At 39.1% G+C, this 143,452-nt stretch overlaps 1 protein-coding gene across 1 annotated transcript; it reads left to right on the plus strand.

Annotated features, from left to right (window-relative positions):
* The first annotated feature begins 14,014 nt into the window (after positions 1 to 14,014).
* LOC121874803 (nephrin-like) lies at positions 14,015 to 111,763 on the plus strand. Its single transcript, XM_042379090.1, has 6 exons — positions 14,015 to 14,102; positions 59,595 to 59,809; positions 82,568 to 82,703; positions 85,406 to 85,539; positions 106,764 to 107,004; positions 107,932 to 111,763. Exons 1-6 carry the CDS (start codon positions 14,015 to 14,017, stop codon positions 108,048 to 108,050), a joined length of 933 nt encoding a protein of 310 aa, XP_042235024.1. The 3' UTR covers positions 108,051 to 111,763.
* Positions 111,764 to 143,452: the final 31,689 nt, after the last annotated feature.

Consider the following 143,452-nt stretch of genomic DNA (forward strand, 5'->3'; position numbering starts at 1 on the left):
AGACATTCATACACCAGTAGATGAACCTCATTGTCGAGTCATTATGAAGTGATTGAGGTTAAAAGGGAAATAAGATAAATGTAGAGATAAAATAGAACCTTCCGCTCTTAAATCCAAGACTCCCCAGTATATGTGATGGAGACGACACGGAGGAAAAAGGTGAAGAATGTCCCATTTTAGATTAAGGTCGCAAGAAACATGCAGGTTGTTTACCCCTTTTTCCATATGACTCGGAAGTCTGTTATTTGTACAGCTATTAATTTTAAAGTTGTTATTTTTACTGTTGAGAATTGATGGTGATATTATGGTTTTTGGTAATGATAATAATGATGATATGAATGATTATTTAAATATTATTATTATTGATGATATGATTAAGCTAATAATGATTTTAATAATAATAAGTGTTTTGTATATAACATTTTAATTATTCTGTTACACCCTCCTTTAGGGATGTACTCTACATTAAATGCTTCTCTGTGTATGCTCATCAAATATCACGTATCCCTTGTGCTGTGTATATATATGTTATGTGTATATTATGTGCGTATAATGCGTGTCTATGTGTGCGTGTGCGACTGTGTGAGTACAAAATGCGTCTATTCAATACTTACACGTGAACAAAGAGTTGTTGTCTCCCCTGACCTCACTTACAACTCTGCATTTTATTTCACTTTCAGGTAAAAGCTAAAGCTCTTTGACGTTTCTCTCTACATTTACATTTGTTGCTAACTTCTCCCTTCCATAACTGCTAAATCGTTAGCCGCTAAAACATGTTGTCTCACACACATGCACAAACTGCAGCCTCGTTCACCTACAGAAAAATATTGAAGGTAAATATTTTTCCTACACGTACAACCTTTGCTCTGGGTATATTCTCATCTACAGAAAATACTCAACATCACACGGAGAATATATCTGTCACACTAGCTTGCGTTGGAGCCGTGTCTTCTCGCAGCAGCACTCCTATTAATTTGACTTCTTGACTACCAACGTGTTTATGCAATGGTGAATCACGAAGAGTAAGTCTGAGTTAAATTTATGACATATCTATGAATTGCATTATTCATTTAATTAACAGCCAGGGTAGATCCTGGTGTGATGCTTGTAATGTTGATGATATTATACAATGCAAGTTTACCCGTTCTATTTTTGGGCGTTGCTTTTGTTATATATATATATATATATATATATATATATATATATATATATATATATATATATATATATATATATATATATATATATATATATATATATATATATATATATGTAATAAACAAAAGAAAATAAAACAAAACAAGAAACGTAACTTAAGAGAAAAGGTAGTGCTTGAGCTACCAGGTTGATACAGTGTGTGTGTGTGTTTGGACAAAGTGTATAGCATTGAAAAAGCCTTCACTTGGAGTCTGAAATGGCTTCACTGTGATGCTTTATACAGGTTACAGCTCCGTGTGTCTGTCCGATAAATAATTCTTTTCTGACGGGGATACTTTAGAGGGTGTTATTTACCTGGGGGGGGGCGTGGCCAAGTAACACAAGGAGGTTAATGAGAATATTCATTTCCTGTTTACTTTTACTTAATTTTAACTAAAGTCGGCAAGGCTTTTTCTGGCTACTTTTTAAAAGTTAACATGAATTTAATTATTCATTAACTAATATAATTTATGCATGTTTATATAATTCATGACTAGATCAATCTCGCTGGATGTCCCATTAATGTGAGTCATTTCTGTTTTGACAAATTCATTACGGGATCAGTGTATCATTTTTTTTATGGTAACGTCAGAATATTGCATTAGGACAAGAGCTAGAGCCAGCTTAATGTTTAACAGTGAAGTCTTCCTCACCCCCTCTGGTGCGTAGTATCATCGGTATAAGTGACGAATTAATGTTGCAAATATGAGATCATAAGGCAGTGGAGGGTAAAATAGTAAATTCTAGCTTCTGTAACAATCACCGTTTCACTGGAGCTAGTTCGGTGAGACTCAGTGTTCGGAAGGGTCATCAAAGGAGCTCTCTACGTCCAATAGCCAAATAGCCATTCTCTTGTCCCACACCGTGTATTATTGACGTCCTTTAGGAGATATCATCTCTGTCTCGTTTCCTCCCAGCTCTAGCCTGAGAGAGACAACTAAGATGTGTAAAGCTTTGTCTCTTTCGTGGCAAGGATATAAAAAACTAATTCTTCAAGTACTTCCAACCAGAGACATTCCGCATCCTGACAGTGCAGTGTAGTGCAGTTTACAGTCTGATAGCGAGGCTTATTCGATAATTTCAATAAAACACAAAACAATCAGAAGAGACGGAAAAACTAATGAGAAAAAAAATAATCGAAAAGGTAAATAGAGAAATGTAGAAAGTGCTCTGCTTGTAGCTGCTAATTGAATCTACATGTGACTTGTAATTATTATTTTTTTGTATGCGAAAGATGACACAACAGTGAACTATAGTGACATTAATGGGACTCGTGCTGGTAATAATAAACAAGAATGGGGTCGCTTTATCAATGTGCGCGTGTCTTCTCCTTTGATGAGTTGCCAGCATTGATTACCTTTGCACTGGTCTCCGTGACACTTGAGGAAGCATTCATACACGCACACGGACAATTGTACAAGTAGGGAGACACAAACTCACGTACGTACCGTGCTACTTATCCTGAACTATCCACACGCACATGTACACAATAGCACACACAGGTATACACATACATTACTGCACACCTACTCAGTCTTAACCCCACACACACACACACACACACACACACACACACACACACACTTTTATCTCCTAAATTAGACAATCCGAGTTTGCTTTCTCAGCATAATTTGTTAAAACCACAGAGAAGCACTTTAATTTTATGCATGATGAAGAAACTTTGAATACGAGTTTTTTTCCCCTAAGTATAAACTTGGTTACCTTTAAAGTGATTTTGTTTTGATTGGAAGATATTTCACTAGAGGGAGATATGTTTACATCTGTTACTTCTCACCAAACTAATGCACTTTCGGTTCTAATGATAATGTGTTAATTTGTTCATTCTTGAGAGAAAAATTATATAATTTATTTATTTTGTGAAATCTTGGTTTAGTAAGTAATTCCAGAGTTAAAATGACTCTACTTAGCTAACCATGTATACAAAATACTCATGTTGTATGTGTATGGAGTATTACTTGGTATTCTCGTCTTCAAGTTACGCGTGTAGATTAATAGGTAATATACCCTGGTTATACCTCTTATTATTCATTCCTAGACCACAATGGACTATTCTATACTTAGAAACTGCGGATGCTTGTAAGAGCCTTGAGGCACAGAGGACCAGATCTAGCGCTATATAAATACTTCGGGTGACATATTATTTTTATGCACACAACTAAAAATTGGAATTTCTATTATGAGGTGATAGAGTAGATACAACGCTCCTCTCGTTTCCCAAAGGTTTAGACCTGGGACATCCCCTCCCCACCCAACTGTGGATAGTTACCTACATGTACGCATAGCGAGGTGAAGGCAGTCAAGTGCAGTGCCGGCCACACTGCCTCCTGTACTGAAAAAAATATATATATTATTCCACAGCGGATTCTATGAGCAGCCAGGTCTATGGAACCGACCTTTCCATTTCTACTTTCACAAACAGACTCATACACCCAGAAAACAAAGACCTGTAAGGTGTCAGACGGTGTACTGTTTGCGAATATTTCACATTCTGATCATAAAAGCTACTACCATCCCAGGCCACTTGTTATAAAGAGCGTGTAATGTGTCATCAACTTAAAGTACTGTTCAGTAGAAGTTAATCATCCATGATTTATAAAAAAAAAAAATATTATTTTTTAAGATAAATTACCTTTTGTTAGAATATAAGGGATATTAGTGAGAATATATATTATAAAACATTTCAAATAAAAATGATTATATGGTTGTGATACAGCGTGGAACACAAGCAATATGAACAGGTAAGTGCTGGTTGTGTGGATTGCGTCATGGGTTGAGCGCTTTAAATTAAATAAAAAAAACATTGCTCCGTTAGTGTTGAATGGATTTGAATTATTCCTTTTGTTTAATGCCAAATTCACTAGTGCGTAGTTGACTCCAACGGGAAATAGAATACACGAAACAATTTATTTTTAATCTTTTTAGGTTGATGCCCTATATATTTGGAAAAAAAATTTTCTCGCAGTCAGCTGTGTATTATATGTATTGTATAAACTGTTTTTGCAATTTATTGGCATATATATATTAAATATGGCTTTTAACTTTAAAATTTTGAGTGATGCTGTGTAGGGAGCGTAAAATATATTAATATATGTATATAAACGAGGAACGTCACAACCACTATAAAAAATAAATTCTGCATCACATCTGGACGGATTATAATATTTTTTAATGGGAAGTTCAATATTCATAGTGGAAATAAACTTTTTTTTTATACATCAATATCTTTTCTTTCTCGTATATTTTTTATCGATATTAAAAAAAAATCTTAAATTATCATGAACAGTATGAAATTTCCCTATGTTTATTTATAAAGAATTAAGTAATACAATTTAAATATAAGAGCAAAATGGCGACGTAAGAAAAGTGATAGAGAGTTATTGACGTTTGTGTTGTATAAACGTTAAGTTAGACATATTATACTGTAACTTAGCTGGCTGCCATACCTGGTTGTCATATTTGGCTGTCATACCTGGCTGTCATATTTGCCTGTCATACCTGGCTGTCATACCTGGCTGTCATCAATATACTGTGAGTGAAAGTCCCGGTATATGGTATAGATGTAACAGGTGGGAGTCCTCTTTAAAGGTTCCTTAAATTAAAGGAAAAGTGAATTAATGCCTTAGTGCATTAGTCAGTCAGTTTCTTGATGAAGTAAGTCGAGCTTTACAAACACACACACACACACACACACACACACACACACACACACACACACACACACACCATCATCATCGCATTAATAAACAAATGAAACCTCACCTGCGACCTTGACATAGGAACCTAACTTTCAATTATGACCTGTAAGCTTGACCTACCACAATAACCTGTAAGTATGACCTCCGACTATGACCTGTAAGCTTGACCTACGACTATAACCTGTAAGTATGACCTCCGACTATGACCTGTAAGCTTGACCTACGACTATAACCTGTAAGTATGACCTCCGACTATGACCTGTAAGCTTGACCTACGACTATAACCTGTAAGTATGACCTCCGACTATGACCTGTAAGCTTGACCTACGACTATAACCTGTAAGTATGACCTCCGACTATGACCTGTAAGCTTGACCTTCTATTATTACCTATGAACTTGACCTACATATGCGATCCTGAACTACTACTTTGTTTTTGTGGCGTTGACCCTTGACCCAGTTTGTCCAATGTTGAATAAATTCTCTCTCGGCTACCTCCACCCAGCCCGCCTGCCACTATCGTCAGAATTCTCGACATTTTTATTTTATTGTTTTTCAGTATTAGGTTTTACACTGATACAAAAAAAACGCAGTCATGTAGAGAGAGAGAGAGAGAGAGAGAGAGCAATAATTATGGCAGCTATTGTTAAAAGTTACTTCGCTTTCTTAGATAATACTGAAGTTTTTAGAAAGGTGAAACAAGTGGGAGAAAACTTATTGAATGTGATTTGCAGCTTAGATAGAGCTTCTGTTTTTCTAACTAAACTTCGAACTCCAAAATTAACCACACCATGGAAATGTATATGTATCTGTATTTGTCTAATTAATGATCTATTTATCTATCTATTTAGCTATATATGTGAGTTGAGTGTGTGTGTGTGTGTGTGTGTGTGTGTGTGTGTGTGTGTGTGTGTGTGTGTGCGTGCGTGTGTGTGTGTGAAAATTAGTTATATTCATCGACATACACGTACATACTGACATACAGATAAATCATTACATATATATTCAATAAGCATCTCACTTAAACTTTGCCACACAACGATACTCATTTCCACATAGGTTCACATATACATTCAGTAACCTTAACATATCAACACTCAGTTATATAACAAAGAAGAGAAACTTATTGATTTTTTTTTACCTTTACCGTGTAATCATTAGCTATATATTTCCAGTTCACAAAAAAAAGATAAATTTTGAGATAGGAAGTGACAAGCATAAAAGCTTTAACCCACATATACTAGTTGAATAATAGACGAATAAGAGCTAAAATTAAAACAAGAAAGCTAGTTCGTATCTCTTAAAAATAATTATTTTCCTTTACAAAGTTTCAGATTTTCCTGAATGATGTTTTTTTTTTCCATTTCATAAATTTACCGGACGTTCAAGTTGTGAGAGCTCAGTGACAGGGAAAAGAAGACAATTTTATCCACTATGAAATGTAATGATTGGGAAGTCTTAGTTAATGTTACCCAGGGAATTCAAGAGTGTGTTATATAGAGTAGGTTTGATTCTTCGCGTCTATTTTTGAACTTGAGTGTTGAAGAATTTTCGTCGTCACGTTTCAGTTTCACATATATTCACCCAAGCGAGGTTTTCGTCGACATCTGTTTCACCTTGGACAAGAGACTCAAATCGTTCTTCAGTACAATATCATACTCTTGTATTTTTAAGATTAATGATATGGACAGACAGGAATAAAAAAAAAGGCAACAAAATTACCTACGGGTTTCATTTTGTGTGTCCTTTTGGTTTCGCCCTTTGAATAAGCTCCTCTAACTCCAACAAATATCCAGAAAAATTCTCACGAGAATAATTAGATAGAGTAAATGTCATATCTCTGATCACTTTTTTTTTGTAGGCACATGTTGAGAAAAAAATATATGAAAACCTCTCACTATAATATCATTTCATGGACATCGTAAAAACTTTTGTCGAGGTCGGGTCTTAATTAGAAAGACTAGTGGGTGTGGCGGCTTAAGATCGATTGGATGAATTTTCACCTTTTGACTGATCATTGATATTACTCTTCAGGTTATGACATAAAGATATTTGTACTTATAGATCGACAAGTTTGGGATATAAAAGACAAAAAAAGACACTCTTGAAAAGTCGTTCGGGGACCTCGTGAGTAAATGAAAGCAGTTGGCACCATTAACCTTTCCTAATCTTCACACCAACTATAAATACACTTTCGGCTTCACTAACCGCAATGACCGTCTGGCTCAACAATCATTCACATCATTCTACATCACATTTAACCTACGGAGAGTATTGGTATCAGCAGCCAGCACAAACTTCTCTTCATAAAAAAAAATCAGAGCAGAAAATAGACAAGAATTCTCCAGGACAGCTCGAATTTGACAGGTTCCAGCACGTCGTTTAATTACGAGGGAGCCAGCACTGGACTTGTTCTTTGTAACCTGACCTCTTGTTGACACCCTCTACGCTGCCACACACTCCATGGCCACTGTAAACCGACGCTCTCTCACCTGGTCTCCTCCTCCTACTCCTCTTTCCTCTTATCCTCAGTCTATATCTCTTCATCCTCCTAGCCCTTTGCTTGTCCCATTTTTTTTCACCCTTTTCGCATTTTTCTTTTTACCTCCTAGCATTTTCTCGTTCTACTTTTGCTTTGCCTTTGATCTATCATCTCTCTATTTTTCCCTCGTTGTCCTCACTTACGGTTATTTTTGTTCCGTGTCCGTCTTGAGCTTCCTACGCACGCTCTTTGTGGGCTGTCAGCTTCACCCGTGACCTTGGCAACACTCCACCAATAAATACCAGCTGTACTAAGTACACACACACAAAACACTCTCTCTCTCTCTCTCTCTCTCTCTCTCGGGGGAAACGAGTTTAATTACATTGGGTTTCGTGGAAATGTGAGTCTCCAGCGGTTTTAGCAGTACGTAGCTGTTTTTGGAACTTTGATCAGTATGTTACAACCTGGTAAAATGAAAATCCAACAGGGATCTGCCAGTGTTTGATACTTGCAAGGTTCATTTTCAGTCACTTTCTTTCTTTTTTTTTATTCATTTGTTTTCTATTTTTTTATATATATTACAGAAAAATATAAAATCTTTATTATCTCGCAATGTTTCCTCTTCTACTTGGACGATATTTTGCTAAGAGTTTTTTATTAACAGGCTGTAAATAAATTAACTATAAGTAGCATATCTTAGAAGCCTTGCAGTTACAAAATACAGTTTTCTGACGATTATTTGAAGGAAAACTAAGTTACCAATATTCTCTCTCTTGACAACGAAAAAAAAGAGTCTTTCATCGACTCCCGCTTGAAGACAACTAAGCTTTTTCCTTCACCTTGATGGAAAACTCCTGTTAGCACTCCGCTTAATGAAAACTAGTTTCAGTATAATCCCATTTAAAAATTCTCTCCTACACTCTGCTTTTAGATGCTTCTTTATTACCCTTGCTTGCTTAAGGAAAATTAATGCATCCACTCTCTAGCGCCACTGGAAAAAACAAATCACACCAGCAAAGTACATTAACCACACTCCAGGGTTATGAAAGAAAATCACTCGGTATACTGCATGAAGGAACTGAGTCACAAATATTCGACCTAAAGGATAATTTACTCATCAGTGTACAAAACTCTTAACTAGTGACGATAAGAGGACTGGGTGGGTGTGGGTGGAGAGGTGGGTGGCTGGGTGAGTCTTAGACACTTTATATCAGTACAAAACAAGGCATTAAACCCACTAACAAAACAAAGCGTTAAACAAGAACACTAAAACACCAGTACAAAGACAATATAAACAGATACAAAAAACACAGCTGAACACACACATACGAAAGAAACTTAAAACACATGTTAAACACAAAAACACGAAACATAGTAATAAAGAATAGGACAATAAACAAAGGCTAAAAATATCACCACTAAACAAAAGCACACACGTAGGGCACTAAACGTAGAGGAGAATTTTGCCATTAAAAAATAAAAGTTGACGACAGGAGCACTAAAAACGGAAAGGGGAAACAAAGGGGCAGTATTAAACAAGGACTATAAACATCGGGTATATAGCACAGGCAGCTCCTGCAGGACACCAATAACCGGAGATATTGAAAGCTGTGAAACCAGTCCTTGAAACTCTAATTTGGTGATATTAAACTAGGAGCCAGCGGCTTATTACCGAGTGAACTGCACCGTGAGTTATGAAACTGCCGCCTCTCACCATAATGACTTGACCTTCTTACACGGGATATTTGACCTCTTTGACCTTAGTAAGTGTATTTATATATATACATAATAAATCTAGGATAATCATTTAGTATACATTAAATAAAAACTGAAAACATGTATACCTGTGGTCTGATGGATTTATTTTGAAGTACATGAGGTGTGTAACTTATTGGTTCTTATTGATTAACTTATTGATCTAAGATATGTCCTGATTTTCTGATACAAGTGATTTTATGACCTGAGTAACTGCTTTTATTTCATCTGATGCACCGAAATATTCTTTATCCAGAGATCATTCCGGGAAGTATCTTTAGTATATAAGTCAAGATCAAGGTCGGGCACATAAACTAGTCAAAAGTTACACCTTGGACCAGAATGCGAGTGTGTAGAGGGGTAAGACGACTTGCTTCCAGTCAGATGTTCTTTATACGTCTTTCATTTGTTTCCTTTAGTTTAAAATACTTTTCGATCTATTAATACCATGTGCACATTGTTATTCCTTAAAGAAAAATCATCCTCAAATCCAAGCATCCTTATGTCTCTCTAGTCATCTCTTGATCTACCTAAGCACCGAGAGTATCATACATTCGGTTCCTCACTATATACAAGCAGGAAAATAATTTATATAAGGTATAGGGAAAGTAAACCTCAGGTAGCGAGGCTACCATAAGAGTGGTGGCTTAACCTTAAAGTGTGAAGAGACTTGCAGCTAACACCCTGCTTGATGGGTTCTTGGAGGCCACATTCACCGCCTCAGTGTGATACAACATCCTTCCTTGACAGGATCTTCCAATCTAGCTCCTAATCCTACCAATCCTATTATACTCGGAGAGATCGGAGACTTAATCTGCCAAGTCCCACACCAGAGAGAGAGAGAGAGAGAATGACTGTGTGTAATCCATCCATGTTTGTTTTTTTTTTATATATATATATATATATATATATATATATATATATATATATATATATATATATATATATATATATATATATATTCATGTTAAATTACAAGGCCACTTTTCATACACAGTTATATGCGTCCTGAGGCAATATCTCACACCGATCGCTTATTAATGTCACCGTATAAGCTAGAACGCTCGACTGTAAGGGACTAATATAAAAGTGTATTCAACTGATTACAGGGAGTGATATAAAACACACACACACACACACACACACACACACACACACACACACACACACACACACACACATATCCACGAACAATCATTTCATTAAACCTTGTCAACAATGTTGATTTAAGAAACACATTGACTGACTTAACAGCAACAATACAGTAAATACACATATATACATCTGTAATACGACGATACATAAGAATTCACGACATGTTACAACACCTTTATACAGTATGTACCCTCTGATATTCATCGTCTCTCAGCCATATTGCTTCTATTGCACTGATCATAAGCGTGCATGTCTTGTAAGTACGCCACACAACCTCCAACACACACACGAACAGTTTCTGGGAGATGGGTTTTATTCATCGCCATCTTATCGGTTGGTTGAGGAAGCTGAACAACAACTGCAGGAGGAGCCGACGGTGAATGAGGTTTCAGTAGGTGGAATTGGAGGGGAGGTCAGAGCAGTCCCCGCGCCACTTCGCATTCATGACCGCAGAAAAGAGAATATCTACAACTGTGGTTCCAGGAGCGTCATAGTGAATTCAAGAGGCGAGTTCTTTTTTTTCTGTGTGTGTGTGTGTGTCCTGATGGTCTCTTTGATGGTACGAGCGCTGCGGCCTTCACACAAGCAGGGGTTAGAGTCTGTTCTGTCTGTCTGTCTGTCTGTCTGTCTGTTAGGAGGTTGATAGATTGGGGTATTTTATATTGAGTTTAGGTGTTTTTCGTATAAGTATGTCTTTAGTTTGTTGTCTCTGAATTTGAGTATAGTAACACAGCAGTTCTAACTAACACACACACGCACACACACAGACACACACACACACACACAGACACACACACATAACACACACACACACACACACACACACACACACACACACACACACACACACACACACACACACACACATATCCATCACACTCCTTTAATTAGTCCAATGGTCCTCATTACAAATATCCTGTACACCCAACCTCATAACAGACCACATTACTATACTAAACACGCTTTTCCAGTACGGTAACTCACCATGCAAATCTTCCAAGAGACGAGCAAGAAGATTCTCAAATCCTTTCTTCTATTCAGCTGCTCTGAAATGGAATATTGTTTACACATATCATATCCTCTTTCTTTTCAATGCAACGTCAATGTTAGCAGGAACTACCATACCACGATAGTCCGTTTTATCTACTAGCGACTATTCCCCTGCTTTTATCTTTGTCTTTTTTTTTGTCGAGGCACGAAGCATGTGTGGGTGATTCATTGGTTGTAGCTCATGGCATTCTTCTTAAAAATGAAAAAGTCAAATACGTATGGGTATAAAAACAGCCTGACAGGTTAGGATGACAGTTAGATGGTTATATTTATTTGTGTGAAGCTTTTTGTCAACGGTTTTGTTGTTGTTGATGTTGGCAGTGCGATTGGTAATCTTTTTCGTCGTATGAGTCACTTGTTTTACTTGACAATAACTTTATCTAAGTAGTGAGTAACTTCTCCAGTGACGTCTTATACTTATAATTGAAAATACAATCCTTAAATTTGATTGGTTTTCCTCGTTGTCTGCTGTTTTTTTGTGGTGTTGCAGATAGAAGCGTAAGATCAAGGTGTGTAATCGAAGAGCTTCCTGGTGGGGGCGTGTTGAGTTCAAGTGCAATATTGAAGAACAAGTTAATAATGGTCTTATCTCATGGCTCTAACAACCCAGACCTCCGCCGGTGCTCTCACCACTCCCACTCGTCCACTATAGGCACAAAAGAATAACTCACGTCATAAATTTTGAGATATATTTAACCTGGTAATGTATGTGAAACCAAATGAAATTGCAAACGATAAATTGTGGTCCATGATCTTTTATTTCATGCATATTAAGCAACAATTCACCAAGACAGAAAGTATCGACAAAGGTGAATTTACGATCTCATAAGACGCAAGCAGTGATACTTTTTTTTTAGTGAGGAACTGTCTGTGTGGTGACGCTGTTCTGAGGAAGATAACACCAGGATAAGAAGAGTACAGCGTTAAATTTCCTAGCTTTTCCTCGTCACCCCTACACCTCCACCCTTGACCTGTGATCCTTAACAACACCCCTTGTCTCACAGTGTTTAGCACCCAGGGAGTCAATACACAACACACGTGCTTCCTTTTTTTCCCATTGTTGTGTTGTAAGTTTGAAGCGCCGTCTGACTGGTTATCTAGCCTGACTAGTCGTGCGTTAACCAATCAGAAAAGAGTCACTGTGTCACTCGTGCAAATAATTTATGAGAATTGATTCATGCTATGCAAGACTACAATGGCCAACTCGTGAACAGGTGTTATTCTCTCGCTGTTCTCACCGATATTTTCTCTCTCACAGAATTGGATATTTCTCATTCAGTCCCACCAGAAGGCTGCAGTATATCAAACCATTTATTATAAAATTTATCTTTTATGGGAATCCAAAGACATAGGGAAATATGCGTCGCCGGGACTTCCATTCATCAGATGAAATATTTCCATCCAAGAAAATAGTTCATAATCTGGAACTGAATTCTTATAATTTATGTTGCTGCGATCCACGTGATGATTCTTTCTATTTTTTTTAGAATATTAAATGTGTCCATCTATAATTCTATGTTCTGAGTAAAGTTATCCTAATGACATATAATTGTTCATAAAATACTGAGAAGTCAATGAGATATTCACTCGTTGAAGTTCACTGGTTAGGTTTTAACAGGCGACATGGGAATGGTCTTAACTGATACGCGACAAGACAGCTTCCAGTGTTAGCCCACCCATATACTTTCTCACAGCTGCAGTCTTGCTGTAGTGCTGTAATGGTGTAAATATGAAGGTCACTAAAGCAGACAAACTCACTAACCTCCTGAACTATAAATATAAATCGTCACCTCGAGAGAGTAGTAAATTGGCTGCATCTAGTCACTACATTCCAAACTTCCATTATAAACATCTATTTGATCAGAACGGAAGTACAAGGAGTTGTCCGTGTGTGACTCCTACCATTAAAATCTATATCAGTTAAGAAGTATATATTAAAAATTACTCAATAGACTGCTTTGGCCTTTTGCACCAATGGTTTATACCTGTGAATAATGCACATCATTTTATTATTTTTGAGAAGTTCATAATGGTTGAAAGTATTGCAAAATATAAAGTCACAAGAATTTCACTTTCAACAAATTCAAGAGCATCATTAGGCGGGGAAGCACGGAGCAGTTAATTGTCTGTTTCTTTTCTCACCTTTTAGGAATTTGCTCACCAGGAACAAGGGTGAATTAAGGGTAAGAGAGAGTTAGAAGGAAGGAAGAAGAGATATATTTATTCTTCATCGTGGCACACGTACTGTATATAAAGGGAAGATATTGTAGAAGTTATCGAGGCAGAGGTAGGTGTGTGTGTGTGTGTGTGTGTGTGTTTCTAAAATTACAATAATAAAATTTTCAAGATGATTGAAACAGCAACACAGTTATTCAGTGACCACCAGATAATGTCAGCCTCACCGTCCCTGAGGGTAAGTATCAACAAACTTATTACCTTATGAAAAACTCTTGGGAAAGTGAGTGTGTCTTTGAAGCTCAGCGGAACGGCGTCGAGCGGAGAACCTGTGGCTCTCCATTTAAAAGGTTTCAGTGACATTTAAAATAATTTATTAAAGTATTTACTATGAGGCGTAACCTTCTCCACGGTGTCAACAGACTTTTGGCTTTAAAGGGTAAACAAAATATAAATCTATATGATAACGTTAATTGATACCCATAATGGTACTTCATGAATCTGAAAAGACCAAGACGTTGACGATGGTCCAGTCTCACCCAAAATTTCGTGAACTCTCCCGGCCAGCTATTGGTGCACTGCCTGCTTCAGATGTATGAACTTGAGTCTGTTACTTCGAACCTTTAAATTCATTCTTATCGGTTTCATGTTCTGGTTGGTCCTGAGACCGTTTCAAACATCTGAAGCAGGCAATGCAACAATAGTTTGCTGGGAGAGTTAACGATCTTTTGGGTGAGACTGTACCTCAATCTCCTAGATGACACCATGGTGCATCACGTGGTAATTAGCCACCATCATAGCTTATCTAGTGGTAGCCCCGTCGGTCCAAAATGGCAGTTCCTTCATCTTCAAATTGCAGTCCCGCCTCTTCAGCAGTACCATAAGAGTACCATGACCTCTTCATTGATACTCCATCATCCTCAAGAGCACCTCAACATCTCCCTGTGGGATTTACGCTCATGTAAGGTTGTTGTCCACACGGTGGCAGCCATATGAACAACCCAGCATTCGAGAGAGAGCAAATTTTTAAGTCCTAAATCAACTTGATGTTAATACGGGCATTTCTATTCCATTCGAGGAGCTCAACTTTTCAGAGCGCACTCTTACATGCTGAGTGAAGCCATAATCAGCCAGAGGCCGCGCTGTTCCGCTAAAAGGGGTGAGCAACACTCAAACATTAATGCAGTGAGTCCCGAGGAAGCCCTCACACACCCCCAAAGAGAACCCAACGTCAAGTAAGAGTTACCGAACTTTAAGTCTTGAGGAACTTCCCCATCGTTTACGCTCTTAAAAGTTTTTATCGTCCAGCGAAAAGTAATTTTTCTTGAAGACGCTTAAGTAAATGGGACGCGAGTTTATTTAGGGGTCACGAAGGTAGACGATGTGGAGGTAAGGAGGGGGAGGAGGGAGAGGGTGAGGTGAGGTGAGGAGACAAGGGCTTGACTATGTTTGGTTGTGGGAGGCCACGCCTGTATAACGATATACAGGCGTGTGTGTGTGTGTGTGTGTGTGTGTGTGATTTTTTCTTCTGAGTATGTATTTGTGTGTATATCTATATGTATGCAAGTCTGTGTATGTATAAAATATGTGTGTATTCGGTGTGGTAGTGTTTGTTACATATACTTTTACCAACGGTTATGCTAATGCTGGGAGGAATATTGTATGTAGTCTGGGTGTTTGCACGTTTAAATGTACCAGAAAAAAAAATCCCAAGGTAATAAGAGATGCTAACTGTGTGTCTACCGAGAGTATGTTCATGGTGTAGTGTCAGTGTGTTAGTGTGTCTTATGCACGAGAGAGAACATTGCTGTGTATCTTTGGATCAGAATTCATTGTGGAGGATCAAGATGTGAATAAGTGCAAGGAAACAAGATTTTTTTTTTTATTCAGAACAAGTTGTAGCAAAGGAGTTATGGGGACGTAGGTAAGTAGAGAAGAGGGAGGGAGGTAGGTAGGTAAGTAGGGAAGGTAGAGAGAGGTAAGTAGGGAAGAGAGAGGGAAGGTTTTTAGATTATACTGTTGTCTGCACTACTGAAGGGGAAACTAAGAATTGGCCAGACCCGAGCACCATCACTAGTACAGGGGGACATTATCCTGGCAACCGCGACCGATCATCTCTGCGAAATGGTGTGTCGGGCCATTCACCTGCTCCTCCTTCCTCTTACCCACCCACTCACCCCCCCTCCTCCTCCTCCTCTCTCCTTCCTCCCTCCTCCTTCCTCTTTCCCCTTCATCCTCCCTCCCTTTCTCACCCCCCTCCCCTTCCTCCTTTCCCCTTCGTCCTCCCTCCTTCCTCATCCCCCTTCCCTTCCCCCCCTCCCTCTCCCTCTAGACAAGGTGCAAACAGAGCACACAGCCATTAAAACTGAGTGATCTTGGAGTAACAGAAAGAAAATATGTTATTTTTTGTGGAGGAAACATGATAGTGAGTGCTGGTGTGTCTATTGTTCAGAATTATTGTATATTTTATTCTTATTTTAACTTTCTTTCTCCTCGTTTTAGTGCAATATTTTCTCTTATGTTTTCTTTTTTTTTAAGTTTTGGTATTACTGACATCTCGGTTTTTTTTTATTTCATCTCTCTCTCTCTCTCTCTCTCTCTCTCTCTCTCTCTCTCTCTCTCTCTCTCTCTCTCTCTCTCTCAGCTCTCGCTCTCTCTCTCTCTCTCTCTCTCTCTCTCTCTCTCTCTCTCTCTCTCTCTCTCTCTCTCTCTCTCTCTCTCTCTCTCTCTCTCTCTCTCTCTCTCTCTCTCTCTCTCAACAGTTTACTGGAATTTGCCTCTTTTCTGTTTTTCTGCACTTTGGTTCTTTCCTTTTTCAAATATGTTTTCGCATATATCCAATTTACTTCACCACATCAACCGCCTGTGTGTGTGTGCTGAGTGTGTGTGTGTGTGTGTGTGTGTGTGTGTGTGTGTGTGTCCAGGACCGTAAATGACAATAGTTTGTAGATGTTATGTTGTTGACAAGGACCAGAACTGACATTTGACCTAAGAATTTGATTCATTTTTAAGGTCCAGACACTTGATAATGTAGAGAGGCTCGTTTTTTCACCCCCATAAAGCAACAACACGTGTTCTTTTTAGTATATTAATGAAGGACCTGGACTCAAAAGGTTAAATATCGGAAAACACCACCTGCTAATGACCCTTCAATTAGTGTGAATTAATTAAAGCTTCATTATCAAGTCTAATTACGCAAATGCATATTTCTGTGGTCGGGTCTTTAATCAGCATATTGAACATTGCCTGTATTGACATTCTGAAATAAATAAATTCTTCACGCAAATAAATAGGTTATTTTTGTTTAATGAAATCGATATTTTTTCTTTTGGAATCTCTTCATATTTATTCGTATTATTTAATAGCCTTACCAAGGACCTGGTCTATGACAGTTGGATTTTTTATAAGACCTGATAATTACCCTTGAGTTAATGGGTACTAGAGGTCTTTAGCAGATTATGTACAGTACCTCAAACATATAATACATCATCAGAGAGAAAACTTATTAATAATTCATACAAAGTCTGTTTAAATTTATGTTAAAAAAGTGCTGGATGAGATAAATTGAATATCAGTGGATTTGAAGAAAAAAATATATAATACAATTTGTGTCAAAAAGTTTAATGAATGAGATGGACAGGACATCAATGAATTAAAAAAAAATAGATTTTAAAACCCGACTGATTGAAACTATTAAGTAAAAATGTGGGGATTCTCTCATTATCACATCAACTGGAAGAGAATTCATCGTTTACGAAATTAAATTAAAATGTGTTCTGGAACATATGCCGCATACTCGTCTACAACACATACCTTCTAGTATATAGATAACATTACTGACATACATATGGAAATAAAACAGTGTGTAGCGAGTAACTCTTAATATGATTATTGTTCTTGTGCCTAATACTATCAAATACGTTCGTAGCGTGCAAAAGTAACACATATCTTGAGTTAGGATATATGATAAGGAAAGAGTGAGAGCCTTCAAAAAAATAATAACAATTGTTTCTTTTTACACTAACTACGTCCCTCTCGTGGTAGGTTTCATCAGCCCGCCAGTTGCTAAATCTAATGAAAAAGCACCAGTGTTCCTGTTTTCATTCAGCGACGTTCTTCTTCCTCTCTATCGCCCTCGTCCACCGTGTTCCCACATCCCCACCACATACATCTTCCTCCTTGACTCTGCGGGAGATATTTCACCGGGAATATATTTTATGAATTTTCTTATCAGCTTGAGTAGACTCTGTGAACACATATTTAATTAAGTTTTGATATATATTCTTTTGGTTTATTCCTATAACTCGATAGAAATTAAGACAAATGCGGTAAAATATGCTGTCACTCATTACCTGATGTACTGGACTGATAGGTTCTTAGACTCGTCACAATATCACTTGATCACCAGGAGGTGTTAATACGTATATAGATTAAACAAGACTAAACTAATCATGTAGATAATACCTATCATGTGTATATCTTAATTAATATATTATTGGACTAATTTTTCTATATAAATAATGGTATATAAACACTTTCTGCTCTCATGCAGTATACCGTGTACTCAAAAAACTATCTCTACTTGAGGTGATCGATGAATTTCAGAATGAACACTGTGACTCCCGTTGTCTTTGTAGGGTTGTCAAAATCCTTAGTTCGTTGTGTCATATTTTTTCAACACAATTTTGTATTGATAGTTTTTTTCAGTGATTGTACGTGAATAAGATTAAGTAGGTGATATCATATACAATTTACCATGCAACACTCGGAGTAATAATGTGATATATAACAACAAACTCATACGATAATGTAAATAAGAGAAAATTGGAAGGATGATGAAGAAGGAAACAACAACAACCACAAGATGATATTATGGTTATTAGGACAAGACGTAGTGGCTGGTGTAGGTAATTTGTTTTTTTGTTTTTACGGTGAATGTATTTTGTGGGAGCTAATGTGTGGCTACAGGACCTAGCAAGCACATAACAAGACCCGGGCAGGAATACATATAGTCACATAGAATATTCACACACACACACACGTTGTAACAGCCCCAGACACTCGTTACATACACACACATACCAAATACATGATATTAAAGTTTCGTTTATTGTGACTCTCTCCGCTCTTCTCTTGAAAGTAGTAGACCAATAACTTGCACACGTAAGAGGTAGACTCAGCTCAAAATTGGTGTGGATGAAAAGTGAACTTGAACTCTCGGTTTTTTTTTCTGGTTTTTTTTTTCCACCACCACCACCAGGGAGGAGCCGACATGCTAGAATACGACCGCTATAACTTTTTTCACGACGCCAGACCTGGTAGACGATGTTGAATATTTTCCTCTTTTTTTTTTTTTTGTCGGGAAATTTGATGGTTGGACAAGAAAAGCGTTGCCGAAATAATCTAATTTAATGCAAACTAACTCAACTCCAGGCTATATTCTAAAGCCCCGAGTTTAAGTTCACCTTTGTATATACAAGGTTGAATAGTTTTAGTGAAAAAGTTTTAATCGTCGTAGCCTCCGAGGTGCAGATTATCCTGTGTATGGGGGTGAGAGAGGGGAGGTGAGAGGGGGAGGGAAGTGAGGAGGAGGGGGAGTAGGGGAGGAAGGTGAGGGGAAGAAGGGGAGGGAGGTGAGGGGAAGAAGGGGAGGGAGGTGAGGGGAGGAAGGTGGGAGGGAAGTTTTGGGAGATGAGTAACACACGACTGAGTTCGAAGTCGATTTCCGTTTGTTCTTTAGTACTCCCAACTACGCCTAAGTCTCACATAACCTCGCCTTCAAGTAATAAAAAACTGCAAAACTACTGAAATTAAAATCCCCAGAGGCCCGCAACGACAACAACATTCACCACAAAACAATGACAACCAAAGTGGGTCCACTGTTTTTAAAACGTGGCGTTTATTAGTATCTGTATCTACCCTAGCAGAGGAAGAGGAGGCTAAACCACCCGGTAACTAAGGTCGATAGCTCCCTTGCATTCCACACACATAGTTAGATCTCCGTGCCGGGGTGACTTGAGGCGGCGTGTGCTTAGCTTGGGGATGCGAGGTTGGCACACGTAAAGGATTATAGATAATTCCAACTCTCAGGTTTTCAGAGAGGGATTTTGTCTTTTATTCTGCCAACCTTCCCTACTGCTGCCTTCCCTCTCAACCCAAACAATGGGGAAGGGTTGATATAGCCAGGGCGTCTTCTGTATGTACCTATGGACGTGTGTTTTTATTTGTTATTGTGCTGCGTTGTGTGTGTGTGTGTGTGTGTGTGTGTGTGTGTGTGTGTGTGTGTGTGTGTGTGTGTGTGTGTGTGTGTGTGTGTGTGTGTGTGTGTGCATGTGTATGTATGTAAATATAAGTGTGTGTGTGTCTGCATGTGTATGTATGTAAATATAAATGTGTGTGTGTGTGTGTGTGTGTGTGTGTGTGTGTGTGTGTGTGTGTGTTCGTTTCTTTACCTCGTATGGATTTCCTTTCTTATTGTTAATAGCTATTTACCCCTCACCCTATTCGTCTCTGTTTTTGCTTTTTCTATTCCCTTTATTCTCTCTCTCATTGCGCTATACTGAAAGAGGAAATAATAAGGCCCGAGAAAATAAGTCCAAATTAGAATGAAAATGATAACACAAGGTAAATCATGACGAGTGTAATTAAGCAAAGTATAACGGGATGAGTGTAATTTTACTAAGTCAAAACAGGACCACAATAATTACGCGTGGGTGAAGGAATGCGAAAATAATTACACCAGAACAAAATATGATGAAAATAATTGTATTGTACAAATTAGAACAGAAATAATTGTAAGTGGGAAAATTTCCAGGACTCATTAATCAAGAGACCGGGAAATTGGAATTCGGGAACGAGCTTCGGGAATGGGAATTGGAATCAAAATCCTCTTGAATTGAAATCAAAGTAAAGTACCTGGAAACTGAATAAGGAATTAAAACCCTCGGCAAATAGAATGAGGATTCCTAAGACCCATGAAAACAGGAATTAGAAACAGGTAACCAGAATCAGGAATGAAGGACACGTTAAACTGGAATCAGAGAACATTGTCATTTGGAATTTAATAATTTGTAGAGTTAATATATGTGAACAATCGATTTTATTTATAATTCCAATAATTGTTAGTTAATTAAATTCAGGAATCAGAAGTCAGTAATTTTGGAATTGGAATCAGTAAAAAAATACACACCTTACTGAAATAAGAAACCATTAACCTATTTATTAGAATCAGGAATCACACCTATGTTTACAGAAGTATTTTAACTAGAATCAAGAATCAGTAACACATATACTAGAGTCAGTAAAAATAAAATATTAGAGCAAGAATCTGGAATCGGTAGTCCATTTACTGGAATCAGGGAACAGTAGCATTGGAAGTGAAAGCAGGAATCAGTGGCCGAGAACGAGAAATCTGGAATGAAAAGCCAAGAGCTGGAATCAGGGTCGCAGCAGGTGGCCAGAGGACTAAGAAAAGGAGAGAGAGAGAGAGAGAGAGAGAGAGCGAGAGAGAGAGAGAGAGAGAGAGAGAGAGAGACTCCAATTTTTGGTGTTGCCATTGAAAGCCGTCTTTGACCTTACCGCACCTCGCCTGAACCACAACTCTTCAGCCATTTTCATCTTTCATATACGTTTTATAACATTATTATCGTCTCTCTTTATCGTTATTATTTATTGTTCAAATTATGTATTTCTTTGTCATTATCGTTACTTTCTTCATTCCACTGAACATCTTTGTCTTTATCATCGTTTTTTGTTGATGTTCTTTTTCTTGTTCTTCTTTTTGTTTACTTTTTTCTTGCGACCCCCAAAACATATTAGCAGATTACATAACCTATAATAAACCTGAGCGTGAAAAGGTCACAGCATTGTTACTTGTATATAATTATGTTTTAATTAAAAGAAGTATTGTTTACTATTATTATTATTGTTATTGTTATTTTTCTCATTACTGCTATAAGTAATTGTAGTCGTATTATTATTATTATTATTATTATTATTATTATTATTATATTTCGTCGTACATCATTTAATATTTTACAAATTTTTAAACAACCACTATGGCATATCATTGACATTTTACCACAAATATTACCTAGTTCATTTACATCTTGGGGCTCAACAAAATACCAATATGTCAATAAAGTGGTGACCGTCTACCATGACTGTGTTTCGCGTAAATGGAAAACACACATGAATCAAATATCATATTAGACAAACATTTTTTATAATATAATGGAAAAATTTATAGAATGTGTATATTAATAGATACAGAATATTAATACAGAATCATAATATTTCAGCAGCATCATACTAGACTGTAGCTTGACATTAATTGTTGATGTTTCATAGTAGATTAAATATTTGAAATAGTTGGTTGATTATTGTTATATACTGTATATCCATCAAAGATATGTGTGTGTGTGTGTGTGTGTGTGTGTGTGTGTGTGTGTGTGTGTGTGTGTGTGTGTGTGTGTGTGTGTGTGTGTGTGTGTGTGTGTGTGTGTGTGTGGCTCTTTCCTACCGTTCCTCTCCTCGTCTTCACCTTAATCATTTTAATCTCCTTCATTCTTCTTCAATCCTTCGGCAAACTCTCTTATATCCCATCCCACCCCCAAAAAGAAAGTTTACTCATTGATTTTCCTTCTCATCTCATCACTCGCCCCTTTATTCACTATTCCATCTCTTCTTCTTCTCCTTCCTCTTCTCCCTCGCCATGCCCTCATCTTTATCTCTCAACGTTTAACCACTCTCTCAAATCTTCAGCACTCTTCGCTCTTCTGTTAACTCTCTCTCTCTCTCTTAATTTTTATTCGATTGTATCATCTCTTGTGCCTCCTCTTCTTCTTGTTCTTCTTCCATTTCCTCCTTCTCCTTTTCTTCTCCTTCGCCTCCTTCTCCCCTTCTTCTTTCTCTCCCTCCTCCTCCTCTTTTTCCTTCTCCTCCGTCTCCTCGTATTCCTTCTCCTCCTTCTCTTCTTCTTCTTCTTCATCTACGTTCTCCTCTTCCTCTTTCCCTCTTTCCTTCTCTTACGTTCTCACTTCTTTTTTCTTCTCCACCTCCTCTTGTTCCTCCTCCTCTGGTTCCTCCTCATCTTCCTCCTCTTCATTCCTCACACAGGCATTTTTCCCCTTTACACTCTTATAATACACGTTGCTTTAGTACATAAGCTACATATATGACTAAACTTTGAGAATATCGGTACACAACCTTCCTCCAACTAAAGAACGAACTTTAACACACACACACACACACACACACACACACACACACACACACACACACATCTTTCTTGAAATAACATTTTTTTTCCTTTGCACTGAGTTTGGTTGAATGTAACTTTACTTAAAACTTTATATTAAGATATGTCCCGACGTTAAGGGGGAGAAGGAGGAGGAGGTAGGGAAGAAGGAAGAGGTGGGGAGGAGGGGGGAGTGGGGAGACGGAGGTGGTGGGGAGAAGATTACCAGGATGTGAAGATAGGTAGTCTTTGAAGTAAGGGATATAGTGCGTGAAAGAGGAGCCGTATATTGTACTTTATAAACGGGTAGAGAAGAGAGTGTAAGTGCTTATAGAAAGAGGGAGGAGGCGGGGAGGAGGAGAAGTATAGGTGCTTGTGTAAGAGGAAAATATAAAACTTTGAAAGATAAATATTGATAATTGTAGAAAGGAAAAAGGGAAATACTGATGTTTGGGTAAAATTAAGAGGAATATTGATAATTTGTGCCAGAGGAAAATTATATATAAAGTGTATTAGGGCATTATTGTTGATTATTTAAGAGTAACATTGACGTTTAACTTTAAGGAATATTTTTATTTTACTTTATCGATGGAGTAGGCCTATATAGCATTAAATAATAGAAAGAATATACACTTAGAAGGTGGAATGACGATGATTGTGAAGAATGAAAGAGAGGAAAGGTTTTATTAGGTGTGAATGACCTGTGTGGCCTGCCGCTAGGTATAGTGTGTTACCTCGCTAGGATTTGTGTGTGCCACTAGCCCACTACAGAACCTTTTCAACATAGTGCTCACACCCTCGTTGATGGATGCGGCCTCCAGTGTAACCCTGTGTACATGAAGTCCAGTTGGCCCGAGTCGCCAAGTGACACCAGGCCCCAACTCTACCAGCCATGATTCATATTTTGTAAGGTCTCCTTAATATGCTGCCACCATTCTTAATTTATTATTGTTAATACATTTATTTTTATTTTTCCTCTGGTACAATCATTCAGAGTTGAGAGATAAATGCAGAGTTAATCATAATTGGTGTGAAGATCTAACAACCTTTAACGAATACCTTGGCATTAGTTAGAAAAATGTATATAGGGTATAATTGAAACAAGATTAGCCAAGAATTGTGTCAGAGAGAGTTGGATGACGGAGGGAGAGCAACAAGAACCAAGTGCAGGTACAACGTTCCCTGTGTGAGGGAGTCTGTCAGTCAATGAATCAGTCAGTGAGTTATGCAAAGAGGTCATGGCTGCGCCGTAGGTCATCCGTGCGTGTTAGAGGTCAAGGCTGTGTTATATTGGTCAGGGCTGTGTTAGAGGTCAATGCTGTGTTAAATTTGTCTGGGCTGTGTTAAATATCAAGGCTGTGTTAAAGTGGTCTGCGCTGTGTTAGAGGTCAGATGTGTGTTAAAGTGTACAGGGCTATGCAGGTCAGATGAAAGCTTTTGGTGGGGGGGGGGGCATGCCTTGTGGGTCAGTATAGGGTCTGAGTCATAGACTGGGGCAGAGAGGGAGAGAGGTCAGGACAAGGCTGGATGTCAAGATAAGACTGATGGTGAGGAAGGGTTCAGGCCTGGGGAAAGGGATCAAGTACTGGTCGTTCCGCTGAGGGTACATGATTTATGTGTTGACCTCAGGGATCAGAGCCAAAAGTTAATCTCATTAGCTTATCAGGACGGAGGAGGAAGGGGAGGAGGAAGAAAAGAGTCGGAGGATGAGAGGGAGGAGGAGACGGGGTGTGAAAGAGTCCTGGCAAGTCCGTCTGAGAGAGAGAGAGAGAGAGAGAGAGAGAGAGAGAGAGAGAGAGAGAGAGACGTGGAATTCTTACTGAAACAAAGAAGTAAAAGAACTAGGGAATAGCCATGACTGATGAGTGTCAAATTAGTGTACGTAAAGGAGTTTATACTAAGGGAAACTGAGACACATCTAATTTGCACGTGTACAAAGAAAAGCAGGTATGGGTGGGAGAGCAGGAGTGGCAGGGAAGCAGGTATATAAAGGTGCAGGTGTGGAATAGGTTTAGGCAAGGAGGAAGAACAGGTAAGGAAGAGAAGCAGGTGTAGTGTTTAGGGGGAGCAGGTGTGGAACGGGTGGCGATGTGGCGGAGAAGTAAATTTAATGTCTGGAAGGGTTCAGGTGTGGAAAAGAGACTTACTATCCTCTCGCACCGAGCATGAGAGACACCAACAAGTACTTGAAATAATCATTAGAACCGAATAGAAATAATACAGCCCTGAATGTTGTAGATGTTATTTTGTTTTGCTGTAGTTTTCCTTTCTTAATTCCAACTAGATAAGAATTTAATACTCAAAATCGATGAAACTCCTAAGGTTATTAGGAACAAGCTGTCACCTCCTCTTGTACACATCAAGTTTATAATTCATTAAGAAAACTTTGCCACCGACTAACCTGAATACTCAGAAACTTGTGAATTTTAGAGCCTCTCCTCCGATTTAACTTTCACCTTTTGACTGATTCGATACAGAAAGGTGGGGGAAGATTAATGGCAGGACGCATTGAGTTATTCTTAGAGTAAAGTGAGTAACATGACTTGTAGATTAACAAAAGTCAGTGAACACACACGCACACACACAAACAATGTTGATGATCAGCCGAGAGCTCATTAACCTGGTAGTATAGCATCGCCATATTAACTGATAGAAGGCCCTGATAGTCAAAACATTCACTCAGTATGGTGATGAATGCAGGAGTGGATATAGTTTCAGCCAAGGGAGGAGATATAAGAGATTGGAATATGTTTTATATGTTAACTCCTACACATGTTTGTGGCAGAGGAGATGAGCCAAAGCCAACACTCTTTACTCCTGCTTGATGCTGTTTTGTTTTGTTTTTCCCATGAACAATGTTTTAAGGCAGCGCGTTATTCAAGAAAGGTGAAATTAAAGAATGAGTTATATTTTAATACAAAAGCGTTTAAAGTCGGCGTTTTTAATACTGTCATAAAAAATAAACTTGATTCACTACAGAAAACATTTTAATACAATGATATACCAACAGTGGCAAGACGCAATTTCATGTCACAATACATCGCCTCTGGGAACAGTTGTGGACAGAGGGAAGGTCGCCTTATACTCGAGAAAAGTGACGTTAAGATTAGAGTGGAGTAAAGCACAGCAATAATTAAGTTTTACCCACCCAGTTGTTGGGACACGTTCATGTGGACGCTCCTCTAAAGGGACCGGGAAGTTAGAAAACCGAATCTCGTTTACGAAGTTCAGTGAAAACTTTATCAAATAATCAGCTGGGAGGCAGCTCATTGCTTTGAGATGAATGAAGGAGTCAAGTAGTAGAGGTGACTCATCAGCACTGCCTTGCTGACGGCGTCGGCTAAATCTTCACACTGCTTTTATCGTCATATAAATTGTCCAACTGCATTACCCAAAAGTGTTAACATCGCCGCAGTTCTATGTTAACCTCGCATGACCCAACTCCTCACGTGACGCCGTGTCTCAACTTCCTCGCTGGTGTGCGCTTACCTTACACAGCTTGGCTCACGCTAGGACCTGGTACCTATTGTGTCGCCTGCACGTGACCAGTTTGTTACACTATAAGCACAAGAGCCTGAATAATATCCTTGATCCTCTGAAAAGGAAAAGGAGTTAGCTCAACGAGGGTGAGGGTGTGTGGTCCTCTTCCTTGTTCTGTCTATGGTAAAGGTTTGTCAGTCTTCAAATATAAATAAAATGACAAATGTTTTAACATTACAGGAGAGCTTAACTAGAGGTAATATATTTCCCTCTACATTAGCAGTTTTACAAGAACTTAAACTTCAGTTAAAAAGGAAATATGTATTTTGAGTGTACTGCAGTTTCCCATTTTGTATTAATAACCCAAACACTCTCTCATATTCCACCGAGTTATTACATCCTTCAACGCTGGTTTTTTGCACCTTCACTCACAGCCTCTGAGAGCGAGACACGGCTGAGTAATTATGAGGCTGTGTTCTATCTCGGTGTAACAAAAGAACACAACTCCCTAGCAAGATCCTCACCCCCTCTTAATTATAAAGAAGGCATCATAATATTAAAGAAAGTGGTCTTATTAATCAGACAAATTCATCTCCCTCTTCAAAGAACATTATCTCCATATCCCAAATGTTATCTCCATTGCCATAGTAAAATCATCTCTATCTCCAGGGGAAAAAAATCAATCCAATCTCCGAAGACCAATTTCTTGAATTATAAAAGAAAAAGTCTTCGTTTATAAACTGAAGAACAAGTAATCTCTATCAGGGTAAAACAAATTCATTCCGATCACTTATGGAGTCATTCAATCCCCAAAGGCAAAGTACAGTGGACTTAGGGAAAGAAGCACATTAATTTCTTTTCTTCTCCACCGTGAACTATTTTGAGTAACGAAGGAGTTTGACTCATCACTCGAGGGTAAACATTATATTTAAAAATATTTCCAAGAATTTTGTGATATATATTAGGAGAGGAGAGGAGAGGAGAGGAGGAAAAAGATAAAGACGTATATGAGGGAGAAGACTAGAGGAAGGAGAAAATGTAGAAGAACCAAGAAGAAGAAGTAAAAAGAAATAATAAGAAATAATAAGAAGAGGGAAATAACAAGAAGGAAGAAAGAGGAAGAAAGGAGAAATAGAGAAAAGGAGGAAGAAGGAAATGAACAACGAAGACGAAAACGAAGGAGAAAAAAATAACAAAAGATAACAAAAGAGAAGAAGATATCCACAGTATGCTTTTTATTTCCTGGGAAAAGAAATGAGCAGAATAAATGAAATGAAATGAAATGAAATTAAAGAAAATGATAGATAAATTTGAAGAACAAAATTAAGAAAATTGAAACAAAGAAGAACAGCAAATTCAAAGCTGTAAAAGAGAGTAAAATAGACATATGGAAAAACAAAATAAAAACGAAAAAAAACTGAAAAAAATGGTAAAGTAAAAAATTCAACCACCAAAAATCAAGATAAAATAATACTAAAATATAAGAAAAAAATATCAAGACATACATAAATAATAAAAAAGACTAAAAAAGGTAGAGTCTCACCCAGCCCCCTGAGGGAACAAGCACGAAGGTAAATGAAGGTAAATTGTGCGTGTAGTGGTAATGTACTGAGAGGGAATCCTGGCCAGGCTTTTCTACTGTATTTACATATAGGTGGGATGGTCTGAGAGAGAGAGAGAGAGAGAGAGAGACGAAGAAGATAAAAAAGAGAAAATGGAGAAGTAAAATGAAAACAAAAATAGGAAGGAGGAATGACAAAGGACGTAAAGAAAAACAAAGAGAAAATGGAAAGGAAAATAGTATAAAAGAAATTGGGGATACAGAGAGAGAGAAGAAAATAGGAAGAAAAGACAAGGAGGGGAAAATAGAGAAAAGAAAAAAAAACGATGAAATAGCAGAGAGCAAAAAGAGAGAGAGAGAGAATGAGATGAGAAACAAAAAGACTGAAGAAAAGAGAATGACAAGACCAGGAGAGGAAAATAGGGAAGAGAAGAAACCGATGAAATAGCAGAGAGAGAGAGAGAGAGAGAGAGAGAGAGAGAGAGAGAGAGAGAGAGAGAGCCACGCCCATAATTAGGGACTAGGGTTGGGGACCATTCACTTGGCCGGGGGAAGGCTCTCATAGATACCAGCGACACTTACCTTCTGCTGCCTACTGTACTTTACAACCCATCATCATCATCATCATCATCATCATCATCATCATCATCATCATCATCATCAACATCATCATTATTATCATTATCAACATTGTCATCATCAATCATCATCTTCATCTTCATTTTTATCGTCATCTTCATCTTTATCATTATCATCGAGCTTTTTTCCACCTCTCTCTCTCTCTCTCTCTCTCTCAGTAATCCTTCTATTTAGTTCTTATATTTACACCTGTTTTATTTTATTTCCTTCTCTTTCCTTCGTTTCCTTTCATTCTATCTAATCATTTTTATCACTTTCCTCCCTCTGGTCACTCTTATCCTTTGTACTCTACTTCATTCACATTTCTTCCGTTGTTTTTCTCCGCATTTCGAGATTATGTCTAGTCATTTTAGTGCCTCTCTTCCCTGACCTGACTGATATATGATTCCCGCGTGTAGGGGATGTTATTCGTATATAAAGTGTGGTTTAACGAAATTGGTAGCGATTTGTTTGGTAACTCATTTTTTTAAGTAAATTGTAAAAAAAAAGTTGTCTTTGACTTCTGCCTCAGGGTATACGAGTACCTTATCGTTTCCGTCACCACATAGAGCATTGATCGGAATGTATCGTGCAGGTCACTCATTTATTATACAAAATCTTCCTTTGTGTTGGTGTTAACACCTGCCAGCAAGAGGTGGGGGATGTGAGTATTGAAACCAGTTCGTGTGTGCGTGTGTATATGCCTTTGTGTTTGCGTGTACGTGTGTGCATGTTTAAGTATATGGGTGGTTGACTCGTGTGTGTGTGTGTGTGTGTGAACCTGAACTCCTCCAGTTCCACCTACAGTACATACCATTGTTCAGCTGGCTGTCACTCCTCTTCAAAGTCAGCTGGAAGAGGGTCAGGAGCTTGTCAATACTATTCTTTCGTAACTTTTTCCAATAGAGTTTATTAATTTCCCAGTGATTTCCTCGTTTTAATACTATTTAAGTTTGATTCATACATAAATTCATACTCCGGGACCTCTGCAAGGGAACACGGAGCGCTACCACGGCACCACAGCAAAAGCTAATCTTGGCTTTGTTGTATTTCACACAAAGCCTTCTTCTTCATCTTATTCTTAAGGAACGAGACCCTCCACTGGGGATACCCCTTACCAACTATGTGGTCGTATTTGCATTTTACAGACTCCGGCTAGAAACTGTGAGGTTATCAATAAATCTCATTTGCAAAGTATTGGTGAACAGACTATAAGCACGGGGAGATAGTGCTTCAGCCACATTAACACTAACAACACATACGCCGTCTTGTTTATCTGGTAACCAACCTTGGACGTTTGGCGTGATTTATTGATGCCTTTGTTGGAACAAGAGCAATCAATGTTGCAACCAAAATTTGATCAGTTACCGCCTGCCCGTTAATATAAAACTATAAATAAGAAATGACAAATTATACCTTTTGATGAGTAGGACGTTGAAATACTACACTTTCACTTTTATCACGTGAACGATGACACTGAAAATATTGTTTGCTCTTGAAAATAAATCCTGTAATGAGAAAAATTGCAAACATGATTACATAACAAAATAAGTTATGTCGCCTTTATTTTCTGAAGTCATCAATATATTAGAAATGGCAACAGGTCGATATACTGTAGTGTACACGATAAACATTTTTTAAGATATTATTGTTCATAATGACCCAAAGTGAAGGGTTCGTCTTATGAAGCCAACAATATACGTTTGGACATAAGAAACCAGAAACCATTATTCCACAGTATGTCTTGAGAGACACATGAGCATGTTGCCGGTGAGGGTGTCGTTTAAGTAACATCAAAAAGCCTTAATAACTGTTGATTTTCCGCTAGATATATTCGCTAAAGTTGGACTTGTTAATGACATTTGAGATTGAATATTCCGGTAAGTGGGAAAAAATCGTGTATACATAGTTGACAAAGACATCTACTCAAAAGGGTAAAAAAGGGGATTAATAGCTGCCTCAAATAATAGACGATTGTTTCTCTCACATCAAAGGAATGTCATTTAAGAGCTTCGAACATTGACTTTGTGTCCTCTTGGTAAAAAGCCTCGGTAATATATGATTAATAACAGCACCTCGTTATCTCTTTAGAATGTGAGAAGAACAAAGTAAACACACACCCAAGTTTCAAGAAATGATGGGTAGTTAATTGATATCAATTGTGAATACCACTTAAGTGTGATACTGACATACTTTTGCTAGACAATAACCACTGCCACATGAATATTAATATGGACATTAACTTCAAGACGTCGGCTGAAGGGGGCTTTAAGTTCACGTCAGATTTAGCTTAGTTTGCCCCATTCTGTTGTTGTTGTGTTTATGATGCTGTTCCATGGTAACAGCTTCATTAACATAGAGATCACTGTCGCATTTGAAGTTAAGGGGTCTGCCATACTACGGGGGACTGAGGTACTCTTTCTTACTGTCGTGTTATATAACTAGATAAATGAGAGGAAAAATTTCATTATTATATTTTTTATTGGTAAAATTTACATCAAAATATTGAATTGCTGAAACTAAAAGGATTCCTCATTATTTGAATTTGGCAAATGTTCTTGAACACCTGGTATACTGTATGTTTCAATGTTAAACATTCTTTTAGATTATTTCACGTTTAGAATACGATCAATTAGCCATCAAGTTTCAGGATTATATTTTCAGCGTCAGACTGGAGTTGAGAGAATAATTGCCATGAGTCTTAACTCAAAATAAATAAATAAAATTAGCTTTGCATGGTGACACTGCATGAGCTGCACTACTGACATATAATCATGGTGTGATGCATAATGGCATAAGCGGCTTTATATGAGTTGGAAGGACGAGAAGCCTTGACACGATGTGGAAGCATGAAATAATTTTATCAACTCCTGAAGACTTATGCAACATTACGGACAGACAGCCAACTGTGTTTCCTTCACCACCAAGAGGAATGTTTTGCCAAACATGCTAAAGAACGAATGTAAACGTATACAGTATGTGCAGTAAAAGATTTTATGCATTTTAAGGAAGAGTTTGGCAGAGACGAATGCAAGTTTGGCAAATACCTGGAAGCGTCTGGCGAAAGGCTTTGGGTAAATTATTATCTGTACTTGTGGTTCTGAGGTAAAGTATGCTTGAGGTAAGATAAAGATGGCAATGATCGATAAATATTAAGTGTCTTTCATCGTGTCATGTTTCTATAATATTAATTTCTTCATCATTTTGTAACTTCTCATCCATATTTAAGGTTTTAGCAAATTTTAATGTTATTTTTTTATTTCTTTATACCATTTAGTTTCTCGTTCCATAGACCTTTACCACTTGCTAATACTCTTTTACCTAAACTATCATTCTGAACGTCATATTGGAAGCAAAATCAGTGTTGTCGAATTTTTCACCGGGAAATATGATATGTTACAAAACTGTGTAAGTGGACAGCAAGTGGGGTGAAATGTGTTTCAGTGTTGTTGGTGTGAAAGAACCAAATTTGTTTGATGATTATAACCCAGAAAATGAGCTTATAGTCTCTCATCAAATTACTGGCAAAGGAGGCTTGTCATTATGCAGCCGTGGCCATTATGGTGTCTCACTCAACAAATTATAAGTAAGAAGTAATGTTGTCATGTAAGACGAAGAACCGAACAAAGTATAATATGAGTTAACAAGACTTTTTTTTACGGTGCATTATTTTTTTTTTAATATGAAACAGAGAAAATTATTTGATACTAAAGATTAATTTATCATATTATTTCAGGGCGGAAAATAAAACGCAGGATTTAAGAGTTGTATCCAATTTGCGACAACATGGTTTTATGTGGGACTGTCAATGACTTAAAATTTCTCCCCGGTACTTTTTTTTTTTGTATAGTGGTCATTGTATTGCGTGTGTAGTGATAGAAATGAGCCTTTTTTTTATGTAGATGTTATTATTGGAAATGTTAATACTTGTTATACATTAATGCATTAAAAGAAGTTGTTGAAGATATATTGTTAAGTTCTTGTATACGGTAACTATTTCTTTTTTACTCGCCATCTGGTATTGTTCTTCCACCTGGTAGTGTTTGTATACTAGCCTCACACATCAAACACTAGTGCGACTGAGGGATCATGTTATTTTGTGTCCAGGTACTGTAGCATTAGTTTTTTATGCAAATAGACAATTTAACTCAATTATGAATTCAGATAATTTATTATCGAAACATTGCTTATATCGTTCTCTGTTTGTGTTTGTTATTCGTTATGAAATTACTATAGAAGATAAAAAATATATATCGAATTATTTGAGACCATAATTGGTCTGAAAACTTAGCTTTGTTGGTTCAATATAGACATAAATGTAATTCGTGTATTTTTATCTGGGATCCATGATACCTCCTCTTGGTAGTTAACTTGTATTTGTATGTTTATATGTACACCAATTATTTTTATAAAAGCTCACCAAAGACTGTGAGGTTTGTGCTATTGATACGTGTCGGTATAATTGGTATATTCTAGTAGGCTGGTGATGACTGCCATCGCTCACACATAATGGTGGAAATATATGATGACTTTTATATGAAGAATATCGCATAGCACAGAATTTAATACTATAAATATATATATCTACAGAATCGTTTAGTTTATAACACTACATATATATTTGTATGCGACGAATAATACAAAATAATTCAAACAATAGTCCGATTTCGTAGCATATTAAATTATATTTCAACTCCACTTCATACATTTAGTTTCTGTGCTTTAGGTATTAGCGGTGATGTAAAAATAAATAGAGTTATAATTATATTTTTGTCTTTTACGGCCAGCGATTCCTGAGAGGGAGCCAATCTTTTCCACAGCGATTCTATCAACCTCAATCAATCTAAACTCTAAACAATAATAAAATATCTTTACTTTGGCGCTATAACCGTATCCCATTCCATGAGATAATGGCAGGGTTTCAGTAATGGTCCTAGCAGTAGTGTAGGGAGAATTCAAACAGGAATTTCTCCTTGTATTGTCCGCTTTAATACCTTCCACTTCCGTCGCTGTCCTCACTATCTCCCTGGGTAGTGATTTAAACGAACATTTGTCTCCAGGACGGCAGAATGGACAAAGGCTCTACAAGACCTGATGTCCTAGCGAGTAACAGCACGGATATAGGCGACTGTCCCTCCCCCCTCCCACACACACACACACATTAAGATAGAAAGACTTACACCTTTACATACATTAGGTTATATTGGCCCATGTTTTGATATACATTTCAAGTAATTCATATACTCTACTCATATACTGTATTCTTATAGTGTACTCATAGACTATGCAGTATTCCTCCCTTTCCTTTGTATATCAATACTGAAGTACACACACTCACTAATTTACATACTCTGTTAGTTAAGGAGTTTATCAAGCCATTTAGCCCAACACTCGGCCAACCAACTAGCCAACGAGCCACACTCACCGTCACCCACTGTGTCTTCTTCTGTCAAGTCACGAAGTGTGGCCATCAGTATGGGCTGGACCCACAGTGGACAATATTCTCACACACGTTGTCTCTATTTTAGTCTTCTAGGGAAAATATTCCTCCGTGATGATCGTCCTCAGGCAACTTGTTTCAGTTTTTGACAATGATAAATGGATATACTATTAAGGTGTCCGCATCAAGAGAGATTTCCTTCTATTTTAACGATGAAATTAGTACCGTCTGTCTCCAGTGTCGTCTTGGAGGGATTTTAATGATATATGATTGTATTTCTGTGTGTTTTGATCAGTCAGGAACAATTCAACAGTGAGGTAATCACCATTAACCCCCAGGCGAGATCAACAAATGAAATTCAATTGAAATGTTATGAACACTTTATATCACCCCTTCTCATATTAATTTTCTCTCTCTCTCTCTCTCTCTCTCTCTCTCTCTCTCTCTCTCTCTCTCTCTCTCTCTCTCTCGCCTGAAATCTTTGCAGGAAAATGACTGCGCAACAGTGAAGCAAATATGACTTCTAGAGACATGAATACTTAAGAGCAACTCTGTCTTTCTGATGGTCCGGGGAATATTGAGTCATGAATAAATGAGAGTGCGCTACATTGCCTTCTCTTCTCATCGTGATCGTCATCTATTGTGGTTTACAAAATATCCGAATTAGACTTTAATCTCTGGTCGAGTTACTTCCATTAATGAGAATAATTTATCCTGCAATAGGATATTAAATATCGATATCAATAAGGAAATCCTAATATACTGTATAGTTAAGCATTATACGATATATTGAATAACCCTGTTGATAGTATATTCATTTTAGCTTTAATTTTTTTTATTTGTGTAACTGCAAGAAAAAAAAATGTTCCACCAGGTGATCGTTCACATAATTTGAGTCGTGACATTTTTATTCGTGTAGTTAGTTACCTTTGATGCACGTCACGGTCCATGAATTAACGCTTTAATACCTGTTGAGGCTTTTTCATATCAACTTGTCTCCCGTGTTTACTGTGTGTGTGGGGGGAGTCAGGTCACGTCTGCTCACCCTCGAGTGACAACATAAAGGATAGACTGTACACGGTGGCGGATCACGTCACACATTCCAGGCACCATTCTCGAGCCTTAAGGGTTAGGTTCTATAATATGATGTTAAATGAAGCCTCTGTTTATGTTACAGCACCAGGAGTTCTTATGGTAGCAAAGATAGCAAGTTTTGACGTCACTACCACTGTAGCACTAGATAAAAAATGGCTGACATTTAGTGACAAAATATTCTTTTGATTTTGTTTCCAATCTGTTATTTCCTTAAAATTATTTATATGAGTTATTATCAAATATATATTTTTTCAATATATTACTTCTAAATATGATTAAAAGATGTTTGAATAAAGTGTTTACGAATTACTGTCAAACATATAACATACTTCGAGAGAGAAAGCGTTGATGGTCCACACTCACTCTGTGTATGATTACCAGGAGAACTTCAGAGAAAAGTAACGATGACAAAACCTGATTTGACATTCCAGACATTGCTTATGTGAATTTCATTCGATTGTCATTTTCTTTACTATGTTTTAGTTTAACAAATTTATTGACAAAGCTTGTAGTACAGTTTGCCTATTCTGAGTAATTCAGTCAGGTCTTGACACTGAGGGTGGTATCACTTCTCACTGCCACGCAGGACAGAGGTTCATACACAAAGAAATACAACATATTCATTAACAGCTATATATATAGAGGTCAGATTCATGTGGCTAATGTCACTGTTCACTACCATTCAGGACAGAGGTTCGTACACAAAACAATACATCATATTCAGTAGCAGTATATATAGGTCAGTGGTTCACATACATTGGACGTCATATTCTAATTGAAGACTAATCAGTGTGAGCTAGCAAATTTGGGATAAACAGCAAGAATGTCCTCAAGCACCCCCGATTCAATGTAGTAATTACAAAGTTCAAGATACAATACAATACAATACAATACAATACAATAATAACTTTCAATAATCATATTTATTAGACGAAGTAAAGCAGTTCAGTATATCGAATATCATGGTAACACTGACTGATACTGTATGAAGTAATTCATACTAACATCTCAAATACAGTTTGACCAATTATTCTCCTCCATTCCTTTGTATATCACTCCTGAGGTATACCAGCCAGGCATTGAGCGACCCACTCACTAATTTAACCACCCTGTGAGATAACGTGATTATCAAGCCATTAGCCCAGCACTCGGCCAGCCAACTAGCCAGCGAGCCAGACACACCGTCATCCACTGTGTCTTCTGCTATCAAGTCACTGAGTGTAGCCATCAGTATGGGCTGGACCCACAGTGGACAATATTCTCACACACGTTGTCTCTATTTTAGTCTTCTAGGGAGAATATTCCTCCGTGATGATCGTCCTCAGGCAACTTGTGTCAGTTCTTACCTACATTAAAACCATTTATGGCCCATACTGATGGGCCATCTATCACCATGTTGGCCACGTCGATACGCATTCAGTATTACTTCAACGATCTATATGTTGTGTTTACCTGAACGTTTTTCACTACTTTAATATTATTACATCGATAAGAGATTTAAATGAAAACGTGGATAAGATAAATCTTGATAAAATCACACAGGAAAAAGGGGAACAATGGAGCACCTTAGCCTTCGCCTCTGAAGATGTCTTGAATAAAGACGAAATTTAAGGTGCTCCATTGTTTCTCCCTTTTCCTGTGTGATTTTATCTATATATATATATATATATATATATATATATATATATATATATATATATATATATATATATATATATATATATGTGGATAAACTGACTATATTTGGTGCACTATCATGCACCTTCAGTTAATTCGTATATGAAACTAGAATTTTCCAGTGAATTAACGCTCTGTTTAAACCTAAATGGAGATATTAAAGACAGTGACCTGCTCTAACAGCGAAGTCGATACTATGGGAACGTGCAGCACGTTTTACGCACACACACACACACACACACACACACACACACACACACACACACACACACACACACACACACACACACACACACACACACACACACACACACACACACACAGAATATCCTCTTCCCCGAGTCATAAAACACACCATAAATAAAAATGAATTATGTACCTATTGTATCGAAGGTAATCTCAAAGGAACATAAATGTCAGTCAGCGGATCCTGCATGACGCCTTCAAACATGAATACTTAAACGCATTTCTGTTTATCTTCCTTGATTCTGGTGGTTCTGGGAATACTGAACCGATACATAATGTCACCAACACATGAATCTTAGGCAACTGAATTTAAATTGGAAAACAACACTTACGAGATCTTATAAAAAATCTTAAACTTAATTAGGAACCTGTGTTAATAGTCTATGTTTAGATACCACGGTTGAGATTTCTTTTAACTGTGTAAGCATCAGGTGACCAAAGACCCAGGTAATGTACTTTAGGGTCGTCACGGTCCATGTATGTATCGATATTTAGTGTGTGAGTGTGTGTGTTTTATTGACAAAATCTACATCATGCAAGAGTTTCCATCAAAATAATCATAAGAGACTCACAACAAGAGACTTACACAAAAGACTTACAACAACGGACTCAGAAAAAAGAGACTCACAACAGGACTACCATAACAAGACATACACAGAAGGAGATTCACAACAGTAGACTCAACAACAGAGGTTCAATAACAATAAATTCACAACAGTAGACTCACAACAGGAGGCTCACAACAGTAGACTCACAACAGGAGATAGACAAAAGGACCCACACAGCAGGAGTCTTAACAACATGAGAGACACAAACCGTGGGCAGGGGGAGCAGGAGGACGGGAACACAGCTGATGTGAGTATCTTAATTAAAGGCAGAAAAATGCAAAGCAAGAGACTACTCTGAACCAGTGGTATAGCCAGTCCTCGGATTCTTAAAGGTTCGTATGTTAACTTCTCCTCGTAAGTGAAGATGTTAAGAACTCATGAATATACAAACTCCTTTCTTAATTTTCTAAAAGTTGTCGTTTAGTGTAGAGATTGCGACTAAGTGAATGGTGCTTTAAAACCTCTGGCTGCTGTTTGAAGGACCTTAAACCCTTAAAAACAACAGCAATAAAAATAAAAACAACTCTAATTAACCAGAAAAAAAACACACACTAAAATGTCGTCCAAAAATAGAATCAAATTTATTTAGTAACTTAATGATAGTTGCATGTTTATCGAGCCTTAAGAAGCTGTTTTTTCCTCATTTTCTTTATATAATGACGTTTAGCCCTTGTCGCTGTCCTGACTGTGGTTTATTTATATTAAGTTCTTGTGTTTCCTATTGTTCGTATTCATGTTTTTGCTTATTATCATTCATTTTGTTATGTCTTTCTTTAATGTTTTTCATCATTATATTCTTCTATTTCTTTTGTGATATTAACTTAACTGCAGTGAACACACACACACACACACATACACACACACACACACACACACACACACACACACACACACACACACACACACACACACACACACACACACACACACACACACACACACACACACACACACACATACACCATCTGGACGAAGCAGTAAGCATCTCACTTGGACTGTGCTGAGGACTTAAGTGGTTATCACAGTTCTGGTGAGGAAGTGTATGAGAGGTGAATTTGGAGAGAGCAGGAGGGTGGTGTTGGTGGTGGCGTTGGTGACAGTGGTGGTGGAAGAGGTGGGTTTGGAAAGTGTAGGGTGGTGGTAGTGGTAGCGATTGTGGTGGTGGGAGAGATGAGAGAGATGAATTAGTAGGGAGTGGAGTGGTGGATGTGGTGGTGGATGGAAATAGAGGGTAAGATGATGATAATGCGAGAAGGGGACTGAAGGGTAAGGGTTGTGGAAGTGGGAGAGGAATAGAGCAGGATAGTGAGGGAGGCAACGGGGAGTAAATTGAATGACATAACATAATCTGCCCAGATATCTTCCTCTTCTGCTGTACTTATTAATGGTAAACACTGTGGCAATTTACACCAATTTACTCCCGACCTTCAACCAAAATAGTTTCAAGGCTACAGGAAGCTTCATACACACACACACACACACACACACACACACACACACACACACACACACACACACACACACACACTGTATAAACCCTTCAAGTTAATAATATAAAACTCTTCGTCTTGTGAAAAAAAACCCAGTAATTATGATAAACAAAGAGTATAAATTAACATGCAAGGGAAAGCGCGTTTAACGAAGTCATCAAAAAGCCGTCGTTATAAACAAGACGATGATGAAGTAATGTAGAACCTTTATTAATAATAGTTTGGCAAGAGCTATATAACCAAACAACCCAAAAATGTATGTAAAAGTTGTGCAGAAATTGACGAGCTGGTGAATGAGACGCCGGCAACCAGAGATACGGTACAGTTGTTCAGTGTATGATAATGCCGGAGGAATGGATGTATGTCGTGTTTGTTCGTGAATGGAAAAAAAAAAATAAAGTGGATTTGTTTCAGCTGTCTACTTGGTTTTATTTATTGGGTTTATCAATGTTTAGTAAATGATACCATGACTGTTAAACCAATCGTTGCCACTAGCTTATGTTATGTAATTATGTATAAATGAATTAAACCGAAGGTGTGTGAATGTCTCGGATACGTTATGTACACAACTGATCATATCTAAATGGGCGGAGATGTGAGAATAGTTCAGTCGATAATTGTATATTGTTTGTTATGTTCGTATGCTGAGAGATGGGTGTAATGTAAACTGACTATAGGCATGTGACAACGTCTGGAGGATATGAAGCAGCAGCGAGTAGATGGCATTTAGAGTATGCTAATTGAGGAAGGAGTGTCGAGTCGGGGGAGAATGAATTATTTTGTCTCCTGTAGCAAATTGTGGACGCTGGAAATGGATGACAATGTGTATAGTAACGATTGCAGTGTCGATGGTTTCTTTATACTTGTGAGTCAGGGGGCGTGGGGTGTTATCTTGTTTATTGGTCTGTCTTAACTGTAAACTAACTTAAAACTTTCATATTATCTTGTGTATGGGTAAGATATATTCTATTAAATACAGTAAGAGTTATAGAGGAAACAAACAAAGGAAGTGAGTGGTGTTGTGATGGTGGCGGCCCCTCAGAGTTGCCGGAGAAGATAGCTACAACTCAGTAAGTTGCTCACTATCAGCAAAACCTCTCTTTCTTTGGTGTCGTTGGTGCGTGATTGTGACCCAGGTGGCGTACACTGTCGGGTCTACATGTTGTTCGCAGCTTTAACGTGATAAATTCTTGAGAAATTATCGGAGTTTAAATGTTGACATCATGTACCAAGTCTGGTAGTTTTATATTCGAAATATTTCAATAACAGTCACATTAAAAAAAAATATGCACAACATTTGTATATTCTAAAACATATATTTGAACCTCCTAGAATACACTGATAAATAGGAAGTACCAGCTGAAGTAAATACACCTATAGATTACCTTAATTGCATCATCGATTACCTGAAACAAATCAATAGAGTTTGCATGATATTTTCCCTCTAATAATCATATAAAGAAACACTTAATAAGAATAAAGTACTATCAAATCTAATTAAGGAAAACATGCAAAATAATTCCCGCATTTGGAAGAGTCAATTATGAATCATAATTCGTTTGATATTTGAATAATTTTGAAATAAGAAATCAAATACTCCCTGTACATCAATATGCATGAAACCTTTATTTACCAGGATCCATTAAAATTGTTTGTTGAATGCGTGTGCAAATTTGCTTTATAAATAAGTAAGGAGAGAAAGTCATTGGACAGTGAAAGTTTTTAGCTTAGAGGGAATTCGGGCGGATCAGATACTCAGTAGTCAACGAGGAGACTACTAAGATACTCAGTCTTCCATTTGACATCATCGCACTTCCAGCACGAGTTTCATCAAGGAAGGTATTCACATTAAAACATGGTTGGATAATAATAGCTCATATAAAGAGGTCTTGGTAGTGGGTGGGTAGGTGTGCTTGAGTTGAATTTCAATTTGACTTATTATCGCTGGATGTTGTAGGACTGAGCAAAAGTCCCACGGCAAGAGGAGGGTTATGAAGTTGCCATGAACAAAGACAAGTTTGCTGGTTATGTTTACCTCCTGTTTAAGTCAGAGCCAAGCTTAACTGAGATGAAACTTATCTTGGTTCATTATGGCTACTTAAACCAAGATTAGGGATTAGTAGCTGAACTTTCTCTTGTTATCTTATTGCAAATTATCTTATTTTTCTTACCCTATAAAGTCACATTCCTTGGTATGTGGAGGTTGTTGAAGAGCTTGTGATGTAAATTACTCTAAGACGAAGGCTTTGGTTTATAATGCACTCGCTAATTGTGGTGATTCCTTTTCCTGAATAATTTTCAACTCGTTTCGAAGAGAAAGTGCAGTGCACACCAGGCTACTTCTTTTCATGCTGTGTCTGTTGCTTGTGTCAGCGTCTCATGTGAACAGTAAGGTCATTTGGTATAATTTTTGTCCTTCTCCATACAAGGCACGTATGTTCTGTTTTAAAGTTTATCTTATACTTCCGGTTTTTATTGATAATAGAACACACGGCGCTGTAATGCCGAGTACATGTGCAGTATTGCTCTTATGGCTTTCAAGGATAAGACATTAGAATTGGCTGTTACAGTACTATGTTATATATGACTAAAGTGCCACGCCTTGCCCGTGTTTACCATTACTTTAGAGTTCTGTAACAATGGCAGGTTATTAGTGCTCTACAGAAGAAAATGTTACCACAGCTGTTGAGTATGTTAAGTTCACCACACATTCTGCTGGAATATTGTATTTTCTCTGTTGAATTCTTTATTTTTCAAATTTTAAAGTGAAATATTACCCACTGAGTCATTGACGTTTCCGTGAAGTGTGGAAGTCAAGATTTTGTTATATTCTTGCTTGTTCAGGTAATAAAGTGTTTACTACGTTTATATTATTATTTTTTAATATAGTTAGGAATTATGAATGCCAGTGACATAATGAATTGAGGCAGAAATATCACAGACGAATGAGCTGAAAATGAGTGAGAAACATATTTAAGAGGCATGGATATAATGTGTGAATGCTGAGAAACTTTTCCACATTATTTACCTTTAGTTTCGTTTCATGATTGTGTCCGTCTTCTATACTAATAAACTGGAAAGAAACTGAAGATATTTGAGAGACAATAGGACAGACATATAGAGCAAGAGAGATGTTATAAAGTTGTTCTTTTATTAACCTAAGACGGTTTCTGTAGTGGTTGCTGTAGAGTCTGTTGTGTGTGTGTGTGTGTGTGTGTGTGCTAATAAGTTCACTCTAGGTAATTCCCCTGTGACTGTATTCTTATTCTGCTTACTCAGTCAAGTCTCTCTCTCTCTCTCTCTCTCTCGCCTTCCATACACACACACACATTACAACGAAGTATAACTGCCACTTAATATCTGACCTTAGTGTGTTTTGATATAGATGGTAATACTTTTTAAACACCTGAGTGGTGGTGATGGTGATGAATTGAACCAGTGGCAGCGGTGATAGAGGTTAAAACAACTGGTAATGGTGGTTTGGTGGTGGTGGTATATCTGACGTTGGTTTGAACAAGTGCGGGAACAAGTGATTTGAACAGAGCTTCAGTACTGGCTTGAACAATGTAACCTGTGGAATATATAATTACTATGAGTGTAACAGACAGGTGTAGTTCTCAACAAATTACTGAACATCGGGAGTGTGTGCTTTGAATACGAAAATTTTATTGGCAGCTCCGGACGGTAGTTGAATAATGTCATTAGGCTGATTGGGACAGATATTTCTTTTTCCATTTGTTTATGTACCAGTGTTAGTAATTAGTTCTTTTAGTATTGGATTTTTTCGATGTAAACATTTAGCGCTATGAAATAAATTGAATACAGCTGTGTTATTAATGGTATTTAGTGGGTGATGGTAACCGGTGATGTCCTTAGTGTATAATATGAACCAAGAATGTAAAGAGAAATTGGTTTGGCTCTGTCACTAGATTGCATTCTGATACCTTCTGACAAGACATGATATAATACAAAAAAAAAAAGGTTCCTTCACGCTCCCTCAGGATAAAAATTAAGATCTTTGTAGTTAAAAGTTGCTGATAAACGCTCGGATGGGTATATTATGAAGAAAAGTTAAAATCTATCAAGAGTTTAGGACGTACTGAAGACTCCAAGTTTAGGAGTCTCGCATATCAATGAGGGGCAGCTGACGTGGAGGTAACTTGGTGGGGGCGAGTCATTATCCCAGCCACCCTTCTTCTCTCTCTCTCTCTCTCTCTCTCTCTCTCTCTCTCAATTCTATTTCTATCATTTCTTTCTGCTTGATTATCTCTATTTGTTTTTGTTTTGTTTTGTTTTGCATTTTAACAAGTTATTAAAGATTTTGATGTAATTTTTGTCGTAATTCATAATAATCAGTGTTTAACAAACTCCTGTACTTCTGTTCGTCAGGAGGTAATGGTCGAATGCTCCACATAGACACATTGAGGTCCTCTACACATCATTCATCTATTAAACACGACTACTGAGTTCAGGTCGGGTTTAAAGTTAAGATTAAATGATAAAACAAAAAAAAATAACCTGTTGGGTTTTGGCCGCAAACTTATGATGCGAGAAGTTGGAGCCACTAATATGCACCATTACTGGGAGTGTAAGGTCATATATTTCTGAAGGTTAGTTTAGCAAGGTTCGTCACGTCGTCTCCTCAAGAACAATAGATCTACTGAAGGGAAATAACAAGGCGTCAATATTTTCGTGCCCCCACCTACAGTAAAAGTGATATTGTAGTTGATAGAGTGTGACTGATAGAATAATTGATGTAATGTAGATAGTGGATACGATTTAATGTAGATAGTGTACTGGATGTAGTGCCAACTGATAACATAGTCACGGATATAGGCTGTGAGCTGCTCCTCAAACAAAGACAGATAACGCTGGGTTGCCCGACCTCCGTATCAATATTTTCTTTCTCTGCCAGCTTTCATTTATCTGAGTGTTCTGAAAAGTCGGTACTAGCAACACCATTCCGTTCTGTCATCTCCAGATTTCTAGCCTCTTTTACCACCTTATGTATCTTTGAGAGTGTATATAACCCTGTTCTCTGGGGTGATCTGTGCTCTCTGTATCTTATGCATCGTCAGTCTCTCCACAAAGTTCAACAAATGTCATGGCACTATCAGGTATGTGTGCCAGTGATGGCTGGTCTGGGGTTTATAGATGAGGCTGTGCTTGGGTCCCTGTCCCATTCCCCTTCCTCCTCCTCTTCCTCTTCCTCTTGCTTCCTCTTTATGAATGTCATTGTCTTTCGCCTCCTCCTCCTCCTCCTCTTTATTCATATTAAAATCCCTCTTATTCTTCCTTCTTCCTCCTACCCTTCTTCCTCGAGAATAACCCTGTCAATGCCTCCCCCTTTCTGTAAATACCCCCTCCCTTCTTTATAATGCCCCCATACTCCTCTCGTCCTTGCCTCCTCCTTGTAAATATCCCCCTCTTCCCCTCCTCCTCCTTCCCTCCTTACCTCCTCCGTGTAAATAGCCCCTCCTCCTCTTTCTCCTCCTTCTCCTTTACCCCTCCATGTCTCCTCCATGTAAATATCCCCTCCTCCTCTTCCTCCCCTCTGCATTACTAACTGTCAAACGCGAGGTTCAGGAGGTGGAATCATGCAACCCGCGTGTGTGAGGGCTGATGCCACCCGTTCACTTCACCACGCTCTTGTCAGGCAAACTAGAACAAAGCTCAACGTTAAGGCTTTTATTTCTCTTGTATTCGTCAACAGAACGTTATCTAGTTGTTAAAACGAGTATATCACGTGACGATATAATATTTTGACTTTGTTTTCGTCTTCATTTGGGTGAATAACTAACTGAAAGGATGCGTTAATCACAGTTACGGTGTTTAATGAAAAGACGAGAAAGTTCAATGATTCACGGACTTGAGAATGCTATAGCGTGTGAAGGTATACCGTCTCATGCGCTTGGCCCAGTTCTCAGGTTGGATGGAAGGGAGGGAAGGAGTTAGAGCGTCGTATGTGTAGTAAGGGAGAGGCAGTAACGTAAAGTGGGAGAGTTTTGAGGATAGTGTCATACAGTGTGGGGGAAGTATAGGGTATAGTGACGTAAAGTAGGGCATGTTGTAGTAAAGCAGAGGTAGTGCAGGGAATATTGTAGTAAAGTTAGGGGTGTGCAGCAGATGGTATTGTAGAGAATATAGAAGAGAGTATTATAAAATATCAGAGAAGAGGATATGGTGTTATAAAGTAGGTAGATGATGGAGTTAGCATGGTTAAATAAGGGAGTAATGGGACTTTATATTATAAGTATTGAATAGTGTTGGTAATTTGAAGTTTGTAGAGGATGATGTCTTGTAATGTGAGGTTAATAGCACATATTTTAAAGAGTTTATGAATTACACCCTATTTATACTAACTAATAAGTATCAATGTATAAGAAAGTTAAGACATTATAGGTGTAAATTAATTAGAAGTAAAGAAATATTTACATTAGTATCATTAAGATGCTTGATAAGAATAAATATATATAAATACAATTAAAAACAAATTATGGTAGGAAATGAATACAGATTACGAATATTTGTCGGAATAAATTCACAGTGAATAAAATAATGAATACAATTTAATAAATGAATGAAATAAAGAGTAAATCAAATCGAGTGAATAATCGTATCACAATACATAATTTAAAATAAAAACAGTAAATTAACAATAAATAATCGTCAGTAAGAATCTGCGAATGTCCTGGATACAAGATAAAAGGAAAAGACAAACAGCCATCCCCACACTTCAGCTGGTGATGTATGATGATAAACGCCTGACATAACGGGGTGGGGTGGGGATGAGAGGGGGAGGGAAATGGCGGGAGAGGGGGAAGGAGGAAACAGGGGAGGGTGGAAGGGAGGGAAGCAGGGAGGAGGAGGAAAGCAGGGAGGAGGAAGGGGAGGGGAGGAGGGGACGGGAGCTTGACAATTTTAACAACTTATGTGACCCATATTTACGTTTCGTCACTGATGAGATTAAGCAAAATAGAATAAAAAGATCCGTGATAAACGAGCGGAGTCAACGACCTCGAGTAATGGGAATATTTATGATGAAAAATACATTGTCAGATAAGCGGACCGACAATTTGGAATAGAAATTGGTCGCATCATCCTAAAAAAAAAAAACATCCAAAAGAAAATCGAGACTAAAATCAAATGAAAATGATATAAAAACAAAAATAAATAAATCCGTTACTACTTATGTTTCTTCATTGCTCGCGGTCACAATAACACTCTTATGGTCACCAGATATTTAAGGTCAATTCTCTCATAACCAATCACTATTATCATATTTAAGGAAGGATATTAAGTGTCTGATTTACACATGAAGCTCATGCGTTACGGTGGCATGGAAAGGTGACGAACATCAACCAAATAAATGATTACGATTGGTGTGCATCAGCCAGTGTTCCCAACAGGACTTGTGTGTGTGTGTGTGTGTGTAGTAGTTGAGGTCCCCAGCAGATAAAAGCTTCCCCTGTCATCCCGGGCCACATTTCCTCCGTGTCCATTATGGTGGGGGAGTGACCGGCCCGGGCGGTCCATCAATGGGAGATATGTTGTGTGTACCGCCAGTCGACGTGATGGCCGGGATTAAAGCCGTTCCTACTGAATTACTGTGTAGTTTGAGCCATGTTGATAACATCGGTGTAAGAGATATTTCATTATATAGCTAACTCTCCTAACCAGCTTATACATTTTATTTTTAATTAGAATTTGTTTTTATATTAAGTGTAAGTAAATGAAGCTGGAACACGTCAACACCGCATAGCGGAGAGGTATTGACGGAATATGTAATGAGTGCGTTTAGGGATTTTGTATTTGGTGCTCTACATCGAGAGTGTTTCAGTATGGGACTACATGTAATCCGGGTAATGGATGCCCGACTACGTTACCGTGTGGTGTTCGTGCTGTTCAGATCATTTCCTTGTTGTGTTAGCTGTCAACAAGAAACTAACACAAGCTATACCAAGAAAACGAAAAGAATTGCCCGTAAGTTAGTTAACAGTTTAACTAATAGACATTAACAAAGACACAGACAGAAAGCCAGATCAATTTATAGTCAGAGAGAAGGTAATAGGAACATTAAAGAACTACATCTCTCAATAACTATGATTCTGTTCCTTTCAATGTTGCGGTAACCTTCCTGCTCCCCCCCTACCCCCCCCCCCCAGAGAGACGTCCAGCAAATCCATATATACAAGGTTTTAGTAATATCAGTTTGGTAGTTAATATTTCTACACTTGATCTGTGACTCTGACTGCTGCTGGCCTACATTCTTAATAGTTACAGCGCATTATTCATGACCACAATTCAACCAACCAGATCAATGTAATATCGTACCAGATTATTTTGTATACACATACCATGATTGACTAATACTCATACATACACGAACGTACAAAGGTGAATAAATAATTCCCTCAGCCTTAGGTGGGAATTAGGAATAAGCAGAGTACTGAAGGTTGTATGTGGCTGTGTGCTTACGTGGTATGTCATAGGCTCATTCATACATATTAAAAGTAATAATATCTACAACAGAAGGTTATGTCTTAAAACTATGAGCATAATGCTACTGAACTTTAGATCATAATAGTCTATCGCATAACAACATAATACCAAGTACAGAATGTATTAGTGTGTACAAGTCCCGTTCGTATGTTACGATCATGATGATTTTGACTTGGTATAAAAAAAGGAACATGAGGTCATTATTTGCATTACACAAGGGATCCTCATTACCTTCAATACATATATCACTTATATCTTCAGGTGTTACGAAATTGTAACTAAATGCAGTTCATTTAATCATGAATCTTTATTTATGAAATAAAAAACAGAGCTTTTTCTCTTGCCCTGTTTGAGCCAACGTGAACATATCAGTCAAACGCCCGGATAAAGGGGAGAGAGTACCATTTTGGGCCGGCCACCGGGGCATGCCATCTCTGACCAGCGACACAAAGACTCTGAAACATATTGGGAGAATGTGGGAGGAGGAAGTCCATTGCAGGCTAGGCAACAGCGACCTCGGCAGCTGGGTGTGAGAGAGGGTAGAAATGGACTCTTCCCTTGCCTGGCTGAGAGCGAGGATGGGGAAATGGGAGGAGGAACAATAGGTATTTGTGAAGGAGGACATGAAAAAGATTCTTGAGTTCTGGAAGGCAAAAAGAACGTACGAGTGTCATATACAGAGAAAACCAAGGAAACAGGGAAGCGTGCTTAAACTCAGCCAAAAGACATGATTTATTTTTCTATGAGCACAAGATGAGGCAGGAGCTAAAACCCACAGGATTTTTGCATGGAAAATAAACTGTAAACAACGATCGTAAATATAAAAAGTGTAAGGTTAGGTTAGGTTAGGTATAGAGAAGACACTGTAGGAAACTCTGACCATAACATCAGGGTTATGAGCCTCAGATGGGTGTCAAGAAGTACGGAAAGAGTTTTAAGAGGTCCTTCTGGATACTCGAGGGAGGAAAGTTTGTCAAGTTTGTCAATCAAAGTGAACACATTGGGAGGAAAAGGTGATGAAGCATGTCAGGGAGGGCATGATGAAGGTGATATAAAGGAACAAGAATAATGAAGGAATTAAGAAATTAACAGAGAGATGAAGTGTTAAACTGCGTACAATCAACGCAACTTTCTACACCCTTCTAGTGTTCACATGAAAGAACTTAAAAGAAAAATGTATAGTATATATTCAGAGAGACAGAGAGATCGTAATGAAAAGATATATCGATCAAATACTGCCTATGACATTAATGTAAACCTTATGACTGGTCTCACAAAAGGTCAACATTTAGGCGTGTGTGTTACATCATCTTTACTCCGACCTCTATAAAACTTTGACTAGAGTTAAGATAAAGTTTCTTATGAGATAACTATAAGCAATATTCTTCCTTAGGTTTCAGGGGAAAAAAGGAAGACATTGGCAGACATAAGCAGACATGAAGTACGTCTTACATAAATGTCTGAATTAAAAAAAAAGTGTCTATTGTGGCATTCAAAGAAAAGGTTGTTATTGATTCTATACTACGTGTGTTGTGAGGGAGATAAACTTAGTCAATGTTCGATAACGCTGTAATAGTTATACTTACAGTATAATCGTGTCTGGGTGGTCCGTCCCCCTCCCCCCACCCCCATTCCCTCCCTCACTACACTGCTTCTTCTCCATCACTACGTGCAATGCCGTCTCTCTTCTTGATATCCACACATACACACCTCCCACTACGTGCGCCACCACCTTGTCTGCTCCCCTCCCCCCCTCCAAGCAGGTGATCTCCAGGACCGAGGTGCACCACAAACGTCACCAACAAACTTGGTAAAGCCTCTCTCAGAGCCTCAAGGGTATAAAACATATCCCGCCTCTGCAAAGTTGAGTCCAAACTCACCCAGTCTTTTCTAACTCTCTCACAAACTCCCCAACACCACTCTCAGTTTTCCAGAACGTTGTATTTATATATATATTTATATTAATATGTAACCAAGTCGAGTAAGTTAATAAGGTGGATATTTTCTACAAGTAAACACACACCTTCTTACAGCCTGAGTCTTCGTCTGGTTTTCGTTTATAGTGGGTGATGATGTTGTGTTTACTTGAGTGTAGGTACATTTATTTGACATCTTGGATTATATGACTTTGTCTACTTTTTACATATTTTGACAAGAGTTTGGCGTCGTATGTCAATCAGATGGCTAGGTTAGGTTAGGTAAACTGATTTTCTTTCGTCTATGTGTAAGATTTGTCTGTCTGTTAACTCTCTAGCTTCCGATAATGCCAAGCAATTACTTCTTGACTATCATATAAGCTTCCTGAGAACTCGTCCAAGAATTGAGTAAATTATCAATAGCAGCTGAGAGTTAACTTCAGGGTGTCGCACATTGTGGTTCTAGACCATCACGATCATTGAGGAGAATCAACGTCTATTTTCCAAACGTTCACACACACACACACACACACACACACACACACACACACACACACACACACACACACACACACACAAAGGGTGACCAATAACTCCACGTTTTTGGGCGAAAGTAAAAAAAACAAATGCTTTCGACTTAATGGTGCTCTTACATATATTCGAGTATTTACCTAATTGAGTCTTATTTAACAACAGCAATACGCCAGCTAATGCAGCAAGAGCACTACAGTCGCTGGTATTAGAATAGAAGGAAATAACTAAACAAACTAACCTAAAAATTCCTTGTTTTTTTTTCACAGTTAAGCTCGTCTATTCTTCTACCCTATTGGTTTTTTTTTCTGAATTAAATTACCATAGTGCTAGATCGAGAGAGTTTATATATTCAGACATACAGTAAGTGGCCTGATGCATGTAGTGTCAGTTGTGTTTATCGCTCAGGGTCTTGTCTGTGATGGTGAGGAAAGAACTGACTCACCATCACCAAGTCCTCACATGAATTACCATTGGATAAAAGTATTAATAATCACTTGATTGTTTACATGACGAATTTACCTCACTAGGATCAATATTCATTAAGTTTATCAATTAAAATTTTTGTATCTTCCTCGAAACTTTCCTATTCACATAGTTACTTTTTTATCGTTCATCCTCGTTCTAATTCTCCCTTGTCTTTGTCTCTTTATTTATCAGCGTTGCTTCCCATTTAGTCTTCACAGTGTTTCTCTTGTGTTGTTGGGGAGAGTAATTACTGTTCGCTGGTTCAAGCTATTTTTTATTATTCTGTTATTATCATTTACCTTTAATCCACCATTGTTTACTGTTGCCTCTTTATGTGACTAGTAATTTCTTCTCATGCTGCTCCACCTCGGGCCACCAGTGTCTCCCTATTGATCCCTGATCCCTCCTCCATGTGCATTTCCTTCTCCACCTCGACCCCTGGCTCCTCCCTCCTTGTACACTTCCCCCTCCACTTCGGCCTCTGGCTCCTTCCCCTTCAATATTTCCTCCTCCACCTCGAACCCTGGCTCCTTCCCCTTCAACACTTCCTCTTCCACCTCTGATTCCTGTGCAACATTTGTGGACAGCCTCTTGAGTCACCTGAGAGCTCACCCACGAAGATGACATCATTAACAACTCATATCATTATGTCATAGCTGGATGATCATCATACAAGATTCCGAGTGACAGCAAAATTGTACCCCTCTCTCTCTCTCTCTCTCTCTCTCTCTCTCTCTCTCTCTCTCTCTCTCTCTCTCTCTCTCTCTCGTTCACACATTTTCTCTCACCGTTCTTCCCTTACTCCTACTCTTCCTCTCCAATTTTCGTTGTTCGGCACAAACTTGTATTTGGCAGGCGTCGTGGCCGGGGCTCTCGACCTCCTGTAAGTTAGCAAGCCAAGTGGTCCTCGAACGTGGCGGGCGACGCTAAAAACTGCCGACTCTCTCTTGTTTGAGGACCTGGCTGGACTCCCGGCGTCAGAGTGGCTTACGACTGCTGGAGCGCCATAATTACTGGCCAGAAGAGTGCGACGAACAAGTGGTACACGAACCTTATATTTGTCTTTTCGTGGATTATTAATTAACTTTTATATATGTGATCCATGATGTTTAGTTAGATATGCTCTTGAACGATTACTAAATGACTGATTCCTTGAGCCTAGTTGACCATCAAAGAATACATAAAAGCTTCTCACATATTGGAGCCATTTCACGAGCGGTGGATGTCTCGGAGACAATGCCGTGGCGTGGGACTCACTTAACGAGTACCTAAGGACCCTAGACCCCCATCCCTCCCTCCAATGGGACAAAAGCAGAGTGAGTGGCGACCAAGTTATAATGTGCGACAGTCATTCCTCTTAACCTGTCAGAATGATAAATGTGCAGGAAGATGCTGAGAGATGACGGAAGGGGATAGTGAGATATAAGAGATAAAATGAATAGAATTATAGGCGAATGGAAAAGTACAACAGACGAAGGACTGAGAAACAGGAACGGGTTCTGGAGGGAGAAGAAAAATGGAAATTGAAGAAGACGAGGAAAAACGAGAGAGGGGGAACGGCACTTAATGATGGTGTGAGAGTGAGGGAGAGGGAACTGAAGAGGTAAGGGAAAAATGTAAGAGGGGTTAAGATGAGGCAAGGAAAAAGAGGCGTTGGTAATGAAGATGAAGTAAGAATAAGTAAAAGGATAATGACTAACAAGGGAATAATAAATCAGTAAAGAAGAGATAGAGATAAGAAAGAGAGAAACTATATCAGCGTAAAGGGACAAAACAAAACAAAAATGAAAAAGAAAAAGTAAATAGAAAAAAAATGCCAGAATCCAATACTCCATAACATACCACTAAATCCCTTAGAAAACTTTATATTACGGGAATAATCTTAAAATAATTACCGTGACCCATGCAAGACAATACTGGGAGCAAGTCCACTATATGTATACAACTTATTATTATAAGGAGATACCGAGTCTTCTCATAGTGTTCTGACGCAGCTCCTGAACCATGTTACTCTTGATACAAATCTGAGTTTATTTCGTCTTAACATTTTTTCTTTCTCGTCTTATTAATATAGTTTGTTTACTATATTATCACGGTTGATCTTTCATAATTCTGTTTTTTTTTTTGTTAATTCTAGTATTTGCTTATATTAGTAATCTTTTTTTTGTTAATTGAGCAGTTCATTTGGACGAGATCTCGGATTATAAATGATCATCAGTTTTCACAATCACATAATTATATCAGTAAAGTGACCAAAAGAGTGGAATGTGTATATAAAATAAAATAGTAAAAATACCTGTATATTGCGTGGTGTCTGTTTTGTTACCAGTATTTACCTCAGAAATTCGTGAAATCTTAAAAATTTCATACAATTAACTTCATATATTTAGATTGTCTGCCGCCTAGTTCACTACACCTGCTCCCCTTCCCTCTGATAATAGGAACAACGGATAAATAACTAAAAGATAAGAGGTTGGCTCCAGGAAGGTAATGGAGGGAAACACCGATGATTCAGTCAGAAGTGTTCACAAGAAGACCGTAGTGTAATCTGAAATCTTAAAGCCAATTTCCTAAGTCAACTCAATGATCATAGACTCTGTAATCTTCAGCTCTGATCGATCTCTAACCACAAGCAGTTTCTAGAGTTACGAGTCAATGATGAGGAACGTTCCCCCGAAGTCCATAATGTAATCCAGATGTTGAACTGTACTGTACCAGGCATAGTTACTACCTGCCAAAGGACTTACACTCTTATGATCTTGATGGTCGACTCAGTATAAGTGTCAGTTCAAGGACAGTATTCTAAAGTGTTATGTGATAAGGGAAGTCAATAGATAAAAGTGTTTATGAGGGCGAATGGTAGTCACTTATGGTTGACCTCTGATCTCAATGCTCATTAATAAACTTTCACCAATAACTGATCTCGACCAGAAACATAACAGTTTACAAACTTAACGTGAAAGACAGATCGTTGATGTTTTTGACAAATATAACTTCAGTACCCAGATAAACACTCATAATTTATGTAATTTTTGGTCTTTCAATCTTAAATAGAACTTATTTTCCATATTTCTGACAAATATTTTTTCTCCGCAGAATTGTTTTTCCACCTTTTAGCTAACTGGTTCACGCGTTGTGTGTCTGGGGACTACAAGTGCTACAACATATCCGGGCACTCATGTCAACCTTGTATACTGACCAAGTGGATATTTTTTCTCTGCATTTGGTTGGCTAGAAACTGATTTTTTTTTTTTTAGTTATTTTTTTTTAAAGTTGTATGAGTTCCCCTACACCTGTGGCCAGAGGGTAAATCAAACATTCATATGAGCTGCTACGGTTCCGACGAAATATTTTAGAGAGTGAGGCAAATGTTCTCAGCAGTCGCTCAAAGGTATACCTGTATGTGAGTTAGTGTTTTTCACAGTAATATTACTGTGGTGTATGTGATAATCCACCATGTTTTAAGTGATCTACTTAGGAAATCAAAACACCTTTTTTTAAACATATGCGCGAAACGTACACTGGAAAATATCATTAAGATTCTGCTAACATTTTCCAATAGCCTGAAATGAATTCAAATAAACACGTAGGGTTAACTATGACTGGAAGGTTCACACCCTCCAGTCCCTCGCGGTAAGCTTAACAAATTCAGCACTCTCACACGCAGTCTCCTACGTGTCTGAGCCTCAACCAAGGGAAAACAAACTGCAAATTTTTGTGCATGATTTTGAATTATTTAGCATCTAACTACAGTCTTGTTAACAAAGTTCTCGTCGGGTGATTTAGTCGTCGATGTCTGGGTTATTTACCTCACTACAGAACACTAATGAAAAACATATGCAGATTATATACGGGGAGCTTGTCGTGCTGGACGCCTAATATATTATGGGGTAATATTACAGTAGCGGGGACCATCATGGTGCCCTGAGGTATTGTATCGTGAGTAAACAGCAGCTCTAAGAAGGCAAGGGGGCTGCCCGTGGGGATATAGGTAAACAACAACTGTACCTCAGGGATAAAATTTATAGAGACCCAGAGTGTTCTTAGGCAGTATGACCCTATATAATCCTATATATCCTGGAGGAGTAGGATCTTACTGAGGACGTTACCTCCACTGGGATGGTTATTTGACTCACACCCATATAACAGGTCTTCTTAATGCTGTATAAAGATGAACCCCCAAATTTCGTATGACTTTCACCCGTAAATGAGAGAAGGAAAGCTAAAAATAATATGAAATCATTAAATAAGAAAAACTGAACTATGCATAAATGCATTATTATTTTTTTCATTTTGAGTTTGGTTTCATGGGATTTTATTCAAACTATATTTTTATCATCTTTAATACGATAACCAGCCAGTCCCTGTGAGAAAACAAAGAAAGATATAACTCGGGTAGTTTCCTTTATCTACCACAGGTGAGCACGCTACATGCAGGTACGTATTATAAACCCTTTACATATTCACGCATGATATAAACTATTTACACCTGCTCTCTATCTTGTTGTGCTATACAGTTCGATCACACTTAAGGAATTTGGACTAAAGTTAATTATGAGACAGTCAAGAAACTCCCTCTCCCTTCCCACACCATCCTGTTCCTGCATCTCAGACTGGCATATTTTCCATCTTCGTCCCACACTCATCCCACAGCTCAACTGCCCTACACCCTCCACGTCGCCCCGCACCTTCCACGGCTCCTCACACCCTCCACACCACTCCACACCCTCCGCACCGCCCCACACCACCCCACACCCTCCCCTCCGCCCCACACTCTCCCCTCCGACCCACACCCTCCACACCGCCCCACGCCCTCCACACTTCCCCACACCGCCCACACCACCCCACCCTCCCCTCCGCCCCACACTCTCCCCTCCGACCCACACCCTCCACACCGCCCCACGCCCTCCACACTTCCCCACACCTTCCACACCGCCACACCCTCCCCTCCGCCCCCTCCGCCTATGACTCAGAGCATACTGGCGAGTTCGTTCTCGCTTCTTCATTGCTTATTCACTAAATTAAAACTTAAATGCGGCTAAGCAAGACTTAATTAAGGACTTTGACGGCACAGAGTTTCCGATAAGACTTTTTTCACTTTTATAGTTTCTTAATTTTGCAAGCTTCATTAATCGTACTTGAGAGCCTTTATACTTCGTCACTGTTGGAGAGCCTTTGTATTTTATTATCACTGTTGGAGAATGGTTCGTTACTAGTGTTGGAGATCTCTCGTACCTCATTACCATTGTTGGAGAGTGATACGTTACTCCGTTGGGGGTATCAATGACGCCGACTTAAATAACAAGAGTTTATGCACAATGAAGTTTATTCAAATATCGTTAAATCCCTTATAACTTTTCTTTATTTTTTCGTTATCCCTTTCCCCTTAGATATCCCTTTCCAGAAAACATACCATCCTCTCCTACACTTTTCTACTGCCTACCAACACCACTCACCCGCTTTCTAATCATCTTTTCTTTTACGATAACACACTCCTTACTCTTACACTATATTTTTTGTCTCTCATTTTCCCTCATATTTATCCCTTTTATATTTCTTTTCATCGTTTAACTAACATTGCCCCTCCCCCCTTTACTCTCATACACACTGATCCTTACTCCCACATACTGATCCTTACTCCCACATACTGATCCTTACTCCCACATACTGATCCTTACTCCCACATACTGATCCTTACTCCCACATACTGATCCTTACTCCCACATACTGACCCTTACTCCCACATACTGATCCTTACTCCCACATACTGACCCTTACTCCCACATACTGACCCTTACTCCCACATACTGACCCTTACTCCCACATACTGATCTCTTTACTCGCAACACCTCTTCACTCTCCTCTTTCACTGTTTTTCAATCAATTTTTCTCCTTCCCCCATAATTATTTGTAAACATGAAGCCCATCATTTTCTCAGTGAATATAAATTTCTCCAAAGAATTTATGAACTTAAACACACACACACACACACACACACACACACACACACACACACACACACACACACACACACACACACACACACACACACACACACTCGCGTAATAATACAATCTTATACATATATCCTCACATAGACACAAGTAAGAGCCGAAGATCTTTGACACGGGAACAGGAAGACACACCCGTATACCTGGCCACTGATGGTACTAAAGGTGGGTTCATCAAGAGCGGCAGGTAATGAAACAGGGGTGAAGGTGGTGGGTATGAGGTAGAGAGTCTCATCCACTCCTTCCCTCACCCCTCCCTGACCATGATTACAAATTTTCATTAGTGTTAGACCTTTTCACTTGCCTCACCATACTGCATCTCAGGTACCAGGTATGCTATATAAGGGAGTTACTAGAAATTAAAGCTCCTCTTGACTTTGGCAATTTAATCAGATTCTTTTAAATACTTGCTTGAACATAGTAATCTGGAGAGCGAGTGTAATTGCTCCCCAGATCCACCTTCTTCTTTTTGTGTGTAGAGATTTAAAACGTGACTTTTTCAGACAAGAGGTAAATGTTCCGAAACAATTTTCGATGCTCAGTGAAGGCTTTCAGAGCGTCTTGGTATAAAATCTTAAGACCAAATAAAAAATTGGAATAAAATAAATATTTAAATAACATACTTCATTTTTAATTTGAATTCAGCAATATAATTGTAAGTAAATGTTACTTTTATTTCTAATTTTAAATTGTATTAAAAATATAAAGAACATATTTATTTAATAGGCCTTGTCCATCATAACATGGAGATTTCTGCTAATCGTATTACATAAATCGTTATCTGACCAAACTAAAACATTATTTTCCAAAGTCTGAATTATAATATTTGAAAATTGGATGTGGTGTTCTATATATATATATATATATATATATATATATATATATATATATATATATATATATATATATATATATATATATATATATATATATATATATATATATTGTTACGACCGTGTCGTATTTTTTCTTTTTTTTTATATATAACATGCTCCCATGTTCCATATTATTCCTGTAATGATGTGTTAAATTTACTATTATATATTCTAGTCACCTTACCCTGTGCTGTTAAGGTTTTACTGTCATTATTTGTTCAAGCCCATCTTATTTCTTCATTTTGTATTGTAACCAGCATTCTTTGTTCTCTAACGACCATCTGCATCGTTAAACGACCCACCGGCGGGTCGCGTGGCGGGAGCCGACCTTATATATAGGACCCACCAACTGACTTGAGTTAGTTCAGTCCTCTTGTCATACAGTACACATCCTTTGAGTGTCATTTGTTACTTAAACTTAATTTATTTGTGTTCCTGTCGCCACCAATGTGGTATATCTATGTGAGTACCTATTTATGTCTCTGTGTCCATCAGTATTTGCCTAGTTGTATTCAAGTAATTCAGTGTTGTTTCACGTTAGTTAATTTCAGTGATAGTTTTTACATGTTTATGCAGTGTTAACGTAATCCAATGCTTTATTTTTATTCTTTTGATGTTTCGATGTTTTGTATCACTTGTCTTAAAAGTTTCGATGGTGAATCAATTTGTTGTGACAGCCTACGAGGCTCTTTATTGTGTTAATATTTAATCAATTAAATTCTTAAAGGTTTACTTTATTTATTTTTATTCTCTTTTAATTTACTTCACTTTTTGTTTGGTTACGCCTAGAACCTGGATATTTAAGTAAATTAAGAGACGGCGTAAATATATATATATATATATATATATATATATATATATATATATATATATATATATATATATATATATATATATATATATATATATATATATAAAATTCAAAATGCTCAGTACAGCATTTCTTCGAAGAAATATATGTACCATTAAAGAGATATCAAAGTTTGTAAAGGTCTGAGCCACTTTCAGAGTAGTTTCCAAGTCAACAAAGAGGTGACCCCCGCTGACGGATACCGGGAGTCTTTGGATGGAAATTCTTCGAAAATTGTCAGCAAGTTTACACATTATGTCAAGAGCAATAATAAATTTGTTGGGTTATTCTAATACAAAGAAATGTGTCTTACGATTCACAGCTGGAGTAAGAGATCGTATAATGTTAGGGGCGGAGACAAAGTAAAGTACGAAGAGAGTAGAAACTAAAACCGTATCATTCTAGCGCTCATTTGTCACCCCGATGATCTGAGACGGTTGTGACATGCATTTATTGGTGACATTGATCACTGGAATGACACCATTACAAATTATCAGTGTGATGATCTTGAGCTTTTTATCTGTTCTGACTTTAATTTTATATTCTTCTGATTCCTATAATTCAATATTCTTATATACCATAGAACTTATACTTAGCGTATTTTGTCTGGTGCTCCGTCTTCACTGTTCTTCATCATCTACCTCTCCCCACTAGCCGGTAATCCCTCCTATCCTTCCTCCCTCACCAGTCGGCTAGACCAATCTTGCCACCCATAACTCTCTATTTCCTCTTCTTCATTAGCGAGTCACCTCTTCCTCTCGTGCACCATCATGCACAATGAGATCAAAGTCTCCTCATTATGACCCATATGTAAAGATCTTGCCTACGCTTCTTACCAACATACAGTATTAACATCCTTTACCTATATATGTCTGTCACATACACCATCCGTCCTCCAATGTCTCAGAACTTCATTAACGATACCAGTACTGTTTTCCCTTTATTAGTTAATACTCTCTACCTGTGGCATTAACTAGTTATATTAATTACAGGTATATTCCTTCTTCACTCTACATAGTTCGACTGTCAGTCTCTCACAGTAGGTACACCACGATAAATATACTGTCGTTATCTTTTCCTCACAATACCTAAATAAGAAGATATGATTTTGTGACATCTCTTTCATTTTTTTTTTTTGCTGCTCACAAGAAATAACTTTTCTCTATTTCCCACAAGTATTAATTTCCCCTTGACTCTCACAGCAACTAACTTTTTCCTGCCCTACACTGCAACTAAATCCTTCCTGCCTCTCACAACTAACTCCTCCCTGCCTCACAACTAACTCCTCTCTGCCTCTCACAATTAACTTCCCCCTGCCCCACGCAACTAACTACCCCCTGACCCACGCAACTAACTACCCCCTGTCTCCAACAACTAATACTCCCTGCTTCTCAAAACAAAAAAATTTTCCCTGTCTCTGACAAAAGCAACTAACTGTGCTTCTCGTGCTGACCACCAGGGACGCGGGGAGAGGAGGTTGTGGTACACAAGGTGGAGGTGCCGGACTACGTGCGTCATGGGGACGACATCGAGCTAAAATGCCACTGGGAGGCGGCACCCAACAACAACCTCTACTCCCTCAAGTGGTACCTCAACGACCGAGAGTTCTTCAGCTTCAAGCCAGAAGAGGTTCCCAACATAACAGTGCACCACCTGCCTGGCGTCAATGTCAACGTGAGTACCTTACTGTTTTCACCTGAGAATTCGCCTCCAAACTCGTATGGACATTCGCTTTATTGAAAACGATTACTTCATGACATCCAGTTTAATATATATATATATATATATATATATATATATATATATATATATATATATATATATATATATATATATATATATATATATATACGAAAAAAATCTCGGTATAATGGCTGTCACGTGGTGAAGCTTTAGGTCATGGTTTTTATCAGAGTAGTATATTCTGCCAGTTGAGTATCGTGCACATCTTACTCTCAAACTGCAAATTGAAAAGGTTATACTGAATCCTAACTACTGTTCCCTTTGATGCGAGTGAGACTGTAAAGGTACATTGCCTGACAGTGTTTCTTGATTGTGTTTCTTTTTCTTGTAACACTAAAACGTTTTACATTCAGTGTGAACATTGGAGAAGTAGGCATTACATGACTCTTTTATAAAGCTCATGACATGACTTTTACTCTAACTGTCAGTTTGTCTGGGGAGACGTAAACGTTCATTACCGTCCACCTCGTTGATACCAAGTACAAGGTTACTAATTTGTCAACTATTAATTTTTATACATATAGTTTTTTGAGGGGAGGACCGCGGGTGAGTGTGGCAGTGAGCAGGACAGACAATGTTACTTTTTTTTCTCAGCTGTTAAAAAAAAAAAAACACCTCTGAAAGCTGGTACGCTTTTTGTCGTGTTCAAAGTAGGTTGACGTGACAGGCTTTGTTTGACGGACCAGGCGAAATGTATCTTTTCACCACAGAACGCACAGTACCTTCATGAAGAGTTTCTCACTGTTATATTACCTATTACTGCAATGTTACTTGTACAATGTTATCATGATTTTACCTCAGGGGAAACACATAGTAAATTATTTTAAAAGCTTTACTCTGCTGTGAATAAATACTTGGACATTTCACACGAGCCACTTGCTAAAGGTTCTGAATTGCGGGCCAACAATACTGTATGTGCCATGTAAAAAAAATGGATAGATGTAACTTGAAGATCCACCTTTAAGACGAAGAAATAAATATAGTAATTTAGCATACCTACATCGTCCTGTGTGAGAGGGCAGACACAATGAATTTTCGCTAAAACACGATATTAAATATTTGTTTGTCATATAATCTCCCGCATCCATAAAATCAGAGAGGTATTGCGTTCAGCAGAGCGTGTCGACTTAGTTACATGGAAACACTGAGTATTCACTTACTTGCCTCAGCTTTTACATATTGTACATTCTAAATATAGGAGCTGCAAAATATTGGCTTTTATTTGAAGAGTGTGTTAAGAACTGTGAACTTCAATAGGACAAATTTTATGTATAGAATACCTGAAAATTGTCAACTGACAGGTGTCACTTAAGGCAAGTTTCATAAGGGATATATAAATAAAAAAGTGAACTTGATATAACATCGTTCAGACGAGCAGAAATCAAATTAAATTATCCATTGGTCTTTTTGTCAAGGTCTTAGTGTTACTAACCCCCTTTAATTCAAGTTTATTTGGACACATCTTTCCTTACTCGGGCTCAAATAAAGATGTTAAGGAGTTTCTTGACCTAAGGTGTTTCAGTTACAGTTTTGTTTGGAGTAGAAATATAAATTCTGTATATAGGGTGTCCCAGAAAACTGTCCCTGCCTCCCTCCTTCCCCCGCCGAGCTAAGCTAATGGTGTGTTAGGGTTGTGTCATGGGTTAGTTATTGTCTGTCAGTACAGGCACTATACATCCTACCCTGTTCCATATATGGGTGTTTTGAGGGCCTTATTTCATATTCCGCCGACCCTACTGGCGGATGCTAGTCTAGGGAGGTTGTCTATTGCCTGGCCGTATAGATCGGGGGTGGTAATGGACCTTTTGAGATTTGGTAACTTTTTGGGAACCATGCATGGTTGTTGTCTTTATCTGGTGGGACTCTTTGAAGGAGTTCTTGCTCTGATCTTTCTATCTTTTGCCAGACTCTGCTGGCCAGGGTGTGCAGCTGCTGGTTGATGGGTTTTATTCTCAGGTCTCTATGTATCTCTGTGGCGGTTCTGGTGAAGAGGTATCTTTCACCTGTGACGAATCTTAGGGCTTCAATTTGGACCACCTGTAATTTTAATATTTGAGTGGTGCTCATAGTATGATGTCACCAGGCGGAGTTTTATTTTCCCAGGAAGCGCTTTAAAGCGTTAGAGTTTTCTCAGCTCTCTTCTTGCCTTTTCCTTCCTGGTGTAGACATGATGGGAGTAACCTGTCGTGGATATATGCAGGCCCAGGAGGGTGCCTCTGCTTTTGTATTCTATCTGGGCATTATTGGTTACTAATGGATGGGTTTTCCTTCTGCATAAGAGTATCACTGTGAATTTCGGGAGACTGGTTTGGATTGTTTTTCGTAATTATTTACCCTTTCTAATTCCCGCCTGGTGTTGTCGGCCTGTAACGCTCGCGCTTTTCCTTGATGTGTTGTTATTTGAGTGATGTCATCTGCATACATAATATCTTCGTTACCTATTCTAGTGGGAGGCGGGGTGTCACTTGTGTAGATAATATATAGGGTGGGGGAGAGGACGCTCCCCTGAGGGACTCCGCTCATGAGTGGAAAGGTCTCTCCTATGTGTTGTCCTACCCTCAGTCTGGCATTTCTGCCGTCAAGAAAGCTGCAAAGCAGCTTTTCATTGTTGGTGGGAAGTCCGAGTTGGAGGATCTTATAATTTAGACCGTCATGCCAGACTTTGTCAAATGCCTTCGCTACAGATGCCTGGGTGCAGAACATCCTCCTCATGGGCGTGTTTGACAATCATGTTGGCTAGAATGTCACGGTCATGAAGGTATCTGTCTCTGGCATTCAACAAGACTGTAGAGTGCTCCCTGCCTCCCTCCCTGTCTGCTCCCTGCCTCCTTCCCTCCCTCAAACTCAATGTGTTTCAGGGAGCAGGCAGGGAGGGAGGGAGGGAGGGAGGAGGCAGGGAAGGAGGGAGGCAGGGACATTTTTCTGGGACACCCTATATACAGTCGTTCTGACTCGGTGTGGCCTTATTCCATGGTGTCTGAATATCATATAACGAGTAAAATCCTCTGCAACATTTGGCTTCTACCATATTATGAGTTCTACCAGAAATATGTCTACATTCTGGGCGCACATTACCGAATCATGAAGTTGCTGCGAAAGTTTACCTAATGGATTGATTTCATGCTGCTTCTGCTTGCTTACATTTATGTTCACTCGTCGCCTTTTTAGCTCTCGAACTGCTGAACCATTTTTAACAATTTATTTCAAACTTTTCAATTTAGATTCCTCGAGGTTATTCCTGGAAATTCTTTGTTGGCTGTGGAATCCGACCCAAGGGTAAATTTACGGTCACACAACATCTAACAATAGATATTTTTTAACCTATTTCGACAAAGTAAGTGTCAAGTAGTCATGCAGTTTAAGCCATAAGTATCGATGCTCTTCAAACACAAGAGGTAATAAAGGTTTCTTTGCCTTAAATCCGTAGTTTCTAAGATCTCTCAACGTCAACTTTAATTACGAGGACGACACCTCACTATAGAAGACTCCTAAAACTCATAATATCACAATTTATTCCCCGTGAAGGGTCAGCTACCTGGGTCAATTGATTTTATAGTTTCACCGTGGATCTTAAGCCTCATTGAATTATGGTGATTTCCTAAATTGCTCACCCAGGGACGACCTTCCAGTTTGTAATTAGTTTCCAAGTATTTAATTTATTATTCCTGTGTTTCAAGAGAGTTATTTCTCTAAGTGTTGCTGCAACATTAAGTGATCCTCTGCTTTTGATTACCCCCCCCCCCCTCCCCACACACACACATTGTCTGTCTATCCTATAATACATCTACCTGTCTTCATACTGGTGTAACAATACGAACTATTTATGGCTCATGCATTTTTCCTTTAAAATCCTGGTTGTTGGAGTATGATTTCTCTCTTCGTATGAGTGTCGGGGTTATTACCAATCAGGAATTAGCTCTTTGCGTTACTCTCTCTTCCGCTTATTATGTCGCAGGTCAGTAACGACGTTAACTGCTGGGTCACCCCCCTCTCCGTGTTAAGTGATGCTTCATACTGGCCAACACAGGAACTCACGTGTTATTTAGCAAAATCCAAATATTTGAACAATGGAATACACCGTCAGCATGATAACTATGATTCTCCAATGAGTCTACAATTACGGCTGCATGTAATTTCTAGCATGACTGCATAATAACCCTAATAATCACAATTACGGTGATAATGATGATTACAGCACCACCAATGGTAACACCGCACGCACCACCCTCAAGCCTAATAGCAGTAGTCCATCCCGTTAATCTGATGATTAATTAGGCATTAATTAAGTCTCCCAGATGCAATTATCTCGAGGCTTATGATAATCAGTCGAGGAACGGTTCCCGCTGCTGATGGAGAGAGCATAAATTAAGGTCGTTTAACAAGTACTTGGCATCCTGTCACGGGTAATGTACAAAAAGGGACCAAGTTGACGCACGGCCATACTCGTATTACCAAACCTCCTTCTCGCGTTCTGGTCAGTCCGAGGCAAGAGGTCACCTCCAGTCAGCCTCACAGTGCACATTCGTGCTATTTAATGTACGGAACAACACAAAAAACACTTCGGCTCTCACGTTAAGGACTTGTGGAGTCAGAGCTGCCAAACTCAGAATAGTGTTGACTATGTAAACAGACATAGCAATTGAGGCACCTAAGAGGACATGACAACGACGACACGAGGTGATCCGTTACATTCTTGAGATAGTTCCTAGAATCCCTTGGGGTTGCTAAAGCCATATTTAGTCTACGTTTTTTTTTTTTGGTGGTCATGATATGAAGCTTATTATTGTGACCATCAAAAAACCACATGAATATACGTGAGCACTGCGTGCCTCGGCCCAATTGACTGTGCTTCAAGAAAGACACAAGGCTTTGAGCGTCAGTCTCAGTAACGCTGGAAACATGAAATAGAGGATAGTTTTAACAAAAATATAGCCATTAAACACACACACACACACACAACAAAGATGTAATATAATTGGGGTGTATTACACAGTACGGTGTGTTGCTACAATAAACTTCTAAAAATTTAGTCATTATAAATCGTATTTCACCATGCATATTTCTTTTTTACATCAACTTATACTGGTCTGGTGTTCGATGTAAAAACACTTTTCACAAGAAAACATGTAAATGGTTTTGTTCTTTTTTTGTATCCTAAATTTTATACAGGGTGTTCTGTGAAGACCTTTCGTAAATTAGGGGGTGTATTCCTGAGACATAAATAAAGCTAAATGATTAAATGACCAAACTGTCAATTCTCAACAGTTTTGGAGTTACAGCACAGGACAGATTTATTAGTAATGTGATGAAACCTATATGGGGTGTATATGAAACATCCAACACACTGTGCTAGTGACGTTTATTAACAATAATAATGCCATATGATTTGTATTGGTATTAACATTTAGAGGAAATATTCAAATTCCGCCCCTCTTGCTCAATGTCGGCCTCAGCTCCTGGCACCAGTGACTAATGAGTGTCGCACACGTTCAAAGACCCCTGGGGTGCTGCGAATGTTTGTTACACTGTCCGGTACAGTGTACACGACGCCACAATTCTTCACGGTTTGGGAACTCTGTAACATACACCTTGCTTTTTATGTGACCCCACAGGTAGAAATCAAGGGGATTTATGTCAGGTAACCGTAGGTTTCATCACATTCCTACCATACCTGCCATGTACTGTCCTACTAAACTTGCCATGTGCTGTAACTCTGAAACTATTGAGAATTGACAATTTGGTCATTTTGTAATTTATCTTTATTTATGTCTCAGGAATACACCCCTGAATTATGAAAGGTATTTACGGAACACCCTGTATGTTATCTTTTTGTAAACTTCTAGCTAACTGAAGCTTACGTAAGTCACCTCGGTATAATTTTCCTAGTTTAAGATAGTAAACGACGCCTAAAACAAATCAGAGCAAATGTTACAATAACCGAAGATTTCCCTAGTCGGCAAAAACTTCCTCTTGCTTTTCAAGGCTTAATCGGCAATTATCCTTATTTAGTGTAACATTTTTGCTCTCTCTTGACCATGCCACTAAACATGTATTACCGACTTATGAAATGTTTACTCTGCAGCCTCCCAACGTATATCTCTTGTGATCTGTGAGTATGTACTTAAACATTTGGAATAAATATATTGCGTTTTAGATCATAAAGATTTACATATCATCACAAGTTATTAATATTTAAGGAGAAGACTTAATTATCAAATCTTTTTAATACAAGACAACAAAAACATTTGGTAAATACCATAATAAGCATTATGCAAACAAGAAGAACAACTCATCCTCGAGAAAAAAGGAACACTGTGGTACAATAACTTAGAGCACATTATCGTAGAGGCCTGGAGATGGACAAATGAACCAGTCAGGAAAGACAGAATCCTGTACGTATGTTAACTAAGTAACCCTGGAGGAGTGAAAACAGGTACGTAAGAAGTTAAACACAGACCAGAACTGCAGTCAGTTCAGTGCAGCAAAAAAACAAACACAAAACAAAAAGCATTCAACACAAAGACAACAGAGGACCCGAGTGGAGAGGTGAGTGGTAGTGACTGACAGACACCATCAGGGAAGAGCAGGCAAGAACGCAGCTCCACCACGCAACCTCTGTAGTCTGGTACTAGAGCCTGGACCAGTGATCACTTGAGAAAGACACCCGATGATTTACTGGTCTCTGGCCGTTCCTACCGAGGAAGATTCATGAGGCTTAACAGTTTACTCAGTCATTCTATCTCGCTTAAGAATCTCGTACCCAGGATGACAGTCGTACACTTATGTTGATGGTCATTCTACGTCATCCTGTCAGTATTTTTTTTTACTATACATTCAAAAGCTTAAGTGATTTTTGTGCATGCATAAGATGATACTCTCTCTCTCTCTCTCTCTCTCTCTCTCTCTCTCTCTCTCTCTCTCTCTCTCTCTCTCTCTCTCCTCGCATTCGATAGACATACTCTTTATCGATTACACCACTAACTACTTTTTGCTATTAATTAACTTTGCATCCTCATTCACTTCTCATATATCTGGCCACCTGCAATGTACAGTATCTTCGCTCACTCACTCACTCACTCACTCACTCACTCACTCACTCGTCTCATCCATAATCCTTCCCTTAACTAATTCTGTGCCATGCCCATCCCACTCCCCTCTCAAACACTCACCCTCCTCCTTCACCTGTCTCCCCTCTTCCCTGATCCCTCCCTCTCTCTCTCTCTCTTTCCCTCCTCACCGCATATTTTAAATCTAATGGAAGGATCAAAGCCCAGTTGCCAGCTATTCATCAGAAGTCCTCCTTCACCTTTTCCACTTGCAATATATATATATATATATATATATATATATATATATATATATATATATATATATATATATATATATATATATATATATATATATATATATATATATATTGTTTTTTAATCTCAATGCATCACTTTGAAAATAGTTTCTATTGTATCGCCAGTATCAGTATCGAGAAAGCAGTACAGATTATCATCATTACAGTTACTGAACAAAATATATCCCACATGCTCGAAAAACCAAGTGACCTTCACACCAACACACTTGAACTCCTAAATACCTGACATCTTTATTGGCTGCTAACCCTCGTGGACACCATCGCTTCCGGGACAAATATTTAACAAGCAGTGTATGTGTGGGTAGATAGTGTGTGTTGTATATATATATATTTTTTTTTCAATAGGTGGTCGTGTATGCGCGTGTGTGTAGTTTGGTATTATTTGTATGTTATTTTGTGAGTGGAAGGTAAATATGTGTGTGTGTGTGTGTGTGTGTGTGTGTGTAACATTAGTCATATTAATATAACATGGTCCTATCATACGCTATCCTACCATCACGCCTGGCTCGCCTCACCAGAGTTTACCGCTCCCTGCCTAGTCAGCTGTTAGTCAACACATGTATACAGACCGTAAACAAAGTGGGTAAACAGCCTCGGAATATTGACGTGTCTCTTGTGTGTTTGAGTAAAGGGGGAAGTCCATACGTCACATTCTTGATTTTTTTTCCTTGATAAATGTGTTGCTATCCACTGTGCCTGACTGTCTGTAACTACACCTTACTTTGCCTCAAAAAAAATGGTGTCGAGAGAAGGAGAAATGACAATGTTAGTAAGTTCTCCAACATAATAGAACGCCACTGCTGACAGAGGAAGGGTAAACGACCGTCTGAAATGGATTGTATAATAGCGTCAGGGTGGGGTAGAGACGACCGCCAAACGCTGTAGATTACCGGTATTGATGATGTTATGTTTGTAAGATTCTCAGTATCGCCAAAGTAGGAAAATGACAAGAGTGAAGAAGTGTTTCGTGTATGGGAGTTCACTCGACGGAAATGACCACTACAGATAAATGGTTACTATACACAGGTGACAATACAGAGACAGGGACAGGTGGCCGCTACAGACAGGTGTCTGATTAAGATAGATGTTGCCTGTAGGTAGGTAACCACAGTGCTAATACAGCTGTCATTAATGGCCGATCGTTACGTGAAAACTTACAAAATACATTTCATAGATTTGACTTAAGTACCCTCACATTTACAGCTTTCTTCAATTTTTTAAATAGATGTATATTTTTACTGGTTTCCTTAAACTTTTAGGGCGGCTGGCCTGTGTATATAGGATTGTCGTCCCTCAGAAAACTGATTTCAAAAGTACAAGACAATTGCTTTAAAATAACGACATTTAGAGCATAAACGTAAATAATTTCACACCAAGAAATGTTGCTACAAAGTGATATTTGTTGACCTTTGACAAAACCAGCTGGGAAGTAGCAAGACCCAGAAGCTCCTGATCCGGACTGATGTGCAGAGTGAGCGGGGCTTGGCTATCACTATTCCTGTGATATTAAACTAATAGATACCCCTAAGTTTACAAGCATGAATGCGTATTATTTGAAACACAGACGCTATTAACCGATAATCTTAACATGGGTGCTCCGAGTATTAGGAAATAATGTTAGTATTACTTTATTTGGCAAAAATCGATATAATCAGGCCAGTAAACACCTTCACTTGACGGTCGGAATGTAATCTGAAACTTTGGTGCCAACTGAGGAATTTCGCGAGAGGCCACGAATTGAACTTTGTTATCGTGGACGGAAGACGAGTGTAACGCTTCGTGATATAAAAATCAGCGTAAATAATTTTGAACGGAGAAATATATCACTTTTTTCCTTCTGGTTCCACGTATCGACAACAAGGGTTACTTTTCATTTAATATTTTCCTTTTAAATTCAAAATGAAAAAAAAGACCAATCATATTAACCATTTAACATTTATAAAGAAATTCATTCCCCACAACACGCCAGAATGCACTACGAATAAGATCAAAGGTAAATGTGAATCTTAAGGGGATAAAGTTAGTATTTAAGGTCATCACTCGCTCGTATACGCACAGTATTTACCTCACCCAGCAGGAGTAATATTTATAAACAAGAGAAAACAGCCTTTCATGTGTGACGAGGTAACTATGTTTTATAATAAATCAGTTTCATGTCCTTGCTTTTTAGCTCATTATTAATATAATTTTACCAGCGAAATTTTCAAAACCTGAATGATGTCAAATGTGTAGAGGTGGGCTCGTGTGAGTGTGTGTGTGTGTGTGTGTGTGTGTGTGCATGAATCTTACGGTTGTGCGCCTTTTCCCACGCTCTGAAACAAAGCAACGAATATCTCACGTATTAAACACAAAATAATAGAAAGAAGAAGTGGAGGAGGAAAACAGAAAACAGCTGGTCTCCCACTCTCTCCAAACGACGCCTAAATCCGACGCAAATAAATCGAAAACGTCCAAACACGATTTCTTTCCGCCCTCCTGAGTTGTGTTTTTTCACTGTTTAGTCTCAGAGCCTCAACCGCAACCTGCTGCTTTTACTTATTAACAAGGCGAGTGCTGTCTAGGTTGGGTATTATTTATCGTCTTACCAGTTCATAATATTTTAACAAGTATATGGTAAACACAGGCTGACCACCACCTCTCATCAAATGAATATGAGGAAGTTTATTATTATTATTTTCTTATGGTATTTTATCCTTTGGTGATTTAAACGTTATTTACATGTAGCTATGAACTATCTCCCATACCACTGCTCAGACGGGCAATTAGGGGAAGTGTAGATATATTACATTAAATAACTTTATGATTATAACTACTTCTGGTGCAGCTTACTGTATAAAAAAAAGGTCACAAGATCATAATATAAACTTCAAGAGAACTATAACTGTTGACAATGGTATAATGTTGATCGCAAAAGCAACAATATCTCATGGTATTTTATAGTGAATTAAAAAACTTCCGCATTAGTTTCCTGCGTTTGATTGTGTGTGTGTGTGTGCGTGTGTGTGTGTGTTAATTTATTTAAAGGGTAAAACACCGAGCCAGTGTCTAGATTAACGAGGATACAAGTTTGTTCTCAACCCGATAAAAAGACGAGCAATAACCAAAGCCACCAGAGTACTCCCTCCCATAGTCTACTCCACCTTATCTCTGGTAGGTTTAGCAAGGCTGTAAACTAATGCTCTGGGATATGGAGTCATTTCTGCGGAAGGTGTCCAGCAGGGGAATTCTCTCGCCCTACCCAATTTTCCCCTGAGACAAAGGAAACAACTGAAGGTCAGACCAGTAAACTCAGTAACTGCTTATTTATATGAGACCGAGCTATCAACCCTTGTGACAGCATCCCATACAACCTCGGGCTCAAACACTATCATCGTCAGGTTTCCTTACTTATTGAAATTAAAGTACTAAATTATAGAGATATTGTACGTTCCCTCTCTTGTCGAATTCAGTGAACATTTTAAAGTTTGAGTTCATGAAACCTCACGATATCTTTCTGGATGACTTCCAACGGAAACAAACAAATCTCCCTGATAAAAGGGATTAATCTGCAGGGATCCCAGATCGCCCCGACTGCCTATCTCTCCTGTAAATTAAACTTTCTTAAACCATACGATTTTCAGCGTGCGGCAAAGTTATGATGGCTTCAAATATTAAGTTTATTTACTCGCATTTCCCAGAAGTGTAATATGTACATGAAATCTATATTATGCAAATAAATAATGTTAAGTATTGTAAGCCAACCCGGGTAAGTATAATGTTTGTGTTCATTGGTTGTGTTTATCATTTGAAACACGTTTTATTCCCCTTCAGCCCTCGACGAGGAAGAATAATATTTACATTAAAGGCTGTAAACTGTTTGCCAGTTCCAGTGAGCCAATGTGGACAGCTGTTGTATAATGTGAAATTCTTTTAGACAATTTCAATCCTTGAAATATATTGAACGTTGGTTATGCGTTAGTCCTTTTTGCTCATCACGAAATTGTTATCATAATTACATGTGTGTCCACCTCCACCGATTATATCAAATTATTTAAATCTAGTGCAGAGTGTATGTCTCCAGTGTATCAGGGATCTCTTTATTTTCTCCCGGTCTTTAGCTTTCAAGGTAGGAGCTGTGTGACGTCTTGAGGTGATGTCCATACATTGCATTGTACCGGGGTAATTCTATGAGTGTTTTATTTATATTAAATAATTTCTTTATGTTATATCTCATTCATGTTTATATATATTTCAGTCTTTTGCCAACTTAATCCATGCTAATCTACCATCATCTTGTCTTGAATAAAACTCGGCTTACGAAGGATTGAACTCTGGATTATAAAGTGATTGGCATAGATCGGTATCTAGACACAATAATTGCTATTGCCATGAGACAAAGGCTAATTCAAAGAAAACAGATACAAAAATCATAAAGAAACCTAAAAATAAAATGGAATGCTCAACGTGGATGAATGTCAACTAACAAAAACACAGTAAGTTAGAGCGCGACCTTTGCAACGCGTAGTATTTTTGTGGTGGTGTGTAACTTAGATCCCCCCGTCAGTAGAAGTTCGGGAGTCCTAATTTATTCCTCCGGGTGAATTAAGATGTACAAAGATTCTTGGATAATTTATTGGTGTTGACGTTTGCTGTGTCTTCCTCTATTACTGAAATGCAGCGCGTGTGTTTATCGATGACAAAAAGGTCACCTTCTTCTTTGCTCAAATATTTGGACTAACAGATCATCATATCTCAGGTTGGAGGGGGGTCGTAATAGCTGTGAGTGACGATAATACACCACCAACTGTTCAGTACATGTAGTGATTCAAGCCTCGCCAAACTATCCAGAAAGATTTATCTAAATATAAATAAGAAAAATTCCCTGCAGAACTTTCACCATACAATTAACTGAGCAAGTTTAGATAATCAAACCAATGTGGCCTTTAATTCCAGTTAATCTAGTGTTTTGTTGCAATCTGGTGGAGTTAACTGATTGAAGATTTTAAGCTGACGTTCAATGGGAGATATCATGATAGCATAATACAGACACTCCCAGTCAAGCTCGAGTCGCCATACCATCGTTTGGGGTATGGCCGGTACAGGGAGAGGAACAAAGTTTACATTACCGCAATGAAATGTTTCGACGGCAGATTAGGTTGGTGAACTTAAGGACTTGCAAACGGAAGTGCTTATTAATATATTAACTATTGGACATACTTGGTTTATTTGACAAGTTCCATTAAAATTTGTCCAATCGTTGCTGAGATACGTGTTTACCTGCGCACGCACACACACACACACACACACACACACACACTACTACTACTACTACTACTACTACTACTACTACTTACTGCTTTGCTGTCACTCGGAATCGAGTATGACGATCACCCAGCTATGATACAATGATATGAGTTATTAGGGATGTTACGTAGGTTGGTGAGTTTTAAGGTGACTAAAGAGGTCGATACAGGACCGGCAGAGTCGTTCACAGATGTTACACATGTGGATGACTCCATCAAGTGCAGGATGGGCGGGGGCAGCGTCTTTCCGGCGATGGCGCTTGTCTGCCTCGGTTTGCAGTCGGGCTAGTTCGAAAATATTAACACCTTCTCTTGTGGTGATCCTCCTCTTTGGGCGGTCAACGAGAGAGAGAGAGAGAGAGAGAGAGAGAGAGCAAAAACTTTAAATTTATCACAAAGTTCTTAAGCTAAATCCTCAATAAAACCAATTCAGCAATAGAGTTCCTAGCTCACGAAATGTACAGACACTTGAATCTCCCGGCAGAGTAGAAAATACATCTTGGTCCAGGTAAATCCCGCTGAAACGACCGGGGAGGGTGTGTCATGTTGAACCAGCCTTAAGGGGTGTAAGGGTGAGGGAGGCAGGAGGAAAACAGGGAGATAAATGGAGTGGAAAATGAGGAAAGACGATCAAAGAAATGAGGGATAAGACAAAAAAAATGTTGGGAGACAAAGCTGACGAAAATGAGACAGTGCGTGGAGGAGAGAAAGACTTGAGGAGACAGAGAGGAGAAAGATATGTACAGGAGACAAAAGAAAGGAGATAATAGTTAAATAGAAGGGATTGGGGTAGGAAAATAGGAGAGGGAAGCTTTGAAGGGAAGAGTGATAATGAAAGGCGAAGAGAGTTAGGATGTGTTAAGACACGAAGGAGAACAGAATGAATGAAATGGGCGACCTGAAAATACCCTCGTCTATCTATGGGTTTCAGACCTCTGACTTAAATAACTCTTGATGACACTTTGTAATTCAATCAACCCGGGGGGTCTTACGAGAGCACTTGAGGTAGCAAAAGTGAGTGCGGAGGGACGTGCACGTGGGGTAGAGATGGTGAGGAGAGGAAAGGAATCGGGTGATGAAGACTGAGGTGGGCGGAGGAGCAATTAAGTTGATCTGGTGAAGTTTTTAAGTTTCTTTACTGACAGGGTACTTCAGTTATTCAATATAGTGCTAAGTGCCCTTTGCCACCTATCGCCTTACTTCGGGGAAAACCCATAAAATGATGTGTGGTAACGTTTGTTCATTCCCTGGTGAAGCAGTACGGTCATCCCAGTCAGACAACAGCTCATTCACGGTTACTTGAGAACCACGTTAGGCCGCACTCCACGCTGGCCCTCGCTCTCTACCCGGTCTGTGAGGACCACTGGTTGGGCCAGATGGTTCTAAGTGTAGCTGAGGTACTCTAATGTCCTGCAGAGTATTGTTGTCCTACCAGCCACCTCTATGTTAGTTCTGCCCATGCACCTCCCACAGCTGAATTTGTCCCTAAGCCCGGCCGGTTCTTCCAAAACCATAGACCTTGTTACATCAGGTTCTAGTTCTTTAGGCGTTTCACGATGATTCAGTTCGATTCGTGAAAAAAAAATAACGAAAATATCATAAATCTACAGAAAATATATATTGTTTGTTTAATATTATTCCATTTATACGGTTGACCAAGTAACTATGTATATTTTGTTTTCTATCGCGATGTCTTCATGAAAATTAGTGAACCTGCTAAGAATCGACTCTCATTTTCTTCAAGAAATCTTTTGCTATTTTAACACGACCAGACTTTACCTAAGTTAAGTTAGGCAAGGTTACATATAAGTGATGCAATGAGGAAAACCCACTCAATCGGTTGACAGTTCACACGCAACATTGTACAGACACATTATACTGTAAAACACAAGGTATAGATTAGTGGAACATCGTAGCAAATTGCAAGAGAAATATTTTAACCTCTCGCGTGATATCTGCCAGACAATCTTGACAAATCCTAGGTGGAGCGTGACCCAGCATCCTGAACACGGTATTGTCTCCCTGGAATCAGTATGGGCAGCGTCCTATTGATTGCTGGCCTGATCCCTCTTGCTGCGTCTGGGACCTGGGGAGCTGGAGGGATTGGAGGAGCTGCTAGGAAGAGGGAAGGAAGAGGGTAAGCTGGTAAGAGGAGTAAGGGAGAACAGGAGGTAGGTGTTGGAGGCGTTTATAAGGAACTAGAGAGATGGGGAATATATCTGAGAATATTATTATTATTAGAGTAGAAGAAAAAGGTAGTTTGGGGGTTGTAAATTTGATCAAAAGATGTGATCCACTCCCACCATACACTTCATCATCACAGTAACACATTATCACTCACTCGTTATGCATCACCAACCTGTTCATCTGATCAACTCAATTCATCATTATTCACCATACCTAATAAAAGGGATTTGTCATCTGTAACTGAGTGATGTGTTTTGTTGAAGCTTTTGTCTTGTATCAGCAAATTACAATCTCTACAGCATGATGATGTATTTTTAGGAACCGCTAATATGATTATTGAGATACATTATATATATACACATATTATACATGTGATTTTTACCATCGCTTTCTATGTATCTTTACCTTAAAGTACTCTGTTTTGTCATCGTTCTCGCTCCCATTTCTCATCTCTCTTCTCTATTCTCCAGTTCTCACTCGTTTCTCTGATCACGCTTCACAGTTTTGTCTCCCGTTCGTGTGTCTCATCACTCCTTTTCTGTCTCACCTTTTGTTATCCTTTCACCTTTTCTTCCTTTAACCCTTCAGCCGTCCTCTCAAACACAAATATAGTACTGGTATTTCAACATTATCTGGTGACATGTACAGTAACACATGATCATAAACAGCCAAGGTCTCTCATTCTCTGGAAAGGAAGTAGACAGCTACCCTCTACAACCACACAATTACACCACCGTATACAAAACTCCACGTCACCAGCTGCTACCTTCCGCTATCCATGAATTAACATAGGTGAATACTCTCTCTCTCTCTCTCTCTCTTCATTGTGCACTACGAACATTTTGGTGGTGTTGTTCGTCCTACGGAACAACAACTGACTTTCAGATGTCAGACTTTACCCTGGGCGACCCGAAGCGAGAAATATTTAGGAGGGACATTGAGGTGGCATGTTCCGCCAACACGGCGTTGAGAAGTTACACGCAAAGTTGCTAACTCCGAACACTGGCAATTGTGGGCCAGGACGTGTGGCAGTGTTTTTCACCAGTGGTTAAGGATTTCATTTTGGTGTTCCCTTCGTGCGGAAAAATGATCCTTGCCAGATATTGTAAGGGCAGCATACTCAGACGAACCTATTTGGCCAACACTTGTCTGACTTGTGTCTTCCAAGTCAGCAAAGACACCGCCTGTAACTATGGTACTATAATTATACTTGCTCTTGAGACAATACCCCTCAGGGTAAATTATGTCACCACCCCCCTCCCCCCTCCTCTCTCTCTGTTGTTAACAAGGTTACCTAATTTAATTTTCTTAAACTTGTTAGTCACCTTTTCGACATTCTCTTGTGTCCAATTAAATTTTCTTAAAAAATAGAATTATTTCTTCTTCTGTGAGTCTTCCAATTACACATTCTTTATGCTGTCATCTCATATTTACGTCTTTGTATATTTTTTATAACACATCCCATAAAGGTGTTGTCATGAGAATCAATCTTTTTATGAGTGTCACTGTTGGCAGACACACGACCTATTACTAACCCCGTCATCTTCCCTCTCTCTCCCATGAACTCGTCGTATGTTAAGTGTCCCTCCTTCTGCCGCCCTGTCTTGAAGCTTGCCCTTACAAAGGCTTCAGCCATCACTATTTTGCATGGATTCCAGCTATATATATATATATATATATATATATATATATATATATATATATATATATATATATATATATATATATATATATCCTCCCTAACAAGGTGAAGTGATGGATGTTGACATTCACGTTGCTAATACACTGGAGTGTTTACTGTACTGTCATCACTTATCTTGTCAACACATACCTCTCCGTCTAAACATACACACGATACCTTATAATACTTTACGCTGCTTGCTTAATCTTCTTTTTTCCTATCCTCTCCCCTCGTCTATCCTCTCCCCATCTCTCACGGGGATTTTTATACCCTCAACCTCCTCGGCTGTGCTCTGTACCTTGTGACCAGCACACAGCTTATAGGCTCAGTAATATCGGTGTTCACTCTACGCTGTTTGGAAGACAGTGACGGTGTAATTGGTTTAGTTTGTTCTCTAAATGTATTTGATAAAGGTAGAGTTTCAACCCAATTCTGATGCCATTTTTTTTAACGTTATTTTTGTACTCGAGGTTAAGTTAGTAGTCTCTCTCGACCTACACATCCCCACACACCCCACGCGCATCTCTCTCACATCTCTTCTCCACAAAACTGTTTTATTATCTCGCTCGACCCATATACATCTCTCACTTCTCCACAAAACAATTACTTCATCTTTTCCACATATTTTTGGCTTCAACAGGTCTTGTCAAAATTAGTCCACTTTTTCTAATTGAGTAAATTTATGTCATTCTTGGAGCTTCTGTTATTCCCGGATGAATCTTCTTGTATAATGTCCTTGAGTAAAAATTTTCTCTCTTCGTGTGTCGTCAAAACTGGCTCGTATCTAGCACACTGGAGTGAACTATGTGACATTGTTTTCTCTTATATATAATACGATCCCATGTGTCTACCAGTGGACCTTAACTCATCGGGAAATAATACGTAATTATATGTATATTATATTATGATTTCTGTGATCTTTCCTTAACACACGTACACGTACTGTACCGCCTTCCGGGGTCATACACTAACTCGTTATGAACGTGATCATTTCTTTATGAGGTTTCGGGGATGACTTAGAACATTTAATTAATTTACCCTTTCCAAAAGATCCCGTGCCACACAATACTGACTCCGACTGGCGTTAAGTGAACTTGTCTGATTAAAGTAGAATCTCAGTATGGTTTTGATGTGATTTCTATGGAAGTTGAAAATGTGCTTCAGCTTTAAGTTATAATCAAGCAGGTGTATATTTACGTCGTCAAATTACGAAGTATATTTATCGTATGAACTTTTGTGATTCTGGGACCAAGATTGAGTACTTTCCACTTACGAGAGCCTTCATTATTTGCTCTTACCTCTGCTCTTAATATTCAACGTTAAACTACATAGGCTATTATCGAAGTCATTAGCAGGTAAAATAATACATTATTAAATACTAAAAATCGTCTAAAACAAGCATTAATGTATTCTCGGCAGCCATGTATTGTAAGCACGGATATATACATTATGTGATCTAAAGTTGGATAGTGAAGATTTTACAAGACAATGGCAAGATAGTCCCAATACTCAATACAAACATGAACTCTTCCCCCGTGAAAACAGATCATTTATTTACATACACAAATAACAGCGTCTTGAAAAACATGATTGGTAAGGTAAAACAGAACTTGTTTTTCGCTTTCTTTCGTTTATTCGTAATGTTTTTCAGCGTTTGCTTGGATATGTTTAATTCATGAACTAATACCAATGCGCTCTTTTATTATTATTATTATTATTATTATTATTATTATTATTATTATTATTATTATTATTATTATTATTATTATTATTATTATTATTATTATTATTATTATTATTATTATTATTATTATTATTATTATTATTATTATTATTATCATTATTATTACCTTTTTTTAAGAATATCTCAAACTCAAACTCTCCCTGGCTCGTCTGCTCGGGGGCCATGAGGGAGTGTACTGTGTAAACAACTGGGAAGACAAACAGGTAAAGACGATATGTTAGTAGCCGTGAATTTCATGGTCAAAATTCCACAGAAACTTAATCCCAGACCAGACACGGAAATCAGTATCAGACGATAATGTGAAACCTAACAGAAGAGAAGAGAAGAAAAGAGAAGAGAAAAGTGACTGGCACCGCAAGCAACTCACCAGCTTTTACTAGCAGGAAGTAAGAGTCGAGAAGCTGATAGTATGCAATGAATTGAACCATAATAATCATATTTTCTTATATTCTTACGTGTGAAGTGCTTAATGAATAATGGCTGCTAGAAAAAAAAGTTAACAGGAAATAAAGCCTCAGAAAACCCATCAAGCACTCGCAACAATGTAACAACTTGAGGTAGAATTAACGAAAGACGCCGTTCATTCACCCAAGGAAAGTTTACCGTGCAGCTCAAAAGTTGAGGCTGTATGCGTCTCTCTCACTTTTTCGCCCAACTGTACTTACCAAAACCAAAAAAACCTCCCTCCACCGCCCCCTCTTCTTCCCCTTCTTCTTTTTCCCACTCCTCCTCTTCCTTCTCCTCCTCAGGATAAAATAAGACTTCCCACTCAAGAATGAAGTGTTATACGGTGAAACACTCGCTAAATGATTCACCAATTTTGAGTGTAGCGAGGGTATTACCTATGTGTGTGTGTATGTGGGTGTGTGTGTGTGTGTGTGTGTGTGTGTGTGTGTGTGTGTGTGTGTGTGTGTGTGTGTGTGTGTGTCGTACACAGGGTGGTGAAATGACACTAGTGTGGCAGCACTATGTTAGTGTTAAGGTGCAAGCACTGCTTGCTCCCTCTCGCTTTCAGCTGCCGCTGCTGGTTAGCCCTCGTGGCGAACAGGGAAGCAACTTGCATAAGTCTTCCCTACCAGTACAAAACCTCTTCACCACAAAGACTCCTGCAGTGCCTCATCGTGACAACACACAGTAACTGGGTGCCTCGTGGGCCCAGGCTAGACCAGCAGGGGATCTCGGAGTAGCAGTGGGCCCCAGAGGGACGGCGCATAGGCCCACTGGCATGTGGAAACGCTCTGCCGCCTACCAGCCATTGCCCCGCTGTCTTGCAGATTAACCTTGGTAGGTATAAGGCTACGGGAGTAAACCCGGAACGAAACACCTGCGGTTGAGTCCAGCATCAGGCAGACATGTTTACAGAGCTCCAACAAGCCCCCAACGGCGGTGTAGGTGGAAGAGGTGACCACCGTGGAAACCCAACGACTAAACCGGTGGAAGAAGGCAATGCCTGATGCACTGGCTACTAAGGCAAAACCCCCAAAAATTGGGCTATCGGCAGTCCATTGCAACTCTCCCTCTCCCCAGTCGTTGCAACACTTGCACCACTGGATCAGGAAAAGGGAGAGCCAAGATGTGTGGATGCAACTTGCGCTCCTGCCTCACCACACAAATCAACTCATGCACAGCCATCATCCAGTTCATCATACCTCTCATCATCATCAAAACCTTTATACCCCAAAAATTCCTTTTGTCGACGGACCAGTGTCGACGAGGATAGGCAGAGATGACTGCCGGGAGTTTCTAGTCACAACTCTGCACTGGGATCTACACAGCAGTGCAAACCGGTCCTGTCTATGCGACTGAGCAGCCCTTTCGAGTAGCCACTCTGCTCACCCCACAAGGATTGTGCAGTAGTCCACTGCCAAACCCTACTAGTGCATCGTGGTGGAGGTCACTGAGGGATGGCATTTCCAGGGTGGAAAGAGCGTTGTTGTAGCCGGAGTAGTCTGCGCTGAGCATGATTCTGCAGGCCCTCTTCTGTACCTTCTCTAGCTGACGTTGTTGGGTAGAGTTGAAAGAAGAATAAATGCGTTGTAGATAGTCCTCAGCTCTGGCGTGGGTGCCCCAAGTGACCTGAGTCGTCGTAGCATGTAGAGTCGGTACGAGACTGCCTTGATTGTGTTGTTTACATGAACCTTCCAGTCCAGTTTGTGGTCTATAGTTACACCCAGGAGTTTGGCAGACTGCACTAACTGGAGAGGATGGGCACCCACTGTGTGTGTGTGTGTGTGTGTGTGTGTGTGTGTGTGTGTGTGTGTGTGTGTGTGTGTGTGTGTCTTAGTATTGTTTCACCGGCTAATACAATACATCATTAACAATCCCACTATGCCATAATTACAATTTCCATTAAAATCACCCCCACAGCAAACAGCCAGAATCAAGAGCCTTTGATTAAACTCTTGACTAGCTCCTCTGCCTACTAGATCATAATTACTACCTTTCATTCCTCATTTCACTAAATGAGTTTCGTTTCAAAATCACAATTACTGATAGCTTTTTTCCTTAATTAACACAGAGTAGCCTCTTCACTACCTGAGAGCAATTACCAGAAACTTTTATTTTAGTGCAATTAACATGCAAATTCAAAATACTTTTAGATGTTCCAAGCAAAAAAGAAAGAGAAAATACAGTGAAAGTTTGTTTTAAATGGACGACTTGACATCTTTAAATTTTTCAGGGTATTGTTATATATTGTCATCAGATGCTGTGTTGAACAGTTATGGTAAATGAATAAAATTAAATGTTGATTGACGTGTTTCATATTTTTTTTCAAAGAGTTTAGAACGTTAATAGATATATCTTGTAACGTAGAAAAGGATGACAGTGACATATAGTAGTCTGTCCGAATGGTATGTATAGCTATTATTAATTTATTAAGTCTTATGATCTGTCTTTTATTTGTTCAGGTGTTTATAAATAATGGAATGTTTATATACTTATCAATATTTTACCTATTATATTATTTGACTTTGTTTAGGATTGTGAGATTTTATTTGTCAAGGTTATTTTCGATGTTGTGAGGTTGATACAGGACGAAGGCAACACTTGATTATCGAGGTCTAAATAGCGTCTTGGATGACAAACTTTTATCCTCTCAAGAGCTTAAGTTGTTATTATCTTTGAGTTTCCAAATGATAAACCTAACCTAACCTAACCTAACCGAACCTAACCTAAGGCTCATCCCTGGAAGTCTTTAAATGATCAGTCAATAAGAATAGACGAGGATGGTATACGTAAATGAAAACAGTAAAGGGAGATGTACAGAAATTGAAGTAAAATTTTACCTCCAATAAAGGTCAAATCATTGCTTCTCTATCTCCATCGCTACTATTTCCTCGTGATATTTTGAGAGAAGGAAACTGTCATGAACTTTTAGCTAAACTGACACAGTGACGGGAAAAATGTTGATATAAAACGTGGCTTAAGAGAGAATTCAAGAACAACAAGAGGTGACGATGACGAACAATACAGGAAAAGACAAGACCGGAACATCGTGATAGACTTGACATCAAGTTGAAACGTCCTGGAAGCTTCAAGTGTTTGTGTTTCATCTTTTGTGAAGGAGACGGTTGTGAGGAGGAAGAAAAAAAGAACTTGTTATAACAGCTGAAGGGAAGTGACAAGAGGTGAACAACTAGAGTGAAGCAAGACATCTGTACCTGCGGAGCTATGAGCGAGGATAGTTATCATGCATGAGGAAGATACCTAACAGCGTGGGATGTTTGTTTTCAGTGGATTTACCTGTCTAAATGAAGAAATTAAAATAACAGTCTTGTGAAATGGAGAAAGTAAATGTGTGCAGAGAGAAAAGCGCTCCAAGGAAAGAAAAATATTGATGTGCCATGAAGTAAAACATTTAAGCAATGATTGAGATGAAACACAAGACTGGATGTACTGGAGGAACTGGGTTAATGTAAAGGTCCTCCAGTGTTTAAGGTAACAGATGGTTCTGCCGTAACACATCTTAGGCGCCCACACGAGAGTGAAGTAATGTGCAATTATAAGATTAGTACCTCCACACATATTTTAGTCTTTAAAAAAATTCAGGTGAAGACTTGTTCAAAGCACGATTTACGTAAGGGAAGGTTAGGATCGATGTAGACTATTGAGGTTAAGAACACGACAGACCTTGACCCACATCGTAAAGAGGATTGTTTTCATTGACAAGTAGACAAGTGACCTTTGTATAACCTTCAAGATAGTTATATAATCCAAATATTTCCATAAGAAAACAATAAAGTGCTTAATTAAGTAAATGATAAAACTTGGATAGACAGGTATTCCCAGTGTAACCATGACAGAATGACATACTGACCTTCAATACCTAAGTAGGTCAAAGTTATGATAATAAAGCCGCCCTCACCGATAATAATTAATTACCCCTACAAGAGATAAACATTTAAATTGATTATTACTCTACCCACAGATGGAGTTGTCGACGGGGGAGCGAGTCGTCCTCACCAATGTTGAACTCGACTCCACCGGCAAGTACAAGTGTGAGGTGATCACTGAGGCGCCCAATTTCCACACGGCAGACAAAAGCGCTCTCATGACTGTCGTCCGTGAGTACTGAGAGTCTTTCTGTTTCTATAACCTTTATTGTGTCTTGTGGAGGCTTATGATTTACAGAATTCAGCTTAATAGTAAACATTCTATCTTTTTGCCGGTAGCTCTTCAGTTATATTATTTTCTCTCTCTCTCTCTCTCTCTCTCTCTCTCTCTGACCATTTAGATACAATTATCTTTTTCTGTCACACTTGAAGACCCACCACTTTGGAGGGTCCACCACCACTGTGGTTCCAAACCTACACGAGGATTCAAGTTCCCATTAGGACAGACAGACAGACAAGGTTTGTTATTTGTTAATTTTGAAGAAAAAAAAATTATGAAATCCTTTTGTAGTGAAAAATAGCATTTGTAGATGATTAAAAAAATGAAGTGGACGTTAGATAAAAGTTAATATTTATTTTTTATCCAACGAGATTAATTGATTACGTTGCAAGAATTAGGTGTAACAAGATTAATTAATTCCCTCCGAAGCACCATAAACAACTGAGGTAAAAAGGTGTAAAGATGATCGATGAGGTGTTTAATGCGATGGGAGTAACAGAGGAAATGTAAAAAAGATAAAATACAAAGGTTGTGTCAGTTCAATTATGACTTTTTACAGCTTAAAGAAAAAAATAAAGGGTATAGTGTATTACTGATAAACACCGAGGAGAAAGAATGATAAGAAAATAAATTATAAATCAATATAAGGAAAAGTTGAGGACTCAGCAATGAAACTAAAACTAGAATTGAAGTTTTTTTTTAGGAATGAAACTGATTATTGTTAAAATTAATTACAAACAGAACATAATGTTAACATAACTCCAAGATAAACTAAATTAACTCTTATATGTCTTAGTGAGGAATATGACTTGAGATAGAGATTTGTATGTTAAAATGATAATATATAAAGAGGTTAAAGCTCCCATAATTGGAAAATGACCCCCCATTAGCTTAATCAACTTATCCTCTTCTACCTCACGATTTATACAGGATATCGAGGTGTTAGGAACTCTCTCTCTCTCTCTCTCTCTCTCTCAATTCAATTTAATGTTTTTTTTAGTCGGAAAATTAATATTGCTCAAAATCTCAGTATACTGTAGATCATCCTCGACTTGCTAATTATGGATCTGTGGTATAAATGTAGAATTTTTACAATTAATTGTCTTAATAATACCCTAGATTATGAAGTTGATAATTAATTATCCCAAATTTTATCATTTTGACCACAGATCTTTAATTAGCGTGTCGAGAACGATCTACACTGAAATTCTGATCAAAATTAATTTTCTGACTCAAAAAATACTAACAGCCACTATTATATCCTTTTCGTGTCTTACCTCCACCCCACCATTATCACTGTGTAGTTCTTCTACTTACTGTGTACACCTTTCTTTTACGTCTCCATGGTCCAGCTTGCTGTGGAATCATACAATGAAACGGTGAATTTTATCTTCTTAGTTAGATTAACCGAAAAAAATACACAAGTATTCAACTTTAGTGTTACGAAAAAATTAAGCATTACCGTATTTCTTTACCACTGAATAGTAAGACTTTTCAACCTGCTTTGTATATTAGACTGTTGAGTGTCGCGGTCACAACACTTGCCCATCACCTGATGGCGGGATTAACGAGACAGTTTTCCACTCACCTTACTAATGAGTCATGATTTTTACTGAGGTTAACAGTCGATTAGGTTTGTGCCTTTGTAATGTGTGAGGATCTCCTACAGTTTTTGAACACGTTACGCTGTATACCGCTCTGGGAAACTTGTCATTATTAACATTTGCGATTTGATATCTAGCTTATACCTGTCATAGGATGAGCGAATCACTTCCCTGGAGAGAAAGGTTCGTGTCTTGGCTCTGGCAGTGTTCAGAGTCTGTTTGGACTGGGTATCTAATTGAATGCTATATTCCATATATGCGAGCGCGCGCGCTTGTGAATATATATATATATATATATATATATATATATATATATATATATATATATATATATATATATATATATATATATATATATATATATATATATATATATATATATTGAGAGAGAGAGAGACCTATAGGTTGTTTCATTGTAGTTCCTCATATGCCAAGATTAACATTGGCTTTATCCTTGTGGGTGTCTCTCTTAAGTCAGACAAATGTTGTAACTGTATAAAACAACATCGTATTCACAGACTGCTTCTCTCATCTTCTGTTAAATGCCAAGACACATTAACAAATTACTTAAATACTTATTATAACGGATTGGTTTCATAAATGGGAAAAAAGACTGATTATAAACTGAAAATACCTTAAGGCAGACGTGACGATGAACTGTTTCACTGTCCGTGCTAACACACTCTTAACACTACTTTTGTGTAAGGTGGGATATAAATTTTGGTGTGTCGGCCTTCAGAAAAATGCCTAAATCATAATGAGGCCTATGACTAAGGAAAGGTTGCCCATGCCTGCTATATACGAATGAATTCCAATTGAGTGTTAGTAATAAAAATAGTTATCCCACCTCGTTCGTCAGAAACTTCAGTTTCTTTTTGAAGGTTAATCGACAGTTATCTCTATATAGTGTACCATACTGTATGCATATAAATTATTCTGACCCTCATTCATCAAGCCGCCATGTTTCTGTCACACATATTCCCTCACACTAAATCCCCCGCACTCATCCACACACCTCTCACTTCCACACCTGTGTTTACTTCTGACAGAGATCCCGGAGGAGAAGCCACGGATCTATGGTACACTACATAAGTACCACATAGGTGACACGGCCCATCTCACCTGTGTTTCGGCGATGTCCCTGCCCCCAGCCCGGCTCACCTGGTACATCAACGACAAAGAGGTATGTACTGCCCTCCTCAGCAAGTTACTCTTTATAAAAAAATTTTCTCCGTTAAAGTTGTATCTATGACAGGCTGGTGGTGGATAAGTGTTACAATGTGAAAATATTATGTTCACCGAATATTACGAGAACATAACAGTGAAACAATGTTCTTCTGTAGAGTTGTTTGAACAACCTTAAAGTGAGACACACGCTACAGTGATGATTCTTGTAGATTTGTATATTCTCTCTCTTTCCTTGAAGTTCGAGGGTAATCCTTTTGCTTCCTTATAAGTGGAATATAAAAATAATTATGACCTGAGAACTTATTTCCCAGTAGCATTGTGCGGAGAAGGAACATTACTTGTTTCACGAAGACTTGAGTTATATTTTAAGTTTTAGTAAATTTAAACATTATCTTTATAATCTACAAAAGGTGAGGGAAGTGTTGAACGAACATTTATATTCTGAAAATTAGCTTCAAAATTTTGGTGGACTTTGATAATGAATACACGAGTCTGTCTCATTTTTCAGTCTTGTTAGACATAAAATGATATTATACATATTGCTCTTCATATATGACGAATTATTCTATTACATGTCTCAATATAGCAGACGCAGCGTATTACATTAAAGCCTAAGTTTTGGCTCACCTCGCCAAAGGAAAAGACATGTGTTACATTACCGTCAATGGCAACAGCGTCGGTGTTCGTGTTCACTGTTAAATTTTGCCATAATGTCAGCTTCCGTGATAGAGGCAGTACAGGATAGTTTTCTTATGGTGTCTCGCTCTCTTACGTGAGATTAACACACACACACACACACACACACACACACACACACACACACACACACACACACACACACACACACACGCACGTCAGTCTGTCATATCCTCCCTTGCACACATTTTAACATATACTATATATGAAAATGTAAATCACAGTGGTCTTGCTGTGACTGCCTCTCATTTCAGAATTTTTAAGCCGGTTTCTTAGGTCATTTCATACACTTGGGAGTGATTTGTAGGCAGCTTTAGAACTGAAGACTAACGTTGACTGAGACAATTAGCATATACAAAGGAGAGAGAACGTTGATATGGTCCGCCCCTCTCCTAATCTCCTGCATATATATGTTGTGGCAATGAAAACTTGACAGCCACTTTCGTAAAAGTTTTTTTTAGTGTTAATGAATGGACGTGAAAGTTTGTTGATTATGGTCGTTGGCAGAAGGTTTTGTCCTGGTCTCAGCTGTGATGATTCAAAGGTTTAATGAAGTGTCTCCAGATGCAGGTATTATCAGCCCAGCCATTTGGTCACTCACCACATAATTTGAATATTTTAATAATTACTGATTCTTTTCTTGCTCGTCTAGAATATAAGCGCTTTGGTAAACGACGAATTAATAAATTTGTACCATGTTAGATAACTAAAGATATATGTAATGATTCTCCGTACAGTGAACAGTTTGGATGCTGACTAACACTGGCAAGAAATTAAACAGCGTAATATCAACTGTTCCATTGTACAAATTTAGATGTTTCTCATATATATTTTCTTATTCAAAGTCAATATCAAATGCTTGTTCAGTCAAACATATCTTAATTCAGATGTTGTCAAGTGTCATACATAATAACTTACGACATAATCCATCCAGTCCAGTACGTTATAAACCCTTTGGGTGTTTCCCTACCTGTTAGTCCCCTGACCAGTGTGAGAGTCAGCTAACAGGTAGTTTGCAGGAGACTTAATTAATGGATCAGATAACAGTGTTGACCTAGGCAGTGTGTGCGGGAGGTAGCAGCAGGTGTTGCCAGGAGCCGTAATTGATGGATCAAGCAGAGGTGTTGACCTACACTACACGGCCTTCCATTCCACCTTTCTTTACCAGATCACACTTTCTATTATCGAATCTTGTGAAAGTTCTCGTATCTGTTAATTAAATGTTTAATCATAAAGTGAACGTATTTGACGGTGTGTGTGTGTATATATGCATATCTGTGTGTCTGTGTAGCCACACACAGGGTTGTGAAATGCGTCTAGTGTGGCAGCATTATGTTAGTGTTAAGGTGCAAGCACTGCTTGCTCCCTCTCGCTTTCAGCTGCCACCGCTGGCTAGCCCACATAACGAGCAGGGAAGCAACTTGCATAAGTATTCCCCTGCCAGTACACAGCCTACTATTCATTGCTCAACCGAAACACTGATGTGGATGTCCTGACTACCCAGCAGGTCCCTCAGCATCCAGAGCTGACCCACCTCAGCTATCCTCCATCCCTGGATGAGGAAACTTTTGCCATCAAACAGATGAAAATTAATAACGCCTCAGGGCCTGATGGAATCCCAGCCGAGGTGTATCAACCAGGAGAACCTCGGCTTAAAAGCCGTCTCCACTCTCTCCTGGAGAATATATGGGAAAAGGAGGAAATCCCCCGAGCTCTTAAAGACGCCTCTATTGTCAATATTTATAAGAACAAGGGAGACCGGTCAGACTGTGGCAACTACCATGGGATATCGCTGCTCTCTCTAGCTGGCAAGATTATCGCCCGAGTCCTCCTCAACAGACTTCTTCCTGAGGCGGAAAACTTCCTCCCAGAATCTCAATGTGCTTTTAGACCATCACGTGGCACAACTGACATGATCTATGCTGCCCTTCCAGATACAGGAAAAGTGCAGAGAACCAAGGCATTCGAGTCGGTCAACAGGGAAACCCTCTGGTGGACTCTCGGCCATTTTGGCTGCCCACCAAAATTCATCGCCATTGTGAGGCAACTCAACGATGGCATGAACGGCAGTGTCCTGCACAACGGTACCCAGTCAGAGTTCTTCCCCATCAAAACTGGGGTTAAACAAGGGTGTGTACTGGCACCAGCTCTCTTTTCCATCTTCTTGGCTGCCTTCCTTACTCGTGCCAGTGCCAATTTAGACAGCAGGGTGAACATCGAGTACCAGGTGAAGGGTCTTTTCAACATAAGACGACTCCTGGCAAGAACAAAGGTATTGGCAGCTTCCATTACTGAACTTCAGTATGCACACTGAACACGACCTACAGGAGATCCTGAACACCTACGCAGATGCGTATGCACATTCGGCCTTGAGGTGAATGTACGTAAGACTCAGATTCTCTTTCAACCTGCCCCTGGTTCAGACACACCTCCACCATCCATCCAGCTTAGCGGTACTACCCTCTCTAATGTTGTCCACTTTCGGTATCTCGGCTCCCACCTGTCCACCACCACAGACATAAATGAAGAGATTCAACCTCTGATCAGATATGCATCTCAAGCATTGGGCGGACTCCGAAATCGTGTCTTCAGCTGTAGGGAGCTGTAATTATCCACAAAGCTGCATGTATATCTGGCAGTGGCCCTACCCACCCTACTATATCGTAGTGAGACATAGGTCACATACAGGAGGCACCTCAAGGCGCTTGAAAACTTTCATCAACGTAGTCTACGTTCCATTCTCAGAGTTCGCTGGGAAGACAGGAGAACAAATGCCAGTATTCTTGCTGGCCATGCTGGACTGGCCATGTTTCCCGCATGGACGACAGTAGACTGCCAATGCAGCTACTTTGCAGTCACCTAACCGAATAGTAAACGTAACGCCGGCGGGCAATTGAAAAGGTATAAGGATAGTCTTAAGACAAAACTGAAAAGGTGCCAAATCGACCCCCTCACCTGGGAGTCGATTACTCCACAACGTAACGCTTGGAGTAGCACCACACGAGATGGTATCAATACTTTCGAGTTAGCCCGACTGCAAACCGAGGCAGACAAGCTCCAACCTCGGAAACACGCTGCTACCACCCCTCCCACAGTAGATGGAGCCCCCCATATGTGCAACGAATGTGAACGATGCTGCGGGTCCCGTATCAGTCTCTTTGGTCACCTCAAAACTCACCAACCTAGGTGACATCCCTAATACCTCATATCATTGTATCATAGCTGGATGATCGTCATAATCGATTCCGGTGACAGCAAAGTAGTAGTATTGGTAGTATCTGTGTGTTTGTGCATGTATGTATGTAGATATACAGGTGTGTGTGTGTGTGTGTGTGTGTGTGTGTGTGTGTGTGTGTGAGAGAGAGAGAGAGAGAGAGAGAGGAGGGTGTTGTAATCGTGTCTAGTGCTCAAAATTTCTTTAAACATTCATATAAATATAATCGTACACATTCTTGTTAACAGCTTCTACACATCCTCCTACATATTAATCTTTTGTTTTTAATATTTTGCAACGATTCACATTATAAATAGACACTAAATTATATACCCTCTTGAATTCGTTTTTTAACATAATAAGTGTAAAGACTGATTGGGTAGGTTGCGTTCTCTATAAGGCTGGCTGTCTGCTTGCATGATGTATTGGATGAAACAACGTCACTCATGGTTGCCGTAATCCATGTTGGTATTGCATATATGCACAAAATAAATCGTTGAAAAATGGGAATATTTGGGTGGCCGACGTTTAGTGCGGGCATGTATGATGGATGGGTGTTGGAACAGTTCTATGTGTACTGTGGCGAGTGGCTGGTTGTAACGTTAGGTGTGTGTGTGTGTGTGTGTGTGTGTGTGTGTGTGTGTGTGTGTGTGTGTGTGTGTGTGTGTGTGTGTGTGTGTGTGTATTTACTGGCAGCTACTCAAGTAAAGCTACATATACCGTAAATTAAAATAAAAATTTCTTTAATTTCCTCGTGAGAATTTTCCTGTATTTTTTCTTTCCATTCCTATTCTTATTCTTATTCTTATTCGTATTCTTATTCTTATTCCTATTCTTAATCTTAATCTTATTCTTATTCTTATTCTTATTCTTATTCTTATTCTTATTCTTATTCTTATTTAACAGTAATCAATGTCTCTATATATTTGTTGCTCCATTCCTTTAAATGTACAATTGCGGATAAAATTCCTTGAACACTTGCCAATCTCTGTCATCTTCTTCTGGGTCATATATATGTTTGGTTTATATCTAATAATGTGGTTTTTCATTAAGTATTGTGTCGGATCCAGATAATAAAAAAAAAAATCCCTAAATACAAAGAAAAATCTGAAGAACAAAACATTAAAATCCAATCTCTCGCCTAATGGTCCTTAAATACTGACATGCTTGGTACTGTCAAGTGTCCAGGGAATATTGTACGTAACTATACATAGAAATTTTTGGTTTCAGTAATTTATTTCTGAACGGATAGTCAGGTTGATATAAAATGGATAGACTATAGTAGTATTTTTTCGCTTCTGAATACCTCCCGCAATAAAAAAAATATTAATTCACAAATTGTTGCTTTTGTAAAGGAGATAATCTCTTTGGTTTAGGATTAAATTATGTTCGATGACAATTTTAATTTCGTAATTTATTGAGTTTGTTCAGTATTTACGGTGTTTATGATTTATATTTTAGTACTAGTGGAGTGAAAAATATCATATAGTTATAATATACTCGTAGTGTATAACATGTACGCTCTCATGATAAAAATACTTCCCTGCTGCTAATATTACGTGTTACCTGTGAATAATCAACACCTACAGCTTTGTTAATCGGTTATTTCCCTGACAATATCCAGATTATAAAGGGACTCACCATAACCCTTCAAATAATGATGAACTGGGTTTATTTTTTTCGCTAGTTTATAAATTAACGCGTAATTGAAATGATACAGTATATCTGTTTTTTATTCGTGAATTCAATTTTTTTCATTTGTTCTTGTAGATGTGTATTTTGTTCATTTGTTCACATTAATCTTCATTCTAATTGACTTTGTCCCACCAAGGCAACTGTGAAATTTAATTAGGTTTAAAACATTTACTCATTCTTGCTAACATAAGTGAATGACTTCAAAACAGCTCTCAGATATTATTCTACGAACCTGCATACTAAGTCTCAACCCCCAAATGGTACACTGAATGTATTGCTTTTGTGTGTGATGTGACATGAAAAGCGAAAGTTGGTCCCATAGGCCTGTCAGCCCATTAGAAACTATATAGTAAGACCGTATAGTGCAAAAAAAACCGACTGAATAAACTCCACTAAAAGGCCGTTTTAAAGCGTAAAAAGTTCAGAAAATATATCACTCCAATCCAGTGCTGTGAACGACTACATGAAAAGACCAATCTAGCAAGAGGAGAAGTTATGATGCACAGCCTTCCTGAACAATATTCAACACAAGACATGGTCAAAGGCTGCAATACTCTCTGAGGAACAAAGGAATACCGAGGAATTTAAGCTCATGTAACAAAATAGGAGTATTATGATCTCGAAAAAACCCAAAACATTTGCCTGTTTATATTTTCTTATTTATATTGAATACGTAATTGGTTTTTTTTACTAAACTATCTCAGTCAGTTTATATTTTGTACATTTTATGGTTTTACTTAATAGCCAATGAAAGACGTCAAGAATAATAATAGTAAACATTCATAACCCTATTAAAACCATTCATATATATTTATCATAAAATCCTTCTTCTTTCTTAACATATTAATTCATATTTAGTAATAGTTCGATGCGAGTGTGCCGATTCAGTACCATAACCACAGCGTTGCCATAAATGATTACTTTGGAGGTAAATCTACTGTGTTCCTCTTATGCTCCTCAACTTAAAGAACAAGTAGCAGATGGTGGAACGATAGTCTTTTAACCTCTAGCCAAAAAACTAATTAAAGGTTGCTAGGTAGTTTATAACCTTAGTGCCGCAGCAGTTCGAATTTCGAGATTTAAACTTTTATTGCATCCTTTCATGGTCGCTCTCCTTTAACGTTTAATATGTACATACTTCGTCTACAGTGCTAGTTCTTTTTTTTTGTATTTTGTTTTTTCTAAATCTCTCTCTCTCTCTCTCTCTCTCTCTCTCTCTCTCTCTCTCTCTCTCTCTCTCTCTCTCTCTCTCTCTCTCTCTCTGAGCTCTTTATCTTCACTAACAGTGCTAATTCCCTTTCGGTTTTACTCTCCTGCATTTTTGTCAGTTTATCTTCCTGTATGTTTGTCTGTGTGTGTATCTGTCTGTCTGTCTCCTCTCTTCCACGGTTTCTTACAATACATACACCAGTAACTTACCTTTGTCGTGATAAAAAAAAAAATACATAATTAACCCATAAAACTTTCAACAGTGGGATCTCCCGTGCAATGGTCCTCAGCTGCCGTCTGTTTTCATTTAATTTCGAGGATACACTAGGGAAGAATACTTCATCTAGATCAGTTTATTACATATTCATATAAAATTAGGACATATGTTTGCTTTAATTATCTAATAATGAGCAAGGGGAACCTATACTAGACCATTATATATAGGAGGACGCGAATTAACTCACTACAACGCACAACAAACCTTAATGCTGAATTAGCTTAATATAATGCCATACTAAGCATCTTAATTAACTCATCATAAAGTTGAGCTAACTCATTAAAGTTCTGAATTAACAGAACCCCAATGGTATATATTGCAAGAACAAACAAGATGGATGGAAAGAGTGAAAAGAAACCTAGAAAAAAACATAGGAAGATAACACAGGATGGATGAAAGCGACAGAGGAAGAAGATAAGAAAAGAGATGGGTAATTTTTGAGTGATACTTTAATAATATAATACATTGGCTTCACTGACCTAAATAAAAGCATTGTGATGAGGAATTCTTTGGGGATGTTTTTGATAGTTGTATAGAGTAAATTCTTAATGACTTAGCTAGGAAAACACTACAGTACTAAACAGGAAACTACGCCACACTTCCTCATTAAAGGAAGTTCCTCGTAATTATTTTAGAGAACGTTTGGTAGAAAGTCAAGGAACACATTATAATGTGGATCTCCATAACTCAGAATAGGCAAACTGTACTCCAAGCTTTGTCAATAAATTTAGTAAACTAAACTAAACGACATAACTCAGAGTTTAATAATATGAAAATAGAAAATTGGCAAAAAATCCGCTTACCACAACGTGAACTTTCCTCACCAAAGAAAAGTTGATGCAGTTTGGAAAGAAAAAGATAAATAGTATTTACGTTCATTAGTTAGCATTTGAAACTTTTTAAACAATGAAGTAAGGAATACAAAAATAATGAAGTTTTGATTTTCTATATTACTGTATTTTATAGATAAACTTTTCTCTATTTCATTCGTATTCATAAGGTGGCCTTACTTGGGAGTTGCGAACAAGACTTCTCGACTACGTAATTATCTGTTCGTACTAAACTCCTTATGTAGATAAACCGCAATACATCTCAGACAACTTCGAAATCCAGTTCTATTTCATGTTGTTATTATCCTGAGATACAGTATAGCTGGACATCAGAAAGATTAATTACCTGCTATAAAAATAATAATTGTTTGATTAGTCTATACGGAAGTGTTTATAATACAATTGTGTATATATATATATATATATATATATATATATATATATATATATATATATATATATATATATATATATATATATATATATATATATATATATATATATATATATGACAATTGTATTATAAACGCATACAGTCTCTCGTTGTATTTTACCTTGACATATAACCCATACCATAAAGTAACGCTCAAATCTATGATATTGTCTTTAATCATATATGAAATACAGTTTACATCGCTGTAAAAATATAACACAATTTGCATGCATCAAAATAATTGACATTTTACATTCAACTAGAATTACGAATCGTAGACTACTGTAGCCAGATGTTAATGACATAAGTTACCGATTACTGAATAGAATAACAATTATTTTTATTAACATTTGTTGTGGGAAAAGAGATATTTACTGTACAGTTGAAGAAGAAGGATCACACAAAATAATAGCGATACCGCAACCTAGAGGTGGTGGCGAGGACCATCCAGCACCACAACGTCGACACTCCCAGCCGCCACCAATGGTTCATAGACTCTGAGGGCTGGTGTTGTTGGGCTTCAGCTCACAGCCTTCCGACAGTGGGCAGCCAGGCGTCGCTTCCCCACTCGTCAAATCACAATAATGGAAGAAAGTTTGTCGAGTTTAGCGTTGTGTGTGTGATCCTGGGGGCTTTTGTGAACACCTTCAGGGATTTTCCGTGTTTTATCCCATGCCCTGATAGTAGTCTGCCTCGCATTAGATAACGTCTTGTCTGACGTTTAGTTTAGAGTCGAAATATTTAATATTCACTGTTAATGAAAAGGTTAGCCTTAAGAATACACATTCCTTTATATTTAACAGTACCTGTATTACTAAAGCATCTTCCTCTAAGAGTATTGTTAAATTTAAGTTATTTTTCAGTCCAGTTATTATTGTCTGTCTATCAGTTTGTGAACATACAGGTAAAGTTGCTCACTCGCTTCTGAGTATACAGGTGGCTACATATTTTTTGTACAGTACTGTATGTCTACCGCAGTTTCAGAAACAAATTGAATACTTGCAAAAATCTTTGTGGAAAAGGAAATAGAAAAAACTTATATACCATGTCGAAAACAAACTTTTTGAGGCATCATTTGAAAATTACATTATGACAGCTTAGTGTGGGAATGTAGTAAATATACCGAGGGGCCATATCGTGTGCGTGTGTGTGTGTGTGTGTGTGTGTGTGTGTGTGTGTGTGTGTGTGAAGCAAAAACATAAACAATAATTTGCTTTGCATAGCCCTTTTGTTTTGTGTCTTGTAAATATCAGCTCGTGACATTTGCAAATGTAGTGATACCAGACCTAATTTCAATTCTAAGAGGAGACCTGAATGTTTGAAGAGCATCTTTAACAAAGCTGATTTGCTCTTATTTTGTCTTTTCATTTCAATCTCCTCCGTTAATCTTATTATAATTTTAGAAACAACAGGATATGAACAGGGATGACTCACAATATTTCCTCATAACTCTCTAGAAAATACCATAATCGACACTTTTGATTTTGGAAGCATGACGCCTCGGAGTGGTCTGTTATGCTAATCTTGTGCATGTATTCTGCTCCTAACATTTGATATTCTATACCCATGAGTACAGTTCTAATAAAGGGTATCAATCTTATCAATCTAGCTCAAGCACACAAAATAGATCATACTGTAATGAATTATCAATAAGGAACTTCTTTTTTATGCACAGTCAGTCATTTTCACTTGATTTTCATTTACATCATCATAACCTTGTCTGCATGTGAAACCTTTCTATAAATAGTTTATGCTATGTTATTATGATTGATAAAACTTCTCTTCATTCCGTGTTCTTCTCTGCTCTTCTTCATATTTTTTTTTCATTCCTACTCCTTTTATGACCTTCGACCTTCCTCACGCCCACTCCTTCCCACCCCCAGAGGTTTTTCACAGGTCCTGCATCAACCCGACCTTTATCACTTATGCCTGTGCTCTCTCTCTCTCTCTCTCTCTTACTGTCTCATCTCACTGGTCTCTTCCACATTCCCTGTTCTCACCCACAAATTGCTATTAACTCCCCTTTCCACGGCATCCTTCACCCCCTCTCACCCTCTTGCCTCTCCGTGCGACCCACATCTCCTTCCTTCTTCCACCTCATTCACTCTTATCTATTTTCCAACTCCTACCCTTCCTCCCACCCAACCTTCCCACCTCGATACGAAGTGTCTCAAAGCAATTTAAATACAAAATTGCATATAAAACCCCAATTTCTTACTTAATCCTACCCTTATGTCATTTCGAAATGTGTGAAAATTTGAACAACACAAATATACGAATTGTGTGTGTGTGTGTGTGTGTGTGTGTGTGTGTGTGTGTGTGTGTGTGTGTGTGTTTAGTAGGAGGCGGGAGAGGGACTTTTGTTCTCTTTCCCCTACACGTCAACTTGACTCCTACAACAAAGCTGAAGGTCGTCCAGTGATAGTCCTTAGTCTGAGGCTGAAAATGGTCTTGCTCGTATCTTTTATTTCCTATATCACACACAACACCTGACTCCTGAGTAAATGATTAATAGATGATGCTTATGACGTTAAGTCGACGAAACTGGTAGCTACTGTTGTCGGTCTGGCAGGCTAAGTAATTGAGGCGACTTAGTGTCATCAGTCTTACTCACTCCAGCAATATATTTTGGTTTACGTCTCCAGTACAGATTAACAGCCAGCAGTAAATTACTTTTACCGCCTTGTGTCCTTAACGAAACTGTTCCCTTTTGTTTCATTTCAGGAGTTCTTTTTGTATTCGAGGACAGGGGCCATTTTTTGTGTGTTTGTTGTTCGTCACGACTTAGAAGACTGACTTCATGAAATAGGTGGATTACAAGCTGTCTGCCGCGCGATATCCTGAACAAATTTGCCAAACGGAAAAATAACAAAACATTGAGAAAGCTCTTTACTTTTTCATATCACTTTCCTGGGGACGTTCAACAGTAACCGAGTTAATTAAAATAACATTAATATTCAATATCAGACGACTATAAAATGTATCTAAATGATATAAACAGAATAACACAGACAAATATTCGATCACGTATAAACACAAAGGTCATTTCCTTATCATTTCCTAACTTTATCGTAGCAATAACACAATTTATATCAAGTCACATCAGTAATCAACAACATCAATATAAGGTGTAACTCATGACACATATATCCCCCCCTCTCCCCTTGTCTGCCCCCGCCCGCACTCGACTGCCTCAGTAAACCCGGAGATAATTAGTTGTAAACTTGATTTTCAGGACTCAGGCCAATGGGGACGAAATCCTCGCAAGGTTCAAGCATAGTTAAGGAACAGTATGAATTATATATTTTTTTTGAGAGAGAGGTTGTGCGTGACTTAGTTAGTCTCTAAGGCATTAACAGGATAAGTTCAAGCTTGGCTCCGGCATCAGAAGTTAACTTTATTTAATTGAGAGTACAAGGTTGTGTAGGATATGTATATTGAAATGTACTGGATATATTGATCACATAGAGATAATACACATAAAAAAATACACATGAGTATGACAAAATTACTCAAACATGTATACATAAAATCATCACGCATACGCTGATACACACATTCAAACATACAGTACGTACTCATACACATAAAAACTAATAGACGCATTCACACATAAAAACAAATTCTCAAACATACACCCAAGCAGTCCCCCGCTCCCGCCACACACACACACACACACACACACACACAAAACAAGGTCTAAGCACGAGTCGTAAACAAGTAGAAAGAAAATTCTCACCACAAAAAATCACTCTTTGGTAGTCCAGAAGAAGCATCATTCGTGCTCAGGTCTGGACGTAACAGCGTCGGTGGCAGTAAGTTCTGGCCTCATTTCCATAACAACTGGCTCTTCTTGAGTGTAAGACGAGGAAGGGCTTTGGGAGGCCAGCAACTCTTGATGTGGTTCTTTGTATAAGGATCGAGAACATGGCAAGTACTGTGCAACTTACTTGCCGTGAACTGTAATGAAATCTTTTATCACGCTCGCTACTGGGGGAAGGGCAGGGGGCAGGAAGAGAAGGGGAAGATGGGGGGCTGAGAAAGTGGGGGGAGAAGGAGAGAAAAGAAGAGAAGGGAGGAAAGTAAGGCAGAGGAATGGATGGGAAATAGAGAGACAAGGGAGAGGGGATGAGAACGCTGGGGAACAACAGGAAGGAACTAGACAGAAGTGAACTGAAAGACTGGAAAGAGACAGTTAAAAAAAAAAGAGAAGAATCACGTTTTTGCTGATTATAAAGATGATGGTATATATGCTTATTATCCCTTATCTTCTGTGTTACATACCAAGACCCAAGGACACACCCAACATAGTGGTCGTAATGACGCTTGGCACATTTTGATTATATTTTTCAATGGTAATTACTCGCCAACTATGATTTATGCTTGAGACAAGACATCACACAATCAATCACACTGTATTCCTATGCGTTAATTTAATCTTCCGGGAACAGCAATGATACATTATTAAAAAGCTTTGGTCATTTTCATATGCATCATGACCACAATTTTTTTCGGGGAAGCATCTCACAGTCTCATCAATATTTCTTAACTGTCTTTTCTGAATTAAGCGTTTTTCAACATTCTCTTCTAGGATAACATAATGATAGAAGATGAAATAAGTTAATGGAAATTGTGTAATATATATTAACTAAATCGACAACCCACCATTATCTGACAAATTCACTTTTTACTAATAGAACAATATACTGCCCTCGATGCTCATTAAGAATTTCCTAAATTAATAACTAACGACAATTATCTAGTCGCTTATATGTCAGTGATTTGCATGTTCAGGTGATTTACACAGCAACAAGGTTCGTATGGAAGTTACGCATCAGCATGGCTGAGTGAGTTGATGGGGGTTGTTCCAGGCAAGTCTTAAATAATATTAAATGTGGATCGATCCTCGGTCTTCACTGTAGGGCTATGGATTAACACACACACACACACACACACACACACACACACACACACACACACAAACACACACACACACACACACACACACACACACACACACACACACACACACACACACACACACACACACACACACACACATATTCATAAATAACCCCACCCACATTACGTATACATGAATGAGTACTATGAATAATATAACCAACACAGAGTTATACAATGGTACATGTAAAAAATTCTGAGGAAACCTTCTAGAGACAAATCCAGGATGACAACAGAAACAAAACAATCATAGACGGAACCAGACAATATCGCCTTAGGTCACACAAACACATGGAATCAATACACCTGAAATTAATTCGAAGAAAAACACGAAACTTGAGGACACTTCCCAGACAGGTGATACAAGTAACTCAGTCAAGACATTCAATGTGGTATCAAAGGTAAAGGGACACTCCAGGTGGGGGAATATAATTATTTGGGAATGGAAACTCACCCCACCATAAAAATAAAAAATAAATATCCATTCAGGTATATGATTTTTTTTTTAATTCCAGTTGATTATAGCGCCAAGATTGTAAGTAAGTCATGTGAAACAACAACAACAACAACAACAACAACAACAACAACCACCACCACCACCACCACCACCACCACCACCACCACCACCACCACCACCACCACCACCAACACCAACACCAACACCAACACCACCACCACCACCACCAACACCAACACCAACACCAACAACAACAACAACAATAATTGATAAGTTGCGTTATAACAGTAAATGTTACAAATTCCCTCTCTCTGCCTCTGTATCACATTGTGTACAATTATGTGCATAAAATTACATAAACTCTAAGGTTGTTACATTAGTCTGTCCATAAATGCTTCAGATTAATAAGTCTGAATCTTGGGGTTCGTGGTTCTGGAAGAGAGGCGAACGGACTTTAGTAGCTAACTGTACCTATCCTATACCTTATATTTTATCATTTTGTAAGGTTGTTAAGGCACCTCCGGACTCTCTTCTACCTTCCCTAGTCCATTTCTCCCTATGGTTCCCTGTCAAATGTTGGCATCTCTGCCAACTCTGCCATTGAAGTCGCCAAGGAGCACAACCGTATCTCCTCTGGAAAGAGAGGTTAGCACTCAGTCGAGGTCGGCGTAAAAGGCCTTCTTGATGTCATCCTCTGCATCCAGTATTGGGGCGTATGTGCTGATGAAAAAGGCATGACTTAAGTGTTTCAGTGAGACTCGAAGCGGCATGAGGCGTTCGTTGATCCCAATAGGCATTTCAGTTAGCCTGTGTATGATGCGTTGGCGGATGGCGAAGCCAACTCCATAAATGCGGTTTCTCTCCGCAGCAGGCTTACTCTTCCAGAAGAAGTTGACCCTCATCTGGGAGTCGGGACTCACTAATGGCTACTATTTCGATGTGATACCTACCCAGCTCTTTTGTCACAAGGGCAGTTCTTCTTTCAGGGCGCTCATTTGTGCCAGTATCCAGTAGGGTCCTGATGTTACATGCAGCGACCATAAGAGGTTGTATAGTTTGTTTTTGTTTGGATCTGTAATTTTGATTGTGTTTTCGACCACATAAGGATGACCTTACTGGGTGCGGTTGCCCAGTCAGATTGGGTTTTTAGGCAGGCTATATTTAGGGCACCTTTTCTAGCCCCCTCCCCGTATGGGGTGAGCAGAGTGGCTCCTCGAAAGGGCTGCTCAGTCGCACAGACAGGACCGGATTGCACTGCTTCCTAGATCCCAATGCATAAACGACCATCTTATCTGTGCCGCCCATGTGCAGAGTTGTGACTAGAAACTCCCGGCAGTCATCTCTGCCTGTCCCCGTCGCCACTCGTCCGTCTCCATGGAACTTTTGGGGGTATAGGGGTTTTGATGATGATGAGAGGTATGATGAGCTGGATGATATCTATGCGCGAGTTGATTTATGTGGTGAGGCAGTAGCGCAGGCTGCAACCACACATCTTGGCTCTCCCTTTTCCTGATCCAGTGGTGCAAGTGTTGCAAAGACTGGGGAGAGGGAGAGTTGCAATGGACTGCCGATAGCCCAGTTTGTTGAGTTTCGCCTTAGTAGCCTGTCCATCAGGCATTGCCTTCTTCCGCCGGTGTAGTCGTTGGGGCCTTGCTGGAGCTCTGTAAGAATGTCTGCCTGATCCGGGGCTCCACTGCAGATTTTTCGTTCGAGGTTTACTCCCATAGCCTTATACCTACCAAGGTTAATCCTTAAGGCAGCTGGGCAATGGCTGATAGGTCCCAGAACGCGTTCACATGCCAATGGGCTTTGCGCCGTCCCTCTGGGGCCCACTGCTACTCCGAGATCCCCTGCTGGTCTAGCCTGGGCCCACGAGGCACCCAGTTACTGTGTGTTGTCACGATGAGGCACTGCAGGAGTCTTGATGGTGAGGAGGCTGTGTACTGGCAAAGGAAGACTTAAGCAATTGCTTCCCTGTTCGCCACGAGAGCTAGCCAGCGGCGGCAGCTGAAAGCGAGAAGGACCAAGCTGTGCTTGCACCTTAACACTGATATAAAGCTGCCACACTAGACACACACACACACATACACACACACACATACACACACACATACACACACACACACGTAAAAAATAATATAAAAAACGAATTTAAGCTCGTAGAATTCTTTACATGAAGTGTACTATCTAAGAAACAACAACAAAATAAAGGTAAAAGTATTAATGACTTCCTAACCTTTGGTGCCACAAGGCGAAGAGTTTTCATTGCAGAGTTAGTGCACACAACGAGGAAGGAGAACGTACAGGTACAGTCGTTCTTGTAGTGTAGTTTATTATCTTGAAGTAACCCAGACATGGCGTAAGGGTATGTTATGACATGAAGAGAGGAGGCAGCGTGAGGCAGACAGACATATACAAACAAATCGCTGATACATAGATAAACAGATAAGGAAATAATAAGAGTGAGTAAGAGAGAACAAAAAACACACTGTAGGTCACCAGACAGATAGGTAATCAAAGACAATAAAACATAGAGACCCAGAAGAGAGGAACAGACAGAGAAAGCGACCGCGAAACACAGGGGTTGGAAGAGAGAATTTTTACCCCGAGTATGATGTAATTGGCGTGTGTCCAGTTGTAACATAAGCCAATATACATGTTTGCTTGCAACACCGCCCTGGTCAACGGGGAACACACTGACAAAGGCTTTTAGTGGTCCGCGTTCATACCGTGAGTGGAATTGCTTATAATCTGATTTAGAGCAAGAGATAATGTGATTTGCCTTTGTGAAACAATTCCTTTAGATCTTTATTTGACTATGGTGGTGTGTGCACGGTAGGTATATCAAAATAATGGAATAGCTGGGTAAAGGGATTATTTGCTTGTTTATAAGAATTTAAATATCTACTGATTGCAGTTCTGAGGGAAGCTGATTTGTTAAGAGTTGTTATGATGTTGCATAGTAATTGTGGATAATTTTATTTATGAAATGCAGTAGTAGAGCTTGGCATGTAATTATTGATAAATATATTCAGTTTTCACGTATATACTTTTTTATAGTGTGATTTAGGATAAACTAAGGAGTGAGGTAAGGCGAGAAGAAATAATTGATAATATGATGTGTTATAATAAACAACGACTCGCTGACGCAGGCAACACCGTCGACTCTATACAAGTACACTTCACCTTACCCATTACGGGAAACATCCGCTCAACCAACATGATACATTATATATATATATATATATATATATATATATATATATATATATATATATATATATATATATATATATATATATATATATATATATATACACGTGTGTGTGTGTGTGTGTGCCTGGTTGTACGGTTTGTATCTTGTTATGCATGGCGTAATGTACATTGGTGCGTTGCGCTGTGCATAGTGAAATATTTTTTAGGCATGTTACCCAAGTTATGTAAATATAATTTCGTATAATGATGTGTGAGCAGGGCTGGTATTTGATATATAAAATATTTTTCTGTATGTATGTTGGTATTTTTGCATCTTAATGGGGGAATTCATTAATATTAGTTTTAGGTTGGTAGTTCCCTGGAGTATGGCGTGATGTCACTGACATCGCTCCATACTCTAGTCACTGGCTGGCCTTGGGAGTATGAGGACTTCTCAGTTTGTCAGTGGTGGATACCTTTTCAAATAGAGTTTAATTGAGTATTATCTAGTCAGTGCTGCTCTCTAATTATTTATTTTGTGTAAAGTGCAATCAATGGTGATATTACAAAGCAGTTTATTGTTTATTTTTCTATTCACATATTAGTGGTTAACTCAGGATGTCTTGAGTACCCAGCAGGTCCCTCAGCATCCAGAGCTGACCCACCTCAGCTATCCTCCATCCCTGGATGAGGTAGCCATCAAACAGATGAAGACTAATAAAGCCTCTGGGCCTGACGGAATCCCAGCCGAGGTGAATAAAGCAGGAGGACCTTTGGTTACCAGCCGTCTCCACTCTCTCCCTGTATATGGGAAAAGGAGGAAATTCTCCAAGGTCTTAGAGACGCCTCCATTGTCAATATTTATAAGAACAAGGGAGACCGGTCAGAATGTGGCAACTACCGTGGGATCTCGCTGCTCTCCGTAGCTGGCAAGATTATCGCCCGAGTCCTCCTACACAAACTTCTTCCTGAGGCGGAAAACTTCCTCCCAGAATCTCAATGTGGTTTTAGACCATCACGTAGCACCACTGACATGATCTTTGCTGCCCGTCAGACACAGGAAAGGTGCAGAGAACAGCGTCGTGACCCTGTACATGGCTCTCATCGACCTAACCAAGGCCTTCGACTCGGTCAACAGGGAAGCCCTCTGGTGGACCCTCAGTCGTTTTGGCTGCCCACCAAATTTCATCACCATTCTGAGGCAACTCCACGATGGTATGAACGGCAGTGTCCTGCACAACGGCACCCAGTCTGAGTTCTTCCCCATCCAAACAGAGGTTAAACAGGGGTGTGTACTGGCACCAACTCTCTTTTCCATTTTCTTGGCTGCCTTCATTACTCGTGTCAGTGCCAATTTAGCCTGCGGGGTGGACATCCAGGCAAGAACAAAGGTGTCGGCATCTTCCAATGCTGAACTTCAGTATGCAGACGACCTCAGCCTTGTTGCTCACACTAAACATGACGTACAGGATGTCCTGAACATCTACGCAGATGCGTATGCACACTTCTGTCTTGAGGTGAATGTACGTAAGACTCAAAATCTCTTTCAACCTGCCCCTGGTTCAAATACACCTCCACCATCTATCCAGCTTAACGGTACACCCCTCTTTAATGTTACCCACTTTCGGTATCTCGGCTCCCACCTGTCCACCACCGCAGACATTGATGAAGAGATTCAGCATCGGATCAGATGTGCATCTCAAGCCTTTGGCAGACTCCGAAACCGTGTCTTCCTCTGTAGGGAGCTGAAAATCTCTACAAAGCTGCACGTATATTGAGCAGTGGGCCTCCCCACCCTGCTACGAAATTATGCCCATAAAAAATATAGTGAGCTGGCTGGCTACGTGAAGTCACTTTCTCTTACTAAAAGTACAGTCAAGATTATTCGACTGCGGCGATTTCTTGATATAATCTTAAACTCATTTTCATATACAGAAAGGAGATCAAACAGAATAATAAATCATAGATGCCTCGTCAACCCTTAGTATAATGTTAAGGAGTCAACGGTGAATCTATGAAATACACATATAGTGTTTACTTGTGTATCTAAGTTACACAAAAGCTGAGTTGTCGAGAGGAACTTTTCTTGCAATTTCTTCTTTTTTTTCTTCTTCTTTTTTCTTTTCTTTTTTTTTTTTTACTCGCCACACTGGAATCTCCCAGCGGCCACGAACCGTCTATGTTGTTTCCTCTGGCCTCAGTTCGTGGGTGGACCGTTGTAACTCATTCACTGACGATGTTCATTTTCTCCCCTCTCCTCCCTTCCCCTCCCCTCCTATAATATAAATCATCATCATCAATCCTTCATCCGTTGCATGTCTTAAGTGATCTCACCGACTGTATGATTAGAGTCATGCATGTCGCTCCCAGATGTTTTCATTATATAACGAAAGTTTTTCCTATAAGTTCATTCTTTACTAACTATTTTTCCTTTGTTTGCTCTTTTAAATTAAGGGATTATTTTGTTCCTCATTACTCTCTTGATAATTATAATTAGTTATTTTGTTATCTCTATTATTTGTAGGACTTTTACATAGTTTTATCCAAAAAAAAAAGTCGCAGCAAACTTAACATAACTCAGACTTCGTTAACATTATACATGTATTTCATTCCCATTCTCTGTGATACTCTTTAAACAGTGATTTTTTTTAATGATTTACACGGTTTTTAACATTAAAGTTTGGCCACATGACCATCGTCACTCAGAATAATACTTATACACTAGAACTAGACAGGTACAGTCAGTCAGCCTCCACAATTCTCTTCTGTGTATTTCTGCATGACATTATCATCCTCATACAGAAGGTGCAGCAGTTTCCTTCCTCTGTGTCACCTGGATACATACATACCCAGTAATCAACCCGTCTCACCCTCATATTGCGCACTGTCGTAAAAACACATTAAACACCACGGTTGACATGACATAGATCAGACGCCCTGCCACGTTTATTTTATGCCACTCACTCATGACATCATTTACTCTCATATAAACGCTACGTTCGTTCAAGAGATTTAATAATATTCAGGGATTTTTTTTACATAAATACTAAACAAAATGAATCCGACGTCCCAAAGTCCATCTCTGTTTACATTACCACGTGTATTATGAAGGTAGAAAAATCGTCAGTTATATGAAATGCAGTATGATTTTTATTTCCTAATCTAGTACCAACCGTATCACCTATCTCTGCACCCGAATATAAAGCTGGTAACATAGTTTGAACCTGACGCTTTTAGGCTGAAATTCATGATGAACTCAAGTGTAGTGAATTTAAATTTTACCCTAACAAAAGTTTGGACACGGGCAATATCACCACAATACAGAGGCAATATTTAAATTTTCTGAATAAATCCACGAATTAGAGCGGGTACTCACTCATCTAAATTATTTATTTAATTAATGATATATAAACCAGCCAAACCTAATCTAACAAAAATTATCCATTGATTGTTCTGTAAAGGTTAGTTAGCTCATCTAATAGTCTACAAAAAATGATTTAACGATGATGTTCACGACACATCCAGGAAAATGCAAAAAAAAATAAATAATAAATAAACAGTGGCCTCACAGCGTAACTCTCCAGAAGTTACCCCCCACAAACTATCTCTTCCGTCGTTTCTTTTCACCTTAGCTTATCACCATTAAGCCATTACTATTATATGGTCAATCTTCATCAATTGCTCAAGTACTGTAGATATGCCACCGCGGGGACCAATAAGTTTCTCAAATATTCAGTGATGATGGTGACCAGAGTGTCCGTGAGAGACGGTGAGTGGCTGTAACTATTGTTATATTGTTTTCGTTATTACGATGATTGTTTCAAAGAACTACAACTTCAAGCTGATTACGATCTACTGGGTTTTTTTTGAATTACAGTTTACCTAAATCATATACGTATTCTCCTTTATAAAGAAGGACTTACATCGAGCGTCTGCTGTAAAATGGGAAAACAATATCTGAGGGACCACAGACATGCACCCCATCCTCACATTAAATTGTCTTGAACTATGGCAATATTGTAAGGCCCTAATGAGTGTATCATGGATTATTGTGCTGTAATCAGACACCAAGTATATCATTCTCGTGTACGTTGTGCATCGAGGTAAAGCGTAATTGTTGTTAGGCATTGCTGAGTGAATTATCGTCGTATGTATAAATTCGTAATAAAATATAACATGCTATTGTTGACACACGTGTGTCTTATGTCCTTATGTGTCACATATTAATTATAACTCTGTGTTTCTCGACAGGCTCCGCGACAGTACGTCGTATTCATGAACAACAGCCGCTCCGAGCAGAACGGACTGATGGAGACTCGAAAGGGCCTCAAGTTCGTTGTCTCTCGTGAGCACTTTCACGACGGCGAGATGCACCTACGGTGCTCGGCCATGATCCCCACCCTATACTACAAGACACAGCAGCACAGCGTCGAGGATGAACTCACCTACAACGTCCCCGTCATGGAGTCTCGGGATATTTCAGCCTACTCAGGTGGGGCGTCCACTGTCTGTTGCAGAAGCTAGGTTATCCCAGGGTCACTGAGGGGGGGAGCTAGGTCATTCCCGGGTCAGTGAGGGGAGTTAGGTCATCCCTGGGTCACTGAGGGTAGGAGCGAAGTCACCCTAGGGTAGTTAATAGAGATAAAATGTTCACCCAAAAGATATGTGTAGAGACGTTGTAAGAAAATATATGAGTGTGCTCAATATGATCCTTGAACTACTTTTCAGTGCAATAGTGGTTTTATAAACGTGTATGTGTGTGTGTGTGTGTGTGTGTGTGTGTGTGTGTGTGTGTGTGTGTGTGTGTGTGTGTGTGTGTGTGTGTGTGTGTGTGTGTGTGTGTGTGTGTGTGTGTGTGTGTGTGTGTGTGTGTGTGTGTGTGTGTGTGTGTGTGTGTGTGTGTGTGTGTGTGTGTGTGTGTGTGTGTGTGTGTGTGTGTGTGTGTGTGTGTGTGTGTGTGTGTGTGTGTGTGTGTGTGTGTGTGTGTGTGTGTGTGTGTGTGTGTGTGTGTGTGTGTGTGTGTGTGTGTGTGTGTGTGTGTGTGTGTGTGTGTGTGTGTGTGTGTGTGTGTGTGTGTGTGTGTGTGTGTGTGTGTGTGTGTGTGTGTGTGTGTGTGTGTGTGTGTGTGTGTGTGTGTGTGTGTGTGTGTGTGTGTGTGTGTGTGTGTGTGTGTGTGTGTGTGTGTGTGTGTGTGTGTGTGTGTGTGTGTGTGTGTGTGTGTGTGTGTGTGTGTGTGTGTGTGTGTGTGTGTGTGTGTGTGTGTGTGTGTGTGTGTGTGTGTGTGTGTGTGTGTGTGTGTGTGTGTGTGTGTGTGTGTGTGTTATAAATGTATTTTCTTGGTTCATGCTACCAATAAAATTGTCTGTATCAAATTGTCTGTAATTTCTCCCGTAACTTATCCGTGTCGTACCTCCCACAGGCAGCAGCAGCAACACCTGTTACGGACAGCAGCAGCGGCAGGTGGTGGTCCTGGCGGGGCTGCTCACTATCCTGCTGGAGGTGATGATAACAGGAGTGTTGGCGTTCTCTCCCAGCTGACTCTTCCCCACAGTTTCTCCAACACCCTTTACTCTCCTACACTCAGTTGCGCCCTCACTAGAGTAAATTGCTCCCAGCTAAGAAGTTTAGTACAGGAAGTAACCTTCTTGATTATGGATTCAGACACAGTGATCCCGTATAACTTCCTGTGAGGATTAAAGGCAGTACAGCTCTCCAAGTCAGATTCTAGAACTAAAAATAAGTTCATTGTAAATCCTTGTATATTTTTTTTTTCTATTCGTCGTCAAAATAGTTACAGAGCAGAATGTTGTTTATGGTAGGGCAGTGTGCAGTTACACGCTGACCAAAGAACGTTCTCGTGTCTGGCTCCTGGAAACTGTCACTGTAACATGAGCCAGTTTTTAGCTCACTGTAAATAGAGAAAATTGTCCTGCAGTTACTCTGCCGTAGGTTCAAAATTGCTAATATTACATAACTTATTATGACCCTCATTGTTACCGTAGCTTTTATTTGGCTGACCGTAACATTGTGCGAAAACCGCAGCAGGTTGAAAAAGAGAGATATTATTATATACTTGTAAATCTGCCTTTTACGATACTGATTTTTCAGTGATTGTTTTTTCCAGCACTGAAAGACTATAGTCGAGTTTATAGTCTTCCTCATGAGAGTTAAGTCACTGTAGTGTAGTCACAGTGTAGCTACATTTATAACTGTATTCTTTCAGTTTTACTTCTTATGTGCGTATTCTCTACTGTTCTTCCACCTTTGTAAATGTGTGACGAAGATAGAACCCGGATATGACGACTGAAGGATGGATATACCTGTGTCGTGTAGTCAGGTGTTCTCAACCGAGCGTCCACCCGAGTCGTTGTGTCCTCCTGGAATAACATAACATTGTACCTTTATAGATTATCCGTATTTTGGGGGACAAAATATATATTTTTCACATAGTCATCAATAATGATGTTTCACAGACATCTATTAAACATTATATTAATAAGGCTACTAGTCGTTGGTCTTTTAACTCTCGACTGGTGTGACCTGATGGTGGGAACGTGTTTGCACTATATCAGTCTTGACCAACAGGAGGAACGGTATTTTCGTCACTCATCTCCCGGGGGAACTTTAAAGGTGAATTAAGTCATTGGACGTCATTTTCTAAATACTTGTACATACAGCCATTTAGTGTTCAAAATATTATCATATATTTAAGTTGAAGACGACATCACAGGGAGACAAGTGATCATTGACAGCAGGAGGTGAGGAATATCTCTCTAAGGCTAATGTAACTCTCATATCACAATTAATTACATAATTTAACGTATTAGATCTGAGAGTAACACTGTGATAGCATCTCACTGTCGAAGACGAAGTATCTGATACGTTTTGTACGTATCTGTAGAAGTAATGGAAACTACTCGGCGATTATTTCCTTATGTTAAACTCTTCACATGTTTTACGTGGTAGATACGTGAACAAGTTTTGCACGTGCGCGTCACAAGACAAAATTACTGTAAATATATAAATCATAAATGCCTCTCATTCGTTTTATATAGTTATATCTTGTGAGAGTAAGTCGATAATATGTTTAAAGGAGGTTACCCATGTACTACGTGTATATTAATGTTTATTACTGACACATGCTCTCTACCCCAGCCGAGTCCTTAAACACACACACACACACACACACACACACACACACACACACACACACACACACACACACACACACACACACACACACACGGATTAATACGCACATACAACCACACGCAAAAATCTACTTTAAATGATAACTTGGTCATGCAGCTCGTTTTTATACTGACGTGTACGGTCTCGGGGTAAGAATAAGAGGAGCACTCAGTTACGTGACTATTTGTAGCGACAATAAGTAATAAAAGCCTCAGGAGTAGCCAAGTGCAAATCTCCTGACAACAACATCGGATCACATTATGAGAATTATTATCCGACCGTGTAAGAAAAGGGTTCGGATGGAAATTGTATTATAGATTTTATTTCGTTTGGCATTTCTCAATACCCGTATAAATATTAGATTATACCAGATACTACATAAAGCGCTTCTTTCGTTCATTTACAAATGCTCTGCGGTGCTGATGTATATGAAGCGCTTCGTGATATTAGTTGTAAAATGTTATTTCTTCGAGTGGTTAGGATGTAAACAAACACCCACGCTAAGGCCTTCCGGTCCACTTGGAGGATTCATGACAAATTGTTTTTTGACCAAGTGTGTGTTTGTTTCCTCTTTCATTTTTATTCATATTGAAGTTAGACTAAGTGTGGTTATTATCTGTGTCTTGCTATATTAAGACGGACTATTTTCCGCATAATGTGTGATGTACAACTATTGAAATGGTGTCTATGAAGAACACAGGGTGGTTATTTAGGGACTCGGAAACAACAGCACTGAAAAAAATATCACAAGATATATTAATGCTTCTCAAGTCCAACACACAATTAATTGACTTGACCCCACGTGAAGTTTACCTTCCCAAGTGGAGATTTTGACCTGTTTAACCTGTGATAATATGTTCTCGTGTCGGCACTGGTCATTGACCTGCTGTTCAGTAATTTCAGCGCCGACATGACGACCCATGTTACTTGTCAAGTAAAAAATTACGCCACCTTGGATCCGCCACTATTATGAAATATAGTATTTATTTAATATGATCTAAATCCAATTTGGTGAAACACAACACCTTAAAGAAAATCCTCCCCAGAGTGTTCATAGCATCAGGTGGAAGTAAAATGAACTGTAAATGAACCTGAACACTTAATGAGCTCTAGAATATTGTGTATTATTTGATTACTGGCTTTGGCTAGATACTGTATGATGGTCTTTTTATATGTTCATATTTATGATTGTGTTAATATGTGATCCTATATAATACATAAACAGTTTTCTTTATTAAAATCTTTTGATATAATAAATTAAATATTTCACATGTCCTAGGGGGGTTTTGTCATGGAGTTGTGCCATTTTTTCCTGTGCCATTTTATCCTACATTCGGTCATTGGACACCGGGGAACAGCTGCTGAACTGTTCGGGCTACATACAACACCATCCCCTCCCTCTGCCCTGACAAAACATTCACCCGGTGATAGGCCTCAGTGTTGGTGGTAAATGGTTGTACTGTACATGTTACATCTGTCCATTAGATTTATCATTTGTTTCTAATTATTAATTAAACAAAAAAATTACACGTACGTGAGGTCTAGATAATAACTTTAGTGACTTTCTAAAGACGCACAGAGCAGAAACCATAAATATTGTTTATCTCGAGTCCGTTTATAATCATGTTCTTAAACAGTGTCCATCATTAGGCGCTGTAACCTTTATCACAACACCTGCAAAATCGATGCACCAGTAAACATTAGCTATTTCAGCCAGCAAGCATAAACCATAATCCCCACCAAACACCACCTCAGAACCTCAACATCAACAAGTGTCAACCACGCCATCAACTTGAGTCAACCACTCCACGACCAAAAACGCCATCAATAAGCATCACCAGACTACCAACAGGAGTTTAATACGCTTACAGTAAGTATCGACAATACCACCAGGAAGAGGATGAGCCACTCAGAGGGTGATGAACATGAGGGCCAGTTGTCGCTCACGTACTGTCATGATGTGTGGTGGTCTTCATGGACCTTAGTCAGGTTTAAATGAAGTTTATAAATTGTTCTTAGTGTATTTGTACATATATCATTAAAAATATGTTTCAGAGGTTCTCATTATTTAATTTCACCTCTGATATGTATCTATATTTTAATGATACCGATTCCACACAAAGTTCACACAAGTTTGTGACTGGAAAACAAGTTAATGGCTTTGAGTCCTGTAGCCTTCGCCCTGTTAATGAGAAAGTAAAAAAAAATATACTGTTCATGATTTTAAAGCATTCATATTATTATGGGGATGTTTTGGGTGACAAGGTAGTGAGTGAGCTTGAGAAGGTAAGTTTACATTATAGATTAATGGTATTTTCTGAAGCTTATACTGAAATCACCCCCCATATTCTTGTATGTGTCGTTTTCCACTAACAAATCACATACAGATCACAGCGTCGTTAAACAAGTACCCCAAAACTACTCGACCTCACATTGTGTACACACACTATTAATTACTTGACCAAATTACATCTCAATAACATTAATTGTTTTTCTAACCCTAATTTCTTTTCTACTGCTAATTACTCACCGCCTGTGGTTTTCAATGTCACTTACTTAAGAAATTTAGAGGTCATTTGGACAAGTAATTATACAGATATCAAACTGCCTACAACAATCCTTAATCAACATGTTCAGGACTACATATTGAGATTTTGAACACAATCAGTGAGATCAAGATAATGGCTGAAACGATAAGCCTTACCCCTTAATGGTAAAGGTGCTTTAATTAGATCAAGTGTTAGAACACTTATTGTATCATAATTCAACATAATTTCAACCTTCCTCTCAACTAACGATGATTATGATGTATGTTATTAGCAAATATCGAATTAAATAGTTTCTACCTTATTTTGTGCTATTCCTTGATGATACACAAGTCCTGTGATGTACAGCCCTCCTCTCTCTCTCTCTTTCAGATGATGTCCCACAGAGAATAGGACAACTAAAATACCCCCCTTTTTTTAACCTATCCAATCCCTCTTTTTCTCGGAGGCAAATCAAAGGGGGTCTCTCGTTCAAGCTGATCTCTGGTGGAGCATATATTGGATTTTTTTTTTCTTCCAAGAATTCAGCTGTCAGCGCGACTCTCTAGGGGTGGGTACTGATCCAATAACTCTGGCCCCAAGGATTTATGGAGAACCGGTGCTCTCATACCGTGGGATGAGGGTGGGGGTTGAGGGGGGGATGTTCGCGACGAGATATTGAGTTTCATGTTGAAATATTTTCGTTTGGTATAATGGAGGGCTAGTTTAATCCATTTGGTTGGCTGAGTGTATGTATGATGTGATTGTGGTCAAAGAAAATTTTATATTTCTAAAAGATATATTCAAGCTTAATAACATTTTTACTTAGTTACTTGTAAATATTGTGCAGTACAAGGATTACAAGAGGTTTATAGTATTTTTCGATAAAAAAGCGTAACTTCTCTAAGATGTTATTAGATTAACATACATAAGAAAAATCGCTTCTCGTAGTAGCATTTCAGCAATCTGTAGTCAATGATCACTAGATAATAACGAGAGGCATTGGTTATCTTGCCATCCTTACATGTGTTACCTGCTGTTACCTGAAGTGACACAAGAACTCCCTGGAGAGTTGAGGTGACGTTGACAGTAAATCCTAATCCTTATTTACCCCCGGCCTATTATCCTCTAGTCTACCCCTTAATGATCAACTAGACGCTTCGCTCTCAGTTAATATTACCATCATCGAGGTCAAAAACACTCAAAATGGAAGGTACTTGTGATTGATGTGTACTAATTTGAAAGCCCAATGGGTCAAGTAATTTTTGCACTCTTAACTCAAAACTTTGATAGGCCAATAATAAAAAAAAAAAATCCCGGGAACTGAAGAATGTCGAGACGGCCTCCTAACAGTCGTATATTAGAATTTATGCCAGTGTAGATATCATGTCTTGGTCTTATTCAATACTAACCAATAATTCTTATCAGGACCACCAAACACCTCACAAGTAAGGTGAATACCCTCTCTTGTCTTGGTTTTCCCATTGTTCATTTTATTTCACCTGCTTAATATTTCGTTACGACAATTATCAATACTATTACGATTATAGTAGTGTTGTTGATACTATTACGAACATTACTATTTCGTATAACAAAGTGAGATACAGACAGATAGACAGACAGAAATTGATCATTATGGTGTATAGCACACAGATACAGCTTCGTTTACTGTGTATAGCAAATATTGACGGGATCATCTTGGGTAAATAGCGAATAGAAAGAATTATCAATCATGTATAGCAAGAGGTCTTCCAGAGTGCATAGCAGGCAGAGAGGGAAGGTCGTCAAAGATTTTATAGCAAGCATAGAGAGAGTCGTCGTGTGTGTGTGTGTATAACGAGCGACGGCATGCACTGAGAGAGTCGTCCTGGCGTATAACGACCAGTAACAAGCTGAGAGAAGGTCGTCCGAGTGTATAACGAGCAGCAACAAGCAGTGGGAGGTAGTTGGTGTGGTCATTACGGCCGGTCGTCAAGTTCTCTGTGCTTTACGTGGCCCTGTTGGCCCGACAGCGGCAGAGCCGCCGCAGTTACGTTGTATTATCACTCTCCTTTACTTCTTTCCCGCCTCAGCCAAGTGCCTCTTATGCAGTCTCCCCTGACCTACCAGGCACCTAGAAAACGGAGGTACTGTACTGGACTGTCTCGTTGTTTCCTAAAATTTACCGAGAAACTTGGTTAGAGTGTCTAGTGTTCTGAGTCCAGAATGGGACTATAACATCAAACATCAAGAGGCCTTACAAGGATGCTCTTTTTCATTTAGAAGGTACCATATTAAGATGTATTCGGCACGCTTGTCTCACCAGTTGTTGCTGGGTAATTACGTTCATATATGTGTACTCTGGTCAAACAACGAAGTTCTAACAAAACTTGTACGCGGGATAACACAAGGCAGACTTGTTGTTTTACTTAAGAGGCGTCCAGTATGTTACAGAAATTGTCTGACCCCATTGTTTGGACCTGATCCAACTACTGTACACTGTTACTGTAGTTGCAAAAGAAGAATCTCATGTGCTTCTTTCTTCTGCGCGTTGGATCCGCGAGAAACTCACAGTAGTAGTACATTGAGATGCAATTTCAGGAACTTTGCCAGATCCTTTATAGTGTGGGGAGCATGTGGATGAATGAGTTTGCTGACAATACCTGCTTAGCATGTTCCACGAGCGAATGAACAAGAAAAAATTAGCGCACCATCATATGTATCATAAATATTCAAACATTAAAAGGAATCATTGTTTCAATCCTTAATAAGTCCAGCAACCAAGGACCCTCAGTAATAAATAACAGGGGGATATGATATTGACACTAATACGCAATTAACACCAGAAACTGAGATAAGTAGTGTACATAATTTGCGATAAGAAGTGTCAATATTTTCCACGATTGAAATTGTGAAGGGGAATTATCCTCAACTTATCATAGTAATAGACAATGAGAAATTATCTACACCAATAAGGGTAACACTCAGGTACTGTTTTCATGTTACAAGTAGTAACATATCCACTAAATTGAGGGGGTCAATTTCAAGGTTAAGATAATCTCAGATTTAGTGCATGTTCCTCTGTTCTCTTCTCGCTACGGTAATGGCATTCTTTGCTATATAACAGCTTTACTGATACTGAAACCAACACCACTAACGAATTTATGAGACCAATTTTGTGGAGTTTGGGATTATCGTTCCCTTTGGTTATACTTGATCATCGGATGAATCATGGGGAAAGGTTTAATGCACCCATAGATCAAACAGCGAGTCGGAACGTTGAATTTCATGAATGTCTGCGAGGCCATCAGTTAATACAGTAGACCACTAAACCTTATATTCCATGAGCATAGGACAACTGGAGGATATTCTGGATACAAGAAAAACAGTGGATGATAAGATAGAAATATTTTCCATATAAACATCTGAACACTATGAGGTGACGATGGATCGAAGCAGGTAATGAACAGCGAACCAAATGACGCCAATTTGAAATAAACATGAATTCTTGCAGCTGTAAATGGGATTCACTCACTCACTCACTCACAGAAGGAGATATTCTAATATCAGAAAACAAGTGGCATTAACTCAATCAAAAACGAAGAAAAAATGCGGTTTCCTGGAAAATTTATTTCAACGTGGCCACAGCGTGAGAGTAACTCATATTGTTTCAAGGAAGGAAGTTCAAGGTTATTTTACATATACATCATCACATGCTTTATATTGCTTAACGTCATGTAACCCACTTCAAATAACTTAGTAGTGGTCTTTGTACAGCAGCCGAGGGTTGAGGCGTGGCGCGTTTCAGGCTTAGTGAGCACCGCCTGCCTGCTGCAATGCGGATCCAAACAGTTACCGACGAATAATGTTATTGTGGGTTAAGGTTACTATGGTGATAGATATCCAGCGTTCGGGAAATCAAAATGAGGTGAAAATACAAAGTTTATCTCCAATTATATTTCATGATATGGATATCATCTTTTTTTTTTCCTTCTTCGTAAAAAGTACAAATACAATTACATTTTTATCATGGTAAATCCCACTGTTGTTTGGCTTCTATGAGGCTGACGAGACGGAATCTGTCATAATATTGTACACACATCACCACCACTCGTCATGTTATACACTGCGTCACGAGTCATACATATATTCACGTGTTTTGTTACAGTGGAGTAATAACAGACTTGTAAAATGTGTGGAAGATAAGTGCGGTAACGACACTATTATAGTATTACAGAGGAGGGGGAGGGGGTGTTATTACATAGTAACCTTCATTAAAATAATAAAGACAGCTTTCTTATGGGTCCATCAAATTGTATTAATATATAACACTTTCAGTAATCCAAAATGCCTTTCTCATCATCGTAGTATCTGTTACAACTGACGTGAGATCATCAACAAACCGGAGATGCTGCTACATATTTTTTCCCCCTATGGTCCTAATGGAAAATTTTTTCTTGTAGCGTCGGGAAATGATTGAGTAGATTCAATTCATTCTTGGTCTGTCTTAGGTACTGTATTCTCTCTGTCCATGATGTGTGTGTGTGTGTGTGTGTGTGTGTGTCTGTCTGTATGTGTGTGTGTGTCTGTCTGTATGTGTGTGTGTTTACAATGCAGCCTCAGCAACACCAGTGTACACAAGATGTACCACAAACAATAAAGACAAATTAACAAACGATCGGAGTATGGATGAGATATATAATTTATTTTTAATACATTTTTATCTATCCATAACTGTAAGGGCGGAAATGATTTTCCTGCTCGTTACCGCTGCTAACTCGCTCGTTTGCTGGTGCGACCAACACTTGGGGAGGTTGGACAGAGGTGAGAACGGCAGTGGCTACCTGTGTCACCGTCAGATTCACCCCAGCCGCCATACAGTCACTATCTAACTACTCCGCTGTTCTTCAAATTCTGGCTGTGGTCTCATCATAGGTCCTGGACTCGTGGACTGTTTTTCCCAGACCTTCACCTATCGACTGTCAATTCTCTGGTCATCTACCACTACCGCATACCACGACCGTCAGTTCATCTCCTCCGTCTGTGCAATCAGCCGCTGTCGCTGTTGAGTGTGGAGTTGAATGGACGCTTCCCTACCCTGAGTGTGGTTCACTGTGTTCCAGAACCTTCCCCCAGGGCCACTGCCGTAGGAAATATCTGTTTATTGTGTGATTCTTTTGTTGTTGATTCCTTTAATTGCTGACTCCCTTTCATTGTTTGATTCTATCAGTTGTCGACCCCCAGTAATTGTTTGATTCTATTAATTGTGTGACTCCATTAACTGTTTAATGCATTAATTGTTTGACTCCCGTAATTGCTACTTGATGTTTGTTGAGTGGTGTCAGAGTTTTGTGTTATATTTTTTATAGTAAAGAGATGTCAATCTCAAACGGTTGTTTGTTATTCCTCAGTAAACCATGGTCCTTGACTTTCCTTTATTAAGAACCTAATTAGTCTGGTAAGGGATTTATATCCCTAAGTCCCAGGCCTTTACAATAACAAATCAGGGATTTTTCAATTATTATTAGATGAATTTTGTAAAGTTTGACATGGCGCCAGCATATTTTTATTGTGTGTTAGCTTTAACTTTCAACTCCAGTCATATTAATATATCCATTATCTATTTATTTCTAGTTTTTGCAAAATTATTCCTTCATAAAACTTAAACTAACCCAACTCCACCTACATCATAAACGTGCACTACAATCCTCTTAATACCTTTCAATTTTTTTTTCTGTAGAGTGTAAAGAATTTTTGTTTAACAACTATCACCAACCAGCTACACTCGATCTGCCTGACCCTCTTCAGCTAACACGAGGCAAGTTGTAAATACCTCCCTGTTTCAGCGAGGACTCGAAAGAAAAAAAAATCCAGGCTATTATAGTAGCACTACTTCCGAGACCATCCATGTTTGCTTTCAATTAGCTTGCCTTAATGCGAAGTTGAAAATGTGTTTTACTTCATGGAACTGTGTTTGTGTGTTTACCTTCACCAGTGGATATTGATAAATTATATTATTCTCATTGGCTCGTAATAAAGTCATGTAATTATGTCGAATCGACCAAGTTGTGTTACATAAACATGGAAGTGGATCCTTTAGACATGACTGCCTGTTAAGAACAGTGTGTATAAAACACACAAGAGTCCTAAGACTTCAATGTGAAAGGATGCAAACTGGCCTTCGCTACCCTAACTGTATATAGTAACCCACTTACCGCTTGGTGGACTAGAAGTGCCCCGGGATTGAGCCAGAGATCTTTAGAACTGGTGGCGAGCCTCGTGTCCACTCAGCCACCAAACCCCTTTATTATTATACCTAATAATTCAAAGAAAGAAGTCCTCGTAATGTTTTTTCTTTAAATATTATATTACACTTAAAAAAGAGAAAAGGGAAAAAGACAAACATACACACAGAAAATGACAGAAATACGAACATGTAATAAGTCTGTTCACTTTTTGTCTTCAGAATTATCTTTCTCCCTCGAGACAAGACGGACACCAACACCTCTCTCAAGGAGGCTCCTCCCTCGAGTGTTTTCTCCCTCCCTCCTACCATCACTTAGCCGCTAAACATCAAGTTACTTCCGTCGTGTCACACTGGTAATATATGATGGCTAGTGTATTAGGCTCAGTATACCCGGGCCTGTCTTACACCAGTTTATTCCCCCTATGTCTTGCTTGGGATAGATCCTACGACATTCAGTGGCAAGAAGCAAAACAATTATATTCATATCTATTCACTTGCATTATTTATTAAACTTTTAGCTGGATACTTGCTTGGACACCCTATTTCTTCACCACTAACCTATTTACTACCCTCTTCACCACAACTACACTCATTTACCAGAGCCTGCTTTTACTGATTACTTATACTCCGCTGTACAAGTTACTGAAGCTCGTAAACGTGAGAGTAGTTCTCATAGACTTTAAGGTTCGTTAGGGACATTGCGAATAATGCACACTGTATACTAAGTTTACGGTACACAAGGGGGCTATAATTGTAGTCGTCTCTACACTCGACCTTCTTTAACTCTGCCATTTTAAAGGTTGTTACCTATTTACAGCTGAGAAGCCTTGGGATGGAACTAGTAACCCCTAGGACGTCCTCTACACCACTGGACCGCAGCGCCCCACTACATTGTTATATCGTATTCCAAGATCCTTGACCTCTAACACCTCCCTGTTCGTGTCATGGCCACTTAACCATTCTTACCTATTTATTGTGGCTTGGCTACTTGACTCCGATCCCTTCAGAGAACATATCATGATCACTTGGCTACCCTCAACCCCCATCTTACTCTACTTGACGCAGCCAAATGACCACCACCACCACTCCGGCCTCCACCCCCTCCCCACAGTTTCAATGGACGTGTCACCTGGCTGTACGTGCCCTGGCCACTTGATCCCCCACACACCCCCAGGACAGACGAGGGTAAGACCAGGATGAAACATAAGACCATAATGTTGTCCCTGGGGGAGCCTCTACTCACCACGATCAAGGCTGGCATCACCTTACCTCCCTGGGGTGAGGTAACCAAGGTGACAAGGTGGTGGGGAGAGGCTGAGGGAGGGGTGAAGTGAGCTAGGAAATAAAGTGTTCTTAGTGTATATGGGATTTTGTGGCTTAGATCTGTCAAGGGAAAATATTAGGAGCGCGTCGGAGTAAACTGTAGAAAGATGAGGATAGGGAATAATGGTGAGCAGCGTAGAGAGTGATTTTGGTAAGATAATTATGTAATTGTGAAACGAACATGAGGAGGTCTGACACTCGAGGGATCCATGAGGCTGAAATATGTGATAACTCATGCATCACCTAGAGAAGAATAAGACCAGGATACACTAACCATCACCCCTCTAGGTATGGTAGACAAAGCATAGTCCGCGTTCTGCATGCACTGGCGTTCTCATGGTTCGATACGATGTTTGATATGCTATTTGAAATTCATGCTGGTGGAGGAGCACATGAGGGCAAGGAAAGGAGCAAGGAAAGGAGCAAGTCAGGTGGTGGTGCTTAAAGGAGGACGTCGCTAAGAGGTTCACCAGTGGCACCTGGAGACGGGAATTTACTCTCCGCTCCCAGCCCTTTCTCCACCAACACATGTTGAGATGTGTATCCTTGTCAGGATAGATCTGTCCCTCAAAGAACTTTGCTACTCTCTCTCTCTCTCTCTCTCTCTCTCTCTTATTGTGTGTTGATGGTCTTTTAACTCCTCTCTCCCTGCCGACGTCCCCCCCCCCTTCCTCCGCCATCAACACCTCTGCCAATTCTCCTCTCTCTTTCTCTCAGATTGTGTTTCCGCTCTCAGAGTTCCTCTCCTGAGCGCCTGCACGAATATGATACCATAATTGGGGTGATACTTTACACTTTAGGCCGTTTTTATCCTGCGTTATGGCAAGATTTTAATTACGGTTATAATAGAGATTTCATGTAAGAATTTTTGGGGTAGTGGGAAGTGGTCCACACACATTTTGGAGTTTGGAGAGGTAGTTGTGGAAGATAGGAGGAAAGGAGAAAGAGAAAGAATGTTATAGGTAAATATCAGAAGACCTGTGTTTTGTTTTTTCATCTCCCGCAGTTGTATTTTTGGGTTCTCAACAAGGACTGATTGTGATCATGAGCACAGAGAAGTGAGGAGGTGGAGGTCGTTGGGTGGTGGGGTGTGAGGCAGGTTGTGGAGTTGACAGAGATGGTCAGGGAGGTGACAAGAGGAAAGAATAATTAGATGGTTTATTTATCGTTTCATATAGCAGCTCCTGTGTAGTGCAGTGATGTTGATGATTTGTTATTATTTAAGAATCTGTCAGCTATGATATTCGACAGAAAACAATTGTGTATTGTCAACTTATATTCTTCACAAATTTCCTGATGTTTTTTGGATATTGTTAAAAAAATATTTTTCTCTTATCCATACATCGATCGTTTGTTAATTTGTCTTTATTGTTTGTGGTATATCTTGTGTACACTGATGTTGCTGAAGGCTACTGTACACACACAATTGATAACTCGCATCCATGAACAGGCCATTTAATCACACAACCACCACATTCAGCTATTCGTAACCACGCCCACCAACATGACCACCCGTTTTCGCCGTCTGATTTGTCAGTTCTTGGCAAGAGCGACTGTGATACAGACCTCCTCATTATGGAGGTATTACACCAGTATAAAGAAAAGCCATCCCTTTGTGATATGGCCTCTAGTGAATTGTTGTGTTTTTCGTACTAAGGCTCGTCCGAATTAAGGTAATACCCCCCTGTGTATTTTATTTCATACTTTTTATTTCCTGATTTTAGCTTTGTATGTAGGTCTCTCGTCATTTTTGTCGGGTTTGAATTGGATTTTGCTCTTTTTTAAATTTTTAAAGTTTATCGAAGGTAAATTTTTGTATAATATTATGTTTTTATTATATATCACCTGTATTTTTAAACTTTTTCAAATCTTGTTAGGCTCTGATTGTGGAAAAGGATTATTTCCGAAACGTTAGCAGTTAAAAGAAGCCCTACTTCAAGATGTTTGTGTTTACCCTGGTTCTCCTCCTCGTTATATATATATATATATATATATATATATATATATATATATATATATATATATATATATATATATATATATATATATATATATATATATATATATATATATATATATAGTACTAATAATCTAGTTGACCACCGCTAGCGACAACTAGCGAGCCAAATACTGCAAGTGACAGCCAGCCAAGTGACCACTGCTGCATTATCCCAAGTGAGAGCCTCGCGTCAGTCAGCCTAAATAGTGGTCAGAGGGAAACGTCACTTACACACACAGGGCATCACCCTCTGTCGCTCACTGGCAATTCCTTCTACCTTCACACACCCGGAGCACTTGCCTATGTTTATGTATTTGGTCTTAATCTATTTTCAGAAATGTTATGTCATACATCACTTATCTTTCTTACCTTCTTCCTCCCGGGGTTAGGTCTATGTCTCTCACTCCATTTATCCATCTGTGCCTCCTTAGATTTGTACGTCTAATATGATTTATAAGCCCCCCAAATTACTTCTATGCATTCATTAACCCGTACTATTTGATTTGTACTCTCTCTCTCTCTCTCTCTCTCTCTCTCTCTCTCTCTCTCTCTCTCTCCAAAATTTAACTACCATAGGATTTTCTTTCCTAAAATAAATTAAAGACTATAAAAGGCCAAACACAAAATATACGGTGTTTTCCTACCCTGTAACTTACTGGCCCTATAACGTAACACGGCAGTTTTTTAAGTGAAAACTAACGTGATTATAATGTCATTAAAATATTCCAAACATCATTACGACCACTAATTACCCCGTAATCGAAACGCGGACCATAGATCTCGGAATCAGCATGCTCAGGAGTACCTATACTGATATTCTGTTCAAAATCTCACTATAAGTACCTTTGATCATGCTAATTCCGTATCTAGGGTCAAAGATTTGATTACGGGGTAATTAGTGGTCGTAATGAGCTAATCATGTGACTTTCTAAGGCGATACCAGAGTAGTCATGTATCACCAAATATTTCTGGCTTACCATGCGTTACTCCCAGCTCTCGGGAGTCGTGCATCACTTTCGACTTTCGGGTTACCATGCATCAAGACAGTTGTGCAATGCGTCAGATGGGTTCTCTCTTTTCTTAGTTCCACAACACACTCTCGAGACAACTATGCGTAATTCCAGACTACTCAGCAGCCATGCGTCGCCATCCAGACTCTTCCAGAAACCATGTGTTACCCTATACTCTGAAGCAGCCATGCGTCACTACGGGTGAATCATGCGTCAAAGCGGACATGCTGGGGCGTGGTGGCAGTGGCTGGCAGAGAGCCGCCATTACCGTTTATCTGGGCGGGTTATATATCACAGGACTTAACCATCTGCAACAACCAACTGATGCACCAACAGGGAGGCTAACGGGGAGGGGGGGAGGGGGATTTAGGGGGATTAATAGGTGGTGGGTGGAAATGAGTGGTTTGGTGGGGGGTGAGTGATAGGTGGATGGGGGAGAGGGGAGAGGAGGGGAAGGGAAAGCATGACTGATGAGTGGAGGAGTGTGGTAGAGGGGGTTGAGGGGTGGGTGGAAGGGGTAGAAAGGGGGAGGGTAATGAATAGGATGGGAAAGGGTAAGTGCTTGGTGGAAGGGGGTAAGTAATGATTGAAAGGGTGGAGAAAGGGGATTAGTGTGAGCCCTTGAACAAGTTTGGACACACACACACAGTCATATCAGGTGTGTGTGTGTGTGTGTGTGTGTGTGTGTTTATCTTCTTGTTTGCACTTTGTTAACGACGGAACTAGATCATTTTTTGTTTAATTCTTCTTTTATAACTATGTACAAACTCAGCTAATATTTTTACTTGTTTTTTTTTTATATGATCGTATTAAAGTTGTGGTCCTCTTTAATATATAGCTCGACCACAAACTCAGTCTCTTTACTCATATGGAAGTGATATATAGTGACACTAATGTACTGATATATGACAATATATGATGCACTTTATAACAGCTCATAATGACACACGATAAATAAACCTTAGGCCAACGGGCTATACACGTCACTGTGCTGAATCTTCCTCCTGTTCCTTTCTTCTTCCTTTGTCTCTTCCTACCTCCTCTCTTTCTTCTCTCACCCCCTACCTTCAAAGTCATATTTTCTCTCTCCCTCCTTTCCATCCTTCCTCCACCTTCTACCTCCACCCCTTTACCCCCTTTCTTTCCTTCCCTCTCCTTTCCCACCACTTTCCCTCCCCGAATCCCCCATCCCCCCATTTCAGACCTCCCATGTGTGTGTGTGTGTGTGTGTGTGCGTGTGCGTGTGTGTTACTTAGACGCTGAACTCCGAGGAAACACTACCCGCGTATATCATCTCCAGCTGCGATAATATATTTAATGTGTCTTAAGCAACTCGCTCACGGAAGCTCGCCCACTATTGACCAAGTTGCCCACTCTCTGAACCTCTTCATCATGTGATTTTTACCCTTTTTTTTTCTAGCTGATCTAAAACCAATTAATATAAATTTTATCAATTCGTTTCTATAACTATGAATGAGAATAAGATCCAGATAAACCATAATGAAAGTAAATTATATTGATATTCTTGTTTGTCAGAGGAACCTTGTGTGAAATCCCAGGGTGTGAGAATTGTATATCAGTATTTTATGATGATTCAGATATTAAACTTTATTTATTTACTTGTGGACTCCTATAAAAATTACTTATTCTGGATGAGAAAGAACCACATTACAGTTTCCTTTAATATAAACTTGAAGGTGACCTCGTTGATCCAGGCAAGATTATCACATAACACCCGCCCTTCCAGCTGTGTCAAAGTAGCTTAGTGGACGTAACCAGTGTGAGTATATAACAAAGCAGCCCTCCAACCCAGCACAGCAAGACCCACTGTACTTACAACAACTGCTGGAGGTGTTAATACAAGAGAATTAACAAACACAAATTCATTTAAAAAATAGAAAGCAATTCATGTCTTATTTTTTTAACGGCTAAACGAATCATTGTGAAGTCTCCAGGAAACACAAAAAAATACCTACAAAAAATAGATAAAAAATTTCCTTTGTCCAATTTGAAACAAAAAAAATCGCTTTCCCCTTTTTAAAAATCATCATAAACGCCCATTTTTTATTTAATGGTAAACACGATAATGGTTAAAATATCAAGAAAAACTGGATTATTCCTTCAAACTAAATTAATAACAAGCTACATCTGCCCCTAAAGAACCTGACAAACATACACACCCACAGCACATACTGTTGACCCTCGTATGAAAATCAGAAACACCACAGTTACGGAGCACTGTACGCCCCTGCCATTGTTGAACAAGGTGGGTCGCTACCTACAACATTTTACTAGTGCTTCTGTTTGCATTGGGTACTTGTGCCTGGATTAACTCACTGGAAGGGGTAGGAGGTAAGAGGAGGAGGTGGATGGGTGGGTTGGTAGGTAATAAAATCCTTGGCAATGAAGAGAAAATAGAAGGAGGAAGAAAAAGAGGAAGAGGAGGAGGAGGAGAAGATGGAAGAGGAGGAGGAGGAGGAGAAGGAAGAGAAAGAGGAGGAACAGTAGGAGTATGGTGAATGAGAGTGGGAGCTAGGTGAAGTATAACAGGTGGGTGGGAAGAGACAGAGAGGAATGAGAGGGCAGAAAGAACAATAGGATAGGGAAAGGGAGGGAGAGAAAAGGGGAATTATATGAGATTGTGATAAATGGAACGGAGTGTGAGATAAGAGATAGGGAGGGGAAGGAGTGTGAGGAGAAGAGAAGAAGGAAGAGGGACAAGGGAATAATTGCTCCCTTGGCCATGACAAGGACTTGAGGGATACAGCGAACACCATTAACCGACATACTGTTCAAGTGTGTGTGTGTGTGTGTGTGTGTGTGTGGTTATTTGTTTATATAGCTATTTTACTAGAGATTATTTCCGATTATCACACACACACACACAGCCTGGTCGTCTTATCTCAACTCTACCCAACAACGTCAGCTAGAGAAGGTACAGAAAAGGGCCTGCAGAATCATGCTCGGCGCAGACTACTCCTGCTACAACAACGCTCTCTCCACCCTGGAAATGCCATCCCTCAGTGACCTCCACCACCAAGCACTAGCAAGGTTTGGCAGTGGACTACTACACAATCCTCGTCATCGCCACCTACTGCCACCGGCAGTCCCCTGCCCACCACGCGCAGTCCGCCACTACAACAAAATTCAGCCCATAAGAGCCCGCACTGATAGATATAAGAATAGCACCATGCCCATGTATTGTTAAAATAATAAACAACTCCTGATTTATGTACTGTACAGCCCTGTAAATGTATTCAACGCATATCATTATGTATACAGAAATGTCAGTGCCTATATTAATATCGATAGCCAACTGCTACGTTAAATCTGAAGTTTTGTGTATACAGTATATTATCCGATTGTCAAATTGGAGGTGTATGTATCATAATGTGTCACTCTACCAGCACATTACTCCTTAACAACACAGCACCACTCAGACCAAGACAAAGAGCACCTGTTACCTCATACACACACACGTATAAATCTCGCCGCTATTATTTCAATAACACATATTTCTCCTGTGGTTCAATGGTGTGGACCAGAGAGAGTGGTATTTGGGGGGAATAATAGTTACTTTCTCTCTCTATGTCTTTTTCTTAGGGATGGTGGCGTCACAGGGCGAAGGAGTGGCAGAGGGAGAGGGCGGTGGAAAGGTAACGAGGTGGAGAGGTGGTGAGGTGAAGGTGCGAGGAGAGTAGGGTGGCAGAGAGGTAGAGAAGGGTGAGGTGGAAAGGGTAGTGGGGGGAGGGGGGAAGAAGAAAGGGGAATGGTGAAATAGAAGGTGATTGGATGATGGGGGGCGGTAGACGGGTGGTGCAGTAGATGATGATGGGTGAGGTAAAGAAGGGAACAGATGTCTACGGTCGTGGGCGGCGGTTAATGACAAGTGAGTGAGAGTGTAACAATCAATCAACTTTGTCGGTACGTAAGTAGGTAGCGGATTATGATAGAGAGAGAGAGAGAGAGAGAGAGAGAGAGAGAGAGAGAGAGAGAGATGAGTGTACTGTATGTGCATGGGTTTGTGTTAGTATGTGTGTTTGGGTTTGTGTTTGTATGTGTGTTTGGGTGAACATTCACCCTCATGGACGTGTGTGTGTGTGTGTGAGTGTGTGTGCGCAAGTGTGCTGAGGTGTATGTGTGTGTGTGCGTCTGTATATGATTCATGACGTCGGAAATTTTAATAAAACTCTTTTATACAGAGGAAATGGCTGAGGAGTGACTTGATGAGGAGTATGGAGGGATGCAGGGGTGCAGGAATAGAGGAGTGGAGGAGTGGAGTGGTGGGGTGGAGGAGTGGAGTGGGGAAGTTGGGGGATTGGAGAAATAGTATTGAGGTGCTCAGTGGTGGGAGGCGATGATGTGCTTGAGGGGATGGGAGGGGGTGGAGGTATACAGAGGGTATGGGAGAGGGAGGTGTGGTGTTGGGGGGAGGGGAAGAGGGGGAAGAGGTATTCGTTGCGAAATCAATCCGTGAAATGTAGAATGTTAACTATTTCACGTGTCCATCTAAATTGCAGACCGATACAACTGTTTTGTTTAATAATTGAAAAAAAAAATATTACCAGCATGAATGTTAAGAGAATTACTATATACTGACATAGCTAGATCAATATAAATATGTATCTAAATAAACCCACGATAATAAAGAAAGACGACACCAGTGATGATGTATATCTGCAATAATTCCAAACTTCAATTACGCTCTGTAACTGAGAACGACACAAAGTTAGAGCCTCTGGCGACTCTCTAGTAAATTGATCACACAACATTCTCCACCCACCCCAAAGACTCACTTCAAGTCTTCCAAGAATTCATTTCACTTGGGAACATTGTCAATCGCTGGGCGTGGCTCTCAGGTGAAAGTTATAGCTTGGTAATGTGTGGGTGGGGGTACTCCTGTGCCATGCATATACAGTACGTCTTCTGAAGAATAGGAGGGATTCTACTGTATCAGGAGAGAAGAAAACACAAGCGACTCTCTCTCTCTCTCTCTCTCTCTCCCTGTTTTTTTATCTTCTCGTTATCAATTATTATAAAACTTTTCATTCTTTAATAATAAACACGAATTATAGTTGAAGAAGATTTAATTAGCACTTATGCGCGGAGAGTGAATATCTGGTGTTGGATTTGCTTGTGTAAATACTTGCGGTGGAAATGTTACACTATAAGATACGTTGTTTTAGTAGAGGCAGAGGTTACGTAAAATATTTGGTCTGTACAGTACTTGGACATGTAATGTAAGTAATAGGAACAAGGTTGGCATTAAAGGTGGTCAAATCCCCATCCGCGCCTGAGCAAAATACAGGAGAGACCATAACTCTGTACATTAATGACAATATACGCTTCTTTTAACTCCTTTCAGACCTTGTTATACATCTACGCTCCAAGTTTGATTAAAATGCATTATTATTCGTCTGAGTTGTCGTGTTCACAATTCTCTAGACGTCCTATGAACACACAGACGGACGGAAGTCATGCATTCCTAAGTTTCCTCCTAGGGACAGCGAGGGACAATTACGACACCATTGAAGAAGACGACTTGGGGCCGCCTGTGACAGCTTGGAAGAATGACTTCCTAGTGCAGAGCGATGAAGGGAAGTCTTTCTTGTTGTTGTCTTGTTATGTGCTTCATTACCTTTTCAGTCTCATTGTTCGTTTAAAGAATGTAATTAAACGTTTACTTCAATTTTATGTTATTTGTGTTTGCGTCGTCCGTTCTCTTTTGTTTGTTTTTTTTTTTAAGAAAGATGATAATAATTTTTCTGCTAATTATCACTTCAATTACATGGTGCAGCGTCTTTCCAGTATCATGTACCTTTATTCGCCCAAGTCCTCCTGCTTTGAATTATCTTGTCATTAGTAAGAGGACATCTGGCTGAACAGATTTTACAACAATGCTCGTCGAATCTCTCCCCTCACTTTATATTAAAACAGAAATTATAAAATGGCTGCTCGTTTTACGTTCACTCAGGGGCGTTCATCAGCAAGATTTGTCGACGTAAGGACTAAAAACATTGCTCTTAGAACAGTGTCGATGTGGGAAGTATCAGTGACTCTTCCTCCTACCCACCCCCTCCTCCCATCCACACACCCTACCTCCCATCCACACACCCTACCTCCATCCACACACCCTACCTCCCATCCACACACCCTACCTCCCATCCACACACCCTTCCTCCCATCTACACACCCTAGAAAGAAAAATAAATTAATATTTGATGATTTTGATGTTCTTCATGAGCAAAGAGCGAGTCATCAGTCGAACATTAACTCGCGTCTCACGGCCTAAAACCCCAAATAATAATAATAATAATAATAATAATAATAATAATAATAATAATAATAATAATAATAATAATAATAATAATAATTATAATAATAATAATAGTAATAATAATAATAATAGTAATAATAATAAAAATAGTAATGGAAGTATTACGCTTATGCTAACAGTGAAAGCCAACTGCTTGTTTGGTTGTGGACTAGTTTAGTGACGTAAGAGCGGATCGTTGACGAAGCTTCGAAACTTATGACTATCTTTCGTTAATAATTATCAGTTTTATTTTAGCTAATGGTGGATAGAAGTGATTTAAGAAAATTAATGATATTATAGATGACGGCCCAATCGTGTATGGTGTTCTTTCTGCCGTCCAGTCGATTATTTTCATATGAATCAGTAAAGCGAACCAATGAATTAATGAATCGAAGCACCTCGGGTTCGCCACTCGCCAGTGATCATTAGAGGTACAACAGTGGTAGCGGCAACACGTGTGTGTGTGTGGTCATACAGTATTTGATCGCTATTTCCATGTTTTACGTTTGCTGTTTGTGGATTACCTCGTGTTTGTGGCGTCGTGAGGACTTCCAGGACTCTACGTTGTGGTTATTAGCAGTTGAGTGAAGGTAAGGTGATAACAAGCTGTGTTGTTGTACTGTGGGGTCCAGGAGGAGGCGGTAGTGTAGCCCTCCACCGTGTGTACAGGAGTTGTGGATGCCGTGGCTCGGACAGAAAATAATGCTATTAAGATGGCTATTAACCTAAGCTACTATGTGGTAAAGACAGATAATACTGCTATTAAGATGACTATTAACCAAAGTTATCATGTGGATAGACATATAATACTACTGATGGACAGATAACTAAGATGCTATTGTGGATAGACATATATAAATGACAAGATGCTATTAACCAAAGTTATCATGTGGATAGACATATAATACTGCTATTAAGATGGCTATTAACCGAAGTTAGCATGTGGATAGATGGATTATACTGCTATTAAGATGGCTATTAACCTAGGCTAATATGTAGATATATGAAAAAATCCTAGAATTAATATCGGTACATTGTTGTTGCAGTGCGGGGTACTTATCCACCTGTACTGGGACCTTGATTTTGTATGAATTTATTGAGTAAAAATTTTACATACATACATACATACATACATACATACATGAGGGTTATCGGCCTGGTTATGTCATGTTAAACACTTTGTTCAGTTGAAGTTTTTGTTAGGGTAAGAGTGGTAGGTATCGTCACCGGGGCCCATATGCTGCTATTGCTGAAGTAAATTATGTAATGGGATCACTAACCAACATTTCCAATATAAATATTTGCCCTTGATAGTGTAAATACCTAAGAGCGTCACTTGGATCAATTCAATTCAATTTCAATTGTTTATTCCTTGATAGAGGAAGAGGGATCCTAGTGCTGTCACTAGGTACCCCTGTACCCACTTAAATGCTTCACTACAATCACTTCACCATAATCATTTTGCCACAATCACTTCACCGCAATCACTTAACCATCACCAAAATCACTTCGCCACAATCGCTTCACCACCATCACCACAATCATTTCACCATCACCACAATCTTCATCATCACCTAAATCACTACACTATCACCACAATCACTTCAATTGTGTCTTATAAAAATTAACCCTCATTATAGAAATATTGCCCAGGCGTTTAGTATCTTAACCGCGGTTCGTGGACTAGTTACCGTGGGTGATTATATAAACATAATGTTTGTAGCCCACATTAATATAAGTATTACGGTCTGTCTGACGGGCTAATACATTATTATAATGTACCATCCATTTCTATATTTATAATTTTTTAAGTTGTTGTTCAGGTTTTAATCACCAGTAATTAGATATTTATAATAACGTAGATATGAGGATAAATATTGAAAATTACGAGGGTGGAAATCACACTTACTTTTAATATTTATAAACACAGGTCATACAGAATATCAATAGCCTGTCCAGTAGCCTTCCTTTTATATAGCCCCCTGGAGCCTTCTTGGGACTGAGACACAAGGTTATATAGGTGGTTGGTTCCTCACAAACTGCTCACACTCGTCCTGGGTGTGTAGGAGGAGTCGGGACCAGTGTTTAGCTTGTCCTCAGGTTCCCATGCGTTCACTATCTGGGTCCAAATGGTCTCTATAGGGTTGAGGTCTGGGTAGCACTCACAAACAGTCATAGTAATCTCTTAACACAAGCAATGGCCCTATACAATATTATATTTGTGATATTAAATGTTTCAAAGTACTACAACATTATTATTCTATTGGGTAAAGGAAAAGTTGTATTGTTTAACTGAAAGAAACTTATTGAAAATGGACCTGGAGATTTAGATGGCTAGTTCAAAAGGTCAATTTCATTCGACCTTTCCTCTGACCAGCGCTTCATCTCTCGTGCTGTGTGAACAGGGCAGTTATCAAAGAAGTGAACAATATCCATCAAACATAATTTGTTAACACTTATATCATGAATTTGCGTCTTCATATAGGTGAAAATGCGCGACTTAGAAAAATAAAATAGGCGAGTGTGGAGGCACGGATGGTGGGCAGCCTCCAGCAGCTCGAGGCAAACGTCACAGATGATGATGGGTAATGTAAACTGTTGTACACTGAAGAGGAAAAATAAGAGATAACTGTATTATATACTGATGGAGAAAAGAACAAAATATTGGTATTGAGGGAAAGGTGTTTGTTGATCAAGTAACCCAAATTAAGGAGCTCATTTCAGTATTAATAGTATGGATAGATCTACGTAGTATTAGTTAAGGGCTGCAAATTGGTGCCATCTTTTACTGTAATAATACAAGACTAATACCATATGTTGGAGTTTGATAAACTTTATATAGGAGCAACTTTTCTAGACTAATGCAAATTCTAAATTGCAATTTAAAATATGTATGCCCTTTTTGACCCGATCTAATGTTGACACTGGTGTATATACTATTCAACACAGTATGGTGGCTCACTGGCAAGGTACCTGTTGTGGATGATGGAGGCCTTGGGTTCGACTGCCAGATAGACTGAAGTCGTGTTGAACTGGACGAGGCAGAGACAGGATTTTGAATGGTCCGTAAGTAAAATTTATGTTTTACCAGTGATGTTGGGGCTGGTGCAATGGAATTACTCTACTATAGAGAAAGAAGCTGTGGCTCTGCTTATGGCACTAGAAAAGCTTAACATATATCTTGGCAACACCTACCAGAGAATTGTAGTTTACAGTGACCATAATTTATTACAGTTCAGAAGTCGAATGAATAACAATAATCAGAGACTTAATAGATGGTGATTAACTCTGCTGGGAAGGACTTGGTATGTTGTGTAGGAGTGAGGGAAGGACTTGGTATGTTGTGTATGAGTCCAGGTTGGACTTGTAGTATTGTGTAGGAGTTTGGGAAGGACTTGGTATGTTGTGTAGGAGTAAGGGAAGGACTTGGTATGTTGTGTAAGAGTGAGGGACGGAATTGGTGTGTTGTGTAGGAGTGAGGGATGGACTTGGTATGTTGTGTAAGAGTGAGGGATGGACTTGGTATGTTATGTGGGAGTGCGGGATGGACTTGGTATGCTGTGTAGGAGTGAGGGAAAGACTTGGTATGTTATGTAGGAGTCAGGAAAGGACTTGGTATGTTGTGTAGGAGTGAGGGAAGGACTTGGTAAGTTGTGTAGGCGTGAGGGAAGGACTTGGTATGTTGTGTAGGCGTGAGGGAAGGACTTGGTATGTTGTGTAGGAGTAAGGGAAGGACTTGGTATATTGTGTAAGAGTGAGAGATGGACTTGGTATGTTTTGTAGGAGTGAGGGATGGACTTGCAGTATTGTGTAGGAGTAAGGGATGGTCTTGGTATGTTGTGTAGGAGTGAGGATGGACTTGATATGTTGTGTAGAAGTGGTGGATGGACTTGGTATGTTGTGTAGGAGTGAGGGATGGACTTGGTATGTTGTGTAGGAGTGAGGGATGGACTTGGTATGTTGTGTAGGAGTGAGAGAAGGACTTGGTATGTTCTGTAGGAGAAAGCGATGGACTTGCTGAACTATGTAGGAGTGAGTGAAGGACTTGTAGTATTGTGTAGGAGTGAGGGAAGGACTTGTAGTTTTCTGTAGGATTGAGGAAGGACTTGTAGGAGTGAGGGATGGACTTGAAGTTTTGTGTATTAGTGAAGGAAGGACTTGTAGTTTTATGTAGGAGTGTGGAAAGGACTTGTAGTATTGTGTAGGAGTGAGGGATGGACTTTGTATGTTATGTGCAAGTGAGGGTTGGACTTAGTGTGTTGTGTAGGAGTGAGGGAAGGACTTGTAGTATTGTGTAGGAGTGAGGGAAGGACTTGTAGTTTTGTGTAGGAATGAGGAAGGACTTGTAGTTTTGTGTAGGAGTGAGGGATGGACTTGTAGTTTTGTGTAGGAGTGAGGGAAGGACTTGCAGTATTGAGTAGGAGTGAGGAAAGGACTTGTAGGTTTGTGTAGGAGTGAGGGAAGGACTTGCAGTGTGGTGTAGGAGTAAGGGAAGGACTTGTAGTATTGTGTAGCAGTGATGGAAGGACATGTAGTATTGTGTAGGAGTCAGGGAAGGACTTATAGTTTTGTTTAGGAGTGAGGGAAGGACTTGGTATGTTGTGTAGGATTGAGGGATGGACTTGGTATGTTGTGTGGGAGTGAGGGATGAACTTGGTATGTTGTGTAGGAGTGAGAGAAGGACTTCTAGTATTGTGTAGGAGTTCGTGATGGACTTGTAGTATTGTGTAGGAGTTAGGGATGGACTTGGTATGTTGTGTGGGAGTGAGGGAAGGACTTGCAGTATTGTGTAGGAGTGAGGGATGGACTTGGTATGTTGTATGGTGTGGTACAATTGGTCTGGACTCAGGATATATTTATATGGAGATAAGTGGTGTATACTTTTGTACTTTTCTAGTGTATGGTGAGGCTGAGGTTCGGGTTTGGGTTAATTTAGGCTGTGGTCATCTGTACTTTACTTAAATTGTTCCTTGACTTGACCTTTGTTTGTGGTCTGTTAACTTTATAATGCTAAGTTATGCATTTCATGATTCATCTTCAACATGATACCTATATTTTGAGTAAATCTGAGGGTTATTATTGAGAACCTGGTGGAGATAATATAAGAGTGATTATAGTGTTTACCCTGCTTGTTGTTGTGACCACTCGTGTGACTTGCGGCTTGTGGCTTGACTAGTGGTAAATTCTTGATAAAGAGGAGTGCTGGCAAAACAGTATGAAGAAAGAGTGATTTTAATTCTTGTCGCCCAGCAATATATACAAAAAAAATATTTTTGGTTAATAAAATTTTAATTTCACAGGTATTAACAGAAAATACTACTCCAGGGAGGATGAGGACCATAACTTGGTGTACAGATGACGAGGCAACATCAAGATGGACAAGAGAAACGATCAAGAGTACAGAAAAGGATGAACATTCTCTAAATAACTCAGTCTACCAAACATGACAGGAAGTTGTATTGTATATATGTAAGTGTTGGTTAAATACGTCCACATAAATACTAAAACAGATTATAACAGTGTGTTGAAGTCTTATCTACTGACTACTGTAGAGATACTTTAGAAGTGAGGAAAGAACAAGCAATATTATGTAGGAGTGAGGAAACAACAAGCAATGTTATGTGGGAGTGAAGGAAGGACATGTGGTGATGTGGAGGAGTGAGGAAAGTTTATGCGGTGTTGTGTAGGAGTGAGGGAAGGACATGAAGTGTTGTGAAGGACGTGCAGGGTTGTGTAGAAGTGAGAGAAGCACTTCTAGTAATGCGTAGGATTGAGGGAAGGACTTGCAGTCTTGTGTATAAGTGAGGGAGGGACTTCTAGTATTGTGCAGGAGTGAGGAAAAGACTTGCAGTGTTGTGTAGAAATAAGGGAAGGACTTACAGTGTTGTGTAGGAGTGAAAATGGACTTGCAGGGTTGTGTAGGAGTAAGGGAAAGACTTCTAGTATTGTGTAGCATAGAGGGAAGGACTTGCAGTGTTGTGTAGAAATGAGGGAAGGACTTGCAGAGTTGTGTAGGAGTGAAAGAATGACTTGCAGGGTTGTGTCGGAGTGAGGGAAGGACTTCTAGTATTGTGTAGGAGTGAAAGAAGGTTTTGTTGTATTGTGCATGCGTGTGGGAAGTGCTTCTAGTATTGAGTAGGAGTGAGGGAAGGACTTGCAATATTGTATAGGAGTTAGGGAAGGGCTTCTAGTATTGTGTAGGAGTGAGGGAAGGACTTGTAGTATTGTGTAGGAGTGAGGGAAGAACTTGCAGTATTGTGTAGATGTGAGGGAAGGACTTCTAGTATTGTGGAGAAGTGAGGGAAGGACTTGCAGGGTTGTGTAGGAGTGAGGGAAGGAATTGCAGGGTTGTGTAGGAGTGAAGGGAAGACTAGGAGGTTTGTTTAGGAGTGAGGGAAGGACTTCCAGTATTGTGTAGGAATGAAGGAAGGACTAGCAGGTTTGCGTAGGAGTCAGGGAAGGACTTGCAGGGTTGTGTAGGAGTGAGGGAAGGACTTGTAGTATTGTGTAGGAGTGAGGGGAGGACCTGTAATGTTGTGTAGGAGTGAGGGAAGGACTTGCAGGGTTGTGTAGGAGTGAGGGAAGGACATGTAGTATTGTGTAGGAGTGAGGGGAGGACTTGTAATGTTGTGTAGGAGTGAGGGAAACACTTGCACTGTTGTGTAGGAGTGAGGGAAGAACTTGCACTGTTGTGTAGGATTGAAAGAAGGACTTGCAGGGTTGGCTTGGAGTTAAGGAAGGATATGCAGGGCTGTGTAGGAGTTAAGGAAGGACATGCAGGCTTGTGTAAGAGTGATGGAAGGACTTGCAGGGTTGTGTAGGAGTGAGACAATGACTTGCAGGGTTGTGTAGGATTCAGGGAAGGTCTTGCAGTGTTGTGTAGGAGTTAAGGAAGGTCATGCAGGGTTATGTAGGAGTGAGGGAAGGACTTGCAGAGTTGTGTAGGAGTGAGGGAAGGACTTGTAGTATGGTGTACGATAGAGGGAAGGACTTGTACATGTGGTGTAGGAGTGAGAGACGGATTTGCAGTGTTGTGTAGGTGTGAGGGAAGGACTTGTAGTGTTGTGTATTAGTGAGGGAAGGACTTGTGGTGTAGGAGTGAGGGAAGGACTTGTAGTGTGGTGTAGGTGTGAGGGAAGGACTTTTAGTATTGTGTAGGAGAGAGGGAAGCACTTGCATTGTTGTATATGAATGAGAGAATGACTTGTAGTGTTGTGTAGGAGTGAGGGAAGGACTTGTAGTGTTGTGTATGAGTGATGGAAGGATTTGTAGTATTGTGTACTTGTGAGGGAAGGATTCGTAATGTGGTGTAGGAGTGAGGGAAGGACTTGTAGTGTGGTGTAGGAGAGAGGGAAGGACTTGTACATGTGGTGTAGGGTGAGGGAAGGACTTGTAGTGTGGGATGGGGAAGGACTTGTAGTGTGGTGTAGGAGAGAGGGAAGGACTTGTACATGTGGTGTAGGAGTGAGGAAGGACTTGTAGTGTATTGTATGGGGGGGAATTATTTGGTGTGGTGTAGGGTGAGGGAAGGACTTGTGTAGTGTGGTGTAGGTGTGAGGGAAGGTCTTGTAGTGTGGTGTAGGAGAGAGGGCAGGACTTGTACATGTGGTGTAGGAGTGAGAAAAGGACTTCCAGTGTGATGTAGGAGTGAGGGAAGGACTTGTAGTGTAGTGTGGTGTAGGTGTGAGGGAAGGTCTTGTAGTGTGGTGTAGGAGAGAGGGAAGGACTTGTAGTGTACTGTGGTGTAGGTGTGAGGGAAGGACTTGTAGTACTGTGTAGGAGTGAGGGAAGCACTTGCAGTGTTGTATATGAGTGAGGGGAAGGACATGTATACTAGTGACCATATAGACTTGCGGCGTTGCGAAGCTTATAACTTCTAATACACTGTTGTAATCTCGTATGTGGATTTGTAACTAGACAGTCAGGAAATATTGCTTCAACAATTATTTTGGAATTTAGTTTCATCTTCATTTGCAAAAGCAAAATATTTTATTCTTTCTGGCAGTGAAATACAAGATGTTAGTTTAAGGTTTTTCTGTAAAATTAAGTAATTATTACAGCTTTACAACTTACTTGTAACCAATGAGCATTTCCTGTGGGCAAACTTTTGAAATTGTAAAAAAAAATTATTGTATTTGTTGTAAATGTTCTGAGGCAGTATGTCCTCCTAGCAGCTATGTAGGCCCCCAGGGCATATGCCGCCGCCACAGACTGTTTAGCTAGTGGGGCTGTAATGATCATAGGTAGTTGTATAATGGACTTAAGGACTATATGGGTTGTCAGGGGTAGTCTGATCCAACCAGAGGCTGTTTGTGGCTATATTGTGAAAATCAACTTGGAGATGTGTGAGGCTCTTAGAGAGCTTCTGTACTTGTGACTGAGGGGTTAATTGATGCTCTAATGTCTGTGTACAGAAAAAGATGAATATATCTAAATAAGTCAGTCTACCCGACATGACAGGAAGTTGTATTGTGTATAATATTTACTGTTGGTTCGACAAGTCTTTATCTACTGATTATTGTAGGACTGTGGGAAGGACATGCAGTATTGTGTGTGTAGTATTGTGGAAGGACTGTGTGTAGGAACTAGGGAAGGACATGTGTGGTGATCGTAAATGAGAGGAGGACTTACTGACCTACTAAGAAGTGAGAGAAGGACTTACTGACCTACTAAGAAGTGAGAGGAGGACTTATTGACCTACTAAGGAGTTAGAGGAGGATTTACTGACCTACTAAGGAATGAGAGAAGGACTTACTGACCTACTAAGAAGTGAGAGGAGGACTTATTGACCTATTAAGAAGTGAGAGGAGGATTTACTGACCTACTAAGGAGTGAGAGGAGGACTTACTGACCTACTAAGAAGTGAGAGGAGGACTTATTGACCTATTAAGGAGTGAGAGGAGGAATTACTGACCTAAGGAGTGAGGAGGAGGAGGATTTGCAGTGTTTTATTTGAGTGAGGGAAAGACATGCAATGTTGTGTAGGATAAGGGAAGGACTTGCTGTGTGTGGGAGTGAGGGTAGGATGCAATGTTTTGTGTAGGATTGAGGGAATGACTTACTGTGTTTTGTAGGAGTGAAGGAAAGACAAACAGCGTTGTGTAGTATGAGGGAAGGACTCATTGTGATGTATAGGAGTTTGAGAAGGACTCGCTATGACGTGTAGGAGTGAGGGAAGGACTCGCTGTGATGTGAAGGAGTGAGGGGAGGTCTCACTGTGATGTGTAGGAGTGTGGGAAGGACTCACTGTGATGTGTAGGAGTGTGGGAAGGACTCACTGTGATGTGTAGGAGTGAGGGAAGGACTCGCTGTGATGTGAAGGAGTGAGGGGAGGTCTCACTGTGATGTGTAGGAGTGTGGGAAGGACTCACTGTGATGTGTAGGAGTGTGGGAAGGACTCACTGTGATGTGTGTAGGAGTGAGGGAAGGACTCACTGTGATGTGTAAGAGTGAGGAAGGACTCTCTGTGATGTGTAGGAGTGAGGAAGGACTCATTGTGATGTGTAGGAGTGTGGGAAGGGACTCACTGTGATGTGGCAAGGTGAGGGAAGGACTCACTGTGATGTGTAAGAGTGAGGGAAGGACTCATATGATGTGTAGGAATTAATGGGAAGGACTCACTGTGATGTGTAGGAGTGAGGGAAGGACTCTGTGATGTGTAAGAGTGAGGGAAGGACTCGCTATGATGTGTAGAGGTGAGGAAGGACTCGCTGTGATGTGTAGAGTGAGGGAAGGACTCGCTGATGTGTGAGGTGAGGGAAGGACTCGCTGTGATGTGTAGGGTGAGGAAGGACTCGCTGTGATGTGTAGGAGTGAGGGAAGGACTCGCTGTAATGTGTAGGAGTGTGGGAAGGACTCACTGAGGTGTAGGGGTGAGGGAAGGACTCGCTATGATGTGTAGGAGTGTGGGAAGGACTCATTGTGATGTGTAGGAGTGTGGGAAGGACTCACTCTGATGTGTAGGAGTGTGGGAAGGAGGGAGGGAGGGAGGAGGGAGGGAGGAGGGAGGGGAGGACTGACTGCTGATGACTGACTGTGAGGTGTAAGGTGAAGGGCTTCTGTCTCACCAATGAGGCCAGACTACTCGTGATGACGTCATTGTTCTTGTGGTCTGTTCCTCCATTGACGTCGACTACTAGTGGTGACCTCACTGCTGTGGTCCACTGGAATGCCTAAGTGAATTCAGCTCAATTAAAACTTAAAATGCAGAAACCTGTGACATAATGTTACAAGCAAGTTGTAAAGATTTAATAAGAACTGAAAATTATAGTAAATTCTTAAACTAGCATCTATTAATCCAGTGCCAGCAATAGTAAAATAGTTCGTTATACAAGTGGAAATAAACTGAAGAACAAAAAAGTCAATGTCATAACATTGTTGAAGTTACGATATTTTGTAAAGTGGTTTCATCTTCATTTGTATAACACAATGTTCTCTGAGCTGCACAACATGAAATATAAAATGCCAGTTTAGAATTTTTGTAATATCAGTTATTTATTTATTACGTGTTCTAACACGTTGTAACTAATGAATTTTCCTCTGGACAAACTTTTGTAATTGTATTTTGTTTTGTTTTTCAAATGTTACACACATTAAAATTAATTACAAGGCAGTGTATCTTCAAGGGTTAAGTGATGTTTGTGGCAACTTGGGGATGTGTGAGGGCTCTTAGAGCTATGTGTCTCTGGGAGGCTGATCGATTCTCCCCAAGATCTTCTTATGCTTCTAGGGGGCTTATGAGTAGGTAGTTGTGTACAGCTGGAGGGGCTATGTGATGACACTAAGGCTGTCTGTCACTGCTTGGGACAGATGCTGCCAAGGGCTGGTGTCGAGGGCTTGTCTCAGCCCCTACTATAGAGATAGGCGAGACACGTCGACCAAGGTACACTGGTAGCCCTGCATGATCCAGGTTGGGTCATTTATGGGACCCTGTGTACAGAGTTGTAATACCATTAGGGCAACCTAACCTGCAGCAACCTGGTGTCAATCATTACAATAAATATTTGTAGAGTAACTAATGTGTCGTATAAATAAAAAGTAATAATTTTTCTGTCTTTTAATAATCCTAATAAAAATTGAAAACAAAAAGGGTTCCAAAGGCAAAATGAAAAGAGCCAATTATTATATAACCGAAAGTAGAAAATCTACGTCACCGAAAAAGTGAATACTTACGATCTTTTGAGAATCCAATTCGATCTTTTGAAATATTATCTACTTTTAAGAAGTAGATTATCATAGAAAACGGGAAATTTGTATTACAGAAAATGGGAAATATCTACTTTCCGGGAAAGTTGGCTATCTACTTTCCCGAAAAGTAGATTATCTACTTTTCCGGAAAGTAGATTATCGACTTTTCGGGGAAGTAGATTATCGACTTTTTGGTAAAATATTACCTAATTTTCCGTAGTAGATTATCATAGAAAACGGGAAATATGCATCACAGAAAATGGGAAATATCTACTTTCCGGGAAAGTTGGCTATCTACTTTCCCGAAAAGTAGATTATCTACTTTTCCGGAAAGTAGATTATCGACTTTTCGGGGAAGTAGATTATCGACTTTTTGGTAAAATATTACCTAATTTTCCGAAGTAGATTATCATAGAAAACGGGAAATATGCATCACAGAAAATGGGAAATATCTACTTTCCGGGAAAGTTGGCTATCTACTTTCCCGTAAAGTAGATTATCTACTTTTCGGGAAAGTAGATTATCGACTTTTCGGAGAAGTAGATTATCGACTTTTTGGTAAAATATTACCTACTTTTAAGAAGTAGATTATCAAAATGGAAATTTGTATCACAGAAAATGGGAAAATATCTACTTTCTCGGGAAAGTTGGTTTTCTCGAAAAGTAGAGATTATCTGAATTTTCGGGAAAAAGTAGATTTATCGACTTTTCGGGGAAGTAGATTATCGACTTTTTGGTAAAATATTAACTACTTTTAAGAAGTAGATTATCATAGAAAACGGGAAATTTGTATTACAGAAAATGGGAAATATCTACTTTCCGAGAAAGTTGGTTATCTACTTTCTCGAAAAGTAGATTATCTACTTTTCGGGAAAGTAGATTATCGACATTTCGGGGAAGTAGATTATCGACTTTTTGGTTAAATATTACCTACTTTTAAGAGGTAGATTATCATAGAAAACGGGAAATTTGTATCACAGAAAATGGGAAATATCTACTTTCCGGGAAAGTTGGTTATCTACTTTCTCGAAAAGTAGATTATCTACTTTTCGGCAAAGTAGATTATTGACTTTTCGGGGAAGTAGATTATCGACTTTTTGGTAAAATATTACCTACTTTTAAGAAGTAGATTATCATAGAAAACGGGAAATTTGTATCACAGAAAATGGGAAATATCTACTTTCCGGGAAAGTTGGTTATCTACTTTCCCGAAAAGTAGATTATCTACTTTTCGGGAAAGTAGATTATCGACTTTTCGGGGAAGTAGATTATCGACTTTTTGGTTAAATATTACCTACTTTTAAGAAGTAGATTATCATAGAAAACGGGAAATTTGTATTAGAGAAAATGGGAAATATCTACTTTCCGGGAAAGTTGGTTATCTACTTTCCCGAAAAGTAGATTATCTACTTTTCTGGAAAGTAGATTATCGACTTTTCGGGGAAGTAGATCATCGACTTTTTGGTAAAATATTACCTACTTTTAAGAAGTATATTATCATAGAAAACGGGAAATTTGTATCAGAGAAAATGGGAAATATCTGCTTTCCGGGAAAGTTGGTTATCTACTTTCCCGAAAAGTAGATTATCTACTTTTCGGGAAAGTAGATTATCGACTTTTCGGGGAAGTAGATCATCGACTTTTTGGTTAAATATTACCTACTTTTAAGAAGTAGATTATCATAGAAAACGGGAAATTTGTATCAGAGAAAATGGGAAATATCTACTTTCCGGGAAAGTTGGTTATCTACTTTCTCGAAAAGTAGATTATCTACTTTTCGGCAAAGTAGATTATTGACTTTTCGGGGAAGTAGATTATCGACTTTTTGGTAAAATATTACCTACTTTTAAGAAGTAGATTATCATAGAAAACGGGAAATTTGTATCACAGAAAATGGGAAATATCTACTTTCCGGGAAAGTTGGTTATCTACTTTCTCGAAAAGTAGATTATCTACTTTTCGGGAAAGTAGATTATCCAAACTTTCGGAAAGTAGATATTTCCATTTTCTGTGATACAAATTTCCGTTTTCTATGATAATCTACCTCTTAAAATTAGGTAATATTTTTCCAAAAAGTCGAAATCTACTTCCCGAAAAGTCGATAATCTACTTTCTCGAAGTAGATAATCTACTTTTCAGGAAAATGAATAACCAACTTTCGGAAGTAGATATTTCCATTTTCTATGATACAAATTTCCTGTGATAATCTACTCTTAAAATTAGGTAATATCAAAGTCGATAATACTTTGAAAATTATCTCAAGTATCTTCGGAGAACTTTCGGAAGTAGATATTTCCCATTTTCTGTGATACAAATTTCCGTTTTCTATGATAATCTACCTCTTAAAATTAGGTAATATTTTCCAAAAGTCGATAATCTACTTCCCGAAGTCGATAATCTACTTTCCCGAAAGTAATAATCTACTTTTCGGGAAAATAAACTACCAACTTTCGGAAAGTAGATATTTCCCATTTTCTGTGATACAAATTTCCCGTTTTCTATGATAATCTACCTCTTAAAATTGGGTAATATTTTTGCAAAGTCGATAATCTACTTCCCGAAAAGTCGATAATCTACTTTCGAAAATTAATAATCTACTTTTCGGGAAATAAAATAACAACTTCCCAGTAGATATTTCCCATTTTCTGTGATACAAATTTCCCGTTTTCTATGATAATCTACCTCTTAAAATTAGGTAATATTTTGCAAAAGTCGATAATCTACTTCCCCGAAAAGTCGATAATCTACTTTCGAAAAGTAGATAATCTACTTTTCGGGAAGTAGATAACCAATTTCGGAAGTAGATATTTCCACCTTTCTGTGATACAAATTTCCCGTTTTCTATGATAATCTACCTCTTAAAATTAGGTAATATTTTACCAAAAATTCGATAATCTACTTCCCGAAGTCGATAATCTACTCCCGAAAAGTAGATAATCTACTTTTCGGGAGAAATAGATAACAACTTTCCCGGAAAGTAGATATTTCCCATTTTCTGTGATACAAATTTCCCGTTTTCTATGATAATCTACCTCTTAAAATTAGGTAATATTTGCAAAAAGTCGATAATCTACTTCCCGAAAGAGTCGTCTACTTTCTCGAAAGTAGATTATCGACTTTTCGGGGAAGTAGATTATCGACTTTTGCAAAATATTACCTAATT

Source organism: Homarus americanus, unplaced genomic scaffold, assembly GCF_018991925.1.
Source record: "Homarus americanus isolate GMGI-L3 unplaced genomic scaffold, GMGI_Hamer_2.0 scaffold56009, whole genome shotgun sequence".
Classification (NCBI taxonomy): domain Eukaryota; kingdom Metazoa; phylum Arthropoda; class Malacostraca; order Decapoda; family Nephropidae; genus Homarus; species Homarus americanus.

What these genes read in the sequence shown, in the direction of transcription:
- LOC121874803 (XM_042379090.1), top strand. Translation starts at nt 14,015, where the DNA reads ATGGTACTTCATGAATCTGAAAAGACCAAGACGTTGACGATGGTCCAG. An exon ending in TGCCTGGCGTCAATGTCAAC is followed by an intron (nt 59,810 to 82,567) that starts GTGAGTACCTTA and finishes CTCTACCCACAG; the next exon opens with ATGGAGTTGTCGACGGGGGA. An exon ending in GGTACATCAACGACAAAGAG is followed by an intron (nt 85,540 to 106,763) that starts GTATGTACTGCC and finishes GTTTCTCGACAG; the next exon opens with GCTCCGCGACAGTACGTCGT.